Source organism: Neoarius graeffei, chromosome 21 (genome assembly GCF_027579695.1).
Source record: "Neoarius graeffei isolate fNeoGra1 chromosome 21, fNeoGra1.pri, whole genome shotgun sequence".
Taxonomy (NCBI): domain Eukaryota; kingdom Metazoa; phylum Chordata; class Actinopteri; order Siluriformes; family Ariidae; genus Neoarius; species Neoarius graeffei.
In genome coordinates, this window is record NC_083589.1 from 41651674 (window position 1) to 41773569 (window position 121896).

The 121896-nt window shown below is 42.8% G+C and overlaps 2 protein-coding genes across 5 annotated transcripts; both read left to right on the forward strand.

Annotated features, from left to right (window-relative positions):
* The first annotated feature begins 33901 nt into the window (after positions 1 to 33901).
* On the forward strand, positions 33902 to 87156 carry LOC132869751 (acyl-coenzyme A thioesterase 1-like). 4 transcript variants are annotated; one of them, XM_060903135.1, is made up of 10 exons: positions 33902 to 34299; positions 40680 to 40779; positions 43848 to 44038; positions 44484 to 44641; positions 47722 to 47835; positions 56401 to 56483; positions 57257 to 57347; positions 58849 to 58929; positions 79105 to 79243; positions 79344 to 87156. In XM_060903135.1, exons 1-10 carry the CDS (start codon positions 34107 to 34109, stop codon positions 79463 to 79465), a joined length of 1272 nt encoding a protein of 423 aa, XP_060759118.1. In that variant the 5' UTR covers positions 33902 to 34106; the 3' UTR covers positions 79466 to 87156. The 4 variants fall into 4 exon arrangements, with proteins under 4 accessions (XP_060759118.1, XP_060759119.1, XP_060759120.1 ...); XM_060903136.1 differs by lacking the exon at positions 33902 to 34299 and adding an exon at positions 34804 to 35078; XM_060903137.1 differs by lacking the exon at positions 33902 to 34299 and adding an exon at positions 34805 to 35033.
* A 9586-nt stretch (positions 87157 to 96742) lies between these two features.
* On the forward strand, positions 96743 to 115657 carry LOC132869967 (tropomyosin-like). Its single transcript, XM_060903531.1, has 11 exons — positions 96743 to 96805; positions 106299 to 106469; positions 106588 to 106680; positions 108486 to 108656; positions 108775 to 108867; positions 109137 to 109307; positions 109422 to 109514; positions 114666 to 114836; positions 114952 to 115044; positions 115263 to 115439; positions 115558 to 115657. The coding sequence occupies exons 1-11, from the start codon at positions 96743 to 96745 to the stop codon at positions 115639 to 115641; spliced, it is 1380 nt and encodes a 459-aa protein (XP_060759514.1). The 3' UTR covers positions 115642 to 115657.
* Positions 115658 to 121896: the final 6239 nt, after the last annotated feature.

Here is a 121896-nt window from a genome sequence, read left to right on the forward strand (position 1 = left end):
TTAGGGATAAAATTAGCTCATGTTTTAAGTCGTTCAAATTCTGTAAAGCTGCTTTGCGACAATGTTTATTGTTAAAAGCGCTGTACAAATAAACTTGATTTGACTTGATTTAGCTCTTCTGAATGTTAGATCACTTTCAAACAAGTCATTTTTAATTAATGATCTTATCTGCAAACACAATCTTGATTTTTTGCTTCTAACTGAAACTTGGCTGGCTCAAGCAAATAGTGCTACCACCCTTATTGAAGCAGCTCCCCCAAATTTTAATTTTTTGAATGTTACCCGACAAGGGAAAGGTGGAGGGATCGCAAATATATTCAAGGTCTCTTTTCAATGTAAACAATCCTCACTTGGTGATTTTACATCCTTTGAACACTTATGTGCACTTGTTACATGCTCTCCTAACATATTATTATTAACTATTTATAGGCCTCAGAGACATTCAGCCAAAGTCTTTCTTGAAGAGTTTGGTGAACTGTTGTCAGTCATTTGCTTAGAGTTTGATTGTCTTATTATATCTGGGGATTTTAACTTGCATGTAGATAATACTGAAAACACTTATGCCAAAGAACTACTTGCACTTATTGACAACTTCAACCTAGTACAACATGTACAGGGGCCGACCCACTCTCGTGGTCATACTCTTGACCTCGTCATCACAAAGGGTCTTATTGACAACTTCAACCTAGTACAACATGTACAGGGGCCGACCCACTCTCGTGGTCATACTCTTGACCTCGTCATCACAAAGGGTCTTACTGTTTCTACTACTGTTGTTGACCTGGCCTTATCTGATCATTTTTGTGTTTTCTCTGATGTTTCTTTGTCTCCTCACATTCAGAACAGCTCAACGACTATGGGTAGGAGAGTCATAAAAGACAACACGTGTTCCCTTTGAGCAAGCTCTCTCTCAGAACTCAACCAAAATGTCAGACTCTGTAGATGATTTACTGGAAATTTTTAATTTAAATATGACCCAAATTATGGATGATATTGCTCCATTCAAAATCAAAAGAGTCAATGATAAGCAGAAAGCACCATGGAAGCAGTACCCGGCTGTTAAACTGCTAAAGAGAGAATGTAGAAAGACTGAAAGAAAATGGCGCAAATCTAAACTTCACATCCATTATCAAATCTATAAAGAGATGCTTTGTAATTATAATTATGAAATTCGTAAAGCAAGACAGTCTTTCTTCTCCAACATCATCAACAGGAATATGAACAATGCCCGTGTGCTATTTTCAACAGTAGAGAAGCTAACTAATCCCCCACCACAATTAGCACCTGAACTTCTCTCAGTTAATAAATGCAATGAGTTTGCATCCTTCTTCAAAGGTAAAATTGATAAAATACGGCAGAATATTGCTCATAATATATCTCAGTTGCAAAAAATTGAAAAACTGCAATCACCAATGACACAGATAGATAACTTCAACACAATGTCAGAATTTTGTTTAATTGATTATGAGACTCTTGAAAAAACTGTACAAAATCTCAGTTCCTCAACATCTGAATTGGACATTCTGCCCACCAACTTTAAGTCTGTTCTTCATCTTATAATTACAGATGTGCTTCAAATTATAAATACATCCCTAGAGACTGGCATTGTTCCTGTGTCCCTGAAAAAAGGCGTTGTAAAGCCCCTATTTAAAAAAATAATCTGGATCCTTCAGTATTAAATAACTACAGGCCAATATCAAATTTACCATTCATCGGGAAAATCCTTGAAAAAATTGTCTTCAATCAATTAACTGCCTTCTTGATATCAAACAGCCGTTTTGATCATTTTCAGTCAGGATTTCGTGCCAATCATAGCACTGAAACAGCGCTGATTAAAGTTATAAATGACATACGTCTTAATACTGATGCAGGCAAAACATCGGTCCTGGTATTACTGGACCTCAGTGCAGCTTTTGATACTGTTGATCACAACATACTGCTATATCGACTTGAACACTGGGTTGGGTTGACTGGTAAAGTTATCAATTGGTTAAATTCATACTTGGGTTAGGTTAGGTTAACCCTAACCCTACTTGGGCGGCACGGTGGTGTAGTGGTTAGCGCTGTCGCCTCACAGCAAGAAGGTCCTGGGTTCGAGCCCCGGGGCCAGCGAGGGCCTTTCTGTGCGGAGTTTGCATGTTCTCCCCGTGTCCGCGTGGGTTTCCTCCGGGTGCTCCGGTTTCCCCCACAGTCCAAAGACATGCAGGTTAGGTTAACTGGTGACTCTAAATTGACCGTAGGTGTGAATGTGAGTGTGAATGGTTGTCTGTGTCTATGTGTCAGCCCTGTGATGACCTGGCGACTTGTCCAGGGTGTACCCCGCCTTTCGCCCATAGTCAGCTGGGATAGGCTCCAGCTTGCCTGCGACCCTGTAGAAGGATAAAGCGGCTAGAGATAATGAGATGAGATAATGAGAATAAATTCATACTTAAAAGATAGAAGCTTCTTTGTTACCATGGGAAATTGTTCCTCAACGTCAATGTCCTTGACCTGTGGTGTCCCCCAGGGGTCGATTCTTGGACCATTACTATTCAACCTTTATATGCTCCCACTTGGGCAAATTATCAATAACAATTCAATTTTGTATCACTGCTATGCAGATGACACCCAAATTTATTTTGCTTTATCACCTAATGATTATGCCCCCCTTGAATGTCTCTACCAGTGTATCGATCAAATCAACAACTGGATGTCACAAAATTTTCTTCAGCTGAACACAGATAAAACAGAAGTAATTATATTTGGAAAAAAAGATGAAAGACTCAGGATTACCACTATTCTTTACGCAAAAAGGATTAAAACTAAAGAAATGGTTAAAAATCTTGGTGTTTTCATTGACAGCGAGCTAAACTTTGACAGTCACATGAAAGCAATCACTAAAACGGCATTTTATCACCTAAAAAACATTTCCAAACTAAGAGGACTTGTATCAAAAAATGATCTGGAAAAACTGATACATGCCTTCGTCTCTAGTAGGGTTGATTACTGCAATGGCCTTTTCACAGGCCTGCCAAAAAAGACCATCAAACGACTTCAGCTGGTTCAAAATGCAGCGGCTAGGGTTCTCACACGAACAAAAAGAACAGAGCACATTACTCCAATTCTAAGGTCCCTTCACTGGCTTCCAGTAAGCTACAGAATTGACTTTAAAGCATTGCTGCTGGTGTACAAATCTCTAAATGGTACAGGGCCCAATTACCTCTCTGATATGTTGCAGCGGCCTAACCCAATCAGATCTACCAGATCGCAACAGAAAAATTTACTATTAAAACCTGTTGTTAAAACAAAGTATGGTGAAGCAGCTTTTAGCTACTATGCAGTGCAGCTATGGAACCAACTGCCAGAGGACATTAAAAATGCTCCTGCTGTTGGCAGCTTCAAATCTAGGTTAAAGACCAAGCTGTTTTCAGATGCTTTCTGTTAAATAATTAATATTGTCTTCTTTACATGTTTTATAATCTTTACTTTTACAGTCTCTGCATGTTTCAAATTTTACTTAACTTTTATTCTATTTTATTCTGCTGGTTTTTTTTTCCCCTATTTGAACTTCTACCTCATTTTATTATTTTATTTCTACTATTGTTTAATTCTTATTATATTTCTTCCCATTTATTTTATGTAATTTTATTCTCTATTGTTTACTGTTTTGCTTTTACTTCTGTAAAGCACATTGAACTGCCACTGTGTATGAAATGTGCTATATAAATAAACTTGCCTTGCCTTTTGAATAACAAAAGAATAACAAACTTTTTGTACAATACAATTTTGTTTATTGTACCAAAATGAAAAACAAATTATATTTAAAATAAATAAAAATAATACAAATTATTAGGTACCAGGAGCTGCCTACAGTAACCAGACAGCTAACCAAGACGGATAGATTTTTAATTAGTTTTCCTTTGTTTTCCATACGATTTAGCGCCAACTAAAGGATCTGCGCCAACTAATTTAGCTTCTGTAGTTTGGGAAAATGTATACTATACCAAAAAGTTACTTCTGAGAAACTTTACTGCCCTGTTGATGCAAAGAATGATGAAGCTGAAATGTGGTATTCAAATCTATGCTCTAACATTGAAGAGTTTCATGAAATTGGCTGCATGCCAATGCAGATCGACCTTGTTACCACTGTAGGTGCAATAGGCTTATCGAATCATGTCTCATGTAAAAAGGGATCATCTCATCTCATTATCTCTAGCCACTTTATCCTGTTCTACAGAGTTTACTACCTGAACTCCCATCACCAAGTGACTGGGGATGGGGCCGCTCTGTCTAGCTCATGGATGCCATTTTGGACGACATTACTAGAAACATCAAAGGTTTGCCAACTACTTATAAAATGTGGATGCAGATCTGACAAGGGATGTAAGGAATGCTGCAAATGTATTAAGGCAAATTTGTCTTGCACAGCTCTTTGTCTATGTGGTGGTGATTGTGAGTGGGAATAAAAGTGCTGATGATTGACCATAAAACAGGCATCCTAATAACTGCAGGTAATTTTTTAAATTGTGAAGTTGGATTGTTCCTATTTATAGAATAGAATGATCAATAGAGGCTTTGCACCATCACGTGACCCCATAGCAATGGTGAGTACACCGCCATGACAGGGGGCATGCTTGTAGTGCTTCATTCAGCTGAGTTAGTTGTTACTGACCAGTGTGGGAAGGTTTCACTGCGTTTTTGGATGTGCAAATCATTCTGAACGAAACTTTTGGATTTTTTTAATTTACCAAAAGTAAATTAAAGATTTCTCAATGTAGAAGGGAAAAATGGGAAAAATATTTAGTGGGATTCCGTGTCAAACGGAGAGCTCAAAAACTCTGGTGTGCTCACTTCATTTGCACGAAGGTAAGAATTAAAAAAAAAATTAATTTCACAGCTGCAGCAAAGAGCTCATTCTTCTACAGTGAATCAGTGGATCATAGTCTTATGTAAAGAAGAAATACATTACTGATCAACATGACCTTCACTAAGCAGAGAGCAGAATGTGCGAGTGAAGATAAATCTCAAGGATATAACTTGACCAAAACAAGTTGCAATCAGAACTGCCTGTACCAGTTTCGAGAACAAGTCAAGCAAATATTTCTGTCAGTAACACTGTTGAACATTTCTCTTTGGTCATCTTCCCTGTAGAACTTCCTTCAGGTTTACTAATGATTCACCCCAGTCATCTGACCAGTTTTTCTCCCAGTGGGAGGACATAAAGAAGAAAGAAAGCAAGGAAACGGAACCTGATATTTATTTGAGCTCCAAGGCATCATCATTGGAAGATAGGTTAGCTCTTTCTTCAGTTTGGCCACTATCAGGACTTTACAAGCTTTAGTGAAATAATCATTTGCTCCTTTGTTTTATTCTAATCACAGGACTACAGCAAGAAGAAAAACAGAGCCTAGGCCGTTACCTGTCTCTGATGATACCCAGAAGAAATTTGGTGGTGCAAAAGCCATCTCCTCTGACATGTTCTTTGGTAAACAAGACAACTCTGAGGTGACGTCACATTACATGTCCCTCTCTGTGTTTATGCCGCAATGACTCAAATGAAAGTTGCTGCATTTGTTCTGTATTAATAATGAAGTTCCTGTTTTGCACAGTATGAAGCGAGAACTAGACTGGACCGTTTCTCCAACAGCTCAGCCATTAGTTCAGCAGATCTGTTTGACGAGCAGAAGAAACAGACGAATGAGTAGAGTAACAGAGACAACAAGACATATTCATATTCAGCAGATATTCCAAAGCTCATTTTTTTATATAAAGGATCAGCTGGATAGTACAGTGGTAATGCTCACTGACTACGACGCGGGTGATCGGGGTTCGAATCCCGGTCGGGGCAAAACATCATCCAGTAAGGGTCCTTAGTAGAGTGTGGATCGGGCTGATTTTTTTCTGTTCGAGACCGGCCTGCATCCGACAGAGCGATGCTCGAAACCGACCCGAGTCCGAAAGGAATTGAGATATTTGTGCCCGAGCCCGACCGAAGCCCGAAGCCATTTAAATCACACTATTTTCATTAGCCTACTAAAGACCCATGTATGATATTTTGTGTGGAAAGTTTGTGTGGTTTTATCAACGAAAAGGGCATTTTGAGTCATCAACACCGGCGAGCGCTTTAAGCGCACGCTTGGAGTAAGTCTGCCAGGCTCATGTAGCCTACTCACTTAACCTAAGCAAACCAAAAATAACGGAACAGCAGAACAAATCCACAACATTCAGACAAAGGGTTCTGTTGACCTAATAAACACTAGGCCATTTAATGAAATTCAACAAATAATTGAAATGAAAATCCCGCTGTCTGTCTGCACACGTCATAAACACACACTTGCGTGTGCACCAAAATAACATAGCCACAATATTGCCATAAAGCCATCACATAGCCTACAAATAGGCCTAACCAAGATATTATATGGGCCTAGGTCTGTAAATTAAATTAACTTCTGCTCCCAGCACGGTAACAATAGCCTATTGGCCAAACATAAATGGTTTAGGGGGATTAACAAAAACACTCACCATTCAAACAGGGAATTATTTACATTCACATTAGTCCATCCAAAGATTATGCTAATCCATATGCTTGTGGAGAAAAAGGATTGCATCAACGGTGGATGGCTTCAAGGCTGTCCTCCTCTGCTCAATTGTCCTGCCAGCAGCGCTTTAGTTGCGCTCACTGCTGCTGCTGCTGGCTGGTACGGCAAGGATGCCGCGGGCAAGAACGCTGAGCTTCGGGTATTTATGTTGCTGATCTCTCCACCAGCCCAAAATGCACACTCAACTGCGCTGACCATGCTTTGTCGCTACATCAAATCCCGCGCACAGCTATGACGCGTATGAAGCGAAACTGGTTTAAAGTGACTGCTTTTAAATTTACACATTAATTTTACACAAAGTCTTATCGTGAGCATACAGTATGTCCAAGCCCGACCCAAGCCCGAGCATAATTTCTAAATATTTGTTCGAGTCCGACCGAGCCCGTCGGGTTCCGACGGGTCCCGACGGGCTTCGATCGGGTTTCCATGCCTTGGTCCATAGGCAAGACCCCTCATGATATATCAGCCTACCTCAGGAATGAGTGAAGACATAACTGATAGAGTCAACAAGGTCTGCGTCAGTTGCTAGGGAACCAGGGCAAACTGATGAGAAATGGGTTACTGGAACAAGACATTGATGGACAAGGACAGAAAATACGGAATTGCTGGAATGCTACTATACAAGCAATCCCAGAGAGAGGGGATACATGCAGCGAATGTGGGACCATTGGATACTTCGAAACCCACAATCAAGGCTAACAAAGAAACAGCTATTAGCCCAGTGTTCCAACATCCGTAATCGAAATCTACTATCACAACTAGAGATTAATGAAATACAACGATGCTACGGCAAGGGGGAGCCAGGAAGACAGGTCAGCGGGGAGATGTCATCATCATGGTTGTGGGCAACCAGAGATTGGGTACCAAGCCCCAACAGCTAACAGCCTCAACACAAGAGCTGCTGACCTGAGAAGGAAGATCGTGACCCAACTGGAAACCTGGAGCCCCCGACGAATACCGAAGCTGAGTTGCCAAGTACCTTCAGAAGATCTACTAGTAGATGTGAATGCTGCTCTGAAGACAATCTCCACAAGAACCATCACTGAGACCAACAAGCTGATACACAGTACAGCAACAGTAATCATGGAGATGCTTGGACACAAGGTGGGCTCAGGACATAAACAGTATCCACCATGGAAGAGACGATTAGAGGCCAAGATAAAGGCAGCACGGAGAGAAGTTAGCCAGCTAGCTGAACTACAGAAAGAGAACATGGTGAATAAAGGGGCACCCAGGAAGTACAACTCACTCTCCATACCAGAGGCACTCGAAACTGCCAAACAGTGACTAACAGCTCTGGCCACCTGGTTGAAGAGATACACCAAGGAAGGAGAGGCCAGGAGAATAAACAAGCTGTTCTCCACTGAACCAGCCAAGGTGTACTCTCAGTGGCAGGGAAACAACAACCGGTCAGACCCACCAATTGCTGAGGTGGAAAAATACTGAAAAGACATATGGGAAAGAAAGGCATCACACAACACCGATGCCCAATGGTTAGTGGACCTAAGAGCTGACCACAGCAACCTCCCAGAACAAGAACCAGTAACCATCTCAATGGCAGACGTCCAAGAAAGAGTGTCAAAGATGAAGAGCTGGACAGCACCAGGCCCCGATATGATCCATACGTACTGGCTGAAGAAGCTAACTGCACTCCATGAACGCCTAGCAGCACAGTTGAACCAGCTGCTGAGGGATGGGACCCACCCAGAATGGCTAACCCAAGGCAGGACAGTCCTAATCATTAAGGACCCCCAGAAGGGACCAATCCCATCCAACTACCGGCCAATTACCTGTCTCTGCACAACATGGAAGGCCCTGTCAGGCATCATTGCGGCAAAAATGAGTAAGCATGTGGCTCAATACATGAGCGAGGCACAGAAAGGGATTGGCAGTAACACCAGAGGAGCCAAGCACCAGCTACTGGTCGATAGAACAGTCGCCCAAGACTGTAAGAAGAGACAGACCAACCTGTGTACTGCCTGGATTGACTACAAGAAAGCCTACGACTCAATGCCACACATGGATACTGGAATGTCTGGAACTGTATAAGATCAACAGGAACCTAAGGACCTTCATCCAGAACTCAATGGAAATGTGGAAGACAACCCTAGAGGCCAACTCAAAACCCATTGCCCAAGTCAACATCAAGTGCGGCATATACCAAGGAGATGCGCTATCACCACTGCTGTTCTGCATAGGCCTGAACCCCCTCAGTCGGATCATCACGAAGAGCGGCTACGGGTACCGATTCCGTAGTGGGGCAACAATCAGCCAACTGCTCTACATGGATGACATCAAGCTGTATGCCAGGAATGAGCGAGAAATAGACTCGCTGATCCACACCACCCGGATCTACAGCGATGACATAGGGATGTCATTCGGATTGGACAAGTGTGGCCGGATGGTCTCAAAGAGAGGCAAGATGATCTGGACTGAGGGGATTGACCTACCAGAGGGCAACATAGGTGATATCCAAGACAGCTACAAGTACCTTGGCATCCCACAGGCTAATGGAAACCATGAAAAGACCACAAGGAAGTCAACCACAGCCAAATACCTCCAGAGAGTAAGGCAGGTCCTGAAAAGTCAGCTGAATGGTAAGAACAAGGTCCGAGCCATCAACATGTACGCACTACCAGTCATCAGATACCCCGCTGGTATCATAAACTGGCCAAAGGAGGAGATAGAAGCCACAGATATCAAGACTAGAAAGCTCCTCACCATGCATGGAGGGTTCCACCCCAAGTCCAGCACCCTGAGACTATACACTAAGCGGAAAGAGGGAGGCCGAGGGCTAGTGAGCATCAAGACCACGGTCCAGGATGAAACATCGAAAATCCGAGAATACATCAGAAAGATGGCCCCAAAGGATGAACTGCTAAGTGAATGTCTCAGGCAGCAGAACCCTGATGAGAGTGCAGAGGAGGAGGAGGAACAGACAACCTGGAGGGACAAACCCCTACATGGCATGTACCACCGTCAGATAGAGGAAGTGGCTGATATCAAGAAATCCTACCAGTGGCTGGATAATGCAGGACTGACAGACAGCACAGAGGCACTAATCATGGCAGCACAAAAACAGGCCATAAGCACAAGAGCCATAGAGGCCAGGATCTACCAGAGTAGATCAGACCCAAGATGCAGACTGTGCAAAGAAGCCCCTGAAACAGTCCAGCACATAGTAGCAGGGTGTAAGATGCTAGCTGGATCAGCGTACATGGAGAGGCACAACCAAGTGGCTGGGATAGTATACAGGAACATCTGCAACCAGTATGGAATAGAAGTACCCAAGTCCCAATGGGCCATACCACAGAAGGTGGCTGAGAACAACAGGGCCAAGGTTCTGTGGGACTTCAGCTTCCAGACTGACAAACAGATCCTGGCTAACCAACCGGACATAGTGGTGGTGGACAAAGAGCAGAAGAGGGTGGTGGTGATAGATGTGGCGATCCCAGCTGACACCAACATCAGGAAGAAGGAACATGAGAAACTTGAGAAGTATCAAGGGTTGAAAGAGCAGCTGGAACGGATGTGGAAGGTCAAGGGCTGCGTGGTCCCCGTGGTAGTGGGGGCACTTAGGGCAGTAACCCCCAAACTGGGAGAGTGGCTCCAGCAAATCCCAGGAACAACATCTGAAGCCTCAGTCCAGAAGAGCGCAGTCCTAGGAACATCGAAGATACTGCGCAGAACCCTCAAACTCCCAGGCCTCTGGTAGAGGACCCGAGCTTGAGGATGACATGGATACCACCCCCCACCCCCACCCCCCGCCGGGGGTGAGAAGGAGATTTTTTTTTTTATAAAATAAAAGTTTCAGTTTAGACATTTTCCACTTCTTTTCAGAGGAATGTTTATGGCAGAGATGTATGTATATTTACTATTTATGGAATAATCCATACTATTTATAGACTACACTACTGATTCTAATAGTTTGATATTTGGGTCATTTTTATTAACACACTCCCAAGTGGCACAACAGAACAGTATTTGCACTGTTGTTGGGAAGACATTGCGAGTTAGAATTCTAGTGATGCTATAAAGGAGGGGTGGGGAATGTCCAGCCTCCGGGCCATATACGGCCCGCGATACTGTTTGATCCGGCCTGCAAGACGATTTCATAATTACTCATACACAGGGCCGTTGACAGCTTTGGCTGGGCCCGGGACAAAATAATCTGAGTGGGCCCCCCCCCCCAATAATCTGAGTGCCCCCACACACACACACACACACACATACGCGCGCACGCACATCGCCACACAGCAACCACCCACACCCAACCCCTCTTTTCACAGTCTCCATTCACTCCAACCCTTAAATAACAGGTATTCCAAGCCCATTATAACAGTCAACCATTTTATTTCAACATTTCAACATATTTACAGTTTGAACATTTCCTTAGTCTGCAACTATTCAGGTGCGAAATGCAATGCGCCGGACTTTTGCTGTGGCAAAGTCGTCAATAAGGTCATTGAAGTCCAGCTTCTTTGCAAGTTCGCGCTCTATAGAGAGCATAGCCAGCCCATTGAGCCTCTCCTGTGACATGTTTGAGCGCAGGTAGTTGATAAACCAAAATGATTGTTTACGGGATGGAACTGGGCCTCAATGAGAATGGAGTTATGGCTTTCCCAAAATCTGAACATAGAAGCATCACCACTAGTGATGTGTACAGTGAGTTTTTCAGTGTATTTTTTTGTCATGTTTTTCATAAACGTCCTTTCCGTACTCGATTTAGAATGTTACAAAAAAAAATTGACACCCTCCCAACCACGTAACATTAGCCTATCTGACCTGGGGGCTGACACGTTTATTACGGATAAACCAAAAGGATTACAACGTTCCCTGGATATAGAACTGGACCGAGAAGATTTCAAAATCTTAACGTGTAAGCAACAACAATAAAACAGGTTGTTTTATTCATTTAGGGCTTATTAGGCTACTTTCATTAATTGCGCTTTTCATACAGGCCTATCATTTTTCACTTGAGCAAGGGAATTGTTTGAAGAGTATCCAGTCTAAGCGAAAGTTTAATGTTTTGCAACAGACTAACCTCAAAACACCCCGTTTATAGCCCATTCGTTACATTAAACTCTATCTAGCTGGCAGTTTCACATGCCGTCGTATATACACGGGATGATTTCCAACAAAATAAGGTTTAATTAACAAGAGGCAGCGTTCCACGGGCTTTCAGCTAACCGGAGTCCAGCTCAGCGCAGCTCAGCAAGCGTGCCTAAAACATTTGGATATGATTGCGGGCCAATGTGCTATTCTTTGCTTCATTGAGATATATGCAACACAGTGTTATTAAACCGATATGTTTATGAAATAATTCAATGCCCTGTGCATTTCAGTGTTCACTCAGTGTACCCTGCTATCCCCTACTTTATAATTATGAATGGTGCATCACGCGTGCTGGGGTTACATTACGGGGCTGGAAAAAAGTTATCTGTGTCTTACCTGGCTCAGCTCTAAAATATCTATGCAGTGAGCCCCTGAGGCTCTTGGCTTCTTCATCTCTTTTTCTCTTTTCTTTGCTCCTGACTTGTGCATGTTGGCAAACGGGCTCGCACGCTTATTGTTGAAGCGTTATGATGGAATAGTGCTGTGTTATTTGGCGCCTTAATCAAAGACCAAATCATTTCTGCATTAGGGGTGGTAGGTGGGTTCTTGAATCTATTTTCGAAGACAATAAAGGCAAAAGAACCAGAAATCATTAATTGAATGCAAATATAGCACATTTTTCTCCCCCAAATCAACACATTTTGAAATTAAACAGAATGATTAATGGCATCTTCATGAGGGACCAGTTCTGGGGCCCCCCTCATGCCTGGGCCCGGGACAAAATACCCGGTTGTCCCCCCCTGTCGACGGCCCTGCTCATACACATAAATAAATAAATATATATACACACACACACAAATTAAATTACAAAAATGAGACTGCAATTAATAAAATAGGTGAGTGGTTGTCTTTCCGGGCCAAGGTCAGGGTCCTGAACCCCACATGAGCAGAGCATGGTCATGCGCGGTTACATCATGTCATTTAGCGGGCATAGACAGACTGTTTAATTAATGATTTCACCAAAACGCACCATGGTGAGTATGAAGAAGAGAAAGGTAGATGCGGAATGTCGCACTTTTCAGGAAAAATGGACAAACGATTATTTTTTCGTAGAAGTAAAAGGCAAGCCAGTTTGCTTAGTTTGTGGGGAAGCACTTGCAGTGATGAAAAAGGCTAATCTGGAGCATCATTACAGCACCAAACACGCCAAGCTGGACGAGCTGAAAGGACAAGTGCGTGTGGATAAAAGTAATTCTCGTTGGCGGAGTTTGGGTACCCAACAAGTAACATTCACAAGACCTCAAGGTAACCAAGAAACCGTTACACAGGCTGGTTTTGTGGTAAGTGAGCTAATCGCTAAGAAACTGAAACTACATTCAGAAGGGGAGTTTGTGAAAGAGTACCTTGTCGCTGCCACGGAACTGCTCGCACCAGACAAAGTGAAACTTTTCCAAAGTGTCAGTTTGTCTTGAAGAACCGTCTCCGATCGGATTACTGACATGGCACAAGACATTGAGAAAACACTGAAGGATATCGTGAGGGATTTTCAGTTTTTCTCATTAGCCTGCGATGAGACAAGAGACATCACAAATACCACCCAGCTCGCCATTTTTGTGCATGGGATTACAGCTGAGTTTGATACACGGGAGGAAATACTGTCTTTGCAAGCCATGCATGGCACTGCCAAAGGTGAGGATTTGTTTGAGCAAGTTGTTTTGGCTATGAACAAATTCGACCTGCAGTTTGACAAGCTAAGTGGACTGGCTACAGACGGAGCCCAGGCCATGGTTGGCACGCAGAAAGGATTGACTGCGTTGGTTAAAAAAGAAATGAGCCGTCTCAGTCTGGATCCAAATGAGTTGGTTGTGTGCTACTGTATCATATACCAAAAGAGCCTGTGTGCACATTCCCTGAAGCTCAATAATGTGATGACTACTGTTTCCACCATCAACTTCATTAAAAGCAGAGGACTTAACAGCCGCCAGTTTAAAGAGCTACTGAGTGAGTGTAGAGCTCTCTTAGGTGTGGGTGGAGCACAGAGGACGGCAGGACAAAGCTTCAGGTAATAACAGGCTTTTATTGCCAGACTTTTCAGTATAACAATAGTTCTATTGGGTAAATACACACACACACACACACTGTGTTCTTGTCCCGGGAAGAGCTCCCCTCTGCTCTCCCTCTGCCTCCATAAATAGGGCGCGGTTACTGGGAAGACACACAAACACAGGTTAATTACCATCAGGTGTAGTGATTCTGCCACTCACCTTCCCTGGCTCCGCCCTCCTGTCACAGCCCGGCGCTTGACCACGCCCCCGCTGCCACAGTGAGCTTGAGTCAGAGTATGGAGACCTGGTTTACCATTGTGAGGTGCGGTGACTGAGTCATACAGATATGCTTGCACGTTTCTACAACTTGAGGGAAGAAGTAAAGCAGTTCATGGAGATGAAGGGCAAACCAGTCACTGAACTCAGTGATAGCAAGTGGCTGTGTGATTTGGGCTTCATGGTGGACATTACCAAGTACCTCTCAGAACTGAATGTTAAGCTCCAAGGTCCCAACCAGCTTTTCAGCTCACTGTTTTCAAATGTGAAATCATTTGAAGCTAAACTGAAGCTGTGGCAAGTGCAACTGGAAAGGGGAAACACTGTGCACTTTCCTACTTTGCAAGAACGAAAGCCTGCTATGACATCTAAATATGCTGGGGAGTGTGCAAAACTACTCCAGGCCTTTGGAGAGCGGTTCCAGCTGATGAGAAATTACAAGAAGGACCTAAACATATTTGCAACACCATTCAATGTGGAACCAGCTGATGTGCCTGACAACCTACAGCACAAAATCATTGAGCTGCAAAGCAACAATGAGCTCAAAGCTAGGTACAACAACCTTCCTCTGCTTGAGTTCTACAAACTGTATGTGCGTCCTGAGGATTTTCCCACTCTGAGGAGACATGCACTGAAGTTTGCATCACTGTTTGGGACAACCTACTGCTGTGAGCAGTTCTTCTCAAAACTGACCCTTGCAAAGAATCGGTTCTGCTCAAGACTGACTGACCCAAACCTGGAAAACCAGCTGCAAGTAGCATCGTCATCTGTACCATCTGACATCAGACGCCTCGCCAAAGAGAAGCAGTTCCAGCCTTCACATTAGGTCAGCCAGATATAATAAAAATTGGTAAAATATTATTATATTGTGGCATCTTCATTGCATAAAATGCTCAAAGTGCTTTACATCAGTACATATAAAATCAATAAGAACACAAGACTAAAAACAGAGCATTAAAACAATGAGGTGGATAAAATTTAAAAAGAAAATGGAAAGATTAAAAAGGGATAAAACAGAAAGTTACACCAATAAAGTTGCTTTATTTGAATAGCATGAAAGAAAGCTAAAATAAATGGGCTAAATCTTAAAATTTTCAGCAGAGGTTATGGGTTAAATTTAGTTTGGCCCCCACAGGGTGTTATAAAACTCTAAATGGCCCTTGATAGGAAAAAGATTCCCCACCCCTGCTATAAAGAGTTGAGAGCAAAATTGTCATGTTCTTAGGGTGGTAGGGCTGACGTTTCTCTCTCCCCCATCAGTCAAAGCAGCAGTAGCTAATCATGGGCATCTGTGAGCTCATGTATACAGAGGACATCTAGCACTTTTCTCCAAGTGTGTGTTCTGCTGTCCTATGATGCAACATGAACAGCAGTTTAAAAAAAAAACACACACATTAGAGGTGGGCTTCATGTGTTTTGAAGGAAGCATATAATTGCCCCATCTTTCCCAGTTGGTCATCTTCTTGTGATTGAGGACAGTTAGCTAAAAACTCAAAGTAAAATTTAACACTGCTCTTAAATTCACTTTTCCCCCATTTAAAACAGACTCTCAGTACTTCTGTAACTGAATTGGACGTTATATGTGAGCTTAGTTTGTGATGTCACTAAATAAGCCTAAACCTATCATGTCTGAGTGGCAGATATTGAAAATAAGTGGAAACTGGAGCATGGCTTAGGTCAGACTTGCTTTCTCTGTCATCTTGCAGGCACTTCATACAGCCTGAGCAATGTGCTTCCCAGTGCTCCAGATATGACCCAGCTGAAGATGGGCGTCCGCTCTGTGGCTGGCAAGCTGTGGCCAGTGGAGTAGTTTCAACAGGGCCGTGCAAAGACCTTTGGAGGGGCAGGGGCTCAACATTCAAAAAAGGGCACTTGGAACAAATTTTTCACACAAGTTAACTTTATTCAAAACTAAATTTCAATTGCAACTGAACATTCTGTGTGTCTTGATAGAATATGTTGTGGACGTCGTCATTCAGCCTTAAGTTTTCGAAGCTGCTAGAATATGTTATTAACGCCGTCGTTCAAACTAAAGTTTCCAAATCTGCCACGTTAATGAAATGGATGGAGCAAACGGTTTAAATATAGCCGAGGCGGCTTCATTAAATGATAAACAACCCTACGCGTTTACTGTTGTGTTCTAAGCTGCACAATATTGCATGTTCAGATAAGAAATGAAAGGAGACTTTCAGTGTGACCTTACCATGCCGTTCCTCGCACTGTCTCCCACTGTCAACCGCCTGCATGCGCTTTCTGCACGGCGGTTCACTGAATGCATGACGTCACGGATTGATGCCCGCATTTACATAGAAAAACGTTATTTTATAAATCTATAATTTCATATATTATTGTCAAATTGTAGAGAATATTGATGTTGGAGCTAACTTATCTTTTACAAATATTTAAAAAAACAAACAAACAACAAAACAGTCCCTATGAAAAGGGCACTTTGGACAGCAAACAGAAAAGGGGCAGGGGCTAGAGCACCTGTAGCACCGGTTCATTGCACGTGGGTGAGTTTCAACTATACAGGTATGTTCCCTTTTTAATTACATTTAAAAATCCCAGGACTACAAGTGAGTCTCTGACAGATCAAGAGTCTCTGACAGATCAAGTTCAGTGTTAAATGAAGAGTGAGTGCTTAATGTGATATGCGCTCTCCCATTTGGCAGTGATCTTTTTTGCGATGATGTGATGCTTTCAGGAAAGTCAGTATTAAGCAGATAAAGATCTTGGTCTGTCAGTGGCTTTCTGTCAGTCATAGGATTTGAGGTCACAACCTTCTAGCGCACAACCTTATGCTGCCTTTGACTTAACCCAGAAGTGGAACGTGTGAACTTAAATTCTGTAATTTTCGAGCTACAAATTGGAAAAGAACCATGAACGCTTGTATGAAAGTATGTGTGGTGTTAGCAACAAGATAACCAGCTATTTATTATGTATTTAATTTGGTATGATAAGTGTTATGGGTGAAAGGCGGGGTACACCCTGGACAAGTCGCCAGGTCATCACAGGGCTGAATGTGTCTATATTGATCAATTTAAAGTAAATACTACTATAGTCTTTTAGAGTAGTGAAGAGACTTTTTTTTTTACTGTTGTGAAGGGCAGGGAGCCGTAGAGGGGACATGGTGAATAAAAAAAGAACAAAGCGTGGGAACGACTTATAAGGCGTGTGCACGAGATATTAATGCGCGCGCACGAGTTATAACCCGTGCGCACGCTTTGCGTTAAGGCGTGCGCTCGGGTAGTTAAAAGTGAGGGGACGAGTTACAAATCGTTCCCTCGCTTTCATTAAGGCGTGTGCACGAGATATTAAATCGTTCCCTCGCTTTCATTAAGGCGTGAGCACGAGATATTAATACGTGCGCTCGAGTTATAAAGGCGTGCGCACGGGTTATTAAAAAGTGAGGGAACGTCTTAAAACGCGTTCCCTCGGTTTATATCCAAGGCGTGGGAATGATATCCTATGTCGTTCCCTCGACTTATTAAAATATTCCCACAATATCCTTGTTTTCGTTGATCTCGTTGCCTACACACACACACGTACACACAGGCTGTAGGTCACCATGGTAGCTCCGGAAATACTAGACGCTATTTTATTATATTTTAATACTGGACTCAGATACACAGAAATCCTCGATGCACTTGCATCCCAATATGGCTTTATTATAAGTCTGAGACACCTCAAGAGAGTTCTGAGAGAGAATGGGCTTCGCCGTCGTAGTTTTTCTGACCTAGGAACGACTATAGATAGCCCAGGTCGCCTCCACGGGTACCGCTGGATGCACGCAAAGTGCCTGGAACATGGCATTCAGGAAAAAACAGAGGATGTACGGATTATCCTTCAACTGCTGGACCCAGAGAGTGTTGCGCTACGCCGTCGTCGTACACTTCAGCGCAGACAGTACTTTTCCAAAGGACCCAATTTCATTTGGCATGTCGATTCTTATGACAAACTAAAACCGTTCGGAATCTGCACAAACGGATGCATAGACGGGTTTTCCCGTAGGATCGTCTGGCTGAAAGCCGCACACACAAGTAGTAACCCGCGAGTGATTGGCAGTTACTATGTGGATGCAGTGGAGAGGTTAGGTGGATGCCCGAGAATCGTACGAACTGATTTTGGAACTGAGAATGTGACTGTGCGAGACATCCAGAAGTTCTTCAGGCGTGACGGAGAAGACGACAGGGCAGGGGACCGAAGCTACATCTCCGGGGCCAGCACTGCAAATCAGCGTATTGAATCTTGGTGGGGCCAGTTGCGTAGACAAGGGGCTGAATACTGGATCGAGTTCTTCGGAGAGCTGAAGAACTTCTGGATGTCTCGCACAGTCACATTCTCAGTTCCAAAATCAGTTCGTACGATTCTCGGGCATCCACCTAACCTCTCCACTGCATCCACATAGTAACTGCCAATCACTCGCGGGTTACTACTTGTGTGTGCGGCTTTCAGCCAGACGATCCTACGGGAAAACCCGTCTATGCATCCGTTTATGCAGATTCCGAACGGTTTTAGTTTGTCATAAGAATCGACATGCCAAATGAAATTGGGTCCTTTGGAAAAGTACTGTCTGCGCTGAAGTGTACGACGACGGCGTAGCGCAACACTCTCTGGGTCCAGTAGTTGAAGGATAATCCGTACATCCTCTGTTTTTTCCTGAATGCCATGTTCCAGGCACTTTGCGTGCATCCAGCGGTACCCGTGGAGGCGACCTGGGCTATTTAGTTGGCTGATGATGAAATCTATAGTCGTTCCTAGGTCAGAAAAACTACGACGGCGAAGCCCATTCTCTCTCAGAACTCTCTTGAGGTGTCTCAGACTTATAATAAACAGAGGTGTCAAAAGTATTACCATTTATTACTCAAATAGAAGTATAGATACTATGGTTTAGAAATACTTTTCATGAAGTAAAAGTATCAGCTGAAGCTTTTTACTCAAGTAAAAGTAAAAAGTATACTGATTTCTAAACTACTTTAAAGTACAAAAGTAAAAGTAATGAAAGAGGAAAAAATGCTATTAAGGACAAAGGCGCAGCCTAGAAGTCCACATACAGTCCATTCTCCTGACCCATTAAAATGTGTTTCATGGAGCACAAGTAATAATGACTTGTTGTCTGTAAGTGTTGTAATGGTGTAAAACTTCATACCTCAGAAGTAAGTTATCAATACATTTTTATTGAAAATGTATATATTAAAACACACACACACACACACACACACACACACACACACACACACACACACACACACACATGTCTCGACCACATCACCCCATCCTACTGATCCACACAGATGGAAAAAACAACTAAAGTAATACGATTTATTTGAAAAGATTGCAGCATTGTAATGTCCAAAATATTGTATAACGCAATATTTTTGCAGTATGCTGGCAATCATTTTGTGTCCAAAGTTGCATTGCATTCACTGTCTCAACGGCAGTAATAATACAGTATTTGAATGCTATGAATGAATGAATGAATGAATGAATGAATACTACACTAACACTACTGTAAAATTACAGTTTTTTTCTTTTTCATATGGGACGTGCAGTAGAGGCAGCAGGTTCCAGTTAAAATGCAAGAAAAACACTTTCTCATCCCTACTAGTTACTGGCTCACCGAGAGAAGTCAACAGAATGTTTGTGTTCCAGCAATGCGAGGCTGAACACAGGCGAGGAGAGAAAGGGCGGCCGCTGGAATGCCGACACACTACAAGCTAATATAACGTTTACTAAGCTAAGACCTGTCACTTTACTCACTAACACCCACCAAGATACCATAACTGCGTTTGTAAACTTAACCTGACTCAGAAAAGAGAATGCCGCATGGTTCGTGGGGGGGATTCCACTCCTGACAAACGAACGAGAGCCCGCAATTTACTAACGGTGTTGAAGTCAGAGCTCTGATTGCTGTGTGCTTGGAGCGCCCTGAGTGGCAGTTTATTAGGTGGACAAAGTAATATAAGTAATATAAAGATTGGCGCAATGAAATGCAAGTAACGAGACTATTATAAACGTAACGAAGTAAAAGTAAATGCTTGAAAATGTAACGAGTAGAGATAAAAAGTAGGTTGAAAATTATTACTCCAGTAAAGTAGAAAGTACCAAAATTTCTACTTAAGTAAAGTAACGAAGTATTTGTACTTCGTTACTTGACACCTCTGATAATAAAGCCATGTTGGGATGCAAGTGCATCGAGGATTTCTGTGTATCTGAGTCCAGTATTAAAATATAATAAAATAGCGTCTAGTATTTCCGGAGCTACCATGGTGACCTACAGCCTGTGTGTACGTGTGTGTGTGTGTGTGTGTGTGTGTGGGCAACGAGATCAACGAAAACAAGGACATTGTGGGAATATTTTAATAAGTCGAGGGAACGACATAGGATATCATTCCCACGCCTTGGATATAAACCGAGGGAACGCGTTTAAAGACGTTCCCTCACTTTTTAATAACCCGTGCGCACGCCTTTATAACTCGAGCGCACGTATTAATATCTCGTGCTCACGCCTTAATGAAAGCGAGGGAACGATTTAATATCTCGTCGTGCACACGCCTTATAAGTCGTTCCCACGCTTTGTTATTTTTTTATTCACCATGTCCCCTCTACGGCTCCGTAGGGTTGACTAAATTAAGAGTGGTATTTTTCTGAGTATCAGCTCAGTTGTGATTCGGTCAGTCGGCCGCCAGTAATCGTACCCATTCAGTACAACAGCACAGTTGCGAGTGTGATGCTGCTTTTATACAACAGTTCTATGAATAAGAAATGAATATAGAGTAACTGATATTTCAGACACAGTATGGCCAAAGATTTTGTACGCTTTTGCTCTGTCAGTGGTAATATTTCCCAAAGAAGCCACAACTGGATAGAGCATTGCATATGACCATGCTAACACGCAGACTGCCAGACAGCCCATAGTAGTAATGCTTTCACTGTAATTAATTATTGCTAGAAATGGAATTTTATGTAGTGAAAACAGACAAGTGGAGTGATACAAACCGTGAAATGTACCAGTGGTGGTGTACTAAATGGCAGCACTCTTGGCACAATGATGTAAGTTACCAAACTTTTGACTTTCGAAGTAGGAATTCTGGATTGAGAGAGCGTTTTTTCATGGCGGCACGGTGGTGTAGTGCAGGGCTATTCAACTTTAGTACCAAGAGGGCCGATTGGAAATATCACTGAGTTTTCGGGGGCCGCATACAAAAAGACACCGCAAAATAATTGCATCCAACTGCATTTAATGTCAAAGCAAAATTTTATCCAGTGCAAAAGCAATTACTCAAATTTGTAAACAAAAAACATTCGAACATCTTCTTCTTTTTTTTTTTAAATAGTTTTTGATTTAGCTATTTCAATTTGATTTTATGCTGACATAACACACTTGTCCATAACACACATAACACTATCCATCCAAAACATTCTTCCTTCTGACAGATAACCAAGTTGCCACACAAGCTATGTATAATAGGCCTACATCACAGCATTAAAAACACAGCATAACAAAACAACTTATCTATAGGACAGGTTCCTTGCACACAAACTATGTATCACATCATATCAGTTCACATCACATCAAACTGTTTTTTTTCCAAACAGTTTCTGATTTGGTTATTTCAATTTATGCTGACATAACACACTATCCATGACACACATAACACACAAATCATCCAAAACAAACAATTTTCTGACAGGTAGCCTATGTTGCCACACATGCCTACATCACAGCATAGTTTCTGAATGTAGCCAATCAGTGTGAAAAATTGCACTGTCTTGATTTGGCTATTTCAAGATAATTAGGCTCATAAGTGGTAAGAGCAATCCTGAGGCATTCATGCAACTTCTCATTGGTCAAAGAACAACGTGACTTTGTTTTGATGGCATTCAAATGAGAAAAGCTAGACTCGCAGGTATAAGTGGACCCAAACATTGTCAGTATTTGCAAAGCCACTTTCCTTATTGTGGGGTACTGTTGCTTGCTAACATGTTTAGACCAAAAGTTGTCTGCACCCTCAGACTGCAAGTACGTTTTTAAAGCAAAGGAAGACTGCAAATCCACTAATTCCATCTGAAACATGCTTTCATTAACACAACATACCTCTTGCGCTTTTAAACTCACTTCTCCATCGGGAGCAAGACAGAAAGGGTCACGGGCAAACAACAGCATTTCTTTGGGGATGGTGAACTTTTGGAATCTTTGCGTAAAGTTCTCAGTCAGTTTTGCCATGAAGTCTGTCATTACGTATGTAATGTGACGTCCGGGTGCAGTGGTCATAAATTCACGGAGGTGTGGAAAGTGCATTAATTTTGAGTCACTCAAGTCTTTTGTTAAGATTGTCAACTTGGCTTCGAAGGCACATAGCCTGTCCACTAAATCCGCAATCGACTTTTCACGGCCCTGTAGTTCCTGATTCAAAGTATTCAGGTATCCAAAAATGTCACAAAGAAAGTGGACCTCTGCCAAGAACTTGTCGTTCATCATCTGCTCCAAGAGCGCTGATGCCCGTGTTTGTTGAGAGTTTTTCAGAAAAGTCAGGATCTCCTGACGAAGTTCACAGAACCGGTTTAGTGCCTTTCCTTTGCTGAGCCACCTGACGTCGTTATGGAGGAGTAGATCTGAGTGTTCGGCGTCAGTGTCAAGGAGAAGCAGCCGAAAAAGTCGACGCTGCAGGCTCGATGTAGCGCGAATGAAATTAACAATGCTGATAACAGTGTCCATTGTTTTTTTTAGATCGCCACTTAGCTGAGCACACAAGACTGATTGATGAATAATGCAGTGTAAAAACTGCATCCCAGGTGCGACTGCTGACAGTCTACCTATCAGTCCTTGCACTCGGCCCATCATAGATGGTGCGCCATCAGTTACCAACAAGCAAACCTTTGCCAATTCCAAGTCACGTTCATGAAAAAACGACACAATCTTTTGAAAAATGACTTCTCCTGTGGTACGGCCCTCCAAAGGAACAAGGCCGAGAAGTTCCTCACGGAATCCAGTGCCGTCAAAAAACCTGACATAGATGCAAAGTTGTGCAATGTCTGTATTATCTGTAGACTCGTCAACAGCAATGGACATACAGTCAGCTTTCTTAAGATTTTCCAAAAGTTTTCTGTTGACGTCCTCAGCAAGCAACTCCACTCTACGTAGGGTAGTCGTGTCTGATAGAGGCACTTTCTTGACAGCCGAAATTACAGTTTCTTTCATTTTTTCGTCAGTTAGCACCTCATCTATGACCGCTAGCATGCATTCCCTCACTGTCTCTGCCTCTGTGAAGGGTCGTTTTTTACGAGTTAGCGTCCAGGCCACTCGCAGTGATGCTGACATAGCCCTCTCTTGAGCTGTACAAAAGTGACCAAGAGCCACTTGACTGTTTTTAAATGATCCGACCAGTCCTTGTACCTTTTTCCTCCGTTCCTCCGAGCCCTCAGGAAAGTTAGTGGAAAAGGAGCTGTGGTTTGAAGAGAAGTGCCTCTTGACATTATATTCCTTCATTACAGCGATGGATTCATTGCACAATAAACATGTGGGTCTCCTACTTGTTGAAGAGGGTAAAATGAATAAATATTTGTCAGTCCATTCTACTTTAAACTGACGATTCTTGTCGTCAATTCGACGTTTGGCTTTAGACAGAGCCATCTTCAACCCACTTGTGGGAATGAGATTGTTTACTATTAACGGCACGCTCTGCTTTCGAATCTTGGCGACTTGAAATTGTTACACAGAGACGTATGACACGGAGCTCGCAGACACGGACTGGCCATCGGGAGTAGCGGGAGTTTTCCCGGTGGGCTGGTGGTTCAGTGTGGGCCGGCGGAGGAAAAAAAAAAAAAACAGTTGCGCGCTGGCCTTTAATATGATAAGCAATGTTAACAGTTTCTTTAAGAAACTGTTAACATTGCTTATTACAGTTGCGCGCTGGCCTTTAATATGATAAGCAATGTTAACAGTTTCTTAAAGAAACTGTTAACATTGCTTATCATATTAAAGGCCAGCGCGCAACTGTTTTTTTTTTTTTTCTCCGCCGGCCCACACTGAACCACCAGCCCACTGGGAAAACTCCCGCTACTCCCGATGGCCAGTCCGTGCAGCAGACCTATTAGTGGCATTTATTTTTATTTTAATTCAACGATAATTTTCTCGCAAATATTCAATCAGGAAAGGTCAGGTTGAGCAGTTTCATGTGTTGTGCTTGTGTGAAAACTCAAGAATTAGTATGACCATTGGGGGCAGCGTTGCGCTACTTGCAAATCATAGGCCTATGCTCGACAATCACAGCAAGTATGATTCAGCAAGATCACGAGGAGTCCATTCTCATGGCGGGCCGCAAAAAATTTTCATCGGGCCACATCTGGCCCGCGGGCCACTAGTTGAATAGGCCTGGTGTAGTGGTTAGCACTGTCGCCTCACAGCAAGAAGGTTCTGGGTTTGAGCCCAGTGGCTGGTGGGGGCCTTTCTGTGTGGAGTTTGCATGTTCTCCCTGTGTTTGCGTGGGTTTCCTCTGGGTGCTCCGGTTTCCCCCACAGTCCAAAGACATGCAGTTAGGTTAACATGGGGCGGCCTTGGGCTGAAGTGCCCTTGAGCAAGGTACCTAACCCCTGACTGCTCCCCGGGCGCTGTAGTGTGGCTGCCCACTGCTCTGGGTGTGTGTTCACTGCTTCAGATGGGTTAAATGCAGAAGATGAATTTCACTGTGCTTGAAGTGTGCATGTGACAAATAAACGTTTCTTCTTCTTTTCTTTGTTTTTTTTAAATTGATTTACAGGCTTTAGTCCAATGCAGCATTAAACACTTAGTTACTGCTAACATTTTTGTTCTTGTAATTAATTTATGACTTATTTTTGAACTGATTAAAATGATTTGTGGTGTGCATGTTTTCTGTTGCAGGATTGCTATAGCACATGATCATATAGAGTACAGGGAAAGGTCTCTTTAAGACAGCCTCTCAGCATAAAGGAGAGAAACCATATGCCTCTGTGTGTCGGTCCCAAGTGCATTACAATAGAATATAATGCATATATGTAGCTTCATTGAATAAATATGTAGGTGGTCAAATAGAGGTAAATCCCCAGCTCTGTTGGGAACTGAAGTGAAGGGTGACTCGAAGAGCTTCTGGGGTGTTTTTCCCCCTATAAAATTGAATTATATATGCTTTTTGTTAAATGACAAAAAGCATATATAATTTTTTGTAAATGTCTGTTCATTCTTTACAGTTTGCTTTTGAAACTGTTACAGATGGATTATGCCAGACTTGTAAGCTGATTAGAATGGATCTTTATAGGATTGAACAGCTTTATTTTTCTAGGTGTTCAACAATCAACATCCCAGAGTTGAAGCTGTTCTGTATGGAGGAATGGGCTAAAATTCTGTAGAACTGGTTTAAGGTGGGTGGAGCACAAAAGCATGGCAGGCCAGAACTGAGTTCTCATCAACTCTTTTATTTTAGCTTTTCAGCTTCTACGGACACTCTCCCAGTCACACGCACACACACAAGCGTTCTGGTTGGGAGAGAGTTCCCTTCCTCTGCTCTCCCTCTCCTCTTATAGGGCGCGGTCACTGGGGAAGACACACAAACACAGATTAATTCCCATCAGGTGCAGTGATTCTGCCACTTACCTTCCCTGACTCCGCCCTCAATTCACAGACCGATGCTTGACCATGCCCCCACCGCCACAAATTCCTCCAAGCCGGTGTGCAGGACTGATCAACAGTTACTGGAAACGTTTAGTTGCAGCTATTGCTGCACAAGGGGGTCACACCAGATACTGAAAGCAAAGGTTCACATACTTTTGCCACTCACAGATATGTAATATTGGATCATTTTCCTCAATAAATAAATGACCAAGTATAATATTTTTGTCTCATTTGTTTAACTGGGTTCTCTTTATCTGCTTTTAGGACTTGTGTGAAAATCTGATGATGTTTTAGGTCATATTTATGCAGAAATATAGAAAATTCTAAAGGGTTCACAAACTTTCAAGCACAACTGTATACTCACGTTTGTCCTACAGTAAACTGAGAAACATCTCTAAGCAACTGTGTCTGTGTCAGTGACTGTTTGCTCCCGGATATCCGTGAGGCAGAATCTCTTAGGCGGCAGAGGTCTACATTCCTAGATCATACTTTGTCAATTTAACCTCTTTTTTGGTACACACAGATCAAAACCTAAGTTTTCTTGGGGCTCGTCCAGAGTTTCCATGTGGAAGGTAAGAGAAGTTTTCATTAAGTACTTTGGGTTCTCTTCTTCTATCTGGAGATCTGAAATCTGACTGTCCCAGTTGCACACATTGTATAAATAGTCCTATGGTGTTTCCAAGAACTGATTGGATGAAGTAGTTTTTGGTTATCCCAATCACACACAGACAAGAATTTCTACCACAGGTGCCCTAAATGACATAAGCATTCAGGAAGTGGGTGTGTAAGACTCAAGACTTGTATTCCACTGGTGCCTTTGACCCTGTGATTAAGCCCAAATCTCCACCAGGTGAGCGTAAATCATCAGTCAATGCCGCAATACAGACACCGTTCCCAGATAACAGGAAGTTCAACCTTAAGCCTGGCCAATGCTGCTACTGTGGCAGAGTTGGTCACTGGAAACATGAATGCCGGAAAAAGGCATGTGACATGAGAAAAGGTAACTCTCGCTTTGAACATCGTAGTCTGTTTAATCTCACTCCACAGACATCAAACTCAGACACACAGGTGCCCCCCCCGTATACCACTGCTTGGGAGTTTACACAGGGCTGCCCGCAGGGTGATACTAACCCCAATATGTTGTCCCCAGGTCAAAATCTAACGCTAAGAAACTCTGAAATTCATGTAAATAGTTCTAAGATTCTACTTTTTATTCAAGTTGGGGTGGCACAGTGGTGTAGTGGTTGGCACTGTCGCCTCACAGCAAGAAGGTTCCAGGTTTGAACCCTATGGCTGACAGAGGCCTTTCTGTGTGGAGTTTGCATGTTCTCCCTGTGTCTGTGTGGGTTTCCTCCAGGTGCTCTAGTTTCCCTCCACAGTTCAAAGACCTGCAGATTAGGTAAAATACCTAGCCACTGGGGTTGTACAAGACAGTGCATACTTAGGACCAGTCCCAAGCACGGATAGACTGGGGAGGGTTGCATCAGGAAGGGCATCCGGTGTAAAGCCTATGCCAAATCAAATATGTGAAATACTGTAGATCTGTTGTGGCTGCCTTCTAACAGGAGCGGCTGAAAGAAGACTTTTCATTCAAATTGTCAGTAATTTAATTTGTCATAAATGGTATTAACTTAAACGATGCACGATAGAAGCATTTTCACTAGTGCCCTCAGACTTTTGGACTCCACTGTATACAGTATATTTAATAATTATATAAGAAATTATATAAGAACCCGGACCATTTTTTTCGCGGTCTGGTTTCCATCAAATCCTGTGCTCTGACTGGCTGGCGAGCGGGTCCATATCCTACGATACAGACCCGGATACGGACCTCTGGCGATTCGCTCGTTCACAGCAACAACAAACATAGTAGCAATTTTTGTCAACATTTATTTTCGCATTTCTTAGGAGAAATATCATTAATTTTACATCATGGATAGCGATAACAGTCTTCATAGCGAAAGCAAGTTTTACTACCCTGAGGAAGAAGAAATAAAACATTTCAGGAGAAAGCTAAAAACCTGTAACGGTTGCTAACGCCAAGCAAAAACATGGCTGAATCCTGAACGACTCAATTTTGTATAAATATGGGACTACATAGGTGTCAAAATGTAGTTTTTTTTCCTACCATGGAAGTGCACTTGTATACTGAGGAGGAAGCAATTTGCATGACAATCATGAATGAGGATTCAAAATGGCGGCTCGGCTTGGTTTTCCCTTTCGGGCACTCTCGTTTTCTGTTAGAATTTGGTAAAGAAAAAATAAATATATTATTTCCCAGCTTAAGGTTGGTCTGTATGGTGAAATGCCATAACCTCGGCCTTGAATACCAACCTCGGTCACGGTATTTCACGATACGGACCTCCCAGCTGGTAAATAACATGTATATCTGATCGCCAATATTCCTGCGTTTCTTTTCCTTTGCAATACAGGGTCTTTTCTTCTCACCTTCCATTACTGTAGTCAGTCTTCTGTGTTTCAAGTGCACACTCACGTGCTCCATTGTTCTCTCAGGTTGTAAATTTGTATCCCACAATGCGTTGCAAATGGGGAAACCCCACCACATCAGGCATGACATAGTATCTTGGTTTAGGTTACAGTGAGGCAAGAAAAAAATGCATGGTTTTCCCCAAACCGTTTTAGCGTATCGGGCCCAATACGCTTGCTCTGCCTGCCGATACGCTTAGTCGCTTTAGTTTAAATCCAATACGCTTAGATTTATACCAATACGTTAAATTTTCTACCCACAAGTAACTAGATACATAGGAGAGCAAATAACAGATCCATTTACATATTGATTGATATTTGTGTTAAACAAGCAGTCTTTTTTTCCAATGTTTGTGTTGATTCTGTCAAAGTAATATGTCTGCGTGGTATGTTGTAAACAAACTGTAATCTGTTGGCTATGTCAAGATCACGTGTTCAAACCGTCCAATAAAAATATCAAAAGAAACTGTCAGACATCCCGGAATTTTCCGATTCGTTATAAGCGATCTCATTGGCTGCCGATGTTGTCCCCCACCAGACAGACAAAGCTGACTGATTTTAATAAGCTAGGAGAAGACTTGCTGGACAATTTGATCCACATCAGCATGGATGACAGCGAGATGGACTATGAGAGGGTTGCCCAACATTGGGCCAAGCAAAAGCCAAGGAGTCTGCTTTAAAGGAGTAGAAAACTTAATTCATTAGTTTGGGTTTGCAGAAAGACTATGTACAGGTAGTCATCGACTTACAACCTATGCGACTTACGACCGATCGACTTTACGACCGTCTGGTTATGACTGGCAAGTGTTTCCCAGCTGAGCTAGCTGAGCGTACGACAGTTTCCGCCCCAGCTCCCGGCAGCGCCTCTCGCAGTGTTGCCAGATACTGCTGACGTTTTCCAACCCAAAACATGTTCAAAACCTGCCAATCTGGCAACACTGGCCTCTCGCCGCGTACAACAGTTTATGCCCCAGCTCCAGGCACATGCGCAGTCTCTCTCAGGTGATGCCAGCAGTCACTAAATTTTGTATTCTGCTATGTTTTACATTTGTATTTTGGTATGTTTCAAACTAAAATGTTTTCTATTTTTCACACCTGTATTTCGTATTTTTTGTTTTGCACATATTAAACGAATTGTCCCGTACGCAGTGCTTAACTTAAACCAAATAATGAGCCAAGGTAATGAAATAAGAAAATGTTGATAAAATAAGACTTTAAGATGATTACAATATCATTACACATCACAATATACTTATGTTCATTTAACATAGGCCGATTTACGACCAGATCGGTTTACGACCGGTCAGTCGTAACCAAACGCAGTCATAAGTCGACGACTACCTGTACTTATAAACACTCTCATGAAATGAAGTTGTCCAAATGTGTCAAATATAGCACAATTTCAAATAATAATCATAAGCATATTTGCCAGTGTGATGTCACTGGGATCCATTTAACAAAAGAAGGCTCCGGATTATTCTTTTGTTAAAGGGTCACAGTGACATCTCACTGCCAAATATGCTTATCATTATTATTCAAAATTATGCTACATTTGACACTTATTAACAAATTCTCTTCATGAATGTCTTTTCTGCAAACTTAAATGTATGAATTGTCTTTTTCTTTAAATATGTTTTAATCTTAATCTAGTCCTTTTAATAAAGTGCCAAAATTTAAACTTTATAATATGCAGTTGCCTTACTTTTCTTTTCAGTGTATCTTAGTTATACATAATATTATGGTAATTGCATCAGAAACATTTCTAAATCATTAGTTATAGTAATACAGCAACTTATTTTAAGGTGGCAGTTCTGAGGTTCAGATCCCTTTGTGATCAACAGGAGGTCATGATCGATTCTCTTCATTGGATTGCATAAGATGGAGCAAACCACTGTTCATATTTTCATGCACATTGTTACAACACTACCTGATCATAGATAATTAAGGGATCCCCGTAGATTTTCAATCTATCATATACCTAAGTAATCTATAACAAAACAGTTTAACTTGCATGTTGAACTTTAAGGTGAAATTTCAAATGTGTATACATAATACTATTTAGGTCAGAAATCATTGAAAAACTGGTAAAATCTATCCTATAATCATGTATCTAAAACCTCTCAGAGACCCTGAAAATGCATGAGAGCATCTATTTTCAAAAAAATTTTCCGGGAGGGCATGCCCCCAGACCCACCCTAATTTCACTTCGTGCCTTTGGCGCTCGCTTTCGCGCCATTAGTGCTCAATTGTACGGCAGAGCAATAGGGCCAGGGTTTTATATTTTATTTGGAAACTTCTGAGAAAAAAAACTCAGAATTTGAGATTAAAGTCAGAAATTTCAAGGAAAAAAGTCAAAAGTTTCGAGAAAAAAGTCAAAATTTGAGAAATAAAGTCAATTTTCGAGAAAAGTCGAAGTTTTCGAGAAAAAAAAAGTCAGAAATCTGTAGAAGGCGGGCTTCCATACGAAAGTGACACTCACTCGCGGCCGGTAGACATGAATGGCTGAGACCAGAGCCATGGAATTCAGAGTTGTGACAACCGGGGTACAGGAACCCTCTTCAAAGTCCGGATAGAAATCACAATATTGTGATTCTGTGCCAAGACTGCAAGGATCTCTTTGTTATTAAACCCAATCCCGAAATAACATTTGATTAATTCGTCCATTTCAGCAGCACTAAACACAGTAGTAGCAGACTAAGTCTCCGTCAGCTCTGAATGACCTGGTACTTCCTGGTAGCCTAAATTTGTGACTTTTTTTCTCGAAAATTTCGAGTTTATTTTCTCAACGTTTGACGAAAATTTTGACTTTTTTCTTAAATTTCGACTTTTTTCTCAAAATTTGACTTTTTTTCTGTGAAAATTTCAACTTTTTTCTCAAATTTTGACTTTTTTCTCAAAATTTCTGGCTTTAATCTCGAAAATTGAGTTTTTTTTCTCAGAAATTTAAAAAAAATATATGTATTTCTTAGTGGAACTATCACTCTTCCGTACAATTGTCTGTGTATTATCATGCCAGAATTTAGGGCTTTCATTTTTTCTGGTTAAAACACTGAAAATGGCATTGAATTTAGGGCAATGGGGCACTAAATTTATTGAAGTAAATTAAATTTTTATTACTAATTTTATTTTTATGACTAAAGTAATAAAAATTTGAAGTCTGTGATTTTAATTCAGCAGCTTTCAGTCCACTTGTAGTAAAGTGAATGCGGTACATAAATCAGAATGTCCACTAGACAGTTCTTCAGGTTCGATATAGCAAGCAGACACAGAACTAGGGCAGTATAAGAGTGGGAGACACGAATGTTTACATGTGCTGCGAGTTGTGAATAAAACCAACAGTTCAGAAGATTTTAAGTGTGGTATTTCCTCAGCACCTTAAAGGATATCACACTACTAAAAATAATTGGGTGTCAGGGAAAGTTCTTTTTATAGCCTAAATTCGAAAAAATCGAAAAGGCAGTATACCTTTAATAATTAATGCAAGGAAAAGGGGGCACATCAGGGCACTTGCAAACGGAGGTTCTTTTTTTGGAGGTGGGGGTGGAGTTTGGCTTTCAATTCTACCAAATCGCAGTGACGTACTTCCGGTTAACAGGAAATGCACACGCGCGCCGCCGTGAGTCAGTACAACAGTGGACTGGCTTTCAATTATTCTTGAACTGGTTCGGCTCTTTTCGGCGAACCAGTGCACTCTTTTGAGCTCACCACTGAGAGTCGACTCGGTCGTCTTAAAAACTGACCACTGTAAAAAGATCACTGTCCATTAATTCTGAAATTTCTTCCCGTCCCAATGCATTAAACCGCACATTAGTGATATGATTCATATTCATAATGTGTAAACAAATAATGTTATTGAAAATTAGAAAATAGAAAAAAAAAAAAAACTTACTGCCACCCCACACAACACTGCTTATGGTAATAAATGTTTATTTATAAGCTACTACTTATAAATAAAATTGTTTTCTGATACCATGTCCATACAGCATATATATTTACTCTGAGGCAGTAGCCACAAAAATGAAGCGTAATGCAAAAATGAACAATTTAAAAATCACAAAAGTAAAACATACCAAGTGTCTGTACTGTCCAGCTTGCCTGTGACCCTGTAGAACAGGATAAGCGACTACAGCTAATGAATGGATGGGCCAAGCGCTAGAGCTCAGTGGACTGCACTTTCCCTCTGTAATAAGCATAAACAGGTCTGAAAGCGATTTCTTTAGTTTAGTCCATTTATTTCGAATGGTGAACCCAATTGTATACACTCACCAGCCATTTTAATCAAAACACGTGTGCGCATGCGCAGTGCGCGATCGTTCGACTCACATTCTTACAGCACGATGACGTAGTAGCCAGCGCCTCTATATTGCCCCTTTTCCACCAAAGCAGTTCCAGGGCTGGTTCGGGGCCAGTGCTGAGTTTGGAACTGGGTTTTCTGTTTCCACTGACAAAGAACTGGCTCTGGGGCCAGAAAAAAACAGTTCCAGGCTAGCACCAACTCTCTGCTGGGCCAGAGGAAAGAACCGCGTACGTCGGGGGGCGGAGTTGTTTAGACCAACAACAATAAGACCGCGAAAGATCGCCATTTTTAAGCGACGAGAAGCAGCAGCTGTACAAACGCGAAGTCATCCATTATTATGATTATTGTTGTTGCTCCTGTTGCTGCTGCTTCCGTGTTGTTTTTGCTTCGATATTCGCGCCAAGGTTTATGCAAACGTAGCGACGTAACTGACGTAATGACGTGTCTTCCCTTAGCACCGCGAGCTATGGAAAAGGTTCTCAGCTGGCTCGCAAGTTGAACGAGTTGTGAACCAGCACCAGCACTGGCCCCGAAACAGCCCTGGAACTGATTTGGTGGAAAAGGGGTATATGAGACAGTAGCCGCAACAAAAACCATTTTGGTCTTGACTGGTGACCTTGACCGTACGACCCTCAAAATGTTGGAGGTTCTATTTGAGACCATCTATCCTGAAAGTTTCATGAAAATTTATCCAGCCGTTTTCCCGTAATATCGTTTAAAAAAAAAAGAAAGAAAGAAACTTGACTGAAAACAGTACCTCGCCCTGCTTACTCCGTAGCGGGAGAAGTAATTATGTTAAGAATCAGAAATGTGCAAACAAATTATGCAATTTCCAATAATTAAAAAAAAAAACTTTCAGCATATGATGAACATCTCAATTTCTGCCAAACGTGGGACTCGAACCGGGATGCCTCCTGGAACGTTTCTGTCATAGAAATAAATGGAGAAATACAATTAAAACGTTTTAAAATAATTTACGATGTACATCAACATTTAAAAGCTTTTATGATGGAGAAGTCCTCATCTCATCATCTCTAGCCGCTTTTATCCTGTTCTACAGGGTCACAGGCAAGCTGGGGCCTATCCCAGCTGACTACGGGCGAAAGGCGGATTACACCCTGGACAAGTCACCAGGTCATCACAGGGCTGACACATAGACACAGCCATTCACGGTCAATTTAGAGTCACCAGTTAACCTAACCTGCATGTCTTTGGGGGAAACCCACGCGGACACGGGGAGAACATGCAAACTCCACACAGAAAGGCCCTCGCCGGCCACGGGGCTCGAACCCGGATCATCTTGCTGTGAGGCGACAGCACTAACCACTACACCACCGTGCCGCCCTGATGGAGAAGTATGCTGTAAAAATTAACTTCTCCTCCCCATTTCTCTCTCCCCCCGTTAATAGATTATCCTTTCGGACAGCTGTCTACAGCTTCAGTACCACGGCTGCTGATGAATATTCAAACGACTCTCCAGAAATGAGATTCGGTTCCGAATGTTCACCTAAAAGACTCGGTTGGTTTGCGAACGACTCATTTCTAGTGTACAAGGTATTTGGAGCTAGCAGAGCTAACTAGCTCTTGTATGTACTGTACAACCTTGGATTACAAACACCTTGAACAGATAAGTTCCCACACATGAAAGTAGTGAGAGCCTCTGTGAGATTCGTCTATATTACCTCGGAAATTGTGTTCGGTTGCGGAAAAAAGAACTTCTGAAGGCTCCGAGCAGGAGGATGGCGTGCTGCCTGCGCCCTTTGCTCTTAGTTGAACCCACACGAGGACTCGTGGACGAAAAGCTCCGGATTGCTGTGACAAATTTAAACCCGAAACAGGAGGTGACCCTTTACTGTCTGCATCATTCAGAGAGCAAAGACATTTGGGAAGCATTTGGACACTATGTGAGCAACGAACAGGGCACTCTGACAGGTACAAACTAAAGCTTTTCTGACCCTCTCCCATCGTGGTCTCCGTTTTTTTTTAAACATCAGAAAAACCTATCATTTTAACGGGGTCATAATTGCCAACTTTTCAAAATTCTCATGGGGGAGAAAAGTGCGTGAACGATAGTTTCAATTGGACGAGGGCATGTGGAGAATCAGACCAGGTGGGTGGAGTACAAAAGCACGGCAGGCCAGAACTGAGTTCTCAAAAACCACTTTATTTTTAGCTTTGCAACCATTCACTCCCCCAGGCCCGTACGCACACAAATGTTCAGGTTGGGGGAGAGCTTCCTTCCTCGACTCTCCCTCGCCCTCTTTCCCTGCTCTCTCTCTCTCTTTTAAAAGGGCACGGTCACTGGGGAAGCCACACAAACACAGGTTAATTCATATCAGGTGCAGTGATTCTACCACTTATCTTCCCTGACTCCGCCCTCCATTCACGAACCGCCGCTTGACCACGCCCCCGCTGTCACAGTATGATGCGCGGTTGAAACGATATCGCCGCGCATGCGCAGGGATCAAAGGTCGAGGCCTCATCGCAGATGAAACATGGCGGCAAACAAGCCAAACCTTAGCGAAGAAGGTAGAATTGCAGAGGCATATGAGAGAACGGGGATTGCCAACTACCATGGGGGTAGAAGAGTTAAGGGCGCTTGCATATGCCACAGATGTTTTGAAAATCCAGCCTGTACCGTCCAAGGAAGACGAAGAAAAATCGAGGTATGCACCCGGTGATACTGCCACGCCCACTGCAGTTTTTGACAGGTCAGCGACTCATAGTTATAGTTCTCTATCTGACACGGAGAAATAATATAAGTCGTGCTGCCTACCAGATTACAGTCGTCTATTTTATTGTATCAGTACTAGTATCACTTACTATACTCATCAGTCATGTACTTCAGGTACATCTGACCCTCAGCCTGCTACCTCAACAGCTGACCTTGCTATATCAACTTTGTCCAAACCTGACTCTCCACCGAAAGGCAGGAACAAACCAGCAGCCAAAAAGACCAGGCGAAGAAAGACCCGAAAGGACAGTGGGGACATAACAGAAAATGATGACAATAGCGTAGGATGTGATCAGTGCTATAAGTGGTATCATTGGGGGGTGTGGGCTTTGATGTTTGCTGTCTTGATAATGACTGGTTATGTTCAAATTGCTCAGATTGTTAAATTGTAATGTTACTAGTGAACTTTTCGCATGCAGGCCTTTTGTTAATACTTATCAATAGTTCATCAGAACTTCAATGTTTTTATACCATTTAGTGTTACTTTATCATGTATTAAGCTGTACTAGTAGTGTTTTTATGTATTTAACCGTGTATTATATGTAGTAAACTGTAGTAAAAATATTACTTGCAAAATTTTTAATTAATTAAAACAAAAATATAATTGATCATGGGCAGCACGGTGGTGTAGTGGTTAGCGCTGTCGCCTCACAGCAAGAAGGTCCGGGTTCGAGCCCCGTGGCCGGCGAGGGCCTTTCTGTGTGGAGTTTGCATGTTCTCCCCGTGTCCGCGTGGGTTTCCTCCGGGTCCTCCGGTTTCCCCCACAGTCCAAAGACATGCAGGTTAGGTTAACTGGTGACTCTAAATTGACCGTAGGTGTGAATGTGAGTGTGAATGGTTGTCTGTGTCTATGTGTCAGCCCTGTGATGACCTGGCGACTTGTCCAGGGTGTACCCTGCCTTTCGCCCGTAGTCAGCTGGGATAGGCTCCAGCTTGCCTGCGACCCTGTAGAACAGGATAAAGCGGCTACAGATAATGAGATGAGATAATTGATCATCTACTCCTGTTAACCAAAAGGTAGTGGGAATATGTGAAATGCATTATTCTTTGCTTAGTATATTTAATAGTAGACAAGGATGTTTCATTTTTGTGTCCATTTACTTTTCATTTTGTGAAATCTGTGAAATTTAAAAATTAAAATTTAATATAAATTACAAGGCTTCCATCATTTTGGGACTAGTAGTAGTCATTACTGGTGTAAGAACTACAGTCATAGAAACTTGTCAGATTTTTATTACAACCAACATTTTAAGGCACATAAAAATCAAGATAATACTGTTGTATACAGACAATGATTATCGGCAAGAGTGAAAATCAAGGCGGGTCCATGAGCATGAATCTGACAGCTGACAAGGTCGGGATATAAACGAACTTTTGCGTTAAACTGTGTGCTTGGATTCACACAATCTTTTCTGTATACACTCACTTAAATGTACACTACAGTCTTCTCGCATCCACTGTTCAAGTAGTCGACGTCCATTGTGGCAATCGACAACACAACAGTGTCCCCACAGCGAGCCTGTAGCCTCCGCCATTGTTGACGTGCTCTACTTCCACTCGTTTATGAGGCCTTAACCTTTGACCTTTCCCACAACTTGCGTGTTGCCGTGTTTGTGAACTCGTCTATTAATTTCAAACCATTTGAAATTTATACAATTACAGTTTTTAATTTAAATGGCTTGTAACCTAAACCAAGATACTATGTCATGCCTGATGTGGTGGGGTTTCCCCATTCTCAACGTATTGTGGGATACAAATTTACAACCTGAGAGAACAATGGAGCACGTGAGTGTGCACTTGAAACACAGAAGACCGACTACAGTAATGGAAGGTGAGAAGAAATGACCCTGTATTGCAAAGGAAAGGAAACGCAGGAATATTGGCGATCAGATATACATGTTATTTACCAGCTGGGAGGTCCGTATCGTGAAATACCGTGACCGAGGTCAGTATTCAAGGCTGAGGTTATGGTATTTTACCATACGGACCAACCTTAAGCTGGGAAATAATTTTTTTTTTTCTTGACCAAAGTCTAACAGAAAACGAGAGTGCCCGAAAGGGAAAACCGAGCCGAGCCGCCATTTTGAATCCTCATTCATGGTTGTCATGCAAATTGCTTCCTCCTCAGTATACAAGTGCACTTCCATGGTAGGAAAAAAGCTACATTTTGACACCTATGTAGTCCCATATTTATAGAAAATTGAGTCATTCAGGATTCAGCCATGTTTTTGCTTGGCGTTAGCAACTGTTACAGGTTTTTAGCTTTCTCCTGAAATGTTTTATTTCTTCTTCCTCAGGGTAGTAAAACTTGCTTTCGCTATGAAGACTGTCGTTATCACTATCCATGATGTAAAATTAATGATATTTCTCCTAAGAAATGCGAAAATAAATGTTGACAAAAATTGCTACTATGTTTTGTTGCTGTGAACGAGCGAATCGCCAGAGGTCCGTATCCGGGGTCTGTATCGTAGGATACGGACCCGCTCGCCAGCCAGTCAGAGCGCAGGATTTGATGGAAACCAGACCGCGAAAAAAATGGTCCGGGTTCTTATGTAATTTCTTATATAATTATTAAATATATACAGTGGAGTCCAAAAGTCTGAGGGCACTAGTGAAAATGCTTCTATCGTGCATCGTTTTTTAAGTTAATACAGTTTTTATGACAAATTAAATTACTGACAATTTGAATGAAAAGTCTTCTTTCAGCCGCTCCTGTTAGAAGGCAGCCACAACGGATCTACAGTATTCCACGTATTTGATTTGGCATAGGCTTTACACCGGATGCCCTTCCTGATCTCATTTCTGGAGAGTCATTTGAATATTCATCAGCAGCCGCGGTACTAAAGCGGTAGACAGCTGTCCGAAAGGATAATCTATTAACGGGGGGAGCAAGGAGGGGGAGAGGGAGAAAAGGGGAAAGGGGAGGAGAAGTTCATTTTTACAGTATACTTCTCCATCAGGGTGGCACGGTGGTGTAGTGGTTAGCGCTGTCACCTCACAGCAAGAAGGTCCGGGTTCGAGCCCCGTGGCCGGCGAGGGCCTTTCTGTGTGGAGTTTGCATGTTCTCCCCGTGTCCGCGTGGGTTTCCTCTGGGTCCTCCGGTTTCCCCCACAGTCCAAAGACATGCAGGTTAGGTTAACTGGTGACTCTAAATTGACCGTAGGTGTGAATGTGAGTGTGAATGGTTGTCTATGTGTCAGCCCTGTGATGACCTGGCTACTTGTCCAGGGTGTAACCTGCCTTTCGCCCGTAGTCAGCTGGGATAGGCTCCAGCTTGTCTGCGACCCTGTAGAACAGGATAAAGCGACTAGAGATAATGAGATGAGGTGATATTGTTCCATCAATTACTATAGGTTATGGGATTCATGTGTCAGGCATGAGATAGCTCAGAGTGAAAAATCTGAAATAATACTCTTGTCTTGAATTGTAATATAATAACAATGAAAGGGAAGTCTTAAATCAGATTTTTAGCTGAAAAATCTCATGCCTGAATATTGTATACATACAGAGACCCACAGAAAATAATACAAGTGATGCTTTAGAAGAATGTTTATAATTTCTTAAAATAGTCACAGTGAATGAAAGTATTATTGGATTGCATCAAATGTGTTTTCCTTCTCTAAGCTTGTGTAAAAATACAGAGAACTATACTATCATATATAAATTAAATAAAATTTTATTAAGATTTAACCAAAATAGTAACAACTCAATTAAATAAATACTGCACTGTCTTAACGCTACTAAAATGCATCTCTCTCACTAAACACTTTCCAACAGAATTCTTAAAAGGCACTAGAAATTTTATCAAAATCCTATCGGAATGCATCATTTGCAAACTTTGACTGAAAGTTTTCAAACAAAATTTTAAAATGGCACTATAAATACTACCATACTATCAAAATGTACTCCACAAAGAAATTCACTCGAATGCGAAATTTTAGTACTACCAAAATACACTCACTACTAATCTTTCACTTAAAACCTCAAAACTCTATCAAAATCAATCGTTTTCCAGATAATTCACTTGTAAACTTTCACTTAAAATTTTCAAACATAAATTCAAAATAGCACTAAGACACTACCACACTATTCAAATACACTCATCAAACAAATTCTCTGTCATGCAAAATTTCACTAAACACTTTAGAAGTTGTACAGTTTGTTTCTGAAATGGTATGGAAGACTAGTTTAATTTCACACTCAAATGTCCATTATATTCTGATTTAAGGTATCTTTACCCTAAAATGTGTAACTGGCTGGTCAAACATTTGCTTATCCATGGAAATTCATTCTCCCATGCAATCTGGTATTTGCATTCATGTTTTTGCCGTTTGGTATTGGGTTTAGTGGCTATGATGAATGACTGCTTGTAAAAAATGTCGGACAGCCTGGGTGAATCCTACATTACGGAAGTGACTGTCGTTCTGTTCGTTGATTTGGTTAAAAATCAGTTGACGTCAGCAGTGTTTCTCATACGATTCTGACTGGACATAATCGGGAGTATTTTTAACTTGGCGGTAGGGATTTCCCAAAACCGGGAGATTATCCAGTTTTTAACACATACGATCAGGAGGCGGGAGACGGAGGCTAAAATCGGGAGCCTCCCACCAAAATCGGGAGGGTTGGCAAGTACGTCTACTGGCCGTTTTATAGTAAACAACAGCATAACCTTTCTAGATGCCTGTAGTCTGTAAAAAATGACTGATGTGAAAAATTCAGACAGGACTAAAACCTGAGAGAGATACTCTGGTAATAATTACATTACCCCAACTTCCAGTGTAAAACTAATTCAATCAGAAAAGGGCTCATCTTTGAGAAAACTGTAAAGACTGCATATGTATGCTCAAACTTGCATCTCCAGTTCCCTCCACCTTCACATTTGAATCTCAAAACAATCATAGCAGTTAGTCATAGTACAAGCTACACGTGTCATTACACATAAAATGCATACTGTCATGATGTAGTATATGAGGAACTGCAAGGAACATTGGTAAATGTTCAAAGTATAATATAATCCAACATAAGGAGGAGTGGGATCAAGGACTCTTAACTGACAGCAATAATTGATTATAACAATATGTAAATATATGAGCAAACAGCAATAAATTATTTATTTGATTTTTAAAATCTTGAAACATCATCAAATACATTTCATATTGACTAAGGTCTGGTGCCATATAATAAGATATAAATAGAGCCATAATTTTCATTTAAAATCTTGACAGCACACACGTTCATTTCATTTCAGAGCCCTGAAACACTGAAGCAGTGTTGAGCAGAATGACAAAAATAATAATAATAATAATTTAAAAAAGGTCACCGATCACTGCATTTAGTTTCATGAAGGTTAAAGTTGCATCACACAGAATATGTGAGTGAAATAGGACACTGATTAACAATACACGTGTTAAAAGGACACTAAACATTACCAGGAGACATGCAGTAGTTTCGCAGTATCCGCTTTAATCCTTCAATGAATTAGCTTCATTTTTATTAGTTTTCATGTAAATTCTGCAATAATGCACAGTCTTATAGTCTGCCTTTCGAGATTGCTGAATGTGAACATGTGTGTATGCAGTGGAAAAGGACTCCAGTGTGGGAGGCACGTATACAGGTGTGGAGTCCATGGCATTGATGTGGAGCCTGCGGCCAGTGCAAGGCAGCCGAGCAGGACTGAGGTACGTCATATTACAGCACTCAATTAAGATAAATTATTTTGCAGTAAATTATTTAAAATGTAAATACAGTGCTCTCCTCAATTAGTGGCACCACTTGTAAAGATTAGTAAAAAGGGTGAGAAAAATTCCACCTATTAGTAAAGTGGCTCCATCTCACACTGAAATTATAAAAATCCAACCTTTAATTGAAATAAATTTATTCAGAGAAAAACAAATCCCTCATCAAGAAATTATTTTCAACAAAAACACATGTGCCACTATTATTAGCACTCCTGGAAATGATAGTGAACACAATGTAATGGAAGCATGTTTCCCATTTAAATTTTGCATTTTTGAGTTGATTGGAGTGTGTAGGAACTTTCAAGCTGTAATCCATGACTTCCTGATTAACTGGGGTGCAAATATGAGGTTACACAGAGACCAAATTCCCTTACCCTGTGTCCGAAATCACTCACTCGTTCACTACTCCCTACTCTCTATATAGGGAATTACTATATAGAGGACTATATAGTGAGCTCATTGGTAAAATGAAAGAAAAAAACCCGCTTTCGGACACCAGTACATCGCGCTGGTATTTACGTCATTACTGGCGCACAATTAAAACGTGCCATATCAGTCAGCTGGTGGGTTTTCAAAATAATAAATACACGCATGTATTTTTGTGATAAATACATACTATACTGAGCGTACAGTATTTCCCACTTTAATCAATACAAAGTACCTGTATCTTTCAGTTCTTTTAAATCAAGGCTGAATACTTTCTTCTTTGCCTCTGCCTTTTATTAAATCAAATTTGAGACTTTTAATTCGATTTCTTTCAGCGCGGCCGCGATGCTTGATGGGATGTATTGCTTGGTTAGTGACCATCGGTTGTACACTACTTTTCGTGATGCATTGTCGGATACTTTGAGCGCACTATATAGGGTGTAAGAATCCTCACTATCGTTTCGGGCAGCACTACAAAATGGTGTCCTCACTAAATAGTGCCCTATATAGTGAGCAGGGAGTGATTTCGGACACAGGGTTAGTGTTCCATCAACATGGGAAAGAGAAGAGAACACAAACCAAATGAGGGAGAAGTGTGTTGACCTTCATAAGTCAGGGAATGGTTATATGTTATAAATAAATAAAAAGCTACTTGCCTAAAAATGCCCATTTCTACTGTTAGGGTAATGATAAAAAAAGTGGACACCAACTGGAATTGTTACAAATTTGCCTGGAAGAGGACCCAAGTTTATTTTGCTCCCATGTATAGGGAGGATGATGAGAGGAAAAAAATCCCTAAGGATCACTGTTGGTAAATTACAAGAAAAAGTAAAAGATCTTGGGGTTTCCAAGTCTCCAAAACTATCATCAGGCGTCACCTCCATGCCAAAAGATTATTGGAAAGTTTGCCAGAAAAAAGTCTTTTCTTTCAGTTAACCACAAACCTAAGCACCTGAAGTTTGTGAAACACTACGACAACTTTGACTGGAACCATGTTTTATGGTCTGATGGAACAAAAATGGAGCTTTTTGGCAATAAACACTCAAGGTGGATTTGGTGTAAAAAGAAGGATGTATATAATGAAAAGAACCCAATCCCAGCTGTAAAATATGGTGGAAGTTCTGTGATGTTTTGGGCTGTTTTCCTCCAAAGGCCCTGGAAACCTTGTTCGGGTACATGGCATCATGGTGTCCATGAAATACCAAGGCATTTTAAATCAAAATCTGGCTGCCTCTGTCAGGAAACTAAAACTGGGTCGTCACTGAATCTTCCAGCAGACAATGATCTGAAGCATATGTCCAAATCAACACAATAAATGGTTAGCTGACCAAAGAATCAAGCTTCTGCCATGACCATCTCAGTCCCCTGACCTGAGCCCCACTGAAAACCTGAGGGGTGAGCTGAGCTGAAGAGGAGCGAGCACAAGAGAGGGTCTAGGGCCCTGGATGATCTGGAGAGATTGTGTAAAGAGGAATGGTCTCAGATGCCCTGCTCTGTATTTCCAACTTTATAAAATGCTATAGGAGACTCTGTGCTGCTTTACTGGCAAAGGGAGGTTGTACAAAGTATTAAATGCCAATAATAGTGGCACATGGGTTTTTGTTGAAAATAATTATTTCATGATGAGGGATTTATTTTTCTCTGAATACATTTTTTTTAATAAAAGGTTGGATTTTTCTCATGTTTCAGTGTGAATTGAAGCTGCTTCACCAAAAAGTGGATTTTTTCTAACCCTTTTTATTGATCTTTACAGGAGGCGGCAATAATTGTGGAGGGCACTAAATGGCAATATAATTTTATTTGAGCACTTAATGCTTAAAACATGAAATCAGTTTTCCTAAAGTAGTGCATTTTTGTGTAAATGCAATTTGTGTAAAGTTTATTTTATTCATCATTTTATACCCATTATTTTGACCCTATTAAATTACAGGGTATAAAGACGTTAGCTCTGGAGAACTTTATGGATGTGCAACTCAGTTTGGTGCTATAGAGAATGAGTTCTCAAACTTTGTGGACCTAGGGACTCGATGATCTCCAAATTCAAGGCTAAATAATTCTTTTTGGTTTTCCTTTTAGCTGGTCCTGTTTTGTATTATCTGTTTGTTTTCAAATGTCCTTCTTACTTTTGTTAAGTTTGTCATTTGATTCAAGTTAACATAATTTATTAGACAGCTCATTTGAATACTAAATTCTGCATGGTCAATTACGGTGTTCTACAGACCATTGCTATGAATGACAGACCATTGCTTTATACCATGTCATGAGCAGAAGCAATAAAATTTTTAAAGCAATATTTTGTCAAATTATTGATTTCTTTAGTAAGTAGCTGTGTAATAAGCAGGATAACGTACAGTGAGCTGCTCATTATTAAGAAATAAACTTCTTCAGGGTGATTCAAGACCCTTCCATTTTGCGTTGGGATCATGCAAAGTTGGGTTTATTTCACAATAACATCTGGCTCACTGTACATTATCCCTTATTTATAGTCCTGCTTGTTTTTGAGTTATTCAGTTTTGGATTAAACCCATTCATGCATGTGACAGATAAACCTTGTGTACTCGCTCTCAATCTGTGTTATTTAGGTTGCAAAAGCAAGATGTCCTCTCGCCAATGATATTCCACATTTCTGTGTACAATGGACACATTTCTCAGGATTTTAACCAGCTCACGCCGTTGGTGACCAGCGTCATAGAAAGATGGTACATGGCTCCAGGTGTGCAAAGGGTCCATGTACGTGAGAAAGGAGTTCGAGGAACTTTGTTCATCCCTCCAGGTACACACACACACTTGCTCATTTCTGTGTAGAAGTTAGGTTGTGAGTTCAAATCTCAGCATCACCAAATGCTACAGTTACCTGCTCAGTTGTATCATGGCTCAGGTGTACGTTGCTTTGGATAGAAGCGTTAACCAAGTGAGTAAGTCTCAATGTAAAACCTGAGAACCCAGAGGAAACCCATGCAAATGCAAGGTGAAGATGCAAAACTTCACACACAGTACCCTGAGCTCAGGATTGAACCAGACACACTGGAGCTACCATGCCGCCCCTACCCAGTATGATCTTTATAAATAGCCTAGGCAAAATTAAAAAGTATATACAGTACAGGATAATAACTTTTTTAAATTATTACTTTCACTATTACTACTACAGCTATTATTATTATTATTATTATTATTATTATTAAGTGCTTATAACTAAAGTACTTTTTCTGTTCATCCAGGTCCTAGCCCATTTCCAGGTGTGTTGGACTTGTGGGGAGGAGGTGGAGGTCTGGTGGAGTCTCGAGCTGCCCTGCTAGCGTCACATGGCTTTCTTGCTTTTGCTCTGGAGTATATAACTCAAGGAGAAATAATAGCCATGAATAGTACTTACTTTGAGGTAATTCAGCCAAAGCTCCTTATATTCTTCTAAGAATACATTTAAGCCTGAGTGGTGTAAGTGCACAGGAAGGTGATGTAATACAATGGTAACAAGTGTTGCCAGGCAAAACAAACCTCGGCCGGTAGCACTTATGATGAATATGAAGGAAGATATCGCGAAAAAAATAGGTACCCTGTAGGTACATGTGCCTACTGCTTATAAATAAAATTGTTTTCTGATACCATGTCCATACAGTAAATAGAGCATATATATATTTACTCTGAGGCAGTAGCCACAAACATGAAGCGTAATCCAAAAATGAGCAATTTAAAAATCACAGAAGTAAAATATACCAAGTGTCTGTACTTTATATTATTCTACTCTTACCTCTTACAGTTTTTGAAACTGAAACTTCCGAACTGAGGCTGACATACACACGCTGTCGCCATGACCCAAACTCTTATTTCCCGGAAATGGCCCAGCATTAGAGCTCAGTGGAATGCACTTTCTCTCTGTAATAAGCATAAACATGTCTTAAAGAGATTTCTTTAGTCCATTTATTTCAAATGGTGAACCGAATTGTATACGCTCACCGGCCATTTTAATCGGAACTCATGTATGCGCATGCGCAGTGCACGATTGTTACATTCTTACCGCACGATGACACAGTGGCTTACGCCTCTATATGAGGCAGTAGCCACAACAAAAAGGATTTTGACCTTTTTGGTGACCTTGACTGGATGACCCTCAAAATGTTAGAGGCTCTATTTGAGACCAATGTCCATCTATCCTGAAAGTTTCATGGAGATTGGTTCAGCTGTTTTCCCATAATATCATTAAAAAAAGAACAAAGAAACCAACAAACAAAGAAACCCCACCGAAAACAATACCTCGTCTCCTTGTGGACTCCGTCCCGGGAGAGGTAATAATGCCTCAGTCCCAACTTTTTTTCTCTTTCTTTTTTTTTTTTGTGTTTTGCAGGCATCAAATTCTAACTTCATTTATATTTACAAAACAGATAAGTTGGTCAGTAAAGCTACTGAAAATCCTTTCTTTATACTTTTGTCTGTCAAATAAAGTTTCACGTGAATTAACAAATCACAGATTTTTGTTTTTATTGCATTTTGTAAAATATCCCAACTTTTCTGAAAGTGGGGTTTGTACTGTTTCCTGTGTGCATGTGTGTTCCAGTGTGCCACAAACAGAGGATGTACCTTACTATAGTTACTTGGTTCACATACATACTATTGTACTATTTGCATATGGATTGTTGTTTTTGGAGTATATTTTGAATAAACAGGCATTTTGGATGAAAGCTTTCCTGAAGAGAGAATCCACATTCTCAACAGCTAACCACCATTTTTGCACATACAGTTAGGTCCATAAATATTTGTACAGAGACATTTTTCTAATTTTGGTTCTGTACATAACCACAATGAATTTTGAACAAAACAATTCAGATGCAGTTGAAGTTCAGACTTTCAGCTTTAATTCAGTGGGTTGAACAAAATGATTACATAAAAATGTGAGGAACTAAAGCATTTTTTAAACACAATCCCTTCATTTCAGGGGCTCAAAAGTAATTGGACAAATTAAATAATTGTAAATAAAATGTTCATTTCTAATACTTGGTTGAAAACCCTTTGTTGGCAATGACTGCCTGAAGTCTTGAACTCATGGACATCACCAGACGCTGTGTTTCCTCCTTTTTAATGCTCTGCCAGGCCTTTACTGCAGCGGTTTTCAGTTGCTGTTTGTTTGTGGGCCTTTCTGTCTGAAGTTTAGTCTTTAACAAGTGAAATGCATGTTCAGTTGGAGATCAGGTGACTGACTTGGCCATTCAAGAATATTCCACTTCTTTGCTTTTATAAACTCCTGGGTTGCTTTGGCTTTATGTTTTGGGTCATTGTCCATCTGTATTATGAAACGCCGACCAATCAGTTTGGCTGCATTTGGCTGGATTTGAGCACACAGTATGTCTCTGAATACCTCAGAATTCATCCGGCTGCTTCTGTCCTGTGTCACATCATCAATAAACACTAGTAACCCAGTGCCACTGGCAGCCATGCATGCCCAAGCCATCACACTGCCTCTGCCATGTTTTACAGATGATGTGGTATGCTTTGGATCATGAGCTGTACCACGCCTTCACCATACTTTTTTTCTTTCCATCATTCTGGTAGAGGTTGGTCTTGGGTTCATCTGTCCAAAGAATGTTCTTCCAGAACTGTGCTGGCTTTTTTAGATGTTTTTTTAGCAAAGTCCAATCTAGCCTTTTTATTCTTGAGGCTTATGAGTGGCTTGCACCGTGCAGTGAACCCTCTGTATTTACTTTCATACAGTCTTCTCTTTATGGTAGATTTGGATATTGATAGGCCTACCTCCTGGAGAGTGTTGTTCCCTTAGTTAGCTGTTGTGAAGGGGTTTGTCTTCACCATGGAAATTATTCTGTGATCATCCACCACTGTTGTCTTCTGTAGGCGTCCAGGTCTTTTTACATTGATGAGTTCACCAGTGCTTTCTTTCTTTCTCAGGATGTACCAAACTGTAGATTTTGCCACTCCTAATATTGTAGCAATTTCTCGGATGGGTTTTTTCTGTTTTCGCAGCTTAAGGATGGCTCGTTTCACCTGCATGGAGAGCTCCTTTGACCGCATGTTTTCTTCACAGCAAAATCTTCCAAATGCAAGCACCACACCTCAAATCAACTCCAGACCTTTTATCTGCTTAATTGAGAATGACATAACGAAGGAATTGCCCACACCTGCCCATGAATTACTTTTGGTCCCTTTAAAAACAGGGTGGCACATGTTAAGGAGCTGAAACTCCTAAACACTTCATCCAATTTTAATGTGGATACCCTCAAATGAAAGCTGAAAGTCTGGACTTTATGTCCATGTCCATTATATAACTATAACCTGAATATGTTTCAGAAAACAGGTAAAAAAAAAAAAAACAAGATTTGTGTCAGTGTCCAAATATATATGGACCTACAGTAACTTTAGCTCCCATGGACGGTTTTCTGCATCTGTGAACACTTTGGTTTTTGCATTTCATTTCATACTTGAGCTCAGGTTGGTGTTTGTTTTCTTTTGTAGGTAGCATATCAGATCCTGCAGGAGCATCCCATGGTTCTAAGGGACAGATTGGCTCTGTTGGGCTTCTCATTTGGTGGTTCTGTTGCTCTGTCTCTGGCTGCCTACTCTGTCAAGGTAATTTAGCATTATACATAAAATAAACAAAGAAAAACAATATTAGTGATAGGTTTTCCACTTTCCACAGGGATATGCAACCAAATATAGTTATTTACTTTCATTTAGTTTTAAATCTAGACTGTTAAGTCTATCTATAAAATATTTATGGATATCTATTCCAGTACTTTTACTCTAAAAATCAGGTTGTCTGCCACCAAAGGTCCCGTGTTCTAAGTTGTTTAACACATCTAGATATCAGGAAAAGAAATATCAGGAAACAAAAGTTGAAATTCTGACCGATTGTGTCATATTCATCATTTGATCTTAAACCCAAATGTCTTCCATGTATAGCATAACAAAAATAAACAAAAGAATTGGCTTTGCTGTTCCAAAACATTTGGAGGGGATGGTGTATGTGTTTGTTTAACAGATGTTCTCTCTGGGTGCACATCTAAGTTGAACTTTCTTTTGACATGCACAGAAAAATTTAAATTAAAAATTCCTGTCACATAGTCATATACACTCTGTTCAAGTCTGGAATTAAAATTTCCTCTTAAATTTTATGTCACAAAAAATTTCACTCACATAATACTTTACTCAAGTCCAAAGTTCAAATATCCTTGTCCTTGCAGAGCTCAAGGCTGCTAATATTCAGACCCACCAGCAAGTAGTCATGTACAATCTCGTGGTTGATTCTTCTTCTTCTCATAGCTGGCATAGCCTTCCTGTTGCTGTGTGCTTACACGTTTTCTTTCTAGCAAAAATATCCATAGTCGTACCGTATGTTAAAACAAAAGGACACTCTTCTACAGTTATCACCAGGAGAAGGACCCAACAAACTCCTTGTTGTTGAAATGAGGAGGAAAGAAGATTTACCTATTTCTCATCACTTGTCTGAAGCTGGAAAACCTGAAGTGTAATTAGCCGCTAATTTCACTGTTGTAAGGCGGATCCCCTTCTGTAGCATCTTTGAAACTTTGTTCTGGATCACATATCCTCTTTATTAAACACAATCATCAGCCGATGACAAAACTGACAGAAGTGGAAGAGCATGGGGGTAACTAGGACCGGAGCTGTTATTGCGACGAATTCGCGATTGGGAGATCGTCAGAGTTGTGAGTAGCGAAACAAAACTGACTGACTTGACTAAACTTTTGGATATTTTGTTTAAAGGTTTCCTTTTTTATTTATTTCTGATAAAATCACTGGAAGAGGTTGGAAACTGGTAAACTGCAATGCTGGGTTTGAATAGCGCTGAACTGCAGTGTGGGTATTCTGTGATTGGAATAATACGTGGGAACTGAACTGTGATTGTGGGTGTTGGACTGATCTGGTTGAGAACAATATATCTATGAAACGTACAAATGATTTTGTGAATTGTTATTTGGGCTCTTTTCATTGTGTGATGTGGTGGGTGCTGGTAATAATTTAATTCTTGCCTATGATTCAGTACTAAACATTCTTAATTGTCTCCTAGATTCTTCTTGGCTTGGCTTTGCGAACGAAGATTCAAGGTCGGGTCTATCCACAACGGCTGCAGGCACGCTGATGGCTGACGAGACCTATCCGGGACAGGCAGGCTCGGCTGCAGCAGCTGTAGATGAATGACTGATCAGTGTTTGGAGCAGAGGGCACCTTGTTTTTCCTTCTGCTTCTCTTCTCTTCCAGGCTGGTTGTACGTGTGCACTCGAAGGCTGTGACTGCCCCATGGATGATACTGCACCAGCCCACCCAGTCAGCAGCAAGAGAGGACCAGGTGTGCGTGTCAATGTGGCACATGGTCAGAGAGGCCTTGAGGAGGTCCTTGTACCTCTTCTGTGGGGCTCATCTGTTGCGTCGCCCAGTGGACACAATACGTTGCATGGGTGGCTTGGTGTGGGCAACGAGAGCAGCATCGTCTGCAAGCAGCAGTTCGCGGATCAGCTGCTCCATTGTCTTGGTGTGGGCCAGCAGGCGCCTCAGGTTGAACAGGCTGCCATCCATGCGATAGCGGATATAGATGCCATCGTCTTCGTCGAGATCGAGTGGCTTGCTGTAGCATCATGCTGAAGAAGATGGGAAAGAGTGTTGGCATGAGAACACAGCCCTGCTTGATGCTGTTGATGATAGGGAAGGGCTCTGACAGTTCTCCATTCAGTCTGATTTGTCCGGACTGGTCCTCATGAAGTTGGGTGATCATTTTCATGAACTTTGAAGGCAGCCTAGCTTTTCCAAGATCTGCCAGAGTCCTTTTCTGTTGACAGTATCAAATACTTTGGTCTTGTAGTGCTCAGACCAGTGGTTCAGGATGGAAGTCTTGTCAGTGAATAGCGCCGTTCTGTCTGCACTGTGCAGTGGACTCTGGACTTGGTAAGCAGGGCCATTGACCACCTTTAGAGCTTCGTAGAAACCATTGTAGTCCCCCATGTCCATGCACTGCTGAGCCTTCTTTGCAAGGGTTATCCACAACTTGTTCTGGATCTCTCAAAGCTTGTGCTGGAGGTTGCTGCATGTGAGGCAGAAGACTGCTTTCTTCAGAGGGCGAGACGGCTGAGCAAGATGGACCTGATGTGCTGACCTCTTCTTCACCAGAAGTTCTTGAGCTTGCGGCTCATTTTCATCAAACTAGTCTTTGTGTTTCTTGGTGGTGTATCCAAGGATATCTTTTGACACTTGAAGGATGGAAGATTTCAGGTGTTCCCACTGGTCTTCTGGTTCCATCCCCGGATTAGCGCTTTCCTGTTCAAGCTTGACTTGTAAACATGCTTGGAAGTTGGCTTTCACTTCGGCCGACTGGAGGCTGCTGACCTTTAGTTTCTTCTGAGGTGTACCTTTTTTCTTCTTGGGCTTGAACTGAATGTTCAATTTGCAGCAGACAAGGCGGTGGTCTGTATGGCATTCAGCACTGGGCATCACTCGGGTGTGCAAGACATCCTTTGTGTCTCGCTGCCACACCAAGATGTAATCTATAAGGTGCCAGTGTTTGAACCAAGGATGCATCCAGGTTATTTTTAGGCTGTTCTTCTGCTGGAAGATGGTATTGGTGATGACAAGTTGCTGCTCTGCGCAGAACTCTAACAGCAAGTGATTGTTGTCGTTGCAGTTCCCAACTCCATGTTTGCCAAGAATTCCTTTCCAGGACTCTGAGTCTCGGCCCACTCTGGCATTGAAGTCGCCAAGGATGATGACCTTGTTGTCTGCTGGTATCTGCCACAGAAAGCCATGCAGATCAGCAGAGAACTTGTCCTTGTCTGCTGGGTTGGCTTGGAGGGTTGGGGCATACACACTGACCAGTGTGATGTAATGGCTGTTCTGGAGAGGAAGGCGCAGGGAGATGATGCGGTCTGAATGACCCCAGGGAAGATCAGTGAGCTTGGAAGCAATGGAGTCTCTGATTATAAGACCAACGCCTGAAAGGCATCTTTCTGCATGTGCTTTACCCAACCAGTACAAGGTGTATCCAGCACCGTGCTCCTTCAGGCTGCCTTCTTCAGCAAAGTGGACTTTGGTGACTGCGGCGATGTCGATATTGAGACGTTTCAGTTCAAGTGCAACAAGAGCAGAATGTCGCACAGAGCGGTTGCTTCTGGTTGTATCTAGCCTGGTTCAGATGTTCCAGCATGCTACTTTGGGTCATTTCCTGCTGTTAGAGGTGGCAGGATACCTTTTCTTCTGTGATGTTGTCTGACCGCATGTGAAGATGCCTGTTGACTGCAGCAAGCCAACTGGGTTTGACGGGAGAGGAGCTTTGGTTAGGCCACCTTTTCTAGGCCCCTCCCCGTGTGGGGCAAGCAGTGCTGCCCTTAAACAAGGCTGCTTGGGCACTCAAGGGTGCTGCCGAGTGACGGCGTCATCTCCAGATTGACGCCAAGCGACCCATTACCCCTGAGTCACCTGCATGCAGGATTGGGACTGCGGCTTCCAGTGACATCTTCCATCTGACATTTTCACCCCTTTCCCATTGCTACAGGACCTTGTTGGATGAAGGAGATGTGGACATTCCCTTCCAGCCTGCGCAATGGAGCTTTTAAGTGGAGTGCAGTGTGCGCAGTACTAGCCCCACCCTTTACACCTAAAGTTCATCTGCCATGGCCTAACAAGCTGGGATGGTGACAGCAAGGTCTTCGGGTTGTAGGTTTTATGTTAGAGTTCCCTCTCCTAAGCAGGTTGCTGTACCGGGCTGAAGAGGCCTGCCCCCCTATTATTTCAAACCAAAGCTGGTTGGCCACAGCCGCTCTCCACATAAATGGTGTGCTCTGGTCCTGATCACTTAGGCGTTGAGTTCCGAAGAGCCTTTCCGCCTTGGCCGGTGACCTCATCCTGGAAGTTCATACGCCCAGTGATGCAGTGTTTACATCACTCTCTCATGTGGTTTAGCCCACTAGCTGAAATGGTGTAGCAGGGTATGGCGCTTGGAACCAGCACGTGAGAGATTTAGGAGTTGGGTGTGGACCAAGTTAGATTAAAAGCAAGTATACTAAATTTGTTAACCATTGAAACTAAGGATTCATGTGATACTTGAAGTTGATACACGTGTTCTTGTGTATTTCTCTTTCTTTTTTTTTCTTTTGACTTAGCCTACATACTCTCTGATTATTTAAACAAATTTGGCAGTGTTTTACTGCCTGGCACCCCGGCTTACTATTAAATAAGAGATAATTGTTACAATACAGTGGTGCTTGAAAGTTTGTGAACCTTTTAGAATTTTCTATATTTCTGCATAAATATGACCTAAAACATCATCAGATTTTCACACAAGTCCTAAAAGTAGATAAAGAGAACCCAGTTAAACAAATGAGACAAAAATATTATACTTGGTCATTTATTTATTGAGGAAAATGATCCAATATTACATATCTGTGGGTGGAAAAAGTATGTGAAGCTCTAGGATTAGCAGTTAATTTGAAGGTGAAATTAGACTCTGGTGTTTTCAATCAATGGGATGACAAATCAGGTGTGAGCTGGCACCCTGTTTTGTTTAAAGAACAGGGATCTATCAAAGTCTGATCTTCACAACAAATGTTTGTGGAAGTGCATCATGGCATGAACAAAGGAGATTTCTGAGGACCTCAGAAAAAGCATTGTTGATGCTCATCAGGGGCGGCACGGTGGTGTAGTGGTTAGCGCTGTCGCCTCACAGCAAGAAGGTCCTGGGTTCGAGCCCCGGGGCCGGCGAGGGCCTTTCTGTGTGGAGTTTGCATGTTCTCCCCGTGTCCGCGTGGGTTTCCTCCGGGTGCTCCGGTTTCCCCCACAGTCCAAAGACATGCAGGTTAGGGCTTTGACCTTGGCCCAAAAATCATATTCGAAGTTCGTTTGGAAATTAATCTAGACATTCGAATAGTATTCGAACTTTTATTAATTATATTATTCTTAAATGCCTCACTAACACCTCGGCATCAAAATTAAATATGATATTCAGTCCACCAGGGGGCAGTGTTCAGTCAATGTCAATAAGATTACGTGCAGGAAATATGAAATATTCAGGCGTGTTTTTACAACCACTACTAATGAAACGTGCAGTGTCGTAGTAATTGGCATTATATCGGCTGACACTTTTAACGTTACATAATCCACAAACTTCGTCGTTTGTCCGTTGCCTTTTTTGTGTGAAACGCTGTTCCTTCGGTTTCCTGGTTGCTTGTACTGATGAAAGCCTCTAAACTGTAGCCTCACTGACAATCAAAGGGGAACGTTTACAAAATGAGCAGGTACTGCTAGGCCTACACCTAATCTGTGAGTTTATAACACTGCCGTTCCGAGCCCATTCGTGTTGGCTTTTGAGAATGTTTGTTTTGAATGAGACCGGTGTCAGCTGTCATGTCACTGCTTCCTGCTCGCGTCTCTGATTCACAATTCAAACAAACACGGACACGATGTTATAAGATCACAGATTAGTTTTACGTGCTCACTTCGTTAACTTATGAACTTCATGGTATGTAAATTCCACCATGTGTAGGCTAAATTAATTTAGGCCTATAGGCTACTTGCACTAGTAAGCTAATAGTTTTTTTTTTTTTAGCAACTATCCCAAGTTGACAAAAATAACAGCGCATGAAAGCATTACTGCGCAGTGTCGCATAGTCTACGTTAGTAATTTCATTTATGTTATAACATCAGGTGTACAAAAATCACAGACCCCTCTCGCAGCCCCCTCTCACCTTCTAGCGCTCCCGCGTGCAATGTCTTCAAGTGGGCCCTCAAGTTTGAAGTTGTTGACTGATAGGCCAATTTGTTTCCACATATTTTACAGGTAACCTTTTTTTTTATCGCATTCTCCATCTTTTTTTCGAATCCAAAATAGCGCCACACATCACTTTTTAAATTCTCCGGAGTGCAAATCTCCAACGTGCTCCATTGTTCTTCAATGCGTGCCAGCTTGACGCTAACGTCTACAGGTGCCCAGATAAGACAAAAGACAATGACCTTCGCGATTCACATAAATTCCACAGACGTTAAAAAAAAAAAACCTGCGACCTGAACTGAAAACGTTTACAACCACATTCACAAAAATAAAAGAATTATGCCTAATGATACCATATACAGGTTCGAATATTTAGAGCTGCCTAATATTCGTTCGAACATCTCTTTTTTCACAACATTCGAATTGTATTCGAATATCGAAGTTCGAAGTCAAAGCCCTAATGCAGGTTAGGTTAACTGGTGACTCTAAATTGACCGTAGGTGTGAATGTGAGTGTGAATGGTTGTCTGTGTCTTTGTGTCAGCCCTGTGATGACCTGGCGACTTGTCCAGGGTGTACCCCGCCTTTCGCCCGTAGTCAGCTGGGATAGGCTCCAGCTTGCCTGCGACCCTGTAGAAGGATAAAGCGGCTAGAGGTAATGAGATGAGATGAGATGCTCATCAGGCTGGAAAAGGTTACAAAACCATCTCTAAAGAGTTTGGACTCCACCAATCCACAGTCAGACAGATTGTGTACAAATGGAGGAAATTCAAGACCATTGTTACCCTCCCCAGGAGTGGTTGACCAACAAAGATCACTCCAAGAGCAAGGTGTCTAATAGTTGGCGAGGTCACAAAGGACCCCAGGGTAACTTCTAAGCAACTGAAGGCCTCTCTCACATTGGCTAATGTTGATGTTCATGAGTCCACCATCAGGAGAACACTGAACAACAATGGTGTGCATGGCAGGGTTGCAAGGAGAAAACCACTGCTCTCCAAAAAACTTGCTGCTTGTCTGCAGTTTGCTAAAGATCACACGGACAAGCCAGAAGGCTATTGGAAAAATGTTTTGTGGACGGATGAGACCAAAATAGAACTTTTTGGTTTAAATGAGAAGCATTATGGTTGGAGAAAGGAAAACACTGCATTCCAGCATAAGAACCTTATCCCATCTGTTAAACATGGTGGTGGTGGTAGTATAATGGTTTGGGCCTGATTTGCTGCATCTGGGCCAGGACGGCTTGCCATCATTGATGGCGCAATGAATTCTGAATTATACCAGGGAATTCTAAAGGAAAATGTCAGGACATCTGTCCATAAACTGAGTTTCAAGAGAAGGTGGGTCATGCAGCAAGACAACAACCCTAAGCACACAAGTCGTTCTACCAAAGAATGGTTAAAGAAGAATAAAGTTAACGTTTTGGAATGGCCAAGTCAAAGTCCTGACCTTAATCCAATTGAAATGTTGTGGAAGGGCCTGAAGCGAGCAGTTCATGTGAGGAAACCCACCAACATCCCAGAGTTGAAGCTGTTCTGTATGGAGGAATGGGCTAAAATTCCTCCAAGCTGGTGTGCAGGACTGATCAACAGTTACCCGAAACGTTTAGTTGCAGTTATTGCTGCACAAGGGGGTCACACCAGATACTGAAAGCAAAGGTTCACATACTTTTGCCACTTACAGATATGTAATATTGGATCATTTTCCTCAATAAATAAATGACCAAGTACAATATTTTTGTCTCATTTGTTTAACTGGGTTCTCTTTATCTACTTTTAGGACTTGTGTGAAAATCTGATGATGTTTTAGGTCATATTTATGCAGAAATATAGAAAATTCTAAAAGGTTCACAAACTTTCAAGCACCACTGTACGTTTGTGAATTTCTGTTGCAAGGTAACGTTTGGGTGGTTCTTTAAGTACACTCCCCATTCACTTTATGAGCATTGGACACTTGCCCATTTGTGCAGTTATCCAATCAGTCAAACAAAGGGTAGCAGCACAATACATAAAATCATGGAAATGCAGGTCAAGAGCTTCAGTTAATGTTCACATCAGGCATCAGAATGATATGATCTACTAGATTAATTTAAAGAGATATGTATTATTAAAAAACCGGAGGCATGTCCGGCGGGATCACACCGTGTCTGGCAAGATCTGAATTTGCTGGTCAAATACCAATATTTAATGGCTAATGGACAGAGACCCTGACACGCGCGCATACACGGATCATTTCATTCACCATTAAGACTTTGTCTGACACATTGTCTAGAAAAGAATCAGTGAGGCTGTATTGTAAATATTAGTACTATTGCATTGCTTCAGATGAGGGAATCATTACATTGAGAGAAATTTTTTCTTGCTGTCTGTATTGCTATCTCCTAAATACGGCTCGTATAACACTCTTACATATGTGATTTTGTCACAGCCCCGGTGTTGTATATGCATCAGTAGCAATCATCTCATTCCTGTGCGTAATACTTTGTCTGAAACCATCGAAGAATTGATCAGGTACGTACATTGGAAATGTGTGTGCTTCCTCCTCTCAGAGCACTTTTACCAACTCTTGCTTTTCTGTACATACAAATATCTCTATACTTCAAATTTTAGATGTGTTCTCTTGTTCATTAAAATATGAAACTACTAAAAAGTATACCCACAACACTACGTGTCAGGATGATCTACAAATAGTTGGGAATGTTTATTCAGACAACATTACCATCCATTTTCTATATACCGCTTATTCGTCAGGGTCAGAACCAATCCCAGCTGACTTCAGGCAAGAGATACCTGGGTAGTTTGCCAATCTGTTCCAGGGCAAACAGAGAAACAATCAATCATTCACATCTATGGGCAATTTAGAGTAGCCAGTTGACCTAATCTGACTGTGGGAGGAAACCCACTGAGGCACGGGGAAAACATGCAAACTTTGCACAGATAGGCCCCAGTCAGCTGCGAGGTTTGAACCTAGAACCTTCTTGCTGTGAGCCAACAGTGCTAACCACTGCACCATCATGCTGCCCACAATATTACAACTTATTACCACAAATATGATCAGAAATCATTTTTTTAAGTGAAAGACTTTAGTTTCTAAATAAAAATCTGGTCTTTATTCAAAGGGGACTTTGTGACTTCCTAGTCATTGAAGTCGAATGTTTGTTGTTATATTAAATATGTAATAGTTAATGAATTGTTGGAGGTGAGCTGATAATTTGGAGTTGTTAAAATGTACTGCTTTGCAACTGAAAAAAACTATTAATTAATAATATTTAAATTATTTTTAGTCTGTCTCATAAAGCGCGGATAAAGGATAATCAGGCCATCTGGAGAGACCTCTTCCTGCCCATCCCAACAGATCTAACCAAGAAAGTGGATGTAAGTAACTTTCTCCTGCATTATTGTAGCATCCTATCTTTTTTACACTGAAAGCAACATATTATTTTGCTGGTATCTGATTTTTTCCAAAATACTCTTGCATTTGGGTATGTACAGTGGTGCTTGAAAGTTTGTGAATCCTTTAGAATTTTCTATATTTCTGTATAAATATGACCAAAAACATCAGATTTTCACACAAGTCCTAAAAGTAGATAAAGAGAACCCAGTTAAACAAATGAGACAAAAATATTGTACTTGGTCATTTATTTATTGAGGAAAATGATCCAATATTACACATCTGTGAGTGGCAAAAGTATGTGAACCTTTGCTTTCAGTATCTAGTGTGACCCCCTTGTGCAGCAATAACTGCAACTAAACGTTTCCAGGAACTGTTGATCAGTCCTGCACACCGGCTTGGAGGAATTTTAGCCCATTCCTCTATACAGAACAGCTTCAACTCTGGGATGTTGGTGGGTTTCCTCACACGAACTGCTCGCTTCAGGTCCTTCCACAACATTTCGATTGGATTAAGGTCAGGACTTTGACTTGGCCATTCCAAAACATTAACTTTATTCTTCTTTAACCATTCTTTGGTAGAACGACTTGTGTGCTTAGGGTCGTTGTCTTGCTGCATGACCCACCTTCTCTTGAGATTCGGTTTATGGACAGATGTCCTGACATTTTCCTTTAGAATTCCCTGGTATAATTCAGAATTCATTGTTCCATCAATGATGGCAAGCCATCCTGGCCCAGATGCAGCAAAACAGGCCCAAACCATGATACTACCACCACCATGTTTAAGAGATGGGACAAGGTTCTTATGCTGGAATGCATTGTTTTTCTTTCTCCAAACATCTCTCATCTCATCTCATCATCTCTCGCCGCTTTATCCTGTCCTACAGGGTCTTAGGCAAGCTGGAGCCTATCCCAGCTGACTACAGGCGAAAGGCGGGGTACACCCTAGACAAGTCGCCAGGTCATCACAGGGCTGACACATAGACACAGACAACCACTCACATTCACACCTATGGTCAATTTAGAGTCACCAGTTAACCTAACCTGCATGTCTTTGGACTGTGGGGGAAACCGGAGCACCCAGAGGAAACCCACGCGGACACGGGGAGAACATGCAAACTCTGCACAGAAAGGCCCTCGCCGGCCACGGGGCTCGCACCCGGACCTTCTTGCTGTGAGGCGATAGCGCTAACCACTACACCACCGTGCCGCCCAAATATGAAATATTGGATCATTTTCCTCAATAAATAAATGACCAAGTATAATATTTTTGTCTCATTTGTTTAACTGGGTTCTCTTTATCTACTTTTAGGACTTGTGTGAAAATCTGATGTTGTTTTAGGTCATATTTATGCAGAAATATAGAAAATTCTAAAGGGTTCACAAACTTTCAAGCACCACTGTTAGTTTGTGGCTTTGTATGTGTACACTTTTTGTGTTTATATATGTTCACGCATACTGAGGTATTGTACTGTTAATCATACAGGTTGGGCAAATAAGATGTCCGCTGCTTTTGATTGTTGGGGATGATGATCAGAACTGTGCTGCACTGGAGTTTGCTGAAGATGTAAGAAGCTCATACTGACATAGAACATTCATGATGTGACTACGTGTCTGTATAAAATATTGGGCTGCAATATCAATTTTTGGCTTTTTCTTTTTTAAAGATTTTTTTGGGCTTTTTCCACCTTTATTGGATAGGACAGTGTAGAGACAGGAAATGAGCGGGAGAGAGACAGGGAGGGATCGAACCCGGGTCCCCGGATTTATGGTATGGCGCCTTATCCACCTGAGCCACAACGCCCCCCAATTTTTGGCTTTTTCTATTTTGATATTACAGTACTGTCCACGATTTAGAGCTTGTTCCTTTCTTTTGTTTTCTGGCAATTCTCACAAATTTAAATTCACTATAATGTATAGCGTTTTTAGGTTCAATATGCAAGTACAGGCAAAGCAAAGTGTTACTTGTCTTCCGTTATAATGGATTTAACAGGAAAAGGAGGGGAATTGTAGAATTGGGTGTACTTTCAATTTGTACACTGAGAGTCCAGAGTTCTTGACGAGGGTAAAAGTGTCTGAATTTCTTTTGTTTCAGATCTGCCAACCTTTACGCATTTTGCGTAGCAGATACGCATTTAGACATCAAACTACGCTGCTACGATTTAACACTTCAAAATACGCAAAAAGCCATTGATGGCTTTGAGTTCAAAGATCTTTAATATTCCAGTTCAACTGTCTGCATTCACGCACTAGGCAACTCGTCTATGGGTGTAACCGCACTGACCAGCAACCTGTAGAGAAAAGAAGACTTCGACCAATCACAGCGCTAGTTTTAAACTCTTCAAATAGGCCTAAGCCATAGACATATAAACATAAATGCCGCCTTCTGTGTAGAATCATACGTCATCCTCGCCGCCATATTGGATGTGGCAAAGTGGAGAATAAAGATGCCTCATTCTTGTGCTGCGTTTAACTGTACCAACAGGTTTACCCTCCAAACGAGATCACATGGGATTACCTTTCACAGGTGAGACTGGAAAAATACTTTTCATTGTATTTGGTCATTATAACGTAATTTTACGAACAGATTTTCCTGACTTTGTGGCTAATATGAAGTCTCGCACATAATAGCCGCTCGGTGAAACCTGTCTCCAAACAACGAATATAATATAATTTATTTCATAGCCCACCCAACCAATTTCACCACCAGCTGTCAGATGGTAATGGCACACTCAAGAATAGAAGAGATTGGAAGCATGTCAGACTGTGAAGCAATCACATGGAGCAATCCCATTGTAATATGGTTTAATTGAATTTTTTCCATCTAGCACTGTATATTGCAAAAATTGTTTTTGGAGACATTTTATAGCCTATCTGCACGGCATTTAATGAAAGTGATGCGGAGACGGCACGGCACGGCTTCAGCAGCGTAAGCACAGCACATTATTCTACACGATCCCCGCTGAGCTCCAAAACATGCCTTGATGTGTAGATATCGTTAGTAGCCTACGATAGTAGCAGCGGAATAAAAAAAAAAAAGTTTCCGATAGCTTGATTCCGGTATAGGCCTGCTGCATGTTGAGGAAATTTAGGTCACACCTCCCACGGAATATTGACGGGTATTTCGCACACTATTTATAACCATCACATTAAAAGTTATACGTGTTGTTTTGATGCCTGTTTGTTTCCCAAATATATACGTGTGTGTCTTAATGGGTGAATAAAAGGCATCGAGTTAAATATTATTGTAGAAAGGGGCTTTATGAAGTTCAGTCCATTTACTTGCATTGGTTTACGGGGAAGATTTGCCACATCCAATATGGCGGACACTCTGACGTATCCCAGCAACGGGCCACCAGCTCAATGTGGCGTCTATGGGCCTAAGCGGAGAGCCGAGGAGCCGTCAAAACGAAAGTAACGAAGTTGATTTTCATCCCTCTCGGTCGATCTTCATACTGTGACTGGTTTTACAAGGGAGGACAGTGCTAAACACAGTTTCGAAGGTAAATGGGCTGGGCAAGGGTATTGTGAATAAAGCAAGGACAACCGTCCTAACGTTATAGTTCAAAGCACAGTGTTCCGCCTTATCTGAAGGAAATATTTGTTCCAGCTTGTTTTGATATTTGACCCAGGCTTCTCAATCCAAAAAATATTGCATAGCCTAAAGTGAAAATATACTGTAGTAGCCTACTGACGTTTCCATCCAGTCAACCAATAGACGCATTAAAATCTTCTGAACTAGGCTACTTGTGCATGTGAGATTCAATGAGCAGCGCACCAAGTGTTTTCACATACTGTAAGTGCGTGTGGTGGAGGATGATGTGTTTGTGTGTGTGTGTGTGTGTGTGTGTGTGCGCCTTGCAGTTAATAATACACATGACGTCAGATGAGGATACTGACAGAGAGAGAGAGGGAAGCAAATCTAAAAAGAAGCGAGTCTATGCCCCTCAGAAATTCCTAACGAAGTATCAAGATCAATGGCCATGCCTCCGCCCCTCTAAACTGCCTAATCATGCATTTTGCACAGTGTGCAATTATGATTTTGACATTAGCCATCAAGGAAATACAGGTAATAATATTGCTAACATAGAAATGCTTGCATTTATATACATAGGCCATTATTTTTTCCAAATTAGGCCAGGTCAGTGAATATGAATATAATAAAGGCTATGCTAGAGTAGCCTATAATTTATTTTCAGTAAATTTTTCTGTAAGTGTGGTTATCAGTTTGCATTTACTAAATATTAATATTGAAAAATATATATATAGGTATGTAACGGTTCAGTGTTCGTGGGTGGAGCACAGAGGACGGCAGGACAGAGATCAGGTTTGACAGAACGTTTTATTGCCACACTTTTCAGCATAACAGTTTGGTATGCACTTTGCAGACACACACACACTCAGCGTCTGGTTCAGGAAGAGCTCCTCTGCTCTCTGCTCTCCCTCCCTAAATAGGGCGCAGTCACTGGGAAGACACACACAAACAGGTTAATTGCAGTCAGGTGTAGTGATTCTGCCACTTACCTTCCCTGACTCCGCCCTCCTGTCACAGACCGGCGCTTGACCACGCCCCCGCTGCCACATACCCCCACCGCTCGACTCAGGCCGGGCGGCCGTCCGGCCTGCAGCCGACTCCCCCCCCCCCTTCACAGCAGAGGAAGTCCGCCACGACCATCTGCGCCCCCGGCCTGTGGACCAACTTAAAATTGAAGGGTTGGAGTGCCAGATACCAACGGGTGATCCGCGCGTTGGCATCTTTCATGCGGTGGAGCCACTGGAGGGGCGCGTGGTCCGAACAGAGGGTGAAAGGGCGCCCCAGCAGGTAGTAACGGAGGGCGAGGACCGCGCACTTGATCGCCAGACACTCTTTATCGTGCTGTAGCGCCCCTCATGCACTGACAGCTTCCTGCTGATGTACAGGACGGGGCGGTCCTCCCCCTCCACCTCCTGGGACAAAACTGCCCCCAGCCCTCTGTCCGACGCATCGGTCTGCAACACAAAGGGGAGAGAAAAATCAGGGGAGTGTAAAAGTGGCCCCCCCATACAGTGCAGCCTTTACCTCCGAAAAAGCCCGCTGGCATTGCTCCGTCCACTGGACCGGATCTGGTGCCCCCTTTTTAGTGAGATCAGTCAGCGGGCTGGTGACGTCCGAATAATTAGGTATAAACCTACGGTAATAGCCAGCCAGCCCCAGGAACTGTCTCACCCCCTTTTTGGTCTTGGGCCTCGGGCAGGCTGCAATTGCTGCCGTCTTATTAATTTGGGAACGCACCTGCCCGTTGCCCAAGTGGAAGCCCAGATACCGTACTTCCAGTCGCACACTTCTTTGGGTTGGCTGTGAGCCCCGCTCGCCTCAGCGACCTAAGGACGGCCCTCAGATGTTCGAGGTGCCGCTGCCAGTCATTACTATAGATGATGATCTCATCTAGATAAGCGGCCGCATAAGTGGCGTGAGGGCGGAGGACTCTGTCCATCAGCCGCTGAAACATAGCGGGTGCCCCAAACAGCCCAAACGGAAGGGTGACGAATTGGTGTAAACCAAACGGTGTGGAAAAGGCCGTTTTTTCTTGGGATAGTGGAGTCAAGGGGATCTGCCAATATCCCTTCGTCAAATCCAGCGTCGAATAAAAGCGAGCAGTGCCGAGTCGATCGAGCAACTCATCAATACGAGGCATTGGGTACGCGTCGAATTTAGACACCGCGTTGACATTTCTGTAGTCCACACAGAACCGGACCAACCCGTCGGCCTTAGGTACCAAGACCACCGGGCTGCTCCAGTCACTGTGGGACTCCTCGACGATGCCCATTTCGAGCATGGTCTCAAGTTCTTCCCGAACCACCTTTTTTTTGTGTTCGGGTAGTCTGTAAGGGTGGCTACGCACTACTACCCCCGGGGGTGTCTCTATGTGGTGCTCTATGAGGTTAGTGCGACCGGGCAGGGGCGAGAACACATCTGAAGACTCGGCCTGCAACTGGGCGACCTCCGTGAGCTGGGTTGGGGAGAGGTGGTCTCCACAGGGGACTGGAGGGGTACATGATGTCAATGCCCCTTTTTGAACCTCTGGCCCCAGCTCCGCCTTCTCCGGAACCACCGACACCAACGCTACGGGGACCTCCTCCTTCCAGAGTTTAAGGAGATTGAGGTGGTAAATTTGTAGCGCCCCACCCCTGTCCGTTCGCCTCACCTCGTAGTCGACGTCCCTGACTTGCCGTGTGACCTCAAAGGGACCTTGCCACTTGGCGATCAATTTGGAGCTCGAAGTGGGCAACAGTACAAGTACTTTATCTCCCTGGGTGAACTCCCTAAGGCGCGTACCCTTGTACAGGCGGGCTTGCCGTTCCTGGGCCTGCCGCAAATTCTCCTGGGTTAGGTGGGTGAGCATGTGGAGTTTTGCACGCAGGTCCATAACGTATTGAATTTCGTTCTTGCTTTGTGAAGGTCCCTCCTCCCAATTTTCCCGCAGCACGTCTAGGATGCCGCGCGGCTTACGCCCATATAATAATTCGAACGGGGAGAACCCCGTGGAGGCTTGGGGAACCTCTCGCACTGAGAACAACAAGGGCTCGAGCCACTTATCCCAATTACGTGCGTCCTCACTTACAAATTTTTTAATGATATTTTTGAGGGTGCGATTGAACCGTTCCACTAAACCATCCATTTGTGGGTGATACACACTGGTGCGGATCGGCTTAATCCCCAATAACCCATACAGTTCGCGCAGTGTCCGTGACATAAATGTAGTGCCTTGATCAGTCAGAATCTCTTTCGGGATTCCGACTTGGGAGATGACGCGGAAGAGTGCCTCTGCAATACTGCGTGCTGAGATATTGCGCAGAGGCACTGCTTCCGGGTATCGCGTTGCATAGTCCACCAGAACTAATATAAAGCGGTACCCTCGTGCTGACCGATCTAATGACCAGACGAGATCCATCCCAATTCTCTCAAACGGGGTCTCGATCAATGGAAGAGGGCGCAAAGGCGCTTTTGGAATGGCCGCTGGATTTACTAACTGGCATTCGCGGCATGCCGTACACCACCTACGAACATCACCGCGAATCCCCGGCCAATAGAATCGGGCCATTATTCGGGCTAGTGTCTTGTCCTGCCCTAGGTGTCCAGCCATGGGATTAAAGTGAGCCGCCTGGAATACCAACTCCCGGCGTCTCTTTGGAATTAAAAGCTGCGTGATTTGCTCTTTCGTCTGAGTGTCCTGCGTCACTCGGTATAATCTATCCCTCATAATAGAGAAATAGGGGAAGGACGGGGTGGCGTTCGGCGGGAGCGTTTGACCATCGATTACTCTCACTTGGTCAAACGCATGTCGCAGAGTCGAGTCTCGCGATTGTTCTAATGGGAAATCCGCGAGGGATTCCCCGAGAGAGAGAGGAGGAGCCTGGGGCTCCTCACTCTGACGCGGAGATGACGTAGACGGCTCTGTGACAGCTGCTCCCGCCAAAGCGACACCGGGACCTCCCCCTGCTAAATGGCAGGACCCACTCTCTACTAAGCGCGTCAATAAACCCCGAAATCCCGGCCAATCAGTCCCCAAAATCAAAGAGTGGGTAAGGCGAGGATTAACCGCCGCCTTCACAATAAATTTTTCCCCTCGGAAAAAAATGTGGACTGACACCAAAGGGTAGCTGTGAACATCCCCGTGCACACACAACACCTTCACCCCCTGTGCTCCCCCCAATGCCTCATTCTGCACCAGGCTTTGGTGAATTGAGGTCTGATTACAGCCAGAATCCACCAATGCCTGATATGTATCCCCTTGGATACTCACCGGTATGCGATACGCTCCGGCCTGATCGAGGGCGGCCTCTGGCGCGTCGGGGATCCGAATCACCGCGCCCACCTCCATCGCCATGCACTGCTGTTGAAAGTGGCCCGGGTCCCCACAGCGCCAGCAAACCGGCCCGGGCTTTCCCTCTGCACCGGTGATCTGGGGCTCACTCACCTGAGGGGGGGGAGAGACAGACACAGAAGGGAGAAACGGGAGGGCACTGTGGGTGCGGCGGGCCGTCTGGGGTGGTGCCGGCCCCCGCCTCCGCGGTGGGGGAATGGGGCAAGGACGGGACACAGGAGGAGGGGGAGAGAGAGAGGAGAGAAGAGAAGATGCCATCTGCTGTCCTGCCGCCGGGACAGCCGCCAAATGGTCCTCCGCCAGCTCGACTGCCTGATCCAGCGACGCCGGGCGGTGGCACTGGACCCACTTCGCAGTTCCTGCTGGTAAGCAAGCGATGAACTGCTCCAGCACCGCCTGCTCAATGATTCCCTCGGCGTCGCGGTTGTCGGCCCTCAGCCACCGTCAGCAGGCGTCCCGGAGCTGCTGGCCAAACGTGAACGGCCGACCGACTTCCTCCAAGCGCAACGCGCGGAAGCGCTGGCGCTGCTGTTCTGGGGTGCGCCCCACGCACTGGAGGACGGCCCGGCAGAGGTCCGCGTAGGCCAGCCGTCGGTCGGCGGGGAGCTGTAGCGCGGCCAGCTGTGCCTCTCCCGTTAGCAGGGGGAGGAGGCGCGCCGCGTGCTACTCCATCGGCCACCCCGAGGCTTCGGCAACTTGCTCGAAGAGCGTGATGAACGCCTCGGGGTCGTCCTGCGGGCCCATCTTGGTGACTGTGAGGGGAGACGGGCCCGCGGTAGGAGCGCTGGTGGACCCCGCCAACGCGAGGAGGTGCCGGAACGCCTCTCGATCTTCTTGTTGGGCCAACACCAGGGCCTCGAACCGCTGTTCTTGCTCCTTTCGGAGGGTGAGTAGCGCCTGGTGCTGGCTTTGCTGGGCCGTGGCGAGGGCATGGACCAGTTCAGCGAACGGGGAGGACTCCATGGGGCTGTTAGGCTGCTGTGCTCCAGGTTCCAGGTTTCGGCACCACTGTAACGGTTCAGTGTTCGTGGGTGGAGCACAGAGGACGGCAGGACAGAGATCAGGTTTGACAGAACGTTTTATTGCCACACTTTTCAGCATAACAATTTGGTATGCACTTTGCAGACACACACACACTCAGCGTCTGGTTCAGGAAGAGCTTCTCTGCTCTCCCTCCCTAAATAGGGCGCGGTCACTGGGAAGACACACAAACAGGTTAATTGCAGTCAGGTGTAGTGATTCTGCCACTTACCTTCCCTGACTCAGCCCTCCTGTCACAGGCCGGCGCTTGACCACGCCCCACTGCCACAAGGTATTATATAGGTACTCTGGAATATTCACTTTCGATGTTTAGTGTAGCCTAGTTCAAAGTGTAGCAAGGAGCAACAGAATCTCTTTTACGGTCAAAACTAAATTTATGAAAAAAGGATTTAACGCGCGTGTGTGTGTATTTTGCAGACTGCCGGCGTCTGTTTTAAAAGACATAGGCTATAGCCCTTTGGTTTTTCTGTTATCTATCCAATATAATGCTAAATGTCAAAAGGGATATAGCATGCTATTTGGGATTCTTTGTTGTTTATAATTCCCAATGTATTTAAGACACAATATGCCAAAGGCAGTACATTTATCCCTTATCTTTAAGTTTAAGGTCTGTATAAAGGACATATTTTTCGGGCACAGCTGCCTTGTGCCAAATGTCTTGGTGAAAGCATTGTAAACATATTCATGCTTTTTCATTAAAAGAGTTCTTGTTTTCTTTATAGTCTACTTGTATGTTGAATAACTAGATATGGTGGTGAGTGGGAACTCTGTGCTTAGTAATACATTGTTCACATGCTCACAAATTACAATCAATACTGATCAACAAATGTGCCTGACCTCATGCTGTGCTGCACCGCCGCGATAAGTTGCTACTCAAAATTTTTTTCCAAGGTTGGCAGGTATGTTGTTTAATCATTGCTTTTTTAAAATCAAATTTAAGTTGAATTAATTGTGAAACCTCCATTTCAAGCAGTTTATTAGCATAAATTGTTCAGAGGTTGTCCCTTTTCACTAATGGATCACCTGCTTCTAGTAGAGCAGGGGTCGGCAATTAAGTTTGGACCCGGGCCAAATTTTTTTCTGACAATGGCATTTTGGGCCATGGCCATGCTTTTCTAATGGGGGAAAAAGTTATATATTTTTTCTATTATATTAAAAATAAATGTTATTTAACTTTTAAAATGCATTTAATTTAATTTCATTTAAAACATTAATTTGCTTCTATGCACTGTTATTATGCCGACTGCTGCATCTCCTGGCGTCTCTCATGAAACAGGCGACCTGCCTAGCAACCTGCCATAACTAATGTATACAATTGCCGGTTGTTTATTCTTTTGGATGACGTGTAAATGATTAGCTGAAGATTGCTAGCTATCGATGCAAAATGTCGTTGTCAAAAGCCATGAAAAGAAAAGTTGATTCCGAATGCAGGACCTACAAAGAAGAATGGAAGCAAAAGGTATGCGTTCATCCTGCCTGCATTTATTAATGCCAAGCCAACGTGTTTCATTTGCAACGAGGTTGTTGCCGTTTGTAAAGAATACAATATTAGAAGACACCATGAGACAAAGCATGGCCACTTCAAAAACGCATATCCTCCTGGGACAGAGATGCGAACACAGAAAATTAAAGCCTTGGAGGCTGGATAAGCACACAGCAGCAAGATCCTGATTCAGTCACTCACCGAGCAGCAAAAGGTTACAAGTGCGTCCCTTAAAGCAGCATGGGTTCTTTCCCGTCATAACAAACCATTTACTGACGCAGAGGTTTTTAAGGAAGTGATGGTGGCTGTTTTGGAGGAGCTGGTTACTGATAATTCGATGGATGGCGTGATTGCCTCAGTGAAACAGATGCCGCTCTCTGCGAGGTCAGCTTCCCGACGCATAGAAAGCCTGTCTGACGCTGTGCGGGGATCAATTATGAGTGGCCTGAGTCAGGCCAATTACTTTTCAGTTGCCATTGATGAGAGTACAGACAACACTGATATAAGCCAGATGTGCATCTACGTGCGGTATTTTGATGGGAAGGAGTTCAGGGAGGAGTTGTTGTCTCTAATTCCATTAGAAGGGAACACCACTGGGGATGTTATGTTTGCCAAAGTGGAGGAATTGTTTAAACTACATGCATTGCCATTTGAGAAAATAAACCTCATCGTGACAAATGGGGCACCTGCCATGGTTGGTTGCCACAGAGGTCTGGTGGCCCGATTGAAGGAGATAGCACCCCAAATGCACGCATTGCATTGCCTAATTCACCAGAGTGTTCTGTGCGCCAGACTCAGTGGCGAGCTAAAGAGTGTTATGGATAAAGTGATGCGAGTCATTAATTTTGTCCGGGCTGCATCAAGCACTCAGCACCATCTTTTCCACCAACTTGTGGCTGAGTCAGAGGCCTGCTACGAGGATCTGCTGCTTCACAATGATGTGCGCTGGTTAAGTAAAGGAAAAGCGCTGGAGTGCTTCTGTGTGCTACTAGAGCAAGTTAAAGCCTTCCTGCGATTGAGCAAGATGCGTGCTTCAGACGACCACCTGGCTTTTCTAGAAGATGAAATGTCCATTTCAAACATCCCGTTTTTAACGGACATTTTTGGCCACCTGAACCAGCTGAACCTGCAGCTACAAGGGAGAGATAAAACCATTGTGGACCTGATCGAGAAGATGGATTCGTTTACAAGGAAACTGGAGTTGTTCCAGTCAGATATATCAAGTGGAAGGCTCTTGCACTTCGCAACATTAAAATCACAGGGAGGGGGGCGAGTGACAGGAATAATGACTGAATTCATCGAAAAGCTACGGGCCAACTTTCAGTCATGGTTGCAACACTACTGTGTCCCCAGGGAAATCGTTGGTTTTGTCTGTGACCCATTCTCCATCCGAAGCGAGGAATTCTCTTCATTGGCGAAAAAAACCATCAGCTCGTTAGACGAGGCAACATTTCAGTTGGAGCTCATTGATTTCCAGACAAGCTCCCTCGTCCGTGATGCGTTTAGTGAGCATTCCGTGGAGGATTTCTGGATCGGATGCTCGGAGGAGTACATGGGGATTAAGAAACTTGTCCTTTATGTGCTGACAATGTTTCCATCTACCTACACTTGTGAGTCAAGCTTTTCTTCAATGAACGCAATCAAAACACACGAGAGGAACCGTCTGGCCAATACAAACCTGGAGAACTGCTTGAGGATAAAAGTGACATCCCTGTCGCCCGACATCCACAAAATTGTGACCGAAGGGAAGTGTCACTTTTCCCATTAAGTGAGTACTCGACTTTTTTCACCTTGTCCGTTGTGAGAGGGAGACAGGACACTTTTGTTTTCCATAAGATTATGCGTACACGCGTGCCAATTACCGTTCCGACTTGTGCGTCAAGTAAGGCTAAACAGGCTGCAAGGATGTTCTACTTGTTGCTTTTGTCATGTTCCTTATCAGCTACACTTCAATAAATGTTACGAAATCAGTGGAATTGTTGTATTATTTTTAAATAAAACATGAGGTTTAAAAAATATATTAAAAATCATATTTTTTAAGCAATAAATTAACGTCATCTCGCGGGCCAGATAGAATTGATGGCGGGCCAGTTTTGGCCCGCGGGCCCCTAATTGCCGACCACTGTAGTAGAGAATCTATCAATAGACCCATCTTCTAGCACTAGGTCAGGGATTAAGATTCCTATCAGTCTAAACACCCTGTTGGGAAGGTTAGTGTAGTACTAGTAGTTGTCGCCTGTGAACCCGATTTCCTCTGAATGGTATCTTTGTATAACACAGGTCTAGAAGGCCCAGTGGAGAGTTGAGTGGGCACATGTGATATACGTGTTTTCACTGTGTTCTGTCAAAATTACGTAAATTGCTCCCCGTGTCTCCTCAGTGATGTAGACTCGGCCGTAGCGGAAGTCTCCGGCAAGGAGCACTGGTTGCAATCAAAACTCTCAGGTGAGTCGGGGAAGGGATTCCCCACTGAGGCTGTACACAGTGTGTTAGCGCAAGCATGTAGCCTATGGGAAATGAATAGTGTGTTGGATTAGCCCATGTTTTGGAAAATCGAAAATGTTGTCTTGGGCCCCTTTGGGGTGTCACTAATCCATGTGCAAAGTATGGAGCATGTGCGTCCAGCTGTGACAATTTGCATGAGTGAACAGACAGGCAGACAGAAAGACAGACAGCCTTCCTTTAGTAGTGTAGATGAAAAAACACAAGGCAAGGATTATTTCTTTTAAAATGCTAATTAAGACATGGCAACAGATGGGCTATACGTAGATGTGCCTACATAGTGCACCTGTACACTGGATATAAAAACAATAAAAAGAAAAACATACAAATACCCTGATTGCACAAGTGTGTATCCTCGTTAACTAATAGTTTGTCAACACATTTTGCTTGTAATACAGCACTCAGTCTTGAAGAGTCTACCAACTTGGCACATGTTGATGTGGCAGTTGTATTCCACTCTTCCTTCCAAAAATGCCTCAGATCTATCAAAAATGTGAAGGGCTCTACTGTGCACAGCCCCATCAAGTCCTCTTCATTATTCCAGGATTTATATCTGGGCTCGGACTGGGCCATTCCACAACTTTGATTTTCTACTTCTGAAGCCATTCCTTTGTTGTCTTGGATTTGTGCTTTGAGTCAGTATCGTGCTAGAAGGTGAAATAGATTGGCATTTGTTGCTATCATGTCAAGGGAAATCATTCCCTTGAATAAAGCCCCAGTCAGAGCTGAAGAGAAGCAGCCCCATAGCATGATGCGGCCACCACCATGCTTCATCATGGGTATGGTGTTCTTTGGGTGATGAGCTGTCTTGTTTTTGTGTCAAACATATGTTTTAGAATTGTGCCCAAGTTCTACTTTTGTCTCATAAGACCGGAACATATTTTACCACATGGTTTGGGGTGATTTAGGTTGGCTTGGATGTTTTAGTTACCTTGCCCGCTACAGAGTAAGCGGGGCGAGGTATTGTTTTCGGTCGGGTTTCTTTGTTAACAATATTAAAGTAAAATGTCTGGACCAATCTTCATGAAACCTTCAGGATAGATGGGCGTTGGTCTCAAATAGAACCTCCAACATTTTGAGGGCCATCCAGTCAAGGTCACCAAAAAGGTCAAAGTAGTTTTTGTTGTGGTTACTGCCTCATATAGAGGCGCTAGCCACTATGTCATCATGCTGTAAGAATTGCGCACTGTGCACAGAGCCAATCTGTGCCTTAGAACCATGGGATGCTCCCGCAGGATCTGATATGCTACCTACAAAAGAAAACAAACACCAGCCTGAGCTCAAGTATGAAATGAAATGCAAAAACCAAAGTGTTCACAGATGCAGAAGAACGTCCATGGGAGCTATGTGCAAAAATGGTGGTTAGCTGTTGAGAATGTGGATTCTCTCTTCAGGAAAGCTTTCATCCAAAATGCCTGTTTATTCCAAATATACTCCAAAAACAAAAATCCATATGTAAATAGTACAATAGTATGTATGTGAACCAAGTAACTACAGTAAGGTACATCCTCTCTTTGTGGCACACTGGAACACACATGCACACAGGAAACAGTACAAACCCCACTTCCAGAAAAGTTGGGATATTTTACAAAATGCAATAAAAACAAAAATCTGTGATTTGTTAATTCACATGAAACTTTATTTAACAGACAAAAGTATAAAGAAAGGATTTTCAGTAGTTTTACTGACCAACTTATCCGTTTTGTAAATATAAATGAAGTTAAAATTTGATGCCTGCAAAACACACAAAAAAAAAAGAAAGAGAAAAAAAGTTGGGACTGAGGCATTATTACCTCTCCCGGGATGGAGTCCACGAGGAGGCGAGGTATCATTTTCGGTGGGGTTTCTTTGTTTGTTGGTTTCTTTGTTCTTTTGTTAATGATATTATGGGAAAACAGCTGAACCAATCTCCATGAAACTTTCAGGATGGATGGACATTGGTCTCAAATAGAGCCTCTAACATTTTGAGGGTCATCCAGTCAAGGTCACCAAAAAGGTCAAAATCGTTTTAGTTGTGGCTACTGCCTCATATAGAGGCGCTAGCCACTATATCATCATGCGGTAAGAATGTAACAATCATGCACTGCACATGCGCATACACGTGTTCCGATTAAAATGGCCGGTGAGTGTATACAATTTGGTTCACCATTCGAAATAGACTAGACTAAAGAAATCGCTTTCAGACATGTTTATGCTTATTACAGAGAGAAAGTGCGCTGAGCTCTAATGCTGGGTCATTTCCGGGAAATAAGAGTTTGGGTCATGGCGACAGTGTGTGTATGTCAGCCTCGGTTTGGAGGTTTCAGTTTCGAAAACTGTAAGAGGTAAGAGTAGAATAATACTAGACCGGACAATTCCCCGGGGGAAATTGTGAGAGGATGCAGTGCGCGAAGCAATTCGGTCACGCATGTTCGCTGGCCGTGAATGTGTGACCTGCTATGAAGCTACAATGCCATGATTTATGTGTGTGCTTGAGACAGCAGCCCCCCTCTCTCTGCTCCCTCACTGGCCCCAGTCGGCATGGCGACGGGCCTGAGCAGGAGCGTTAAGACACACAAGATTTCAACAGTTTTCTGCTGTTTTTTGCTCAGGAGCAGGCCTCGAACAATGACAAATAACTTGACAACGAAAGCAGCTATTCACAAAATACTTTCACAGTGAGCGCTAGAAGGGTCTCCTGAATACACTGATGTAATTTTTTGTCTGTAGTGTTAAAAATGAGGACACTAGAGCGAGTTAAAAATGAGTGACTTTTCTGTCACGTTTATAATGGGTGTCAATGAGGCCTCTCGGCTGCACTCTCCTCAGTTTGAGGCTTCTCATTCAAAAACTGTAAATCCTATCATTTAGGTAGACACATTGTGTGAATCAGGACAAGTTTTACTACTACCTTTGAGAAATTTATGTCTGTAGAGTGAAATTTGTGGCTGAAACCACAGTTTAAGCGAGAAAGTTTGAGCTATTTTTTCAAGCTCTCTACACTCTAAGTCAGGGGTCACCAAACTACGGCCCGCGGGCCAGATCCGGCCCGCCACCCCCCTTTGACCGGCCCCCCAGCCCCTCTGCCCCCCATCACTTGAACCGGCCCTATGAGGCAATCCCCAAAAGTGGTCATGGCCTATTTTTTTAAATTGCTTTTTGGCAAATAATAACATGTCTGCATCTTGTATTTTGTTGATTTTATCAATTAAAATTGATATTTAGTTATAAAATGAACTATTCATATTTTCCGAATTTTCGTCATATGCTCGCGATCAAGCAGTGACAGGCAGCGCACGCGCAGAGAACTGTCCGTGTTCAGGACAGCAAAATGGCTAGCGGTCAGCGAAAAGCTGACGGAGAGTGCAGAGTTTTTAAACAACAGTGGACCACCGATTATTTTTTCGTTCAGTGTAAGGACCGTGCAGTTTGTCTTGTATGTAAAGAAAGTGTGCCGGTTTTCAAAGAATATAATCTGCGTCGTCACTATGAAACCCGCCACAAAGCAGGGTTCGAATTATAAATTTGACCCTATGGGGGTCTCTATTTAAAAAAAAAAAAAGCAATGCATACTCGCTCTCCTGGACCAGCGCACTTTTGCGCACTGCAGTGCACAGCTTTCACACACAGGCGCGCGCATGCATGCACGCGCGCACACACACACGGTGTTGCATATATATATATATATATATATATATATATTTAAACAAATATATATATTGTGTGTGTGTGTGTATATATATATATATATATATATATATATATATATATATATATATATATATAATTATATATATTGTTAAACAAAGGAAGATCGTTGTGAGATAGAGGACAAGTCTTCTTCGGACTTAACTTCACATTCGATTTCGCAGGCTGCAAATTTCAGTTTGCGCGCATAGTGGTGTGGTGGTGAAGTACAGCCGTACATGTTGCGGTTTAATAACACGTTCAATACAAAGTTATGGCTGCATGGTGATCGGAAATGAAATTAGTTTTATTTATATTTATATGGTGATATAGGCTATTCAAGCTTATTATGGTGATATATGACGTATTTGAGAGACTTCCACAGAAAATTAAGTTTGCTTCTTTCATGGGAGCCTGAGGGAATGGGAGCTCAGCTCCCATTGGCTCCCACGTAATTCGAACTATGCCACAAAGAGTATGCTAGTTTGCGAGGGCAAACAAGAGAAGACAGGATTCGGAGGATGAAATGCGGACTGGCTGCACAACAGAATGTATTCCTTCGCCAAACCCAGATCAACCAGGCTGCTGTCCGAGCTCGCTATAAGGTAGCTCACCTACTAGCTACCCATGGAAAGCCGTTTACTGATGGGGACTTTGTTAAAGTATGCATGCTTGCTGTGGCCGAGGAGGTGTCCCCCGACAAGAAGAATGTGCTCAACGCGGTGAGTCTCTCCGCACCTACTATGACCAGGCGAACCGAAGATTTGGGGGACAACGTGTATGACCAGCTGAATGAGAGAGCATCAGAATTAGAGTTTTTTGCTTTGGCCATGGATGAGAGCAATGACGTGCAGGACACAGCACAACTGCTGTGATCTATTGATCTATTGCTCATATTATTATAATTTCACTGTTTTTTTAAATGTATTTATTTTATAGGCCTATTTATTTGACCTTTATTAAGTGCTGCATACAATTATTATTAATATTATTAATGATATCAACAGGCCTACCTACAATTTATAATTTTCCACTCACCTTTGCCAGTGTCAATCACCTCAGCTAGGCAGATGTTTCTTACCTTGACAGCTTTGATATTATTTTTATTAGAAAATAAATAAATGGAATATCAGTGGTATTTCAAATTAAAACAAAGTGTGAAGACTCGATTACTACTTTTGCAAACCACTAGTAAAGATAAAAAAATATGTGCCAGGAATCAAGTGTTGATATAGTAGTGTGGATATAGTAGTGTGGATGGCTGTGCCAGGCTAGTAATCTCTACTACACAATGAGGCCTGCTGGTGGTCATATTTGTCTGGGTTATACAATTCTATGTGATATAGCTGACCCGACCCCGGCCCCCATCACAGTCAGGAACGACAATGTGGCCCCCAGAGAAAAAAGTTTGGTGACCCCTGCTCTAAGTAAACGAGCTCCACTGGTGTGTAACGCAATAGACACCCATTCAAAAGCCGGATTTTCTCCCGGAACCCACATGGCGTTTGAGCCGGGACTGATCCGAAAGTGTAGAACCTAGCAGAAAAGTTGAATGCCAGATCCACAGAAGAAAAGTTTTCCTACGTTTTAGAGTTTGAATCACGTCTCTAGGTGAAAGCATGCCAGAGCAGCGGATGTTTGAAAAAGTGCTTTTTTTTCAATTAATTCCATAGAAATGAATGGGGTTTTTTTTGGGCGATTTTTTTCGCGACGTAGTATTCTGTAGAGAAAAGTAATAGCATAGCGAGTCCGATCGAGCCACACGTTTTGATATATTGTTTGTCTGTGTGCGACGTACGGTTATTGAGTTATTCGAAATTGAAATTTGCATAGGAATAATAAATACTAGACCGGACAATTCCCCGGGGGAAATTGTGAGAGGATGCAGTGCGCGAAGCAATTCGGTCACGCATGTTTGCTGGCCGTGAATGTGTGACCTGCAATGATGTTTCAGTGCAATGATTATGTGTGTGCTTAAAACAGCAGCCGTCATGAAGAAGAGCTATTCAAGAGTATAAACAAAGTGACTACAGGCGGAAATTAGCATGTACTGCTATAACCTGGGACAGACATCTGTCCTTACCACAAGGATAATGTTTAATTTGTGCACTGTCCCTTTTAAAAATAAAATAAACTCTAAACTCTAAGAAGAGTGTTTGTAGTTTGTATGTACGAACAGAAGTGTCCCTAATAAAGTGGGCGGCTAAGCTGAAGTGTCATGCCGACCGAGGCTGTTTTTTTTTTTTTTCACAAAAAAAAGAAATTCACAAAATTCTTTCACATTGAGCGCTAGAAGGGTCTCCTGAATAGACTGATGTAATTTTTTGTCTGTAGTGTTAAAAATGAGAGACTTTTCTGTCACTTTTATAATGGGTGTCAATGAGCTAAGACACACAAGGTATGGAGTTTTGTGCTGTTTTTTAGGAAGGACCAGGCCTCGAACAATGACAAATAACTCGACAATGGAAGCAGCTATTCACAAAATTCTTTCACAGTGAGCGCTAGAAGGGTCTCCTGAATAAAATGATGTATTTTTTTGTCTGTAGTGTTAAAAATGACGACACTAGAATAACTTAAAAATGAGAGACTTTTCTGTCCCATTTATAATGGGAGTCAGTGAGGCCGCTCACCTGTGCTCTCCTCAGTTTGAGGCTTCTCATTCAAAAACTGTAAATCCTATCGTTTAGGTAGACACATTGTGTGAATCAGGACAAGTTTTCCTACTACTTTTGAGAAAATCATGTCTGTAGAGGGAAATTTGTGGCTGAAAACACAGTTTGAGCGAGAAAGTTTGACCTTTTTTTTTCAACCTCTCTCCACTCTGACTTAACGAGGTCCACTGGTGTGTAACGCAATAGACACCCATTCAAAAGCCGGATTTTCTCCCGGAACCCACATGGCGTTTGAGCCGGGACTGATCCGAAAGTGTAGAACCTAGCAGAAAAGTTGAATGCCAGATCCACAGAGGAGAGGTTTTCCTATGTTTTAGAGTTTGAATCACGTCTCTAGGTGAAAGCATGCCAGAGCAGCGGATGTTTGAAAAAGTGCTTTTTTTTCAATTAATTCCATAGAAATGAATGGGTTTTTTTTCGACGATTTATACGAAAAAATCGTATTCTGTAGAGAAAAGTAATAGCATAGTGAGTCCAATCGAGCCGCACGTTTTGATGTATTGTTTGTCTGTGTGCGACGTACGGTTATTGAGTTATTCGAAATCAAAATTTGCGTAGGAAGAAGAAGAAATACGTAGAAGAACAATAGTTGCAGTGCTTTGCACTGCAACCTATGGACTCCCCTAGGGGAGCCCATAGGTTGCTGTGCTGCAGCACTGCATCCTAAGAAGAAGAAGAAGAAGAAACACGTAGAAGAACAATAGTTGCAGTGCTTTGCACTGCAACCTATGGGCTCCCCTAGGGGAGCCCATAGGTTGCTGTGCTGTAGCACTGCATCCTAATAAAGTACAGACACTTGGTATATTTTACTTCTGTGATTTTTTAAATTGTTCATTTTTGGATTACACTTAATGTTTGTGGCTACTGCCTTATAGAGTAAATATATATGCTCTATTTACTGTATGGACATGGTATCAGAAAACAATTTTATTTATAAGCAGTAGGCACATGTACCCACAGGGTACCTATTTTTTTCATGATATCTTCCTTCATATTCATCATAAGTGCTACCGGACGAGGTTTGTTTTGCCTGGCAACACTTTTTTTTTTTTTTGGTGTGTGTGTGTGGGGGGGTTCCATCTAGCCTTTCTAACCCATAACCCTGATATGTGAAGAATACAAGAGATTATTGTCACGTGAGCAGTACTTGCCAGATATTCTTGCAGCTCCTTTAATGTTGTCGTAGGCCTCTCAGCAGCCTCTTCAGTCATAGGTTTTTGTCTTGTCCTTTCATCAGTTTTGGAAGGACGTTCTGTTCATGGTAATGTCACTGTGGTGCCTCAGTTTCTCCAGTTGTTGTTGATGGCCTTCACGGTGTTCCATGCTACATCTAATGTTTTGGAAATTCTTTCCCCCCTCTCCTTATTGATACATTTTGCAAAGGAGCTCCCATACATGCTTTGTAAGCAATCTGGGGACCAAGTCCTTCAAAACCAGCTGATCTTCATTTGGGGTCAGTTCACTGATGATAGGCGTATGATACTTACCTTTGAACGAGTTATAATGTTATTGGTTAATTTTGAGCAAAGTCATATTGTTGCAGTGGGGGCGTGGTCAAGCATCAGTCTGTGACCGGAGGGCGGAGTCGGGGAAGGTAAGTGGCAGAATCACTGCACCTGTCGTTAATTAATGTGTTTGTGTGTCTTCCCCAGTGACTGCGCCCTATTTAAGGAGAGAGAGCGAGAGCAGAGGGCACTCTCTCCTCAACCAGACGACTGATGTGTGTGTCTGAGTGTGTGTGAGAGTGTATATAGAAGCTGAAAAAAAGCTGAATAAAAGAGAGGTTTGTGAACTCAGTTCTGGCCTGCCGTCCTTCTGTGCAGGTCCTGGGTTTCGGCACCACTGTGACAGTTCATGTAGGTGGGTGGAGCACAGAAGGATGGCAGGCCAGAACTAAGTTCACAAAACTCTCTTTTATTCAGCTTTTCAGCTTCTATATACACTCAGACACACGCACACACATCAGTGGTCTGGTTGGGGAGAGAGCTCCCTCTGCTCTCTCTCCTTAAATAGGGAGCGGTCACTGGGGAAGACACACAAACACATTAACGACAGGTGCAGTGATTCTGCCACTTACCTTCCCCGACTCCGCCCTCCGGTTGCAGACCGATGCTTGACCACGCCCGCGCTGCCACACAGATGCCTTATTATAAGGGTGTGCATGCTTGGAGGTTATTTTATGGTTGTTTTTTTCCTTTTTTACCTAAACCATTTTTGTTTTTCACTTGAATTTTGTTAACTGATGTATCACATTAAAGATGGAAAAAGATTTGATATCACAAAAACTTGCAATTTTAACAGGGCATGTAGACTTTTTATATCTACTGTAGATAGTGTATATAAGGCCACCCAGTAAGTACACCTACCTTAACAGCTCAGTGTATGTTGTCATTGTTTTACAGAGTCCCTTATTTTGACAGCCAAAATATCACTTTAAAAATTCACTGCCCTACAACTGCCATATGTGATCACAATTATTTAAATCCTTTTTACCTTCCCTTCTTTGACCTCAGATGGAGAGAATAACTGAAAAGGCAGGGAATCGGCATTTGCTCAAGATCTTCATCTATCATGGTACAGGTCACCTGATTGAGCCACCCTACACACCACACCACAGAGCCTCCAGTGTCATAGTTACTGGCAAGCAGAAAGGTATGTATAGTCTTTTGAAGAAACCTCCATGTGTAACACCTGTTCATAATGAATTTATCACCATTATCTGTATATATTCTGTGTGTGTGTGATTTCACAGTGATCCTGCTTTGGGGTGGACAGACCAAACCGCATGCATATGCACAAGAAGATTCATGGGAAAAAATTTTGGACTTTTTACGCCAACACCTCTGCATTACAGTTCTAAAGGCAACACTCTAGTGGTGTGAGTTGTTTTGCTTTGTGAAATTGATGATAGCAAAATAACTCTCAAAATGTCTGACACTTCTTCACTACTACATCGTCAAATCAGAGAGGATTGCATATACACTGTTTTGAACCATATGCCCAATTTTCAAAAATGAGGAAGCATTTTTTAAAGTAAGGGAGACTTGGGACAAGTTCTTGGCTTTTGAAGACTGTGATAAATTCTTTGCAAGTAGCATCACATTCATATTGCATTAGAGAGTATTTACTCTACCCTCTTACCACAACATTAGTTTCTCAGCTTGTCACATAGACTGGCCTTCAGGCTTCACTTTTTCTGTCATTATTTTTTGCAAGGAGACATTACATTGAGGGGAGACATGGGACATTATGTTGAGAGACTTGGGATATAGAGGGGTGACATGGAACAAAATTAAAATACCTAGGCCTTCATGTTTAATTTATATTATCAAAACTTAAAAAAAAAAAAGTCAGTTTACCCAAACCTGACTAGACAAAACAGAAATAAGCTTAATCCTCATGCAGGTACACGCCCACATTTTTAACAAAAAATTTTAAACAATTTTATATTTGTAAAACACAAGAAAAAACCTGTAACATGAACTGTCCCAACTCTCTCCATTGAGCTGTTCTGGTTTTTTGTTTTGTTTTTTACCCTGCACAGAATTTAAGTCTAATAAATAATAATATATCTGTTAACTCTCGGCTACATACGTTAATTCCCAACAAATCCCGACTTCACCAGCATACATTACACCATAGAATAGAGGTGGAGGTGAAGTAGAAAATACAAGTTTTGGTTGACTAAAATATTAAACTGGCCAAACCAGGGCTTTACATTAGCACCTGCCCACCCGCCAAATGCGGGTAAAATTTGGCTTTGGCGGGTAATGACTTTAGTCCCACTAGCCACTTTGGCGGGTGGTTTATTCTGTGGTATGACAATATATTTTAATTGTAGTTTTCTCTGAAGGCATCTGATATAATAAACACATTGCAATGTGATATTACGCGCCTACAACTCCCATGAGCACCTGCATAAACATTCTGACATGTTAGAATTGTTTAGAGCGTTTGTTAACGGCTCAGATAAAACCAGTGACACGGTAACCTGCGGTTAATGAAGGAAGCAACAAAGTTCCTGACGACTGACAAGCGCACTATGTGGCGGCATATAGCTGGAGTTTCAAACCCTGCTGCTCAGGGAAAAAGGGGCAGAGATGAGCAGGGCCGGAGTAGCATTTTAAAATCACCGAGGTCCATGATGCGCAAAGCGCGCGCCGAAACATTTGACATATTTAAATGAGAGGGGTGAATTATACATCACACGAGATCTATTCCTGAAATTACTTTTAATGGTGTTTGAACTGAATATCATCTCATCTCATTATCTGTAGCCGCTTTATTCTGTTCTACAGGGTCGCAGGCAAGCTGGAGCCTATCCCAGCTGACTACGGGCGAAAGGCGGGGTACACCCTGGACAAGCCGCCAGGTCATCACAGGGCTTGAATATCATCAGTTTTGAAAAAAAAAAATCATGTATGTGGCAAGAGTAAGAATAATTTAAGCTTGTTTAATGGTTTGATCTGGCCCAAGCAATGAGGACAAAAGATACCTTAACCATGTAGCCTATGTAACTAAGATGCATTAACAACATGGCATCCGTTACACCAACATGAAAAAAAAAATTCTGGTAAAAAAAAAAAAAATCAGGATACACCACCATGTTTTAGGCAAAGTTAGCCAAGGCAAACATAAGTTGAAACTTTCCACTCTATTGTTTTGGCTTATCGAATTATTTATTTTTAAAATCACAAACAAGGCAGGCTACAACTGTGCTGCTTCAAAAATGTAAATTGAACAGCTTGATGAAAGTGCGCTGATGGTTCCCATGAAAAAAAACGTGCCTGCTGCATTGCGTTCCTCCGCCGAGTCCCACGCTCTTTCGCTTTTGTGTTCTTGGTCTCAGAGCCGCGCGCACGAAACAAACACAGAAGACAGAATCAACGTTCAACATCATTAACAATGCACTTTTTACAAAGACGTTTTAATGTTATTCTTTTTTTTTTATCCAGTTGAATATTTAGCATACAAATGTATTTTCAGTTCTTAAAAATGACTGAGGTCCGGACCTCGGTGGCCTCATAGCTGGCTATGGACATGGAGATGAACAAGACGCTAATAGGAAGATAAGACAGTTCAATGACAAATGGAAGTTCGGGCGAGATTGGCTAGTTCATAGCAAAACTGAAAATACCATGTACTGCGAAGACTGTAGAAAGTATGGCAAAGACAGGCACCAGTAATTTTAAACTCGAAACTATAAAGGACCACGAAAAGTCGAATGCACACATCGGTACTATAACATCAAAACAGGCGAAGACGGCTGGTTCACTACAGGACAGCATTGCTTTCAAATCCCTGGCTGTCATGAAGTCGGCTGAGCTGGAGAGGATGGAGCTGCCATTTAGAAACGTTCACGTGATTGGAAAGAAGTTGATCCCGCCCCAGCTATCAACTTATGGCCTGCTGGAAGCCTCAGGTCACAAAGACCATTTTTCATGGACCATTCAGACTCATCTGATGATGAATGTAATGAGGACATTTAATGTCTCTCTCTACACATGTACACACACACACACACACACACACACACACACACATACTATTAATAGATAATACATAATATATAATAATACTTGATAATACAGGGGCGGCACGGTGGTGTAGTGGTTAGCGCTGTCGCCTCACAGCAAGAAGGTCCTGGGTGCGAGCCCCGGGGCCGGCGAGGACCTTTCTGTGCGGAGTTTGCATGTTGTCCGCGTGGGTTTCCTCCGGGTGCTCCGGTTTCCCCCACAGTCCAAAGACATGCAGGTTAGGTTAACTGGTGACTCTAAATTGACCGTAGGTGTGAATGTGAGTGTGAATGGTTGTCTGTGTCTGTGTGTCAGCCCTGTGATGACCTGGCGACTTGTCCAGGGTGTACCCCGCCTTTCGCCCGTAGTCAGCTGGGATAGGCTCCAGCTTGCCTGCGACCCTGTAGAACAGGGGTTCTCAACCTTTTGCAACCTGGGCCCCACCAAAGCTGGTTCATTGCAGTTGGGGGCCCCTCTTCTCGCCCCACCCCCCCAAACACACTCACCCGCAGTGACGCCACCTGACCTACAGCACCTTATATCGACCGATAGATAGATAGATAGATAGATAGATAGATAGATAGATAGCCCTGGGCTAGATTATTATTATTATTATTATTATCATCATCATCATTAGTAGTAGTAGTAGTAGTAGTAGCAGCAGTAGTAGCATTATCCATTCCATAGAAATACATAGGCCTATTATCATTATTAGGCTATTGTTATAATTGGCAGTAGCACCACATTTCTAATCTGCTTTCGGGCATTATTATAATTATTATAATTATTATTATTATTATTATTATGGCCTATTATCATTACTAAGCTGTTGGCAGTAGTACAAGACTTATGTTCTTTCAGGCATTATTATTATTAGGCCTATTATTATTATTATTATTGCTGTTGTTGGTTGTTGATATTATTATTATTATTATTATTATTAATAGGCATTATTATTATTATTATTATTAGTGTTTTTATTAGGTATTTTATTAGGCTTATCATTAGCTGGCTATTGATATCATTGGGAATTGGGACCAGGCGTGAATTTAGGTTTTACTTTTTACTGTGCCTTTGTGATCTGCATTTGCGTTAATGCGAGACCTGAGCCTGCTTTGCCTTACAAAGATCCTCGATTCTTGGCGAAATGTTTGACAAGCACAGTCTCAAGTCTTCCTCAATTTGCGCACGATTGCGATATTTCGTTTTGAGCGCAGTCATTTTTGAAAATCCTGCCTCACACAAGTAGGTCGATGCGAATGGGATGAGCAGTTTCAAGGCTACGTCACACAGTTGCGGGTACTCCTGCATCAATGCTGCCCAGAATGTCGAAAGAGGGCATGAGGTGAAGACTGCCTTAAGTCTACTGTCACTCTTCAGCTCAATAAGCTGTTCCTGCATGTCAACTGGAAGTTCGTCAGCAGTACACACAAATGGATCTCGAACCCACGCAAAAGAGCGATAATCCTCAGTGAAGTATGCCGCAAACTGTTTTCTCATTACCGACAGGTGCTCTGACGCTGCTTGAAAGACAGATGAGAAATCGTGGGAAGTGCCTGCATTACTGATAAAGTCTGCAAGGCTTGGGAACATATCACAGTTCCCCCGACTGATGCGGCCACACCAGAGGTCAAGTTTTTGCTTGAAGGCATCCACTTTCTCTGCGAGAAGCAAAATGTGAGTTTCTCGGCCTTGCAAAGACAGGTTCAAGCCATTCAAGCGGTCAAATATATCGACCAAATAGGAGAGACACAGCAGCCACAAAGGGTCATCCAGATTTTTCGCCAGGTCTGAATTGATTTGTGTCAAAAACCGCTTCACCTCATCTCGCAGCTCATATAAACGTTGTAACACCCGCCCCCTGGACAGCCAGCGAACCTCAGTGTGCAGAAGCAGCTGTTCGTGCTCTGACCCCATCTCCTGACAGAGGACCTCAAACAAGCGAGAGTTTAGCGGCCGTGACTTGATGAGGTTGATCATTTTTACTGATTGGTTCAGCACGGATTCCAACAGAGACGGCATTTTTTTTGCAGCGAGTGCTTCGCGATGAACCATGCAATGGGTCCATTTTACAAGTGGAGCTACCTGCTTAACGCGAGCAGCTAGACCTTGCTCACGGCCCGTCATTGCTCGTGCGCCATCCGTGCACAAGCCAACGCATCGGTCCCACGCCAACCCATTCTCGCGAATAAATGAATCAAGGACATTGAAGATGGCCTCTCCAGTTGTGTGTGACTGAAGAGGGCGGCAAAAAAGGACATCCTCCTCAATTAATTTATCCCTGACATACCTGACATATGTAAGAAGCTGTGCCTGTCCAGCAATATCGGTAGACTCATCCAACTGCAAGGCATAGTATGGACTATTTTTAATAAACTGTATTAATTGCTCTCTGATATCACTGGACATATCAGCAATTCTCCGAGCAACTGTGTCATTTGAAAGTGGCACGGTGCCTAATTTGGCTGCTGCACTATCCCCGAAGAATATTCTGCACATGTCCTGCGCAGCTGGCAAAACGAATTTCTCGGCATCAGTGTGCGGTTTGCCTAGCTTACCTATTCTTTTTGCCACCACATATGATGCCTCCAGGCACTGCTTAGATACAGTGCTGTGCACGGAAATTGTTGCCTGTTGCTGATGCAGGCCATCACGCTTTCTTTGAAAGTATTCAAGCGGTTTGTCCTTCAGGCCAGCATGCTTCGTTTCGAGGTGCCTTTTAAGTTTGCATGGCTTCATGCTTTCGTTTGCCAGCACCTCGGCACACACGACACACTGAGGACGAAGATCAGAGGTGACAGTAAAACCAAACTGCAGGTATGATTCATCGTACCTCCGAAGCTTTCTCGCAGCTGGTGGTAGACCTACGTCAGTTGTCTTGGGTTTTTTGACAAGAAATCTATCCATTTTGTTAAAGTATTTGTGAATAAACGTGTGTAATAAAGTTGTAACGATAAGTCTGTAGTAGGCTAAGTCTGTAGTAGGCTAAGGGGGCTAACCAGAGGGAACGTATGGGGCTTATCAGTGAGAAACACGATCGATATCTTTATTCGGGGATTTTATAGTTGCAAATTTTAACGAGGTGTGAATGGTGTACTTACTCGTGTGAGTGTGTGTGTGTGTGTGTGGGACAGTTGGATTTTTCACACGCAGGGTGAAAAAGGCAAAGGGGTAGTAGACTAGCAGTAAGAAAACAACAAAAACAACAAATTATTTGGGTAGAGCTGAAATGGGGAAAGCAAAAATACAGTGTGGGGTAGTAGTCTTTAAAAAGACTATTTGGGTTTTGCGCTGTATCGATGGATTGATGATAGTAGACTAGCGAGAGTCGGCACGAGTTAACTCGGCAAGAAACCAGACCAGTGTGTGTGTGTGTGGCAAGCACTCACACGGTGGCCACGGTATGCAGACTCACTCACGTGACGTTGCGTCATGTTCGCGTCACGGGCTTAAAATAACCTACACACAAGATTTTATGATAGATTGATGATAGATTTTATAATAGTATTGATTTGTATGTAATAGTCCAATGTCCTGCATTTTGACATGGGTAAATGTGTTGCATCTGCTTAGCTACTATAGCCTGTTAGCCCCAGATTTTTTTTTTCCTCCATACATGAAGCCTACTCGCGACCCCCCTGGAGTACCTCCGCGCCCCACCCCCCCCGGTTGAGAACCACTGCTGTAGAAGGATAAAGCAGCTAGAGATAATGAGATGAGACTTGATAATACACATAATACTTGCATATCAAAACATCAAGTGTTTTTCAATGATAAATGTTTTGAATTGGACTTTTAATATTAGAATCAGTTCAGTTGTACTGAATGTTATTTTTCACATTATACGATATTTCATATTGTAAGGGGCTTGAATTTGAGTTCAATAAATAGAATACTCTGTTTATATTTTTGTCTGAATTGGTTGCATGTTTTCATATAGGGAGCTACCTTAACAGCACTGAATACTTGAGTGCTACATTATACGCTGCCATTAATAATTAAATCTAGATCTTCCGAACATTAACGTATCATGTTGAAGAAAAAACTGCGATTTCCTGGCAACAAAATTGTGGCTAGTGAAAAGGCTGAATGGCTAGTGACTCGGGAAAACCACTAGCCACAGTGGCCGGTGAGCAAAAGAGTTAATGTAAAGCCCTGGGCCAAACCTTACTGCAGTGTCCAGCTTCATGGCTCCAAAGGAAATAGGGTACTCGAATGGGCAACATCTAACATATGATGTAATCTAAAACCTGATTGGTTGAAATTAATTTATGGGAATATGAACTGTCCTAAGTCTCCCCTGTCCCAAGTCTCCCTGCTCTCCCCTACCAATGAGCCAAGTTTAACAGCCAATTTTAACAGTTTACCCAGTCTTCACCAAACTTGGCACAAATGATCTTCAGACCAAAGCTCGTTAAGGTTATCAGATTTTTTATTTTAAAACTTTGTCTGTGACAACCAATCAAAATCAGCACTGAAGCCACCAAACAGAATGTAAGGACACATCTCAGCAATGCTTTGATTAAACTGTTATCTCAACTTAATTGATACAGCCAACATTAAAAAAAAAAAAAAGAAAATATCAGGGAATTTGTAAAGTCCACAAATTCTGTTTACTATTCATCAAACTTGAGATAGATGATCTTCAGAACAACCCTAAAAAGAGTGCTTTGATGCATTTTTTTTATTTTAAAAAACATTCATTCATTGAAGACAAATCAGTGACAAATGATTTAAACAGGACACAAGCTTGTATGTCAGTTACACTTGATCAGTTCTCAATTGAAATAAACTTACTATCAGTGCTTACAGCCACATTTTTAGCATGATCAGATCAAGGTGACGTGGTGATTCTTCCCTGCTGGACTTGGGCCCCCTCTTCATTGCTTGCAGCTATATGTATAATTGTTAGTTTGTCCAATTACTTTTGAGTCTGTGAAAATGGAGATGCTATGGAAATAATTGTTGTAATTCCTAAACATTTGATGCAATATTATTGTTAAAGCCTCTGAATTCAGGATAACTACATAATTTTAAAATAAAAATAAAGTGTGTTTATATACAGAGGTGTGTGTGTGTGTGTGTGTGTGTGTAAAATTAACATGACATGAACATGTTTCCTCTAAAATTATTTTACGGTTAAAAACATTTAAAATTATAAAATTGAAAAATGATTTTAAAATGTGAGAAGGTAAATAGATAAGCTAAGAAATATTCAACCATCACGTAAACATAATAGACTAGAATATCTACAACTCATTCACCCTTAAAATGTATGTTTTTCTATTTTAAATAATTTCAAATGAGTGTAAAATTTTAAATGTTAAAATTTATGTTGATAAATATGATAAAGTTATGAGTCATTTCATTTTTTTGCTTCATGAAGCTTTTTCAAAGACATGCAGATTCATTCAAAAAGGGGTTGAAAATTAATTGGGGCTTTGCCCTGTATTCCTCCCCTGTCACAAAGTATGTGAACTATGTGATGAATATAAATAAATAATAGTCCATCATCACTTTGTGTATGACTATTATAAAAAGGAAGTGTAGCCCTAAAGCTTAGAAATGTATATTGTGTGCACATTAATTATTTATATGCGATAAAATACATTTCCATTTATACCCAAAGTGTGTAGGCTACTAAACTGACCACATGAAAATGCAAAACTCATCAGTGATGTGTTTTAGGTGGCCCATGCGAGCGGAACCCCATAGGCATTAGTCCTGCAGATTAAGTCAATATTCCATAAGATTCTTTCACTTGGTAATAAAAGCATCAAAATTGGCATGAAGGATGTCCAGGACCTGTATTTTCAGAAAAGCCCATTAGCCACCTGAAAATCCAAGATGGCCAGCGCATCTCATTCATTCATTCATTCATTATCTCTAGCCGCTTTATCCTTCTACAGGGTCGCAGGCAAGCTGGAGCCTATCCCAGCTGACTACGGGCGAAAGGCGGGGTACACCCTGGACAAGTCGCCAGTTCATCACAGGGCTGACACATAGACACAGACAACCATTCACACTCACATTCACACCTATGGTCAATTTAGAGCCACCAGTTAACCTAACCTGCATGTCTTTGGACTGTGGGGGAAACCGGAGCACCCGGAGGAAACCCACGCGGACACGGGGAGAACATGCAAACTCCACACAGAAAGGCCCTCGCTGGCCCTGGGGCTCGAACCCAGGACCTTCTTGCTGTGAGGCGACAGCGCTAACCACTACACCACCGTGCCGCCCCCAGCGCATCTCATCTCATCCCATTATCTCTAGCCGCTTTATCCTTCTACAGGGTCGCAGGCAAGCTGGAGCCTATCCCAGCTGACTACGGGCGAAAGGCGGGGTACACCCTGGACAAGTCGCCAGGTCATCACAGGGCTGACACATAGACACAGACAACCATTCACACTCACATTCACACCTACGGTCAATTTAGAGTCACCAGTTAACCTAACCTGCATGTCTTTGGACTGTGGGGGAAACCGGAGCATCCGGAGGAAACCCATGTGGACACGGGGAGAACATGCAAACTCCGCACAGAAAGGCCCTCGCCGGCCACGGGGCTCGAACCCAGGACCTTCTTGCTGTGAGGCGACAGCGCTAACCACTACACCACCGTGCCGCCTGGCCACCGCATCTAATCTCAAAAATGTTTTTTCACTGTAGAACTTGAATGGTTGGATATATTTTAATTGTCAAAATATCAAGATGTATGTATTTTGATGTAACTAATTCAATGATGTCATTAAAAATCAATAGGGCTGCTAGTTTTCAAGATGGCAGCCATTTTTTGCTTATATTACACACATACTGTTCAGGTCAATTTGACCTGCCAGTGATAATGAAAGATATAAAGGGTAAAAATACCAGTCTAAGGCCAAAACTGATGTGTTTTACTTCCAAATGAGAGACAGAATATGATTGCCTCATCCTTCTCACTCATTCACTCTCTCTCTCACACACACGTCTACTGGGATGCCAGTCTGAAGGCTGAAGCTCGATCAAAACGAGATAGAAGCAGGGTGACTGACAAAACCAAAGTTCCACCTAATTGGAGAAGATTCTCACCATTGCAGTGTATGCCTTTGGGACTCTCAAGGATGCAGGCCTAAAAGAGCTGTGGATTGAATTTGGTCAAGGTCAGTCCATCAGGTGGCTGCCAGTTCATGACATGGCAAACATTCTAGGCCCTGAAAAATCCTGTGGCATCCTGTTCTTTCATGCATTCACTGGGCGTGATGTGGTGTCAGCCTTCCGTGGTAAAGGCAAAAAGACTGCTTGGTAAACATGGGAGGTGTGCCCTGAAGTGTCTGGTCTCTTCCAGAAACTCAGTCAGTATCCACCAGTAACTGATGATGCAGATCTCAGCATGCTTGAGAAGTTTGTCGTCACAACGTATGACAAGAACAGCACTGCTGATGGAGTTGATGAGGCTAGGCTTGATTTATTTGCTCAAAAGCAGAGGCCCTATGATACCATTCCCCCTACAAAGGCATCTCTTACACAGCACATGAAGTGTGCCACATACCAAGTGGCCTGTGTCTGTGCCCAAGCAACTGTATGTCAGATGCGTGCTGAGAGCCCTGCCAACTGGCGGTGGCAAAAAGGTGGTGATGTTTGGCAAGTAGTGTGGACAACACTTCCACCAATTACCCAGAGTTATATGAAATTATTTTTATTGAGTTTTCTCTGGTCTCCACATGATTTCAAAGTTGACTTACAGTGTATACATTCAGGAGATTCCAATGAAGTCACACATTACACATTAAACATACTAACAATTCTACAGTGTACCCAACAAAGAAGCTTAACATTTAGAACCTCACTTAGAATAAACAAAAACCAAATACAGCACAAAAATATAAGGAAAATTTAAAAAACAAACAAAAATAAATAAATTAATACATTAAAGGGGGGGGGGGAGTTGCAGTGATTCCATCCTATGATCATATGCAAGGTCTGAAATTGTTTGCTACTGTATATGATCTATAAATGGTTGCCACACTTTCCAAAATTTCCTTTCTGAGCCTCCTAAGGCAATCCTCATTCTTTCTAATTTAAGATGGGCCATAACATCCACCACCCAGCGTCCATATGATGGAGGGATATCAGACTTCCAGTTCAGTAAGATGAGTCGTCTAGCTAGCATAGCTGTAAATGCAATGACAACTGATTGTGAAGTTGTAAATTCAGGTCCCAAAGGTGCAATCCCAAAAATACCAATCAAAGGGTCAGGGTCTACGTTTTTGCTAAAGACCTGTGTGTACATATCAAAAATCTCAGACCAAAATGTACCTAATTTAGAGCAGGACCAAAACATGTGAAATAATGTTCCTGGTGCCAGATGGCACCTAAGGCATGTTGAGTCAGTGTTAGGGTATATCTTGGCAAGTCTTGCCCTTGATAAGTGGAGCCTATGGACAATCTTAAACTGCATTACACCATGTCTGATATACCGTATATAGAGGAAGAGTGTACCCTCTCCATTGCATATTGCCAATTCACATCCAAAATCTCTCTCCCTAATTCCTTTTGCCACTGCTCTTTAATATGGCTAAGTGAAGGCGTGGAAACACTTTGGAATATTTGATATAACCTAGAGACTGATTCCCCCCCCCCCCCCCCCCCAGGATGGGTCGTAATGGAGGCACTCATCAATCCAGTCTTTATCTGGCTGGGCAGGGAATGAAGGAAAGTTTTTCCTAATATAATCTCTCACCTGCAAATACCTAAAGAAATGTTTTTGCAGGATTGAATACTGTTGAACTGCCAGTTGGAAAGTTAGAAATGTGCCATTAACAAACAAATCCTTGACATAGGTCAAACCCTTCCCACTCCATAACAGGAAAGCTGGGTCCAACATAGATGGTGGAAAAAGTGGGTTTGCTGCTATTGGACTAGATGGTAAGTTAGCTTTATGTTTGAAATGTAATCTAAACTGAGACCATATTTTAAGTGTTGCACTCACTACTGGATTATTATTGAAATATTTCTTACTAAGTGGCACTGGAGCAGGGGCATCATGGCTCAGTTGGATAAGGCACCATACCATAAATCTGGGGACCTGGGTTCGATTCTGACCCGAGGTCATTTCCTGATCCCTCCCCGTCTCTCTCTCTCCCGCTTGTTTCCTGTCTCTACACTGTCCTATCCAATAAAGGTGGAAAAAGCCCCCAAAAAAATTAAAAAAAAAAAGAGGCACTGGAGCGCACACCAACGCTGCTAAACTCCCAGGGGAACTTGCACTTTGCTCCATCAATGCCCATAATGGTTGGCTCTACCTGATTTTAGACGTGTTATTACCTTAACAATTTCCTCCAAACTAATAGGTTGGTCCAAAGCTACTTTATCTGACTCCTCAATGCCTTTCATCTCCAGTACATCTAACATCTGGGTTATTGTGCTATCACTAGCCATTTCACAAGTATACAAATTCTTATAGAATTGCCTATTTATTTGTCCTAGATCACAAGTAACCGTACCATCGTCCAATGCTATTTCCGTAATTTGGTTTGCAGAGACAGACTTCCTAAGCTGATGACTTAATAGCTTGCCTGCCCTTTCCCCCCCATGTTCATAATGCTCACTGCGGGACCACATATATAGGTCCTGCATTTGACTAGTTGACATAATATCATACTCTGTTTGTAACAGTAGCCTCTCCTTGTAAAGCTCAGGGGAGGGTGTAGAGGCATGCTGTTGATCAATTTCCTTTATCTTATCCTGCAATTCTTTCTGGTGTGCAGATAATCTCTTATTCTCACTTGCTGTATATGAAATAATTAAACCTCTGATGTACACTTTCATAGTCTCCCACAGCATACATCTGCTCACTTCTGAGGAATTGTTAGTCTGTAGAAAAAAAATCTATGTATCTAATAAAATGATCATTTGAAAGCAATCGTGGGTTTAAGCGCCAGACACGCTGAGGTAACACCTGCCCTGGGAGGCTAAGTATCATATTAACTGGACCATGATCAGAAATAGCAATAGCTTCATAACTGATTGATCTGAACAGAGGCAGTAATGAATCATCTATAAGAAAGTTATCCACCCTGGAATATGATTGGTGTACAGGAGGAAAAAAAGGAAAATGCTTTAGAACGCGGGTTTTGGTGTCTCAGTTGGGAATCAGACACAGTCTCAGTGTTTAAGTCTAGGCTGAAAACATCCGTTTAGTCAAGCCTTTTGTTAATGGTGTTCATGAGGTAAAGGTGTAGATCTGGAGGGTCCTCAGACAGAGTGTTTTGGTAAACTGGGATGTATGGATGCTGTCAGTCCCCACTCGCTTGCTCACTCGAGTTTGTTGACGGTGTAGTGTCTGGCTGCTTTATGTCCTGGGGCTCCCTCATGCCTGTGTTACCTTCTGGCTCTCCCCTTTTAGTTATGCTGTCATAGTTAGTTGCCGGAGTCCCTGCTTGTACTCAGTGCAATATGTATACTGTTCCTACTTATTCAGGTGACATTGGGCATATCTAACAACCTGTGTTTTCTCTCTCTTCTCTTCTGGTTAGAGTCTCATCGCATCGCTCCTGTGGAGGGCGGCCCCATGTGGACAGTTGGGGGTCGCGCCTGGAGGACACTCTGGACTCTAGCAGTGGTGCTTTTGTGGCTGGGGACTGCAGTTGACTTGCTGACTTTGGGACTGCAGTTGTCGTGAACGGTTTTGCACTCGGGTTTCCATCGGTGGGGGGGTTTATAGCATCAACGAAGCTGACTTTGTTCGGACTGTTAATGTTATAGTCATGTTGTCTGTTGTTGCCTGGATGGGGATGGGTTCCCTTTTGAGTCTGGTTCCTCTCAAGGTTTCTTCCTCATGTCGTCTGAGGGAGTTTTTCCTTGCCACCATTGCCATAGGCATGCTAGGTGGGGATAGATTAGGGATAAAATTAGCTCATAAGTTGTTCAAATTCTGTAAAGCTGCTTTGCCACAATGTTTATTGTTAAAAGTGCTATACAAATAAACTTGACTTGTCTCCATGGGTCAATAACTCCATATGCTTGCATGAAAGAATTTATTGCCTGGGCCGCCTTGCTAATAGTTTTGCTGGTGGGATTAGAGCGGTCTAAATTTGGACACAAAACACAATTGAGATCGCCCCCCCAATATCAATTTGTGTGTGTCTAAAGTGTAGACACTGCTATCCCTTTAATTATTACAAACCTACCATTTTTATCTGAGATAACTTCACTCTCTGAGAATTGAACTCCAGCAGGGATTAAAATGGCAACACCTCGGGATTTGCAATTAAACTTAGAATGGTACACCCATGAATAACCTTTCTTATGCAGTCTGCCATGATCTTTAAGGCGTAAATGGGTCTCTTGCAAATAAACTATGTCTACAGACATTTTCTTTAAGTGTGCAAATACTTTGCTACATTTAACTGGGTGGTTAAGACCACAAACATTCCAGGTGACCATCCTTGTTCTTGGTTCAGCTATACTAGGACCAACTGATGCCATAAAGTAGGTTTATAAATTCAATGCATATCATTAGCATATCCACAAATACAAGTCGTCTGATATAAGGATCCACTGCAAAGAAAAAAAAAAGTGTGGAAAGGAGATCAAAGAAACAAAAAAGAACAAAAAGTAATAAAAAACCCAATATAAAGAGAAACAGAATGGTTTCTCTATAAGCATTGCTCCACATGGGGCTAAAGTCCAAATCACACCAACAAGAAACATCCAAAAAATGGGAAAAAGCTTACCATGTCTCTCACTAGAACTGACACACTTCAAATAAGAAAGTCCACAATGTCATTTGTCATTTCACACAACTTGTGCTGTTTAGTAACCTCGCAGCGACTCCATTAATAGGCTACCTTGAATCAATAACCTATTGCTATCACAACGACAGGGCTACATTCTCCATTTAGTCTGACATAAGGACACCTAGTCTACTCAGTTGGCTTGTTAATTATTTTCTCAGTAACATAGTCCTTTGCCTTACTTGGGTCTTTGAATTTTTCTACTGTACCATCTGGAAATGTGATTTTCAGCTCAGCAGGGTATACAACGCCGAAGCGGAGATCCGTGATCTTGCCATCCTGTAGCAGTTTCTTTACCTTGTTGAACTTGGCCCGTTGTCCGCTAACCTCCAGGCTATAGTCGGGAAAAATGCGGAGATCATCCCCATCGGTCGTCCTCAGGAGTTTCCCCGCAGCCTTTTTGAGAATCTCCACTTTCTCTTGATAGTAGTGGCATCTGACAATGAAAGTTCTGGGTAGGCCTCCTTGGGGATCATCCCTTTGGTCCAAGGTGCGCAGAGCTTGGTGTGCTCGGTCAAGCAGAGGCACTTTCCCCATATCCAATGTCTCGCCCAGAACGTGTGATATGTAGTTGACCGGCCCCTTGACACTCTCTCTTCCTTCTTTCACCCCAATTATATGCAAGTTGCAGCGATGCGATCTATTTTCCAGGTCTTCGTTGCGTGCGTTCAAATCAGCTATGTCTTTCTTCATTGTTGCCACCTCACGTTCAAGAGTACTGACTATAGAAGACTGTTCGCTAGTAGCATCTTCAACTTGTTGGAACTGCTGCTCCAAAGCACCGATTCTACCGTTAACACTGTCCATGCCCGCTTTCAATTCCTCCCTGAGTTGGTCCACCTGACTTTTAATGTCTGCCGTCTGGCCTTCCATTTTCTCATCGATTTTCGCCAGGAGTTCTTCCTTTAGGGAAACAATCACTTGGAGTATTAATTCTTGTCCGAATGAGTCCTTAGCCATAGAGGAGCTAGTGCTAGCTGGAGTGTTAGCTGGCTTAGCCGGTCTGCCACGACCAGACATAGTAACTAAATAACTAATAGGCGATACAAAGGAAAATATAGCAGCTTTATAGGTTAAGTCATGCGCTAATTGTCGACTAGTCGTAATTTACCTTACTCCAATCTGTGAACTATATACATAATTTCAATTCTAGCAGAGCTCCACAAAACGCGTCTACATGGCTCTGCTACTGGAAGTCCCTCCATCAATTGCCCAGAGTTGTCAACAATTGACAAAGTGTGGGTGCAAGACAGAATGTCATGGACGATGCAAGTGCTACTGCTTTGGCTCAAGTGCACACAGCTGTGTGCATGCAAATGTGATGATTAAGACAATTAATTCAGTTGTGCATCCACCCACTTTATAGTCATCTTTCATGTATACATTAATCGTAACACAAAGCATGGACTGAGCCAAGTCCCCTTCTGCTCAATTTGTGAAAAATCCTAAATTTTGTGTAATGCTAATGTGAATTATTTTATGCGTATTCCATTTCAAGAATACAAGAATAGGTATCAATCAACATACTCCTCAGTCAAGAGTTGTGAAAGTTTATAGCGTTTAAGCATAGAATTTCAAAAATTTATACTGCTTGAGTATATACTTCGATTATAATACTTCCTAACTACTGTGTCAAATTCAGAGCCATAAGGCACTATTTTGCAATTACATTGCTTCTGTCTTCACGATTTATCACAATTTTGACTTTTTAAATAAAGAATTAACTTGCTCATATTCAAAAACCTATATTTTGATGTCAAGATCATCAGAAATGTATTAACCAGTCGCATTCCAGGTCAAAAACTGCATAAAATGGCTTTCAAGGGCGGCCATCTTGGATTTTCAGGTGGCTCACAGGCTTTTTGTAAAAAACTAGGTTCCAAAGGCAAGGCAAGATAATTTGTGCCAAATTTGATGCTTTTATCACAAAGTGAAAGATTGTTTCATTACTCTGCAGCACTACATAGAGGGTGGAGACATAAAGAAACCCATCGAGTTCTTTTCTGATGATTTCGGTCCTGTGCGTGCTTGCCACCATACCAGAGTTAGAAATTACCAGTCATACACGCCGCCTAGTGGCCAGTGTTAGTAATTGCCAGTCATACACACCGCCTAGTGGCCAGTGTTAGTAATTGCCAGTCATACACACCGCCTAGTGGCCAGTGTTAGTAATTGCCAGTCATACACACCGCCTAGTGGCCAGTGTTAGTAATTGCCAGTCATACACGCCGCCTAGGGGCCAGTGTTAGTAATTGCCAGTCATACACACCGCCTAGTGGCCAGTGTTAGTAATTGCCAGTCATACACGCCGCCTAGGGGCCAGTGTTAGTAATTGCCAGTCATACACACCGCCTAGTGGCCAGTGTTAGTAATTGCCAGTCATACACGCCGCCTAGGGGCCAGTGTTAGTAATTGCCAGTCATACACGCCGCCTAGTGGCCAGAGTTAGCTGGTAAAGAAATAAAACAAAAAAGAGGCTGGCTATGATATAAGAAAATTCTACAATCCAGAAACAGATGGGAGCTCAGCTTTTAGGCAGTGCCTAAATCTATATATTATTCATTTTCATAACAATAATTAATTGATGGTATTAACTTTGTAGTAATACTAGAACTGGAACTGGATTTGGAATGCTTGCCTTTGTGATGTCTGACGTCGCAGAGCTCTCATTCACTGGACCCTGTGTGAGTAAAGTGTGTTTATTTAAGCCGCTCTTATCAGACGAGAAATAGAGATGCTCCTGAAACTAATTTTCCAGTGGATCAAGAATTATATTAAGGATTGTTTCACGAATTTTACCTTCTATTGCCCCCTGCTGCCCAATGTCAGCACTGCACCCATAGAGGGCGTCATTCAGGATGATGGAGTCTCCGCCTCCACTGGAGAAACAGCGGCCTTTGAGAGCAGAGCTTCCCCCGACGGTACAGACATTTCTCATCCTGGTGTAACCGTGCGCTGTTAAGTTTAGTTCTCTCCTTGAGTAAAATAGTAGATTTGTTGAATCCTTCATAGGCTAAGAGTCTGTGGAATCAGATTTGTGCAGAGGTGGCAAAAGTACACACAGTCTTTGCTTAAGTAAAAACAAATACTAGTGTAAAAGATACTCCGGTAACAGGAGAAGTATTGAGTTAACGGCTTTACTCAAGTGAACGTACAGACTTGGAAGTACACTCAAAGTAAAAGGTAAAAAGTAGATGCTGGGGCGCGGCTTTTAGACACTTAGCGGTAAGGGCGCGGGTTTTAGACCATTGATCTCCTCGTAAAATATCTGGATGCTCAAAGTCCAATCCGCGCTGTACAGACGAGTGAAGCCATCTGGCCGCTATATTACCACACCCATCACGTCGATTTGCTTTATGTATTAAACCGTCGTATTCGATCAAATTTGCCCCAAGAAAAGTATTTCCTGACTTTTTATTCCCTTTCATTACCTCCTCTTATTTCCCCAACTTTACCCACATCCCTTACATATCTTTATAGCACTCCTCTTCATTGTTATTTTTTTCCTTTTCCAGTTCAGTCTCTGATAACGTTTTGAACGGCTCTTTTATTAATATAATTATTTTACAGAGATTATTACACAAAAGTAAAGTTGTTTCCTGTTGCTCGGAGGCATATGAACCCTTATATACTGTTCCAGATCAGCAATTTAAAAAAGTAAACAAATACATTCTGTTGCACAGCAGCACGGTGGTGTAGTGGTTAGCACTACACAGCAAGAAGGTTCTGGGTTCGAGCCCAGTGGCCGATGGGGGCCTTTCTGTGTGGAGTTTGCATGTTCTCCCCGTGTCTGCGTGGGTTTCCTCCGGTTTCCCCTACAGTCCAAAGACAAGCAGGTTAGGTTAACTGGTGACTCTAAATTGACTGTAGGTGTGAATGTGAGTGTGAATGGTTGTTTGTCTCTATGTGTCAGCCCTGCCATGACCTGGCGACTTGTCCAGGGTGTAGCCCACCTCCTGCCTATTGTCAGCTGGGAAAGGCTCCAGCTTGTCCACGACCCTAAACAGGATAAGCGGTTACGGATGATGGATGGATGGATTCTATTGCACAGAATGAAAAATGAAATGAAACTAATCATGGAACAGAGAGTTACATGTAGATATTACAAATTAACAAGAAACAGACATACCAATCCATAGCTCATTCATTATCTCTAGCCGCTTTATCCTGTTCTACAGGGTCGCAGGCAAGCTGGAGCCTATCCCAGCTGACTACGGGCGAAAGGCGGGGTACACCCTGGACAAGTCGCCAGGTCATCACAGGGCTGACACATAGACACAGACAACCATTCACACTCACATTCACACCTACGGTCAATTTAGAGTCACCAGTTAACCTAACCTGCATGTCTTTGGACTGTGGGGGAAACCCACGGGGAGAACATGCAAACTCCACACAGAAAGGCCCTCGCCGGCCACGGGGCTCGAACCTGAACCCTCTTGCTGTGAGGCAACAGTGCTAACCACTACACCACTGTGCTTTGTCTAATAATGAAATTAAACAAGTCCTAAATTAATTACAATTTCCTGCATAATTGTAACAGAACAAATTATTCTAATACTCAATTTATTAGAAAATATTTCCATCCAAATTAATATTTCCAAAACAAAATTTTTTACATAAATTTCAAGAAAACCTAAATAACATCAGGCAATATCTATTTATATCAAACAAGAATAAGCTCAATATAACAATTCAATAGTATAAAAAGCCAATGTGTATTCAAGAAAATGAGATGAGTTATTAGTATCGTTATTAGTTATTAGCACTGAGGAATAATCTACAAGTTATTGAACTCTATCAGGATTAATTCATGTGAATTATGTGACCAATTAATACATGACTGTGAGAATGAGGTAAAAATGGAAAATAACATGAGAAAATAATCCTGTTTCAACAACTGTCCAAAACAGAAAGGAAGAAGAAATGTACAAAAGAGAAAGATGCACTATATAAGAGAAAAACTGAAATAATCGCCATGAAAATAATTATAGCAGTAAAAGAGTCGTTCAAAAAATTTATCAGAAACTGAACTGGAAAAGGAAAAAAAAACAATCACAATGAAGAGGAGTGCTATAAAGGTATGTAAAGAATGTCTGTAAAGTTGAGAAAATAAGAGGAGGTAATGAAAAGGAATAAAAAAAATCATGAAATACTTCTCTTCGGGCAAATTTGATCAGATATAACGGTTTAACACAGAAGCCAAGTACACGCAATGAGTGTAGTAATATGGTCGCTTGGCTATTTCACTCATCTGTACAGCGAGGACTGGACAATGAGATGTCCAGATATTTTATGTAGAGATCAGTGATTATAAAGCGATTCGCTCATCGCCTGGGCATTTCAGGCTATGGTTGCCTAGGTAAATCTTTTGTATATATTTCCCACCCCAAAATGTTTCAGAGCGAACAAGCACTAGCTGGCTAGTTCCTGACAATGTGTATTGTTTAGTCCAAAAACGCCTTTTAATGCACGATGAAAAGGACATTGCAAATTGGTAGATAAAATCCACTCACTCCAGTCCACAGTGACCCACTCCATGTTCACAATAAAGAATCAGAGTCAGAACCAAGTTTATTGCCAAGTCTGTTCTCATATACAAGGAATTTGCTTTGGTAGTTGGTGCATGAACAATTAAGATAAAATAATTACAAATAGACACAAGTAGTTATATAAATAAAATAAAAATAATCTAAAATATACAAATTTGACAAATAGACATATTTTAGGAGTATGTGTATGGGTTGATTTAAAGTCCAAACTGTACACTGTGTCCCTGAATGTGCAAAAATGGGGTCACAGGATCAATTAATTTTACTGTATTGCATTGCAATTTTTTAAATTCTACAGTAAAATTAATTTATCTTTATTGTGAGCATTAGATTTGGTCACTGTGAACTGATATGAGTGTGTTTGATTGTCGACTGATTTGAAATATCCATTGTACGTATAATGCATCAGAATAGCCTTCTGTTGTTGAAATGCAATTAAATATGCAATTCCAGAGACAGGTCCTGGCAGATAGCTGCATGCATCCTTGCATTTCTGTCACCTTTATCTGCAATAATAAAGGGTTGTCACAGAACCAATAAGTAGAAGCGATTTATTTTTTTTTAAATGCATACTCAGTACCTGGCATTTTGGATTTGGTTCTAATTTAGTACCGAGTTTTCGTTACCAGCCCGAGTAAGGAGTCATGGTTTGTACTTTGTTACTTCCCACCTCTGCATTTGTGCCAAAATAATTAAACAAAACCTCTTAAATAGCAAACTAAAATATGAATTGAACTCTGTCTTAATATCCAGGTACATGAAGGATTTTAGGTTCAAGACTGTAATAAAATCTGTCAGTGTGTTCTTAGCCTTAGCCCACATTAGACATTACATTACATTACATTGCATTTAGCAGACACAGCCTGGGTTGGTCAAGACAGCTAAGGCAGCTACATGATTACACATGTGCATACTGAACATCGGTGAAACAGTGTGAATACTTGTTCTGTAGAGGTACACCCAGATCAGAAGTGGAAAATACACTACTGCTTGTCTGGAATTCAAAACATAAATAATATAGGATGATGTTTGATGAGGTTTTTATTTATTTATTTTTGCATTTAGGCCCTGTATATGTCCAGCCCACTGGAATGGTTCTGGTCCAACCCAAAAAGTTTCCTCATGACCAGGTCAAGGTAAGTTTGCTCTGCTCCTAACTTTAACCCTGTAATGTTTTACATTTACAGTCTCTTAAAAAACAGCAGAACTGCAGGTTAATATTTACAGCTATAATATTTACAGGGGAAGCCATGGCCTAATGGTTAGAGAAGCAGCTTTAGAACCAAAAAGGTCACTGGTACAATTCCCTGGACCAGCAGGAATGGCTGAAGTGCCCTTGAGCAAGGCACCTAACCCCCAACTGCTTCCCAGGCTGCTCTGGGTATGTTGTACATCGCTCTGGATAAGAGCGCCTGCTAAATGCCTGGAATGTAATGTACAGGATTCATATTGTAATGTTTCTTTACAGTAGTTGCACACTGAACGCTATTTTTAAAAAGAGGGCAAATCTCAGCACCACCTCTCAACAATACGTTAAAGTTGTTTGATTTTAAGGCAGATGCTATTTGCACTCAGGTGTCAGTAGCCAACAATGTTATTTACACCTGGGCACATATTAGGTACTGTATGTAGTATATGGACTGGGACTGTATGTATGTTTTAGGAACAGCATCAGAGTCCTAACCCAAACCCTGTCTTTAATGTATCCTACCTTTTATATTTGTATCCTATTTTGGTGCCTTTAGCCACTGAAGCACAGCTGTTGACTTGCATCATGAAGTACATGCAGCCATGTATGCAGCACAGTGTTTTAAGGGTTGTTGTTTTTTTTTTGTGGAGGCAAGGGGTGAGGGGGCTGGGTGTAAATAGCTAAATAGCTGCCATGTGACTATTCTCATCTGGGTTCAAATAGACACTCCTTTAATTTTTTTAATAGTCTGATTAATAATTTTAGGTTAGCTACCAAAATGCGTTCTGATTCTGAATACTTGTAGTTTTTCTGAGTGTTTAAGTAGCATTTATAAATGTTCCTCCAACATTGCAAAAACAAATATTAACTTAATATTAGGCTATAGAGAACAAGCAATTATGTCATGATGCTTTGCATTGTGGGTAGTGTTCACCATATTTTAGGATACACCTCTTCAAACTGTTCAGCTGTGGCCTCAAGACTTTTTCTCTTTCTCTTGAAGTGAGTGAGACAAAAAATGCAGTTTGTCTTGTTACTGAGAAACCAGAAAGGGTAAACTCTTCTCTCCTGAAGACTTGTGTCTCACAAACGAGCCATAACGATAAACAGTTAAAAAGAATGAAGTGTCGTTCACTAATAAATTTTTTAAAAATGCAATCGTTCACATTGTAAGAGAAATACTATCTCTGATAAAGTCAGCAACATATAAATAAATAAATAAATAAAGCAACAATTAAAGGCATTATTTTGCTTTCTGAAAATATTATGATGATTGAAAATAACACATTCATTACATAATCCATTTTTTTTCTTTTTTTAATGTCAGATTTTTATTTTTAAAATATTTAATGACCTCTGTTTTGACCTGCTTAAAGGATGCAGTAGTGGAGCTGATGAGCTGCAGCACAACAAACTTTCAGGATTCCTTTAACTGCAACTGCAGCAGCTGGTGTTAATAATAATAATAATAATAATAATATAGTCTACATGAATAAAGACAAACTTTAAAATGGAGAATTTTGAGTACACTGAAAAAAATTATTAACTGACTCAGGACTTATAAAATTCAGTAGCCTCTAAACACTTGAGGGTCTTTTTTTTTTTTTTTACTTAATGTAAAATAGTTTGTGCAATGCAGAAGTGTAATTATTTTCTGAGCTCATAAAAATATATTGAAAGAAATAATGATTTTGTGAGTTATTTCAACATCTAGTAAAATTCAAGTTCATCAAGTTTATTTTTCAAATCTAGTTCCACTGTTTTGCTTCCAGGCTGGAAAGCTGAAAAATCACATGCTGTGATACGTTTTCCACACTGGTCATGAAAACCATTATAGCAGGTGATAATACAGCATGTGTTCACCATTCCGCCATGTTTTTAAGTTGGATAATATAAACATCACCACCATGCTACCTCCACTACCATTACTACTCAGTCCCTACTGTAGTTTTTGTATCCTAAAATCCCATAATGGCTTGCGTTGCTCACATCATGATCCCATTCTGTATAATTTGTTGTTATGAATGAATGAATGAATGAATGAATGAATTATTGAACATTTTGATAAAATCCTCGGTTGGTTGTGGGGAAAATGCAAAATTTTCCCATTCGATGAACATTATACTAAATATCTGGATTGAAGCATTTGGCAATTATGGAGGAGGAAATGAAGTTTGTAGGCTAGGATGAAGTTTCCAGTACTAATCTAAGGACAACAATCGAGACATGATGTTCATTTATTGCAGTTTTTATCAGGAAAACAATGAATTAAGATTTCATCAGAAGTCTGATGAATACAAGGATTCTGTGTCAGACATTGTTGTATTGTAGGCTGTATGGTCCTTTAGATAGATCAGAGAACTGCAACTAAACATGTTTGGACTGAATGCTGGTACTCAGGAGTGCTACAAACACCTAAACCCAACAATTTTTGGACAATGAATTTCAGGATTCTGAGGCTGAGGAGGCGATTCAGAAGCTTGTGAACAGAGTGAAGGAGCTGTTCTGTGATGCACACAGAGATTATGATATGAAAAGCAAGGTACGGGAGATAAGCCTCTGATTATGAAGGACTTTTCAAAATAATATGAGCACCATACTATGGGAAATATTGAGGATAGGAAACAGCTGCACACTGGAGTTTGATGCTCACCTGCGCTTGGGAGTCATTATATTAGATGGGAAACTAAAATCTTGTGTCTCTCACTAGCTCGGGAATGAAACTATTAGGGAGAATAGTTATGCAATGTGTTATATTATGTCTCATTGGCAGCATAATAAGAATGATGTCAGGCCAGGGATCCCAGGTAAAAGCTGTAATCCTTTTATTCCATCAGAAAAACACCTGCTAAACTCACCCTTTTTATGTCATTTGCGCTTTGGAAAATATATGTGCTTAGTCTGTTCATCTACTTCTAGTTTCTTCTCGAAAGGCACTTTGTGGGGGGCAAAAAAGCATGATGGAGGAAATACTTCTCCTTGTTTACATTCATTACCTATTGAACATACAGTTAGGTCCATAAATATTTGGACAGAGACAACATTTTTCTAATTTTGGTTCTGTACATTACCACAATGAATTTTGAACAAAACAATTCAGATGCAGTTGAAGTTCAGACTTTCAGCTTTAATTCAGTGGGTTGAACAAAATGATTGCATAAAAATGTGAGGAACTAAAGCATTTTTTAAACATAATCCCTTCATTTCAGGGGCTAAAAAGTAATTGGACAAATTAAATAATTGTAAATAAAATGTTCATTTCTAATACTTGGTTGAAAACCCTTTGTTGGCAATGACTGCCTGAAGTCTTGAACTCATGGACATCACCAGACGCTGTGTTTCCTCCTTTTTAATGCTCTGCCAAGCCTTTACTGCAGTGGTTTTCAGTTGCTGTTTGTTTGTGGGCCTTTCTGTCTGAAGTTTAGTCTTTAACAAGTGAAATGCATGCTCAATTGGGTTGAGATCAGGTGACTGACTTGGCCATTCAAGAATATTCCACTTCTTTGCTTTAATAAACTCCTGGGTTGCTTTGGCTTTATGTTTTGGGTCATTGTCCATCTGTATTATGAAATGCCGACCAATCAGTTTGGCTGCATTTGGCTGGATTTGAGCACACAGTATGTCTCTGAATACCTTAGAATTCATCCGGCTGCTTCTGTCCTGTGTCACATCATCAATAAACACTAGTAACCCAGTGCCACTGGCAGCCATGCATGCCCAAGCCATCACACTGCCTCTGCCGTGTTTTACAGATGATGTGGTATGCTTTGGATCATGAGCTGTACCACGCCTTCACCATACTTTTTTCTTTCCATCATTTTGCTAGAGGTTGACCTTGGTTTCATCTGTCCAAAGAATGCTCTTCCAGAACTGTGCTGGCTTTTTTTAGATGTTTTTTAGCAAAGTCCAATCTAGCCATTTATTCTTGAGGCTTATGATTGGCTTGCACCGTGCAGTGAACCCTCTGTATTTACTTTCATGCAGTCTTCTCTTTATGGTAGATTTGGATATTGATATGCCTACCTCCTGGAGAGTGTTGTTCACTTGGTTGGCTGTTGTGAAGGGGTTTCTCTTCACCATGGAAATTATTCTGCGATCATCCACCACTGTTGTCTTCTGTGAGTGTCCAAGTCTTTTTTGCATTGATGAGTTCACCAGTGCTTTCTTTCTTTCTCAGGATGTACCAAACTGTAGATTTTGCCACTCCTAATATTGTAGCAATTTCTTGGATGGGTTTTTTCTGTTTTCGCAGCTTAAGGATGGCTTGTTTCACCTGCATGGAGAGCTCCTTTGACTGCATGTTTTCTTCACAGCAAAATCTTCCAAATGCAAGCACCACACCTCAAATAAACTCCAGGCCTTCTCATTATCTCTAGCCGCTTTATCCTTCTACAGGGTCGCAGGCAAGCTGGAGCCTATCCCAGCTGACTACGGGCGAAAGGCGGGGTACACCCTGGACAAGTCACCAGGTCATCACAGGGCTGACACATAGACACAGACAACCATTCACACTCACATTCACACCTACGGTCAATTTAGAGTCACCAGTTAACCTAACCTGCATGTCTTTGGACTGTGGGGGAAACCGGAGCACCCGGAGGAAACCCACGCGGACACGGGGAGAACATGCAAACTCCACACAGAAAGGCCCTCGCCGGCCCCGGGGCTCGAACCCAGGACCTTCTTGCTGTGAGGCGACAGCGCTAACCACTACACCACCGTGCCGCCCCAACTCCAGGCCTTTTATCTGCTTAATTGAGAATGACATAACAAAGGAATTGCCCACACCTGCCCATGAAATAGCCTTTGAGTTAATTGTCCAATTACTTTTGGTCCCTTTAAAAACAGGGTGGCACATGTTAAGGAGCTGAAACTCCTAAACCCTTCATCTGATTTTAATGCGACTGATATACAGTACTGGGCAATCCTCCCCCTCCTGGGACAAATGAAAGCTGAAAGTCTGGACTTTATGTCCATGTCTATTATATAACTATAACTTGAATATGTTTCAGTAAACAGGTAAAAAAAACAAAATTTGTGTCAGTGTCCACATATATATGGACCTAACTGTATTTCATGTGCACCTTTGCAGTCATTGTGAATGATGTTTTACTGATGTGTTATTGATGTGGACTGAAAAATATCAGCTCAAATAGAGATCAGGTCTAGATCAAATTCACTCTGTGAAATCCCTTGACAGGAAAGGCACTGATCAACCGCATGACACTGCAGTCTGGGCTAGAAGGAAATCTGCCATAGCCTCACCTCTTTGTACTATTCATTGTATTTTTCTAAACACTGTTATTGGTGTTTTTGTGCTTGGTTCTAAAAAAGTTGAAAATAATACATTTTACGATTTACCAGGAGAATTCCATTTGCACTCTGTCTGAGTGCTGCTTTCGCTGAAAAAGCATTAAAATATAGTTTTCAGGTGTCTCCTGTATCATTGTAGCAAGGACTCAAAACCCACAAATACTACACTTAAACCTGATTACTGGCTCCTCTGGCTGATGTGTGAGTATGGAACAGAATGAAATGATGAGATGTGTTTGTGTGTAGTGTTGTGCAGTCATATTTTGGGAAATTTTTGTCCTTTTTTCCACAAAATATAACAGTATCTTAATGTGTGTTGAAGTAAATAAAGCCAACAAGCCTTGATTGATAAACTTTCAGGTCTGCCAGGCTGAAGCTGAGGAGAATCACCAGAAGGCTGTGAAGACCATTGATCAACTGGAGACCGAGAAGTCCGACCTTAAGGACAAAGCAAAGATGCTGCGAAACATGGTGCAGGACATACAGAACCTGCTGTCTATGGCTAAGTGGGAGTATGATGATCGAAAACGTGTAAGTGAGAAAAACCTTGCATTGAGCAGCTCCTTTAGATATAATATGAGGGTTTTATTTATGTTTAAGCATTAAACACATGAATTTAAACCTCTTTTGCCCCTTGTGTGTGTTTTAGGCATGTGAGCAAGAACAGAAGGCTTACAGCATCCTCCAAGCAGAGAACAAGGAGATGAAGAAGACTCTGATTCTCCAAGAGGAATTACTGAAGGTGATATTTCCTTCTCATGAAACTTACAGTGGTGCTGGAAAGTTTATGAATCCTTTAGAATTTTCTATATTTCTGCATAAATATGACCTAAAACATCATCAGATTTTCACACAAGTCCTAAAAGTAGATAAAGAGAACCCAGTTAAACAAATGAGACAAAAATATTATATTTGGTAATTTATTTATTGAGGAAAATGATCCAATATTACATATCTGTGAGTGGCAAAAGTATGTGAACCTCTAGGACTAACAGTTAATTTGAAGGTGAAATTAGAGTCAGGTGTTTTCAGTCAGTGGGATGACAACCAGGTGTGAGTAGGCACCCTGTTTTATTCACAGAACAGGAATCTATCAAAGTCTGATCTTCACAACACTTGTTTGTGGAAGTGTATCATGGCATGAACAAAGGAGATTTCTGAGGACCTCAGAAAAAGCGTTGTTGATGCTCATCAGGCTAGAAAAGGTTACAAAACCATCTGTAAAGAGTTTAGACTCCACCAGTCCACAGTCAGAGAGATTGTGTACAAATGGAGGAAATTCAAGACGATTGTTACCCTCCTCAGGAGTGGTCAACCAACAAAGATCACTCCAAGAGCAAGGCGTGTAATAGTCGACGAGGTCACAAAGGACCCCAGGGTAACTTCTAAGCAACTGAAGGCCTCTCTCACATTGGTTAATGTTCATGAGTCCACCATCAGGAGAACACTGAACAACGATGGTGTGCATGGCAGGGTTGCAAGGAGAAAGCCACTGCTCTTCAAAAAAAACATTGAAGCTTGTCTGCAGTTTGCTAAAGATCATGTGGACAAGCCAGAAGGCTATTGGAAAAATGTTTTGTGGACGGATGAGACGAAAATAGAACTTTTTGGTTTAAATGAGAAGCGTTATATTTGGAGAAAGGGAAACACTTCATTCCAGCATAAGAACCTTATCCCATCTGTGAAACGTGGTGGTGATAGTATCACGGTTTGGGCCTGTTTTGCTGCATCTGGGCCAGGACAGCTTGCCATCATTGATGGAACAATGAATTCTGAATTATACCAGCAAATTCTAAAGGAAAATGTCAGGACATCTGTCCATGAACTGAATCTCAATCATGCAGCAAGGCAACAACCCTAAGCACACAAGTCATTCTACCAAATAATGGTTAAAGAAGAATAAAGTTAATGTTTTGGAATGGCCAAGTCAAAGTCCTGACCTTAATCCAATCGAAATGTTGTGGAAGGACCTGAAGCGAGCAGTTCATGTGAGGAAAACCACCAACATCCCAGAGTTGAAGTTGTTCTGTATGGAGGAACGGGCTAAAATTCCTCCAAGCCGGTGTGCAGGACTGATCAACAGTTACCGGAAATGTTTAGTTGCAGTTATTGCTGCACAAGGGGGTCACACCAGATACTGAAAGCAAAGGTTCATGTGCTTTTGCCACTCACAGATATGTAATATTGGATCATTTTCCTCAATAAATAAATGACCAAGTATAATATTTTTGTCTCATTTGTTTAACAGGGTTCCCTTTATCTACTTTTAGGACTTGTGTGAAAATCTGATGTTGTTTTAGGTCATATTTATGCAGAAATATAGAAAATTCTAAAGGCCTCACAAACTTTCAAGCAGCACTGTACTGCTATTGTAAACTGTATGTGTGTGTGTGTGTTGTACGTGTGTGCTTGTTTACTCACAATTTGGGGCCACTTTGTCCTTTTCCCCCCCAGTATATTTTTGGCGATTCTCATGAGTGATCAGTCAGTCTCTGAGTGTGTGTAGAAGTAAATAAAGTAAACAAGCCCTGATTCATAACCTTTCAGGTCTGCCAGGCTGAAGCTGAGGAGAATCACAAGGAGGCAATGGGGACCATTGATCAGCTGGAAGCCGAGAAGTCCAAACTTACATACAAAGCAAAGATGATGCGAGACATAGTGCAGGACATGGGGAACTTGCTGTCTATGACTAACAGGGAGTGTTATAATCAAACAAGTGTAAGTGAGAAAAGCCTTGCATTAAGCAGCTCCTTTAGACATAATATGAGGGCTTCATTTATGTTTAAGCATTAAACACATGAATTTCAACCTGTTTTGCCCCATGCATGTGTTTTAGGAGTGTGAACGAGAACGGGAGGTTTACAGCATCCTCCAAGCAGAGAACGAAGAGATGAAGAAGGCTCTGATTCACCAGGAGGAATTAATGAAGGTAATATTTCCTTGTGACCCCTAATCGGGAGTAGCCAAAAGAAGAAGAATATTTCCTTCTCATGTACAGTAACTACGACTGCAGTTGTCAACTCTGTGTGCATGCATACGTGCGTGCGTGCACTTGTATACTCACAATTTGGGGCCATTTTGTCCTTTTTCCCCAATATATTTTCAGTTATTCTCATGAGTGATCAGTTAGTTTTTAAAAATGTCTGAGTGTGTGTTGAAGTAGATAAAGCAAACAATCCTTGATTGATAAACTTTCAGGTCTGCCAGGCTGAAGCTGAGGAGAATCACAGGAAGGCTGTGGAGACCATTGATCAGCTGGGGGCCGAGAAGTCCGACCTTACGGACAAAGTGAAGAGGCTGCGAGACATCGTGCAGGACATGGGGAACCTGCTGTCTGTGACTAAAAGGGAGTGTGATGATCGAACAAGTGTAAGTGTGAAATCTTGCATTAAGCAGCTCCTTTAGAAATAATGAGGGCTTTATTTATGTTTAAGCATTAAACACATGAATTACAGCCTCTTTTGCCCCATGTGTGTGGTTTAGGAGTGTGAGCGAGAATGGGAGGCTTACAGCATCCTTCAAGCAGAGAACAAGGAGATGAAGAAGGCTCTGATTCACCAGGAGGAATTAATAAAGGTAATATTTCTTTATGTAACTTACTGCTTGTGACAGTTCGTGTAGGTGGGTGGAGCAAAGAAGGACGGCAGGCCAGAACTGAGTTCACAAATACTCTTATTTTAGCTTTTCAGCTTCAAATATTTACTCTCACACACTCGGACACATGCACACACATTAGTCGTCTGGTTGGGGAGAGAGTTCCCTCTGCTCTCGCTCTCTCTCCTTAAATAGGGCGTGGTCACTGGGGAAGACACAAACACATTAATTAACGTCAGGTGCAGTGATTCTGCCACTTACCTTCCCTGACTCCGCCCTCCGGTCACAGACCGATGCTTGACCACGTCCCCACTGCCACATACCCCCACCGCCCGACTCAGGCCGTCCGGCCTGCAGCTGACTCCCACCCCCCTTGACGGGAGAGGAAGTCTGCCACGACCATCTGCGCCCCCGGCCTGTGGATCACCTTGAAGTTAAAGGGTTGGCGTGCCAGATACCAACGGGTGATCCGCGCGTTGGCATCCTTCATGCGGTGGAGCCACTGGAGGGGCGTGTGGTCCGAACAGAGGGTGAAAGGGCGTCCCAGCAGGTAGTAACGGAGGGCGAGGACCGTCCACTTGATCGCCAGGCACTCTTTCTCAATGGTGCTGTAGCGCCCCTCACGCACCGACAGCTTGCGACTGATATACAGTACTGGGCAATCCTCCCCCTCCTGGGACAAAACATCCCCCAGCCCTCTGTCCAACGCATCCGTCTGTAATATAAAGGGGAGAGAAAAGTCAGGGGAGTGTAAAAGTGGCCCCCCACACAGTGCAGCCTTTACCTTAGAAAAAGCCCGCTGGCATTGCTCCGTCCACTGGACCGGATCTGGTGCCCCCTTTTTAGTCAGATCAGTCAGCGGGCTGGTGACATCTGAATAATTAGGTATAAACCTACGATAATAGCCAGCCAGCCCCAGGAACTGTCTCACCCCCTTTTTGGTCTTGGGCCTCGGGCAGGCCGCAATTGCTGCTGTCTTGTTAATTTGGGGACGCACCTGCCCGTTGCCCAAGTGGAAGCCCAGATACTGTACTTCCACCCGCCCAATCGCACACTTCTTCGGGTTGGCTGTGAGACCCGCTCGCCTCAGCGACCTAAGGACAGCCCTCAGATGTTCGAGGTGCCTCGGCCAGTCATTACTATAGATAATAATGTCATTGAGGTAGGCGGCTGCATAGGTGGTGTGGGGGCGGAGGACCCTATCCATCAGCCGCTGAAACGTAGCGGGCGTCCCAAACAGCCCAAAAGGAAGTGTGACAAATTGGTGTAAGCCGAACGGTGTGGAAAAGGCCGTTTTTTTCTTGGGATAATGGAGTCAAGGGGATCTGCCAATAACCCTTTGTTAAATCCAGTGTCGAGTAAAAACGAGCCGTGCCTAGCCGATCGAGCAACTCATCAATACGAGGCATTGGGTACGCGTCGAATTTAGACACCGCATTGACTTTTCTATAGTCTACACAGAACCGGACCGGCCCGTCGGCCTTGGGTACCGAGACCACCGGGCTGCTCCAGTCACTGTGGGACTCCTCGACGATGCCCATTTCGAGCATGGCCTTGAGTTCTTCCCGAACCACTTTTTTCTTGTGCTCGGGTAACCTGTAAGGGCGGCTACGCACTACCACCCCCGGGGGCGTCTTAATGTGGTGCTCTATGAGGTTGGTGCGGCCAGGCAGGGGCGAGAACACATCCGAAAACTTGGTCTGCAACTGGGCAACCTCCACGAGTTGGGTCAGGGAGTGGTGGTCTCCGCAGGGGACCGGAGAGGTACGTGATGCCAATGTTCCCTTTTGATCCTCCGGCCCCAGCTCCGACTTCTACGGAACCACCGACACCAACGCCACGGGGACCTCCTTGTTCCAGAGTTTGAGCAGGTTGAGGTGGTAAATCTGTAGCGCTCCACCCCTATCCGTTCGCCTCACCTCATAGTCAACGTCCCCGACTCGCCGTGTGACCTCAAAGGGTCCTTGCCACTTGGCGACCAATTTGGAGCTCGATGTGGGCAACAGTACGAGTACTTTATCTCCCGGTGCGAACTCCCTAAGGCGCATACCCTTGTCGTACAGGCGGGTTTGTCGTTCTTGGGCCTGCCGCAAATTTTCCTGAGTTAGGTGCGTGAGTGTGTGGAGTTTTGCACGCAGATCAATAACGTATTGGATTTCGTTCTTACTTGAAGGTCCCTCCTCCCAATTTTCCCGCAGCACATCTAGAATGCCACGCGGCTTACGCCCGTATAACAATTCAAACGGGGAGAACCCCATGGAGGCTTGGGGGACCTCTCGCACTGCAAATAGCAAGGGTTCGAGCCATTTATCCCAGTTACGTGCGTCCTCACTTACGAATTTTTTAATTATATTCTTGAGGGTGCGATTGAACTGTTCAACTAAACCGTCTGTTTGTGGGTGATACACGCTGATGCGGATTGGCTTAATACCCAACAACCCATACAGTTCGTTCAGTGTACGTGACATAAACGAGGTGCCTTGGTCAGTCAGAATCTCTTTCGGGATTCCAACTCGGGAGATAAAGCGGAAGAGTGCCTCCGCAATACTGCGTGCTGAGATATTGCGAAGAGGCACTGCTTCCGGGTATTGTGTTGCAGAGTCCACCAGAACTAATATAAAGCGGTACCCTCGTGTTGACCGATCTAATGGCCCGACGAGATCCATCCCAATTTTTTCGAACAGGGTCTCGATTAACGGTAGAGGGCGCAAAGGCACTTTTGGAATGGCCGCTGGATTTACTAACTGGCATTCGCGGCACGCCGTACACCACCTACGGACATTGCCGCGAATCCCTGGCCAATAGAATCGGGCCATTATTCAGGCTAGTGTTTTATCCTGCCCTAAGTGTCCAGCCATGGGATTAAAGTGAGCCGCCTGGAATACCAATTCCCAGCGGCTCTTCGCAATCAAAAGCTGCGTGACTCGCTCTTTAGTTTGAGTGTCCTGCGTCACTCGGTATAATCTATCCTTCATAATTGCGAAGTAGGGGAAGGACGGGGTGGCATTTGGCTGGAGCGTTTGACCATCGATTACTCTCACTTGGTCAAACGCATGCTGCAGAGTCTCGTCTCGTGACTGCTCTAACGGGAAATCCGCCAGGGATCCCCCAATAGAGAGAGGAGGAGCCGGCGGCTCCTCAATCTAACGCAGAGCTGACGTAGACGGCTCTGTGACAGCTGCTCCTGCCAACGCGACACCAGGACCTCCCCCTGTTAAACTATGGCAGGACCCACTCTTCACCAAGTGTGTCATTAAATCCCGAAATCCCGGCCAATCAGTCCCCAAAATTATCGAGTGGGTAAGGCAAGGATTAACCGCCGCCTTCACTATAAATTTTTCCCCTCGAAAAAGAATGTGGACCGACACTAGAGGGTAGTTGTGAACATCCCTGTGCACACACAAAACACCTTCACCAATTGTGCTCCCCCCAATGCCTCGTCTTGCACCAGGCTTTGAAGGATTGAAGTCTGATTACAACCAGAATCCACCAACGCCTGATATGTACCCCCTTGGATACTCACCGGTATGCGATACGCTCCGGCCCGATCGAGGGCGGCTCCTGCCGTGTCGGGGATCCAAACCACCGCACCCACCTCCCTGACCAAGCACTGCTGTTGGAGGTGGCCCGGCTCCCCGCAGCGCCAGCAAACCGGCCCGGGCTTCCTCTCTGCACTAGTGCTCTGGGGCTCACTCACCTGGGGGGGGGGGGGGGGGACCGACACAGAAGGGAGAAACAGGAGGGCACTGCGGGTGCGGCAGGCCGGCTGGGGTGGCGCCGGCCCCCGCCTCCGTGGTGGGGGAATGGGGCGAGGAGGAGACACAGGAAGAGGGGGGAGAGAGAGAGAGAGAGAGAGAGAGGAGAGAAGAGGTCATCTGCTGTCCTGCCGTCGGGACAGCCGCTAAATGGTCCTCCGCCAGCTCGATTGCCTGATCCAGCGACGCCGGGCGGTGGCACTGGACCCACTCTGCGGTTCCTGCTGGTAAATGTGCGATGAACTGCTCCAGTACCACCTGGTCGATGAGTCCCTCGGTGTCACGGTTGTCGGCCCTCAACCACTGACAGCAGGCGTCCCGGAGTTGCTGGCCAAACGCGAACGGCCGGCCGGCTTCCTCCAAGCGCAAAGCGCGGAAGCGCTGACGTTGTTACTCGGGGGTGCGCCCCACCCGCTGGAGGACGGCCCGGCGAAGGTCCGCGTAGGCCAGCCGGCGGTCGGCGGGGAGCTGTAGCGCGGCCAGCTGCGCCTCTCCCGTTAGCAAGGGGAAGAGGCGCGCCGCGCGCTGTTCCACCGGCCACCCCGAGGTCTCTGCTGCCTGCTCAAAGAGCGTGAGGAAGGCCTTGGGGTCGTCCTGCGGGCCCATCTTCGTGAGGGTGAGGGGGGAAGGGCCCGCGGCGGTGGAGATGGTGGACCCTGCTGACGCAAGGAGGTGCCGGAACACCCGACAATCTTCCTGTTGCGCCAGCACCAGGGCCTCGAACTGTTGTTCTTGCTCCTTTCGGAGGGCGAGCAGCACCTGGTGCTGGCTCTGTTGGGCCGTGGTGAGGGCGTGGATCAGGTCTGCGAAGGGGGAGGACTCCATGGGGCTGTTCTCTTCTGTGCTCGTCCTGGGTTTCGGCACCACTGCGACAGTTCATGTAGGTGGGTGGAGCACAGAAGGACGGCAGGCCAGAACTGAGTTCACAAATACTCTTTTATTTTAGCTTTTCAGCTTCAAATATTTACTCTCACACACTCAGACACATGCACACACATCAGTGGTCTGGTTGGGAAGAGAGTTCCCTCTGCTCTCGCTCTCTCTCCTTAAATAGGGCGCGGTCACTGGGGAAGACACACAAACACATTAATTAACATCAGGTGCACTGATTCTGCCACTTACCTTCCCTGACTCCGCCCTCCGGTCACAGACCGATGCTTGACCACGCCCCCGCTGCCACACTGCTATTGTGAACTCTGTGTGCATGTGTGTGTGTGTGTGTGTGTGCATGCACTTGTATACTCACTATTTGGGGCCATTTTTTCCTTTTTCCACAATATATTTTCAGCTATTCTCATGCGTGATCAGTCAGTTTTTAAAAATGTCTGAGTGTGTTGAAGTAAATAAAGCCAACAAGCCTTGATTGATAAACTTTCAGGTCTGCCAGGCTGAAGCTGAGGAGAATCACAAGAAGGCTGTGGAGACCATTGATCAGTTGGAGGCTGAGAAGTCTGACCTTACAGACAAAGTAAAGACGCTGCGAGACATAGTGCAGGACATGGGGAACCTGCTGTCTACAACTAACAGGGAATTTGATGATCTAACAAGCGTAAGTGAGAAAAGCCTTGCATTAAGCAGCTCCTTTAGAATTAATCAGGGCTTTATTTATGTGTAAGTATTAAGGACAGAAGTTAAACCTCTTTTGCCCATTGTGTGTGTTTTAGGAGTGTGAACGAGAACGGGAGGCTTACAGCATCCTCCAAGCAGAGAACGAAGAGATGAAGAAGACTCTGATTCACCAGGAGGAATTAATGAAGGTAATATTTCCTTCTCATGTAACTTACTGCTATTGTAAACTCTGTGTGTGCGTGCACGCGTGTGTGTTTTCGTGTACTTGTTTACTCACAATTTGGAGCCATTTTTTCCTTTTTCCCCCAATATATTTTTGGCTATTCTCATGAGTGATCAGTCAGTTTTTAAAAGTGTCTGAGTGTGTGTAGAAGTAAATAAAGTAAACAAGCCTTAATTGACAAAGTTTCAGGTCTGCCAGGCTGAAGCTGAGGAGAATCACAAGAAGGCAATGGAGACCATTGATCAGCTGGAGGCTGAGAAGTCCAAGCTTATATCCGAAGCAAAGATGCTGCGAGACATAGTGCAGGACATGGAGAACCTGCTGTCTATGACCAACAGGGAGTGTGATGATCGAAGAAATGTAAGTGAGAAAAATCTTGCATTGAGCAGCTCCTTTAGGAATAATATGAGGGCTTTATTTATGTGTAAGCATTAAGCACATGAATTTAAACCTCTTTTGCCTCATGTGTGTGTTTTAGGAGTGTGAGCGAGAGGCTCACAGAGTCCTCCAGGCGAAGTGCAATGAGATGAAGAAGAAGAGGGGTGGGGTTTTGAAAATCTGAATGTGAAATGAATAAATACAGCTCTCAAATTAAAAGACCATCACTCTCTTATGCCAGAATCTGGCCTTCCCAGGCAGTCTCCTGTCCCAGTACTAGCCAACTATTTTAGGTGTATGGGTGCGGCGCCGATCTCCATTTTGATAGCCCTCGGCCTCTCGCCTGTACAGCTAGGGTTACGGTGGGGGGCTAGTCCTCTCATAACTGCAAGAGTTTGACTTACCCTCTCGCATCTGTATTGCAGCATGCCTTGCCAGACGGTAGTAGGTACCATGTTTATGATGGTCTTTGGTATGACCTGACCATGAGTAGAACTTGAGATCTCCCAGTCGAGAGGCGGACATACTAACCACTAGGCCAACTCACTGTGAATTAAAAGACCATGCTCTTGATTAAAGGTAGGATTCCATAGGTGTCTTATAAAGGCAGGACTTTCGACTGAAGGCATCTTCTAACAGGGCTGTACAGTGCGACATATGTCTTGTGCTACAAAAAAATAAAATAAAATGTGTCTGTGCGATGAATGAATTGACCACAGTAGCACAGTGTGATACAGTTGTACATGTGTGAGAGAGACAGTGCTGCTTGTTTGTGAGTTGATTTGATGGCGCTTCGCTATTCTACTTGGTAGTTTTAGTCTACTGTGAGATTAAAACTCATGCTCCTGTCTACATAGAGTACAAGTTAAAAGCACCAAACTTGGCACACTTGTAGTAATCACTGAGCTGATCATTTTTGGGACCAGGCCCACTTGAAACTTGACTAGGGGCACTTTTTGGCCCTTGTGGGGAGGGGTGGGTAATTTTATATGAAAAAAAAAAAACTTTAAAAGAACATTAAAATAGCACTGAATTGATTCTGATGACAGACTTGTACCCAAACAAATATTCCAGACATTCAAAACTATCATTTAGTAATAAGAGGGGGCCCTTTTGACACTAATGGCCCTTTTCCACTACCCTTTTTCACCTCACTTCAGCTCGCTTCAGCTCACTTCAGCCCAACACGGCTGGCGTTTCGACTACCAAAAAACAGCACGACTCGGCTCGCTTCAGCCCTGCTTAGCCCCTAAAACTCGCACCGTTTTGGAGTGGGGCTGAAACGAGCCAAAGCGAGCCAAGTGAGGCTGGGGGCGTGAGCAGACACTCCCCTGTGCACTGATTGGTGAGGAGGAGTGTCCTCACATGCCCACACACGCCCCGCGAGCACGCTGGGATCTGTAAACACCGTAAACCCGGAAGAAGAAGAATTAAAGCCGCAAGCGGCCTCGACGGGCCCTCGCGCCAGCGGCCAAGGGGGGCGGGGGCATGCGTCCCCGTGAAATACCTTCCACAGCTTCTTCGGCAAGAGACATTACTCCCACAATGGCGACAAAGCACAGAATTGGACACATGGCAACAACAGGGTCTCGCACTGAACGGTGCTCGGGGGGCGCTATAGAGGCCCTGAGGCCCGCCTGGATCTGGGCTTCTGGTTCTCAGTAGCGGTGGCAGTCTAAGAAAAAGGAGCCAAATTTCGTGCGTTGTCGACCATGGCAAGCGCCCCAATAAGGGTCTTGTAAAGAGTTTGCTTGCCAAGTTTGACAAATCAGAAGCTGCAATATCATTTGTGCCATAACCAGCACCCCCAGGGGCGAAAGTGCACAAAATTTGGCGTATATGTCAGGTGAGCTATGAAGAGTGTGCGTATGAAGTTTGATGACAATTGAGTAAATAGAAGATGAGATATAGATTTTTGAAGAATAAATTTTTTGGTTTTTCCCATGTCAGCAGGTGGCGCTATGCTGTACATGAGCGATTATGAGTTGGAAAAATAAGTGTCTACAACAGCAACGTACTATCACAAGGTAGTGGCGTGAAGGAAAAGCATTCTGGAATTATTTACCAAAAACCCATTTTGGAGCAATTGCGTCGGCCAAAAACAGCGCCCCCCATGGACAAAAATTCCCAAAATGTGGTTTACATGACATGGGAGGTAGTAAGAGGGTGGCCGTGAAGTTTTACCAAATTTGAGGAAAGATTGGATTTTTTGCCCAAAAATAGCGCCCCCAGTGGCGAAAGTGCACAAAATTTGGCGTATATGTCAGGTGAGCTATGAAGAGTTTGCGTATGAAGTTTGATGACAATTGATAAAATAGAAGATGAGATATAGATTTTTGAAGAATAAATTTTTTGGTTTTTCCCATGTCAGTAGGTGGCGCTATGCTGTACATGAGCGATCATGAGTTGGAAAAATAAGGGTCTACAACAGCAACGTACTATCACAAGGTAGTGGTGTGAAGGAAAAGCATTATGGAATTATTAACCAAAAACCCGTTTTGGAGCAATTGCGTCGGCCAAAAACGGCGCCCCCCATGGACGAAAATTCCCAAAATGTGGTATACATGACATGGGAGGTAGTAAGAGGGTGGCCGTGAAGTTTGACCGAATTTGAGGAAAGATTGGATTTTTTGCCCAAAAATAGCGCCCCCAGTGGCGAAATATCACAGAAATTGGGTAACATGTCAGAAGCCCAATGAGTGATTTGCGTGTGAAGTATGAGCAGTTTTGAGCAGTCAGAAGATTTGTTATGAATTTTTAAGCATGTAAAATTTTGCATCGAAAATTGATTGACGTATAACTTCGGAACAGTTTATCCTACATGAAACGTATTTAGTAACTTTTGTCAGCCATGTCTCTAGATGACGTGTATCAATTTTGGTGACACTCCTATGAACGGTCTAGGAGGAGTTGCGCCGTCTTCGTGGCCATGCATTTCGCACAAAAGTGAAAGTACCTCACTTCCTGTTGGGCGTGGCTAATGCATTGGCATTACATTTTTGTCCGGCTTAGTGAGATACATACGCGTACCAAATGGCATGCCACTACTACAAACTACATGGCACCCAGGCACCTTAATGCGGGAGGCCAAAATCACAACGACTTAGGGGGCGCTATAGAGGCCCTGAGCCCCGGCCAAGTTTGGGCTTCTGGTTCTGAGTAGCGGTGGCAATTCTCGGAACTGGTGCCAAATTTCGTGCGTTTTCGCCCATGGCAAGCGCCCCGAAAATGGCCCAACAGCGGAGAAAAATAAAGAAGAAGAAGAAGACGGAAGAAGAAGAAGAAGACGGAAGAATAATAATAGTGAACTCTTACAAGAACAATAGGGCCTTCGCCCATAGGGCTCGGGCCCTAATTACGAGAATTTCTGAAGCCTTATGCGCCTCGCCTCATCTATACGCTCTTGCCAGTATCTGTTGGCGTTGTCGGTGACAACAAGCCACAGAACCAAGACCAGCAACACTAACGACTCCATGTCCATGTTTATTGTTTACTATCCGGGTCGTGAGACTACCGCTTAAAAGCTCACTGATGTCACTGTTTGCGCTGCTTAACGACATCACGTGACGTCCACCCACTTTCGCTAACTCCACCCAATGTGTCCACCCACTTCCAGCCAGCACGGTTCAGCGCGGTTGTAGTCGAAATGCAACTCCAATAGCCCCACTCAGCTCGACTCAGCACGGCACGGCTCAGCCCGACTCAGCCGCGTTTGTAGTGGAAAAGTGGCATAAGGTGGAAGGGGTAAACATGGCACTTATCTAAATGCTCAATAAAGCTCTATAAAGAGAAACTACTTCAGTGGTAATCAGATATTTATTGTGATTGGTTTTGATTAACACAACAAATACACATTGTACATTGTTTTCCGACTATTTTGAGAGTCTAATCTCTATAATTCTTAATGGGAACCCTGTTCTTTGCCAAACATGAGCAGATCTGGAGACTGGTTACTAAGGAAAATCAAAATGGCGGTTGACACTTAATAGTCTATTGATATTTTGCCTTGATTTTACTGCATTACTTCAGTAAGGTGACAATATTGATAAAACTTTGATACATACGTACACAAAGAGACAGTGTTTTTTTAATATATATACACGGAGTGCAGAATTATTAGGCAAGTGAGTATTTTGACCACAACATCCTTTTAATGCATGTTGTCCCACTCCAAGCTGTTTAGGCTTGAAAGCCTACTACCAATTAAGTATATCAGGCGCTGTGCATCTGTGTAATGAGAGGGGGTGTGGTCTAATGACATCAACACCCTATATCAGGTGTGCATAATTATTAGGCAACCTCTTTTCCTCTGGCAAAATGGGTCAGAAGAGAGATCTGACAGACTTTGAAAAGTCTAAAATTGTGAGATGTCTTGCAGACGGATGCAGCACTCTTGAAATTGCGAAGATGTTGAAACGTGATCACCGAACAATCAAGTGTTTCATTGCAAATAGTCAACAGGGTCGAAAGAAGCGTGTGGAAAAAAAAGGCGCAAAATAACTGCACATGATCTGCGGAAAATCAAGTGTGAAGCTAACAAGCAGCCATTAGCATCCAGTTCTGCCATATTCCAGAGTTGCAACATTCCTGGAGTGTCAAAGAGTACAAGGTGTGCAATACTGAGGGACATGGCCAAGGTAAGGAAGGCTGAAAAACGACCACCACTGAGTAAGGCACACAAGATAAAACGTTAAGACTGGGCCAAGAAATATCTTAAGACTGATTTTTCTAAGGTGCTGTGGTCTGATGAGATGATAGTGACTCTTGATGGGCCAGATGGATGGGCCTGTGGCTGGATCAGTAATAGGCACAGAGCTCCACTCCGACTCAGACGCCAGCAAGGTGGAGGTGGAGTACTGCTATGGGCTGGTATCATCAAAGACGAGCTTGTTGGACCTTTTCGAGTTGAGGATGGACTCAAACTCAACTCCCAGACCTACTGCCAGTTCCTGGAAGAAACCTTCTTCAAGCAGTGGTATAGGAAAAAGTCAGCATCTTTCAAGAAGAACATGATTTTCATGCAGGATAATGCTCCATCTCATGCGTCCAAATACTCCACTGCGTGGCTAGCCAGTAAAGGTCTGAAAGGTGAAAAAATAATGACATGGCTCCCTTGTTCACCTGACCTAAACCCCATAGAGAACCTGTGGTCCATTATAAAACGTGAGGTCTACAAAGAGGGAAAACAGTACACCTCTCTGAACAGCGTCTGGGAGGCCGTGGTTGCTGCTGCACACAATGTTGGTCGTGAAAAGATAAAGAAATTGACAGAATCTATGGATGGAAGGCTTTTGAGCGTCCTCATGAAGAAGGGTGGCTATATTGGTCACTGATTTGTTTTTGTTTTGTGTTTGAATGTCAGATATGTTTATTTGCAAATCTGGAGTTGTCATATCAGTGTACCTGGTGAAAATAAATAAGTGAAATGGCTACATATTTGGTTTTTATTAAGTTGCCTAATAATTCTGCACAGTGAAAGTTACCTGAACACATACATATTCTCCTAAAATGGCCAAAACTAAAAACGCCCCACTCTAACTTCCATACATATTCAGCTTTGATATTTATGAGTCTTTTTGGTTGATTGAGAACATAGTTGTTGTTCAATAATAAAACTAATCCTCAAAAATACAACTTGCCTAATAATTCTGCACTCAGTGTATATAAAAGCAGAAATTGTCCAATTTGTGTGGTAACTTGCAGAGATTGTAGAGTGATCGAAGTCTCAGTAAATCTATTTCACTGTACAACTCTTTCAAGTTAACAAAAAGCAACAGCAGACTTTTGACTAACAGACTATTTAAAGTTTTTGTACAAGACAATTTTGTTTATTGTACCAAAATGAAAAACAAATTACATTTAAAATAAATACAAATAATACAAATTATTAGGTACCAGCAGCTGCCTACAGTAACTAGATAGCTAACCAAGACAGATTTTTAATTAGTTTTCCTTTATTTGTTTTCCATATGATTTAGCAATATGGCTGAAGGATCTGCACCACCTAATGTAGCGTCTGTAGATTGGAAAAATGTATACTATACCAAAAAGTTACTTCTGAGAAACTTTACTGCCCTGTTGATGCAAAGAATGATGAAGCTGAAATGTAGTATTCAAATCTATGCTCTAACATTGAAGAGTTTCATGAAATTGGCTGCATGCCAATGCAGATCGACCTTGTTACCACTGTAGATAACAATGGAGATCCAGCAAACCTCTTTATGGACAATCATGCAAAATGGCACAAATCTTGCAGAGATGTAACATTTAAAATTAGTGCGAGCTAAAAAACGAAAAGCACATCGACAAGAAGATAAAAGAGAGAGAGAGAGCAAAATATCAAGGCGTAGTTCAAGCTTGAGTACTACAATAGGTCGCTTTTTCTGTGAGAAAACCAGACCTTCACAATGCCTCCACCTTTAATATTGACACAAATGTA

What these genes read in the sequence shown, in the direction of transcription:
- LOC132869751 (XM_060903135.1), top strand. Translation starts at nt 34,107, where the DNA reads ATGGCGTGCTGCCTGCGCCCTTTGCTCTTAGTTGAACCCACACGAGGA. An exon ending in CGAACAGGGCACTCTGACAG is followed by an intron (nt 34,300 to 40,679) that starts GTACAAACTAAA and finishes GTGTGTATGCAG; the next exon opens with TGGAAAAGGACTCCAGTGTG. An exon ending in GGCAGCCGAGCAGGACTGAG is followed by an intron (nt 40,780 to 43,847) that starts GTACGTCATATT and finishes TGTGTTATTTAG; the next exon opens with GTTGCAAAAGCAAGATGTCC.
- LOC132869967 (XM_060903531.1), top strand. Translation starts at nt 96,743, where the DNA reads ATGATGGAGTCTCCGCCTCCACTGGAGAAACAGCGGCCTTTGAGAGCA. An exon ending in TCCAAGAGGAATTACTGAAG is followed by an intron (nt 106,681 to 108,485) that starts GTGATATTTCCT and finishes ATAACCTTTCAG; the next exon opens with GTCTGCCAGGCTGAAGCTGA. An exon ending in AGTGTGATGATCGAAGAAAT is followed by an intron (nt 115,440 to 115,557) that starts GTAAGTGAGAAA and finishes TGTGTGTTTTAG; the next exon opens with GAGTGTGAGCGAGAGGCTCA.